A 144,179-nucleotide genomic window follows, 5' to 3' on the forward strand; every position below is an offset into this window, starting at 1 on the left:
GAAAGTCTATTACTGCTGATGGCAGCGCAGATTTAGTGGTAGCAGCATGATTGTTTTTAGGAAACGAGAAGAGGATTCCTTGAATGGTGCACCTACTAAATTTAGTAGTCGATGATGCACTGAAGGAGAATAATACGTTTTAAGTGTTTATAGATAAGATCAAAACCACTATTTCAAACAATCAGTTAATGATATGGACTTGCTAAGAGCTGAGCACGAAACAACTCGAAAAAAAAAAGACGATGTGTTGACTTTAATACATGCTGTCAACACAAGATGGAACACCTGCTTTGACTTGGTAGAGAGATTTATGCGATTATCAGCAATTGTTGCTAAAATCTTGGCTACGCATAGTCAGTCATTAAGAATACATCTGATATGGTTGCAAAACCTCAGCTTCAAGTGATAAGAGATAGGCGGATGGGTCAATTGTCACCTGAACAAAGAGTTTTAGATGTAACACAAGAAGATTCTTACAAGACTTCAATTTGATCACGGCATGGAAAATTATTGTCCGGAAGCTCAGTCACACAAGAACTTCCCAGCTCTGATTCTCTGCCAACCTAGCTGAAAAAATACCGCAATCAACTATACTTAGGACAGAATTTTGATCCTGTGAAGCTCTGCATTAGCCGCCCGTGGTGGCCGTGCGGTTCTAGGCACTTCAGTCCGGAACCGCGTGGCTGCTACGGTCGCAGGTTCGAATCCTGCCTCGGGCATGGATGTGTGTGATGTCCTTAGGTTAGTTAGGTTTAAGTAGTTCTAAGTTCTAGGGGACTGATGACCTCAGATGTTGAGTCCCATAGTGCTCGGAGTTATTTTTTTGAAGCTCTGCATTGATAGTCGTCGTTTCACACCTGTTTCATCAGAAACTGCACAAAAATACTTAATATGCTAAGCCTTTTCTGTTTCGTCCGGGAGAGTGCCTTCCTTAGCTAGATTGGTTGTGCCAGGTAGGGCGACCGGTGTGGCCGTGCGGTTCTAGGCGCTTCAGTCTGGAACCGCGTCACCGCTACGGTCGCAAGTGCGAATCCTGCTACGGGCATGGATGTGTGTGATGCCCTTAGGTTAGTTATGTTTAACTAGTTCTAAGTTTTAGGGTACAGATGACCTCAGATGTTATGTACCATAGTGCTCGGAGCCATTTTTTTGTGCCAGGTAACAGGACCAGACTGACAGGGGAACGTATTAAACATAGTGTTCTGGTAAGGTCTCACGGTTTTATTAATTAGTTTTTTGTAAATAACTGAATTTACACTACATTGTGTGTCTTATATCGGTTAATGCTGAATATAATAAAGTATTTGTCAATTTTTAAATGTATGTTACTTATTTCTGTGACACCAATCAGTTACTTGAAAATTCCAGTAAATATTGTAAACATCGACTGATATATTAAAATGTCGTCGTTTTTGACTAGATAATATCGGTATTACTATAAATACCGATACAAAATATATCTGTATTTTTAAAAATTTGCGCATCTCTATATCGCCTCGTGTTTTGACCTCCAGCGCAGCGACCACGAGTGTAACAGTGCGTCGTAGTACGATGATGTTGTTACAGTGACTACTATTGTAAGTAAGCTGTTTATGTTTTCTCTATGTAAGTAGGCTGTTTATGTTTTCTTATTGGCAACGTTACGTAGCGCTCAATATGAAAATCACTGGCTGTGCTGTGTGCAGTCTGTGGCTGCTTTGCATTGTTGTAATACTCGCCATTGTAGTGTTAGGCAGCTGGCTGTGAACAGCGCGTAGCGTTGCGCAGTTGGAGGTGAGCCGCCAGCAGTGGTGGATGTGGGGAGAGAGATGGCGGAGGTTTGCAGTTTGTCATGAACTGATATATATATATATATATATATATATTATGATTTGTGATGATATTAAGGTAAATACATTGTTTGCTCTCTATTAATATCTTTCATTTGCTAACTACCCCTATCAGTAGTTAGTGCCTTCAGTAGTTTGAATCTTTTATTTAGCTGGCAGTAGTGGCGCTCGCTGTATTGCAGTAGCTTGAGCAGCGAAGATTTTGTGAGGTAAGTGATTTGTGAAAGGTATAGTTTAATGCTAGTCAGGGCCATTCTTTTGTAGGGAATTTTGAAAGTCAGATTGCGTTGCGCTAAAAAAATATTGTGTGTCAGGTTAAGCACAGTCATGAAAAATTGTTCAAAGGGGACGTTTCATATGTACCACTGTCCAATTACGATACGCTGGCACTCGTCCTCGAACACTATGAGATAAACAGCAGTTTCAAAAACACCGAAAACGAAAACTTCCTAAAGTAGCAAACTGAATGAAAGAGGCGAAAAAATGTTTTAAAAACTTTACTGGAGACACAACTACTGTGTACAATGAATAAAATTCAGAACTCTGAGGAGAATATCAATGAATTGCTGTATCAAGAAATAGTATTATTAAAATTTGTTTACAAACGCTAAACCTGAAATATAGTGAGTATATCTGCTCAGTTAACAATGCGTCCTGTCCGCAGCTCGTGGTCGTGCGGTAGCGTTCTCGTTTCCCACGCCCGGGTTCCCGGGTTCGATTCCCGGCGGGGTCAGGGGTTTTCTCTGCCTCGTGGTAACTGGGTGTTGTGTGATGTAGTTAGGTTTAAGTAGTTCTAAGTTTTCGGAGACTGATGACCATAGATGTTAAGTCCCATAGTGCTCAGAGCCATTTGAACCATTTTGAACAACGCGTCCTCTGAACTATTGCCATTATAGTGTAATTAATTTACTTGTTTTAGGTTTATGTTCATGTTTCACTAATTCTGAAATATCTTTATTTTTATTTTACTCTTACAGATCTGATAGCTATAAAGCCGAAATAGATTAGATCCAGATTACAATTTGACCAAATTCTGCAGCTTTATTATACGGAATATTTTAAAATAGACGAACGTTTTTTTTCCGTTAAAGGTTGACATAAGGTATCAACTGGACACAACTGCTGCGGAAGACCGGCGGACGTCGCAGGCGGGGAGCAGTCAACCGAAACGGGACTTTTGTACTGGCGCTGGAAGAACGCCGACGCCGTCGCGCCTGTCGTGGATATTGCGCAAGGAATTTGAATGATCGACTATGGACTTGTGAGGAGACGAGCCTCGTCTCTCGGTACCTAAGAATGGAGAAGCGAGGAGCAGAGAATCGAAGTTATTAGTCTAAGTAGGAGGGTCGCGCAAACGAAGTTCCCACTCCAGCGCCCGCAGAAGTGCACACTTCAGCCGGCATTTTTCATGAGACGTTCGCGACTCCCATTTCCATAATTTAAACGATTTATTGTCACGGCGAATGATGAACTGCCGAGTTAGAAATTCATATCGCACAGGTGACCGTGGGAGAGCTGCTGTCTCATTACGTAGGGGCTGAGTACGAGAGACGCGGAGATTTGCCTACCTTCCTCACTGTGGTGTGTCTGCGCGGTAGCGGGCCGTTCTATGCAAAAAAGTCATTGGCAGGTAGAACTCAAGGTTGCTCGCTGTGAGACGCTTATCGAGCAGGGGGTCTCCCTTTTCTGTACGTCGTGACAGACTTCGTGGTTCTCTTATCCTATACAGCAGGGCTTCTATAGGACGTCGCCTTTCTTCCAAAGACGTCCATTTAAATTTCCTGAGTGTTTCTCGTACACCCTCGTATGCGCTTTACCGACTTGCGCCTAAAATTTCGTGTTTACTTTGTGAGGACGAAAGGCTGGTACAATACTCCGGAAAATTCTTCCAAGATCTTTTTCAGTAATCTCCACTATTACTGATTATACTAGTGCGTCCGATTACGTACGACTTCTCAATACTGCTCGTAAATATTTAAATTGTGTGATTTGCTCGATGGTCGCAGGTTCGAATCCTGCCTCGGGCATGGATGTGTGAGATGTCCTTAGGTTAGTTAGGTTTAAGTAGTTCTAAGTTCTAGGGGACTGATGGCCACAGATGTTAAGTCCCATAGTGCTCAGAGCCATTTGAACCATTTGGTTTGCTCGAGAAATATGCCAGTTGTTTTTTAGCCGGTCCTTTGTCAGGACTATTACCTGCATTTAAACATATTTAAGAGAACTAGTGTTTATTAAACAAGCTACAAATGGTATTCAAGTGATTGTGCATTTTCTTACTGTCCTCCAGCAACGATACTTTCTTGTACTGAACAGGACTGTGAGTGAGGAGTCTAAATCTGTCACTGTCTCTATCTCATTAAATGTTCACGTATATTCAGCACTTTACCGCTAATATTCTTCTTCTTTGGGAACAACCGATGTTCTTGAACGTGCACCGCTTGGTACAACATAGTTCTATTACCCAACAGTTACTAGAACAAAATCTTCGAATTCCTTCCTTAAGCCGGCCGCTGTGACCGAGCGGTTCTAGGCGCTTCAGTCCGGAACCGCGCTGCTGCTACGGTCGCCGGTTCGAATCCTGCCTCGGGCATGAATGTGTGTGATGTCCTTAGGTTAGTTAGGTTTAAGTAGTTCTAAGTTCTAGGGGACTGATGGCCACAGATGTTAAGTCCCATAGTGCTCAGAGCCATTTGAACCATTTGATTTGCTCGAGAAATATGCCAGTTGTTTTTTAGCCGGTCCTTTGTCAGGACTATTACCTGCATTTAAACATATTTAAGAGAACTAGTGTTTATTAAACAAGCTACAAATGGTATTCAAGTGATTGTGCATTTTCTTACTGTCCTCCAGCAACGATACTTTCTTGTACTGAACAGGACTGTGAGTGAGGAGTCTAAATCTGTCACTGTCTCTATCTCATTAAATGTTCACGTATATTCAGCACTTTACCGCTAATATTCTTCTTCTTTGGGAACAACCGATGTTCTTGAACGTGCACCGCTTGGTACAACATAGTTCTATTACCCAACAGTTACTAGAACAAAATCTTCGAATTCCTTCCTTAAGCCGGCCGCTGTGACCGAGCGGTTCTAGGCGCTTCAGTCCGGAACCGCGCTGCTGCTACGGTCGCCGGTTCGAATCCTGCCTCGGGCATGAATGTGTGTGATGTCCTTAGGTTAGTTAGGTTTAAGTAGTTCTAAGTCTAAGAGACTGATGACTTCAGCTGTTGAGTCCCATAGTGTTCAGAGCCACTTGAACCATTTGACCCTTCTTTAAGATCGTATCCTGATTATCAGTAGAAAATGTGGTACTGTGTAAGTCTTTAGGAAACCTAGAAAAACGGAATCTACTGGTTCTCATGTACCAACTTCCCTTCTCGGAAAAAAATATAATATCGTTTGTAAGCAAAGCGAGACGTATTTTAACACAACCTGTTTTCCCTGAACCAGTTCCTATTGCCTGAAAGTACTTGTAGTCTTTCTTCCAGGAGCGTTACAATGGTAGAGCCTAAAATATGGTCTAGGATCCTACAAAACAATGTTGTCCTGAGCTTCTGGACGTCCGTTTCTTTGCCCTTTATGTAAATAGTTGCGCCGCACTATACAGTGCGTAATAGTTTCTGAATAAATGCGAGATAGGAAATGGGTTAATACGACAGAACAGCACCTAAGACGCCAGTACTGTATTTACGATGGTGCCTTTGATATAAGCTGTTCAATTAAATCAGTATTGTATAATAAATCCAGTTAATGATGTACTTGGTTTAGAGCCATTCTGTGTTTTCTCCTTACTGCACCTAAGAAGCGGACACAAATTCCAATGGCACGTGATTGATACATGGACCGATGCAGCTCTTGACCAGCTTCTGTTTACGAAGTAGCACAGTGTCCTTGCATAGTCAATCAGGGAGAATTTGTATTTAAGCTTAGTTTTTTCTCATTTAATGCCGATTGAATTTAGTCCCAGTAAACATATGCTGACCAAATGATTGGGACAATAAATATAAACGAAGTTTTTATTACTTTTCTGATCTTTTTTGTAAGTCGTCAGGAGTTAATTGTAGTCAAGTGCAGGGAAAGTCTCGGTGTGAACTAAGATACTCGCCAAAGGTGAGGTAACAGATAATTTTTAATTTTAGTACGATGTTTGCAAGTATTCAGAATTACATTGGCTTACAAATTTAAATAATTTCTTAAGAAATTACAATTTTACAATATGTACAACAATTATAAATCTGTATCATACCAGATTTCAATGTGACAGAACAACTCTAATAAATGGTAGTTGCACAAACACTGTATCAAAAACTAAATAAGCGATCTGCACCGCTCATTACGAAAATAACAAAACAAGTTACGCGACGGGGGCAACGCGGCAGTAAATCAAGAGACCGATACCAAGCTAAACGAAATCCTGTTCCTCAAACAATAAGATGTTCCGTTTCCCCGACGACATGAAAAATTGTAGCAGAGATGTTGGATTGGAAGTGATTAAGATGCAACTAAGTTTGGAATGGGTAATTGAAGACGTTTACATACGACGAAGGCTTGAGACAACTGTAACAAAACTACGGCAACCGTCGTTCTGTGGCAACCCTCATTATAAACACAGATGGAGAAACTGGGAATGTATTTTCTAGCTGAAGGACCACCGTCAGTACAAAGTGACGATAGGAAAACAGAACGTAGTAGGAAGGGGGAGGTGAGAGGAGAGGGGGTGTGAGAAATGTGGTGTGAAAGTAAAGGCAAAGGGATGTAAGGCGGTGTTTGGATACGGTGGGCGGCGCTGGGAAGCGACTGCAATATTGTGGCGCGAGGATCACAGCCTGATGGAAAGGGCGCCGAGGGAGATTGGACACGCGGCGGATCGGAAGCGGAGACTGAGGGGTGGCGCTAGCATTTCATATTCGCCAGTCCGCTGGCGCTGCAGCTGGCGACATCGATACCGCACCCGCTGCTCACGCGGCGGTCGCTCCGTCCCCAGAGAGTTTATTTATTGAATACTCCTTCCTCCTGGATACGTGCTCAGTATATCGCGAGGACACCTCCACATTCTTTGCATACCTCCCCCGCCCCACCAGCTTCCTTTCCCTTCTTTTTATCGTCATTCTTTACGAATTTTCTTTCTTTCCGGTTTCTTTTATTTTTGTGCAGCCTGTGAGAACAGTGAGGAAGGAACACCACATCATCACCTTCGAACTTTTCCAGTGCTGTATCCCTATCAGCGGCAATCTTTCATTCAAAGCATTTCATCTCAAGAAACTGTTGGAGCCCGGCAATTGTTACTAAAGACACCAAAGAAATGGAGACAATAAATTACCTCTGATAATATACGGCAGGCTTTGATGGCCGGTATATACGCCCTTGGCGGTCTCTGTTTTATGGGGATTGGGCTGTGGTCTAAAGCGTGTGCCTAACGTTTCGTATCCTAATGGTGCAATTATCGTAAGATTCTGTCAAGTAGTAGTTAATTTTCAAAGTGAGGAAAGCTCGGCAAAAAAACTTTAATAGCCAATATCACATTAACTATTCTTTAGTTTTGACAGCCTGTTTCAATAGTCGCAGCTACATACTGGCGTTCAGAATTTTTTAGCTACACTACATGTTCATTGAGAGTTACAACCTCATGTCATGTAGTCGTAATTGTGGATGAAATTAGCCCGTTACACAAAAGTTTGTCAGAAATAAAACATTTACCAGCACCTTGTGCCCTTCGCTATGTCCATAAATATGCGTTCACGCTGCTTTTTAGGTGTAAATGTTTTATTTCTGGCAAACCTTTGTATAATGTACTATATTTTATCCATCATTACGACAACATAGCATCAAGTTATAATTCTCAATGAACATGTTTTTTAACAAAAACTTTTTTTACGACCAAAAGATGACAGTTACATCTGTCGAAACTGGTTTTCAAAAATAAAGAAAAATGTATGCTATCTTGGTTAAAGAAAGTGTTTTACGAAGTAAAACAGATTGCTCCTAATTGCTCAGGAGGAGAAAATTCTGTGAAACAAGCTCAGCAGACCTAATTATTTATACGTAGACGTTTTATTCCATATGACATTTCCTGCAAAGTCTGTATCAACACCACACAAGCGGTCGGTACCTCTGGTACCACTGTCTGATGCCTCCTTCTCTGTTCCATTCTCTAATGGCACGTGGGAAGAATGATTCTCGGTAACTCTTTGTACTAGCTCCAGTTTCTCGAATTTTCTCTTTGCGGTCATTTCGCGAGAAGTAATATGTTGTCTGACTCTTCCCGGAACGTATTTTCTCGAAATTTCAGTAGTATATTACTCCGTGATACACAATGCTTCCGTTGTAGTGTCTGCACTGGAGTTTGCTGAGGACCTCGGTAACGATCACCATCCACTAAACTATCCTGTGACGAAACGCACTGTTCGCGTTAGATATATTTTATCCCGGTCTGTTTGTCCTATCTGGTGAGGGTCACAGAGTGTTTAGCAATTCTCAAGAATCGGTCGAACACAAGTGTTTTGTAAGCCTCTTCTATCGTGGATGAGCTACATTTCCCTAAGGTTCTCCCAATGAATCTCAGTCTTGCATCTGCTTTTCCTTTTTTTATATGACCATTCCACTTACGGTCGCTGTGGCTAGTTACTCCTAGATATTTTACGGAAAATACTTTTTCTGGCAATATGTCATCAATATTGTAGTTGTGCAGCAGTGTATGTCTTTTCTTATGCATGCGCACTATATTTGATTTATTTACGTTCAGGATAACTGCCAGGCCCTGTACCATTCATGAATCCTCTGCACGTGCTTCTGCATACCGATACTGACTTCCGGTGTTGCTACCATCTCCTAGTGGCCTTATGGAGCTGCTGCCGCTTTCTACCAGATCATTTTTATAAATTGTAAACAAAGTGGTCCCATCACACCTCCTTAGGCTACTTCTGAAATTACCTTCACATCTGTCGATTTTGTTCCGTTAAGAGCGGCGTCTTGAATCCAGTCGCATCTGGTCCACTATCGTTAAATTCGGATTTTTTTCATTAAAAGACAGTGTGGAATGGTGGAAAATGCCTTCCTGACGTCTAAAAAGACAGCATCAACCTGAGTACTGATGTCAACATCTCACTATCTGTCATTTAGATGGTCGTAAACTTCAATATTGATTGGAAAGGCTAATGAAAAGACGCTCCTTAGAAAGTTGTGTCACATATGTTAAACATTCCTAAACAAAATATCGATTGTTCAAAAAAATGGCTCTGAGCACTATGGGACTTAACTTCTGTGGTCATCAGTCCCCTAGAACTTAGAACTACTTAAATCTAACTAACCTAAGGACATCACACACATCCATGCCCGAAGCAGGATTCGAACCTGCGACCGTAGCGGTCACGCGGTTCCAGACTGAAGCGCCTTTAACCGCACGGCCACACCGGCCGGCGTATCTATTGTTATTAGAGGAGACAGATAACTTATAAAAGCCTCCCCATTAACCAACGACACGGAACACCTAATAGCCGTCGGTACAGTACATATAAGACTGCTGCTTTGTGAGTAAAGAAATAAAATTATACACATAAAAAGTTACTTATACCCTACACGAATATCTTAATTTTCTGAATAAGTAAAGAAACTTTCGTTTTGTTAGTGAGGAATTCACTGTCTCATAATTTTTTCTCGTCCTCCTCCATTCTGCTGGAGTTAGATAACCTCACAGAGTCTAAATAGTAAAATAATTTCTTCGAACGCATGATACGTTCTTTCACATGTGGTACCAAAGCCACATATGCATTAGATGTGACTTTTTGCTGTATTATGATCACAGTCATTTGATCTACGGTGATTTGGCACTGTGTCATTTTTACGCGCTTACGCTATTTTCGTAATTTTGCAGTCACTTTGCGTGGATGCGCATTGAGACGGCAGTTATAAACATGGTGATTCATCTGCCTCTACCGATATCGCTTTATGCACCGCGCAATGTTGTATCTGGCCTTCAAAAACCATGCGCGAAATTTTCATATCCTCTCACTCGTTGTGCACAAAATATTTGAGCTAAAAAGAGTAAACAGGACCTTTTTGTAGCAAATTTAATATGGTTTGAACTGTGATACGCTTTCGCTTGGGGCCATGGGTTTCGAGGTATTCAAGGAAAACGTATGGAAGTGACCTTCAAACGCACTTCCACCCCCCAAACAGATCCCTCACCATTCTGAATTTCTAGTCTGTTGTTCGTGGCACTCTGTGAACGCTGCAGTTTTTCACCAGGACGATGTCATCTCTTGCTAAAATACTTCTTTAGTAATTATAAGAGTTTCTTGTCTCTCTCTCTGTTGATGCAATGCATCCTTAACAACTGTTACAGTGGCTCAGCAGGGAGGACGGAGCCAGTTTGTGGCTCCTTCACAGAAGGGAGAGAACATTGGTGATTTTCTTTGGATCGATTAACAACGTCAGAGAAAGGGGATCATCGTATTAGTCGTATGAGTCAATGTTGAAGTTGATATATAGACTTCTCATCACAGTCGGCAGGTGACCATACTGTTGCCACATAATGAGTTAAATGCTTCCGCAAAATCGATGCTAAATATGGATGTAACAGACAAAGGGGAAAACCAAAGCTATACACTCACATAAAGCCATTTAACCCTTTGCCGTTTTGAATGCGACTCTTTTATTTCTACTTAGTTTACAAGAGGTCAGAACAACACAGGTCAGCTACTACCTGTTTCTTCTAAGCCACAGGTTATTCAGGAATCAATATGCGTGTCTATCAATTATCGATACAGTAGACAGAAAGACTGAATACGCATGCGTATGCGGAGCAACTGAATCAAGTATCGGAATTAGCATCCACGAGCCATGAGAGTAAAGGAATTAACTTTTCCTAAAGCTTCTGTATACCGGATCACGAAGGAAAGGGAGCTGGTGACCAACTATTAGCAATATGTCGTCTGACGATTCGGACGTGGTGGTCAAAGCTTGGAGCTCACTAGGGAGCTACGCCCGCTGGAGCACGGGTATGACGAAGTGGAAACCATTCCGATTTGATGCCTACGATCATTTGTAGATACTCCTAGCATCTTGGAAGACAAGGGGCTGGTATTCAACACTATGCTTCATGGAATCTTATCAGCAGAACGTAAGTAATTCACAGTTGCGAGGAAGCTGAAATAAATTAGCGAAAGGAGCTAATCAATCAGATTCGTCCTTTTATTACCTCGGTCATCTAGATGTGACATAAACGGTCTTTGCAACCATCATGACATATCGGTTCTTACTATAGGGTCGGCAGCTGGACCAGGGTGGAGGGGGGGGGGGGGGGGTGAGGAGCTGCTTTCTGAAGGTGGTAGACGAAAAAAAAAGGTCAAACAACGAAGAGGCGGCACCCCTTTGCGCAAAACAAAGATTTTTCAAGTGGACTGGCTGCCACCTCAGTTAACCCTTTAAGATACTCTGGCTACTATTGTTTGTGTACATTAACTTTTGATCTGTGTTAGCTACAACAGACGTATTTCTTTTCCAGTGGAAACTTAAGGTACATATTTGTGGAAGTTCAGCTTTTCATCATGAGCAGATGCTGCCAACTGTTGGGCATTACTATGGAAATATGAAGAAGACACTATAGTAGCGTGCACCAGTTCGTGACATCAGAATACAGAGATGTGGTTGGTTATCATTATTCCATTGTATAATTGAATACTGTTATTATTATTTTGCATCATAATCATCGAATGATCATTTTACTGTTTATTAGAATAGAGAATATTTCGTAATTAGTTATTTTAGCCCATAAAATCATGTCGAGTGTACAAAGTACGTTTTGAAAATAGGCCCATATTTTTCTATAAATCATGCATCTAAAAGTATTGAAAACATCACCTTAGAGCATTACCAAGTAAAGAAAAATTTTCCTTCTTCTAGAAAAAATTCAGGTCTGAAAGAATTAATTTCCTAAATACTAGAAAGCGAGATGATAACTGCACAGAAACCTCTAAGATAATTGTCCAGTTTTTCAGGGGTAGGATGGTTAGTAGATGCTTTAATTCTTTCAACTGAAATGAAATTATACTACCAACTTAAAGAAATTATTGTTTAAACATATAATCAAAATATTAAAACAAGGATTTCCACATCGATTCCTCAATCACTTTTTACAACTGTTCATTTCAGGCTTTATTCCTTACATCTCTCAGTAACATGAGGCTTCACATGTTTTTCACCGCCAGCGTTTCGGCGGCAAGACGGAGAAGGGCTGGGCTATGGTTTCCGAACACCAGATTTCAACAGCGCCCTCAATAAAATTCCAAACCTCTACTCCGTGTCTCGAGAAGTGACGGCATGCGACTCCCTTGGTGGCGATCCGTTAAGCCCCACGGTCATCGGTAGTGCTGCTCGAGATAAGTGAGCTATGCGCAGGCACGCGGTTTCAGCTTTCCCCCTCCACTCATCCACAACAAAACACAAACATAGAACTAAACCGTACAAGCATTCATCACAGTCACCCAAACGACACAAATACAAAACTTATACTTCAAAACAGGCCGGAGGAAGGCAATGGCATAACATTTCCACTGGAACCTTGACAAGGACGGCAATGCTAGATTCGCGCATCTGTCCGCAACATTTATGTCCTGTATACGGGACTAACATTGCCCAGCATGAACAGGGAAACTTGACTCAGCAAATTACATTGCAGGCGCTATTTTGGAAACTATATCGGCAAAAGAGATCTGTACGAAGTATTGATTAAAGAAGTATCTCATTTCCTTAAAAAAAAAATCTACAAATTTTAGGAAAGGATGTACTTTCAATATGTGTTTTGTAAAATTTTAGACGGACAAACCACTTTTAAAAACGCGCCTACTGACGATTCACAGCAAGGGGACTCTCTTGGCTGTTCAGTGGTGTCCCCGAAGTGTATCTTCAGGATTCACCTTCCCAGTATTTACCACAGAGCTCCATTCGATCTTGAAAGCACTGAAACAGATGAGCCATTTTCAGAGCAAAAAGTTTCTCATTTTCTCCGATTCCCTTAATGCCCCATAAGCAATGATAAAATGACCGCTGCAGAGAAAATGATACACTTCAGGAGAATATGCTTCTTCAGGTACTGTATTATTCCACTGTGTTCCAAGACACGTGGGAATTTGAGAAAATTGAGCAAACCAAGTATCCAAGCAAGCCTACAGGAATGATGATGTGACACGCCATTTCCTTGCAGGTGAGTCAAAGTCATACAACCGTGGCACCAGGAGTGGCTGACAGTGAGGGACAATAGGCCACTATGTAGCGGTGACCCACCTCAAACCAGTCATTGGGACAGAATGAAGTGATCTGATCTATCACCGAATAGGGAAACTATTCCCCAACACATATCTACATAGTCTCTCCTCTCCTCTTCTCCTCCGTCTGTGATGACTGTGGTGTAGAAATCACTATACGCATCATTTTAACTTAATGTAAATTATATTATGATAGTAGGAAAGAAGTAAATCTAAGAGGTGATTTTTTTTTTTATTTTGACTAATGACAAGACGACTTTCAATATTTTGTGTAGTGTCTGGACTGGAGTCTAAGCCTTAGGGTTGGACATTTCAGTGTCACATAGTGGCAAGCTCTTTCTTTTCATTCCACCGATCATACAGCCACAGCCGTGTCCTATAATATTTTAATTGTTTCCATTGCCTTCTCCATTTTTACTGTAACTTCCAGTTGTAACAAATTCCGTGATCGAAACGGAATCGTTATAAGATCACTTCGTTACTAGGTTTGTCTGTCTGCAATTGATCAAAGTCATTTTTCTCACGAACTGGGTGACGTATGAAGTTGAGATTTGTGTCACTTATTAATGTCTACAACCCCATGACGATATAAAAAAGTGAAGCTTCTAACTCAACGCATTCAAAAGATACGGACATTTACGTCACATATACTCGCAACATTAAAGGCTACAGGGTACGTCCCGTGGACGTAAAATAATGAAATTTGCCAAGAATCAGGGTTTCACCGAACAAACAAAGCAAAAATCTGAAAACTGTAAATTTTTAATTACATCACACGAGAAATAATTATTTTGTCATTTGTTATCATACTGACTGACTGTCCATGTCTTAAGACCCCTTTCTCTCAGGAAAGGATAGACTTATCAAGCTGTAACATATATCAGATACTGAGGTCTATAGTTTGTTGGCGATGTAATGAAAGGGAACCTCTAAGCCCATGCAACCAACAGAGAAGGCCATTTATGTCACATATTTTGATGCAAACTCACTCAACAAAAGCTACAGGGTACTACCCGTTGATCTGTAGTCATGAAATTTTCCAAGAAGCAAGATTTTAAAACATAACCAAAGGAAAAAATTCCAGGAATTGTTTATTTGCAATTATATCACAAGAAAAAAATTCTTGACATTTGTTGTCAGACAGTCTGTACGTCTCTTAAGACCGATTTTTCTCAGGGACGGGTAGACATACCAAGTTGAAATATACATCACACACTGATGTCTATAGTCACTTGGCGGTGTAATAAATGTAAGCTTCTAAGCCAGTGTAGCCAACACATAAGGCCATTTGTGTCACATATTTTGATAGTCGCAAACTTACCCAGTAAAAACTATATCTTACTTTCCTTGGGCGAAGAATCATTAAAGTTCACAAGAAGAAAGGATTCACAGTATAATTAAACGAAAAACAATCAGAAAATTGTTAATTCGCAATTATATCACACGAAAGTAATATTTCTCATTTGTTAAATGACTTCAGACTTGAAACTGAAACATTCTCGAAAGTCCTGGAACCCCTGAGACCAATTTCTTGCCAGTGTGGATGTCAACAACAGGAATAGCTGAACTTACTTTGTACATAATTAAGTTCGTACAGAACCCCCAACGCGTGAGTTTTACTCGCACCTGGCCAATTTTAAATAAATTTATTAATTGCGCTTTTTTCTAGTTTGCGATTTTTATCCAACCTCTTCTAATAAAATTTTAGCACCGGTTCCGAAGAGTTTGCTGTGGTGTGGTCAAAGGTCATCGCCGCCGGCATGAGTGGCCGAGTGGTTCTAGGCGCTACAGTCTGGAACCGCGCGGCCGCTACGGTCGCAGGTTCGAATCCTGCCTCGGGCATGGATGTGTGTGATGTCCTTAGGTTAGTTAGGTTTAAGTAGTTCTAAGTTCTACGGGACTGATGACCAGAGCAGTTAAGTCCCATAGTGCTCAGAGCCAAAGGTCATCACCATCATCCTCATCGATAACAACAGAATCTACAGTACTTGTATTGATTTACAATCACATGATTCGAATAAGAAGGAATTGTTTGATGCTCAAATATATCCACTACCAATTATTTTTATGTGATATTGGGAAACGCATTAGTCAAAAAGTACGCCGCTTTAACGCAGCGCACTTTGGCGTCTCAGCTCCGCGTGGTGCCGGCTTTAAAGTAAATGACGGCAGTTCTCGAGTGAACAGAGGGCGGGGAGAAGGAGAAGCAGTGTTATTAGGAGGTGGGCGGCGAGTGGCCGGGTGACCGCGCAGTTGAGCTCACGCTAGGCGCGTAACAAGCACAGCCGCCACTCCGCGCCATGCCACACCGGCCGTTGCGTGCTGCGGGAGCATTCGGCAGCTGATGGACGCCGTGGCACGCCACGCTCGAACATACCGGCACACCGCGAGCGACTGCCCGCTTCCAGGCGGCGCCCGTCGCCGCTCTGTTGTCTGCAACTACAACTCGTATATTTGTAGCCCGCAAGCCACCGCACAGAGCGCGGCGGACGGTACAAGGCGCGCCAGTGCCATTAGTCTAAAAAATGGCTCTGAGCACTATGGGACTCAACTGCTGAGGTCATTAGTCCCCTAGAACTTAGAACTAGTTAAACCTAACTAACCTAAGGACATCACACACATCCATGCCCGAGGCAGGATTCGAACCTGCGACCGTAGCGGTCTCGCGGTTCCAGACTGCAGCGCCAGAACCGCGCGGCCACTTCGGCCGGCCTGCCATTAGTCTCTACAGCTATAGATTCACCAGAGCGCTCGCGATTTCACGATGACCGGCCGTTGCAAAGTATTCGTTACTCGTTAGTTTTTTTCATGACCGATGAAGCCATCACAAACAAATATTTTCCTGTTAACGTAGCGAGTTTTTGGGTGTAGCCGTGCTCGTGGACGCACCATTTCAGTGGGTTCTTTCTTTTTCCCTTACAGATTTGTCTACATAGAGGCGAAGAGTCAAATGGCTCTGAGCACTATGGGACTTTAACTTCTAAGGTCATCAGTCCCCTAGAACTTACAACTACTTAAACCTAACTAACCCAAGGACATCACACACATCCATGCCCGAGGCAGGAGGCGAAGAGTCACCACGGTTGTAATGCTGATAATGGTAATAGGTTACTTTGCAAAAGCTGCACTCGTTGTATTACAATAATGCCAGACGGAATCGTCACACCGCTGCCTTAAGTAGACAACTACAGACAGACACGGCAATTCCGCCGTAAGGCGGCCGGCCTCTGCAGCGGCTAGTAAAGGCACGGCGACGAACGGTCGCCAGACTGCCGTAGCTCTGTTCTGTCATCTTGTTGCAGCTCTACTAAAACCCCCTTTTAGCACTACGGGCTATTGGAAAGCTGGTGACTTACTGTTCCACACAGTCTAAAAAGAAGGAACTGGCGGGTATGAATCCTCCCAAATCCGCTCGAGTAGGACACACGAATTGCACTCCGGAAAGAAAACAAGGCGATTGCCTAAGTGCATTTGGAGCTCTGTGCCGCTAACCAGTCCCCCGTTGAGTATAATAAATTGGAGGAATACGCAAACCACAGGTACGGCACAAGCGTGAGTGAAAGAAGACGGCAACTAACGACAAGTATCTGTTACAACGAGTTCGCCGAGGGTAATAGTGGAAAACAGCTCCCGACTAGAACCGAGTCGTGTTCGAACCGCGTGCGTGGAAGGAAACATAGTAGTAGCGAGACGTTTCAGGCAGTAACGAAACGGTACTTCAGTTCTCGCGGAGTACATGTTAGCCAGTAACGAATATATGCGACAGGCAACAGCCCTGTTATTGAGTTGTGCTCCTATCGGCTATCCTTCACTTAGGCGCCATTTCCTCTAGTTCCCACAGCGTACAGTATTATCTTTTACTTCCTGTACTGTCTCCATCACCAGATCCTGGAGTAGTTGCGGCGGTAGCTGCAAGCTGCGCCATTTATTAACCAATTACTTTTCATCCACCTATATTGCAACTGTTTATAATGTAACACAACCAAAATGTTACAAATCCATATTCAGGCACCCAGCGGTATGATCATCCACTCCTACAATTCACCACTGGACCTGCGGAGTGAGAAACAGGCACCTTATTACCCAGAAACCAGTGCCGTGAAATACCAGCGAAAATCTGAAATGGAGGGCGGAATACTTTACAACGATTTCTAATTCGGACAACGAGGCAGGGAATCTCTTTGGTCGAACCCCGCTGAACCGACTGTCTGTCTCTAGAAATGTTCCATAGAAATGGAAACATATACTCTTACAAAAGAAGATGGTACTCGTACGAGATCAATCCCAAAAGTATGGTGTCCTATTTTTTATAAGTACATAGGCCTGTTTATTTCTACAATGGTTTACATCAGTTTACAGATTGAACATATAGCTATTTTTCGACATAATCACCATTTCTGTCGATGCATTTTTGTCGATGCTGTGGCAGTTTTTGTATGCCCATGTCATACCGGTTCGCCGCCATGCTGTTCAGAAAGTTATGAACCTCTTGCTTCACCTCGTCGTCGGAGCTGAATCGCTGGGACCACAATTAACGCTGATAGGTACTGTGAGACTCTGAAAAAACTGAAACGTGTAATTCAGAACCGGAGAAGAGGAATGGTGAGCAAGGGCGCACACATTCTCCATGACAACGCTCACCCACACATCGCTCGGAAAAGCGTTGCTCTCCTGCAACAGTTTCAGTGGAACATAATCACCCATCCACCTCATAGTCCTCACTTGGCGCCCAGTGACTATCACCTTTTCCCTAGGTTAAAATAACATTTGACCGGAAAGCGATTCAGCTCCGATGACGAGGTGAAAGAAGGCGTTCATAACATTCTGAAGAGCACGGCGGCGAGCTGGTATGACATGGGCATACAAAAACTACCACAGCGTCTAAAATAATGCATCGACAGAAATGGTGATTAGGTCGAAAAACAGCTTAATGTTCAAGCTGTAAACTGATGTAAACCACTGTAGAAATAACAGGTCTACGTTCCTATATAAAAACAGGAGACATTTTTGGGATTACCCTCGTATGTCCTCCTCCCCTTTACGTACACAACATTGGCCGGTATGTAAATAGAGTTACAGTTCTGTGTGCCAGGTAGTCCGGCTACCATAGTCCGTAAGTGGTGTTTGTGTTTGGCGTAAGAGGCGTGAACAGCGTCACATATTGAGCGATCACTGTAAAGGATGTACACGTAGAAAAAAATGGATCAAATAGCTCTGAGCACTATGGGACTTAACTTCTGAGGTCATCAGTCCCCTAGAACTTATAACTACTTAAACCTAACTAACCTAAGGACATGACACACATCCACGCCCGAGGCAGGATTCGAACCTGCGACCGTAGCGGTCGCGCGGTTCCAGACTGTAGCACCTAGAACCGCTCGGCTGTACAGGTAGAGATGCCACATATTCGCAACGCGTCGCATTGCACTGCGCCAGTCAGCTTTATCAACGCCTCACTGATTTTGAAAGACACCTCATTGTGCATCTCCGTTTGGCCCGATGGTCGAATTGTGAAAATGTCCACATTTATGGAGAATTCGGATGTCTCGGTGGCCTGAAGTTGGAAAGCAAGTGAACGATAGGGTAGACACAATCTTCATCATGGTTCTTCTCAACCACGCGTGACCACCACAAGGGAGGATCACCGACTGGTACTGTGACAGGCAGTTCAAGTCGAACTCAAGAATGGAATGTAAACTGCAAACCACGAATATTTCTAGTTTACTATTGCAGTTGTATATTATTACATATTTTCAACAAAAATAGGAAACTTAATACCTAAGTTATAGTTACGACAAGGTTATGTACCCCACAACGTACCACATCAACATCAGATATTTAACACCCACCGCTTGATGTAAGCCTCCTCCGAAATTTAACATCCACTTTTATTTTTAGTCATTAGAATTTTGAAGGTTTGGTTCGGCCGCCACAGATTCCCCTATGACAACCTCTTCGTTTCAGAGTAACACTTGTACAGTACTCCCGCAGTTATTTGTTGGGTGTACTCCAATCTCTGTCTTCTCGCACAGGTTTTACCTCTACACCTACCTCTATTACCATGGAAGCTGTTCCATAATATCTTAATACATTTCAGACCACTTTGTGCCTTCTTCTTGTCAGTATTTTTTGTATGTTTCTTTCTTCGTCGATTCGCGGAGAACCTCTTTATCAGTCCACCTAATTTTCAACATTCTTCTATAGTATCACGACTCAAAGGCTTCTGTTTGCCTCTCTTCCGGTTTTCCCACCGTTCACGGTTCACTACCATACAATGCATGCTCCAAACGTACAGTCTCAGAAATTTCGTCTTCATTATGGTTTTCAGCTACGTGTATCTATCTTGCTCCGGAATGTTTTGTAATCTAATCTATCCATCTTCGATTACGTCATAAACTCGTCCTTTCTTATCTCTTCTGCTACGATTCTCGTAACTGAGTACTGTAACCATCGTCATTCCATTCAAACTACAGTCATAATAATGGCTTCCAACCCACACGCTTTTCCTGATTCATATACTTGTTTTCTTGCTCCTCCCACTAATTCATGAAGTGCAACTATTCATTGCTTATTATGCTAGTCTTGATTTTTAAATTATTTCGCATCGAAAGCATTTGGCTGCCACTTGTTAAAGCAGTGTGTGCTGAGCGAAAACTTTCCGTTGCAGGCACATATTAAGTATAACTAGCGTTATTATGCAACGTGTGTGGTATGTGAGCCTGGAAAAAACTATGCGAGTACAATTTCTAAGCAAAATCCTGAACGAGGCACGTGTAATAATTTCCAATCCAAGCAGATTACCACTGATCCCATTGGCACAGCTGTCGGTTGGTACCTTGTCGGACTCTGCATCAATTAATGGAGCTATTATGCCAACATTCCATGTGTGTCATTGCTGCATAATGTGGTGGTATTAATACTTAAGTATTGTAATCCATTTCGAAAGACAACGGTGGAAATTCAACGATGTGTTTGTACCAGTTTCGTAAACTATGAAGTGGTATACACGAATACGTCCGAATATCTGAAGCATAATACACGTTCTGACTCATCTCGAAAGAAGACACGACGCTAACACTGTAATCTTGTATGAAAAAATGTGTTTATCTTGCTCTAGGTATTTATTTGATATCTGCAACCGTAACTGATGACATAAGTCTGTAGCATTTCTACCGTATGTCAAAACAAACCAAAGAAAAACCAAGTACCTTTTCAACTACTTTCACTGTTATTGATCTTCTTCAGTAAAGAGACAACAAACATATATAAAGACTGCTGTACTGGGAACCTTCCCATCTCTCTTAACAAGACTCCTAGGTAAAGACCTCGAGAAAAGAATTAATTAGGTTTGATGATTTTCTTTTACACTGTCACCATCGTACATAAACTAATACGTGAATCGTTCAAGAGCATCGTGACCCTACATTTGGTACTGCGACAACTGTATCCAGATGCTTATTACGCATGAAGTCCTTCAGCGGTAACTCCTAAGTATTTGAGTGTTGTGATTGATACTAATGGCTCGAGACAGAAACACAACGCATCTACAGCTTGAATTAGATATCCAGCTACGATTTCGGAAGTTGTTGAGGAGTGTTTTGTAAGTATTTTGGTTGATTCTTGACATAACATTTGTATTTTGTTTGGTCACGGTGGTATTCCTCTCTTAAGTCAATCTCCTCATCTCAAAGAATCACTTGCACGTGCGTCCTCAATTATTTGACGGACGTACAATAAACCAGTGTCTTCCCTACAGTTTTCATTCTCTACAGCTACCTCTAGTACCATGGAAGCTGTTCCCTGTTAATACATATCCTACAATCTTGTCCCTTCTTCTGACTTATTTCAACACAAGTCTTCCAAAGTTCTGTTAAAGTCCTACACTAATACTCAAACTCCCATACCGACTCCCATTTTATCTTCTGTTACATCTGTATCCTACCCCTCGTAGCGGCCTCTATCCACCTATCCGCTCTCTCTCGCTTTTAATCACACTGAAGGTTGTTTTGGCTTTCCTGTATGCTGAATCAGTCCTTGCGACGAGCAATTCTTTTTCGATTCCTCCCTTTTCTATAGCCATTTCGCTTTGGTTTCCCTGCATTTCCCATTTATTTATTTCCTAAGTGACTTACATTGCCGGCCACAGTGGCCGAGCGGTTCTAGGCGCTACAGTCTGGAACCGCGCGACCGCTACGGTCGCAGGTTCGAATCCTGCCTTGGGCATGGATGTGTGTGATCTCCTTAGGTTAGTTAGGTTTAAGTAGTTCTAAGTTCTAGGGGACTGATGACCTCAGCAGTTAAGTCCCATAGTGCTCAGAGCCATTTGAACCATTTTTTGACTTACATTACTGCATTCCTGGTTTTCTCTGAGAATCTCTTTATGTAAGTCTTCCGCCAGTCAGTTGAACTATTTTTTCTGTTACCCAAGATTACTTTGCAGTTACCCTCCTTGTACACATATTTGACTGTATAACTTTTGTGATTGCCATTCTTAGAGACGACCATTCCTTCTCAACTAAACTGCATGTTATGGTACCCTTCATTGCAATGTCTACTGCCTTAGAGAGCATCAAACGCATCTCATCATTCCACAGTACGTCAATTTCAAACCACTTTCCAGATCGATTCTTCCAGACGACTCTATTAAACTTGACTCTGCTCTCCATAATTTCTAAATTGTGGTTGTAGTCTATATGTGCTCCTGGGTACGCCCTACAATCCAGTATCTGATATGAAAATATCTGTCGGAGTATGATATAATCCAGCTTTTGTCTTCCCAAGCCTTCGGGCCTTTCCCAAGTGTATCCCCCCCCCCCCCCCCCCCCTGTTTCTAAACAGCTGAAATTATTCTCTTTCATTCTTACTACTAAGTCCACATCCCCCGTAACTCTTCTGTTCCTTCTGCTACTAGAACATTCAAATCTCCATTATTATTGCTATCTCCCTTTACATATTGATTTACCGGTTCAATGTCATGGATTTTCTCTATCACTTCACTTCTACTTGCGACGTCGTCAGCATGTAACCTGAACTATGGTTGTTTCCGATTGTTAGCTTTAGATACTGATGAGACCAACGTTACCATAGACTAACGTGACAAATAAAAACACCTACGACCGTCCTTATGATTTTATTTTATTTTGTCGCTACCAGTTGATGGGTGGAGTGCTGACACGTAAGTTTCAGATTATCTGCGTATCCAGTAATGCTGGCAACTGATGTATTATGCATGGGGATCATATCAACCTGTACCGCATCAAAAACAGCCTGAAGATGACACACTAAAGCGTTGAAACTGGTAGCGACAAAATAAAATAAAATCATAAGGACAGCTGTAGGTGGTATAATTTTTCACGATAGTATACGGCCGTCGGCCCAGAGACCGCCTGCTAAAAGGATGGACATACAAAAGCTTACCATAGACTGTTCGCAGTAACTCATTCTCTGCATTAGCCTCCTACTCATAACAAATTCGCCGGCCGTTGTGGCCGTGCGGTTCTAGGCGATTCAGTCTGGAACCGCGTGACCGCTACGGTCGCAGGTTCGAATCCTGCCTCGGGCATGGATGTGTGTGATGTCCTTAGGTTAGTTAGGTTTAAGTAGTTCTAAGTTCTAGGCGACTGATGACCTCAGAAGTAAAGTCGCATAGTGCTCAGAGCCATTTGAACCATAACAAATCCTATTCCCGTTATAGCATATTCTACTGCTGTTCATATCTCCTTATAGTCGCCTGACCAGAAATCCACATCGTCATTCCACTTCACTTCAACAACCCGCACTATATCTAGATTTAGCCTTTTCATCTCTTTTCAGATTTTCCAGTTTTACGACAGAGTGCATACTTTTGATATTCAACGCTCCAACTCCTAGAATACTACCCTTTGGTCGGTCATTCAGTCTTTTTCTCATGATTACCTCCCCATTTGCACTCCCTTCCCCGATCCAGGAGATATGAATGAAGGACTAAGCCGAAATCTTTTGACAATAATCAGATCATCATGACAGTTTTTGAATTACAGATCACATATCCTACAGATACATATTATCCGCCTTCAATGAAGTGGTTTCCATTGCCGTCTACATCCTCACGCCGTTGATCATTGCTGATTCTTCCGCCTTTTCGGAGCAGTTTCCCACCCCGAGGGCCAGAAGTTGCCGTGAAGCTGTCCGTTCCACGCGAATTCCCTACCGAGTTTTATTATGCTCCTCCATAGTAAATTGAAACGTCTCTTCGACCGTAATATTAAAGCACTGACTTTTTTTGACAGAAAACATAAAATGGTATTTCACCTTAATAAACGGCCCCTAGCAGGCCACTCATGTGTGCGCTTATTTTGCAGTTTGCAGAAAATGTAGCGTTTTGCATGCCATCACTGGAGCGGACGTGTTACCGCATGAACAAAACAAAAGAGTCGTATCCGCAAAATATATGTATTTTTTTCAAATAATCGGAGTGCAATCACGTAAAAGTGACAAGATGGAAGGGGCCGCTTTTCGTTAATGATATATACTGTTCACTGTTCTGGAAGAGTTATATCGATACGTAATAAAATCAGTTTCGGCGCCCGTTATTTTAAACAGTAACTCTCACAGGGGAACTCTAATGACACGGAATTTATGAACCGGAAATCTGAAGGGCCAAACAGTAAACTCACACTCACTCTCTCTCTCTCTCTCTCTCTCTCTCTCTCTCTCTCTAGGCGCTTCAGTCTAGAACCGCGTGACCGCTACGGTCGCAGGTTCGAATCCTGCCTCGGGCATGGATGTGTGCGATGTCCTTAGGTTAGTTAGGTTTAAGTAGTTCTAAGTTCTAGGGGACTGATGACCACAGATGTTAAGTCCCATAGTGCTCAGAGCCGTTTGAACCAACCATCTCTCTCTCTCTCTCTCTCTCTCTCTCTCTCTCTCTCTCTCTCTCCCTCTCTCCTCTCTCCTCTCTTTCTCTCTCTCTCTCTCTCTCTCTCTCTCTCTCTCTCTCTCTCTCTCTCTCTCTCTCTCTCCCTGTCTATTGTGTTTCTCATGATATAAGCAATCACTTGTATATCTGTATGAAATACCAATTTCAGAAGTAACCGATTTTGTAAGTTTTTTCCTTCTTTTTAAGACGCTATAATAAATGAGGGTGGGCCGCATCGATGATGTCCATAAGCTTCATAATTGTGACGGCTTTGTGGGTGTTGTGTTGGTATCAGACTATTAGCGGAGGTCAATTTCTCGTAAGGCACTGGCGGACAGACGGCGGTTGAAATCCCCATACTGCGTATCCTATTATTTTAGTTATTGTGATATATACAAGACAGAAGCCCGTGAAGCTTTTCATTTCATACTTATCCTCTTGTCAAACATTATGAAAAGATAACGTCTTCTGCCATTTAAAGTAATTTTTCTACAAATAAACGATAATATGGACTTCTATTTCTTGTATATTACAAAAATGTGTATTAAAGAGTGCGGCAGGACACCGTCCTTCGCAGTAATGAAGCACATTTTCTTTCATCCGGATGCGATAATCATCACAATTTCCGAACTGAGCAGACAGAATGCCTTACCTGAAAATACACTATATAATGACTATGTGACTGTATCGTGCCCGGTTGGAAGAGTCGGTATAAGTGGTCCTCACTTTTTTGAAGAGGTTAGTGCCATTGTGACAGTAAACTCTTAACGATACTCTCACATGATCAACACTTTTTGTACACCTATACTCATGAGCTGCTGTTTGCCCAGGTATCGTTTCAGCAGCACAGGATCACCCCTCACACATGTAAGATTTCTTTCCAAATGTCGAGACAGGTGGTTTGCGGACCCTTAATTTCTTCATGTGGCAGAGTCCCCTGGCCAGCACCATCACCGGGTCTTACACACAGTGATTTTTCCTACGGGGACATCTTAAGACCGACGACTTCAAACAACGGCCGAGGTCTCTGCCTGCCCTAGGAATGCAATACAGAAATAAATTGGCCTGATTCCTCAGGAACCGCTCGTTAGGGCGATGTAGAAATTCCAAAGTCGCTTTCGGCAATACGGATTACTGAAGGTCGTCGTTTGAGTGACACAAAAATGAAAATTTCTCACTGTTCAGGTATCACTCATGTTAATGCAGTTTCTTCATTCTGATCCATCTGTTTTTAATTTGAACTTTAAATTAAGGAGGGTGTTTTGCCACATCCTATACATGAAATTTATAAATTCAGTACTTACGAAAAGATATCGAAAGTCTTTTCATTGTCTATATAGTGTATTAAGAAAGCGTATCGTGGTTTACGGGTGCTAGCGCACGTAGAAATAGTAAGTCGTGTAAAAATATACACAGAAGCTAAAATTAGAATTATACGGACTGTTTTACTTGTGACGAGAACTGCGAGTATTCAGTGGAGTAGGCTGACGTTCACTGCTCACTGTTTACTGGTTGTGCTTGTATCTGCACTTAATCCTCCAGTTATGATGTTGTCAGACACTGAATTCACCAACATTAATTTTCACTGCAGCGAATTGTGCGCCGATATGAAACAACTGCAGGTATTACAGATGTGTGGACAGCTCGTGAAGTTTGCTTGGATAGCAAAGCGGTTGAGCATTTGCTCGTGACAGGCGGAAGTCCCAGGTTTGAGCCCCATTCACGAACATAGTTTTAATATGCCACGATGTTTCTTCGAACTTACAGCTCTCTCCCACAGCAGCCATTTTCTACGTATCGTTTTCAGTTTGTGCTGGTTTCAGAAAATTGCTAGTGTTTCCGTGGAGTGTGAACGACGTAAATGTAGAAATGGAGTCCTGTTATCGGATATGACAGCAGGTGCTTTTTATGCACAGCGTGGCACAACATTACCTTCTACGCCTCATCCGACAGTACCTGACGTATTTATTGAGGTTTGACTAATCGAGGAGATCCGGTAGCCTTCTCGCCCGCCCGATCTTAAGCCTGAATATTTCTGGTTATGGGGACACTAAAGGGATTGATGTTCTCCACGCCCATCGATAACGTGAACTCGCTGCCTGGGCACGTATACCATGCAAGTGACCAAATCCATCGGCAGACACGCGTGTACGCCCACCATCGTGATTCTTCGCGGAGAACGACTAAAGTATGAGTAAGAATGTTCAAATGTGTGTGAAATCTTATGGGACTTAACTGCTAAGGTCATCAGTCCCTAAGCTTACACACTACTTAACATTAATTATCCTAAGAACAAACATACACAACCATGCCCGAGGGAGGACTCGAAACTCCGCCGGACTAGCCTCACGGTCTATGACTGCAGCGCCCTAGACCGCTCGGCTAATCCCGCGCGACTAAAGTATGAATAAGAAAAATAAGTATTTTGCAGTGTCGACAGCCAAATGGATGGCTTAAGTCAGAATTGTCTATTTTCAACAAGTATTTCTTTGTGGATCTATTTCGTAGGAACTGTTTTCTAGGTTTTAGTAGTATTTTATGAAATATAGATAAGTTACATTACTCTCACGTATTTCTCGTTGTTTTTTATTAACAAATGTCTTGATCGGATATGACGATTAACAGGTTTGGCTCTAACGAATCATCATCAGAGGTAAAAATTCAATAAATACAGAATTCAAAGTTACTATTACGAGGGTGTTCAATAAGTAACGCAATAAATGTTTTTCTGAAAGCGGGTTGGTTTTATTCAAAATTCCACTACATCCTATTATTTCACACTCTTCTGGTTATGAAACCGTATTGTTAACAGACTCTCTGTTTAATATGGTGGCGTAACGCTTCCTTACTGGGAGGACCCAAATGCCGGCTTAATACCGCTCTACTGGTCCCCATAACCCACGCACTGCTTCCCGCAGAGTGCATCCCTCATTGGGCCAAACAGATGGAAGTTGTCAGGTGCGAGATCCGGTCTGCAGGGTAGATGAGGAAGAACAGTCCAATGAAGTTTCGTAATCTCCTTTCGAATGCGCAGACTTGTGTGAGGTCTTGCATTATCATGGAGTAGGTAAAGTTGACCAGCGAGGTGAATGATTACGATCCATCGATCATTTCGAAAGAGAGTGTCCGCACGTTGCAACGTTGCAGGAGTCACGGCAGTGTGCGGCCAGCCAGCACGCAGTAGATCGGACAGATCCGGGCGCCTCGTTGCAATAGTGACAGGCACCTCGCCCAATGACTCACCGTGCTTTTGTTCACTGCCAGGTCTTCACAGACATTCTGAAAGTGCCTACATTATCTGCGACCTCTGGTTTTCTGCCAAAAGAAACCAAGTGACAGCTCTCTGCATGGAACGAACCTCTGTTACAGAAACCAATTTGAAGTTTACATATATCGTCGCCATGTATTAGAACTTCATGCAAGTATAGAGGCTGAAGCCGGAAAATTTAACGTTGTTCCATACCAAATTTCGTTTCTTCTCTTTTTTATATATTTTTTGAACCGAAATAGACCGAGAAAAAAAAGTGTGTTGCATCACTTATTGACCAATCTTCCCTAAAAATTAAAATTTAGAAAAGTATTAAAAATATAAGATAAGTAAAAAAATTAATATCTGTCGACCCCGATTTTTAATCTCTTTCTAATTGCTTAGATTTAAGAGGCATTTTGAATTTTTGTCTTTATTTTTAGTTCTGATGATCATTCATTACAGTCGAAACTCACAAATCAAGCAAACACAATCTTGACACTTGTTCATCAAAATGTATTTTTCAAAATTACGAGTTTTATTCTAATGATCAGCTAGCTGTTCTCAATATTTTATGGCTGGAGCATTTTCATGTAACCACGAGGTTAGCAACAGAACCGAGTTTAAAATGTTTTGCATGCCTTGGGAGGGATGCAGCCGTGTTCGGGACTGGGCTGTCTGCTCGTGAGCCGCAGCACATGCCGCTGCGTGGCGAGGGAGGAAGCCAAGCCGCAGTCCGCAGCAGTCTGCGAACTTGGGCCTGCGGTCTCGCCCTCCACTGCCGCAGCACATCCACGGGACTAGGCGCCCCGGCCGTGCCGGCAACCCGCACAGTAGCGCCATGCCAGCCTTCTCCTCTTAGGCGGCAGTGTCTACTACGGCAGCGCGTACCACAACACTGGCACCAGCTGCTGGCGCACCTTATACTCATCGCTTCTTAATTGGTTACTCATCATACTTTGCTGGAATCAAAGTATACCGAAAACGGTTCATTCGACAGAGAGTAAAGGTTATCAACACTGGAGGTAAGAATTGAGTCGCGTTTCATGTTGAAATGGTCGAGTAAGCGTTGGCAACTGTCAGTACATTTGACCTTGATTTCTTCAGTAAAAGGCCCTCGTACCAACTGCGCAGATACTTCACTGAATCTGCGTTTGTCAAGACTGATGTCCAAAGAAGACGCTACCATATCAATGGTAATTCAACTATCCGCTAAAAGGAGCTCTTGAGTGTTTACGTGACTCAGCACGGTTCCCTTATTGTGCTGAAAGTCTACGGTAAGTTTCAATCTTTTTTACCCATTACAGTCTAATAAATCGAAACACTGTTCGTTGTTCTTTCTTGATGCAAGCCGCTAGCGTAGAGAACAGACTTACGTTGTTACCGACAGAATGCAACTCAAGTGGTCGGGGTCGAATGGTAGGGACCTGACTACAGTGGTATCAGCTGTAAGAGTACATGCACAGAAGGCAATGTGAGAACGTTTAAGGTGTCTATCAAAGCCAGTATTTATGTTTTGGAAGATTTTCCTTTTATGGGTATTAGAACACAGTTTAAAGCATACGGAAGTTCCTAATCTTTCGTCTACTTCTATGGAAGACATCTTCAGGGGCTATAAAGACTAGGTTAGCTAATATACAAACGTAAGCTTGTTTAGATAGCCGGAACACCCGTTTACTGATTGGTGATTCGGTCACATAAACAAGTTTACGTTTAACGTGTTAAACCTTAGCTTATTTCTCAGGTTTAACTCCTACATTTGAACATTGTGTCCTTGGTTTTATGGTTGTCAGCTCGATCATCTACGATGTTACATGTATATTTTTGACCTGTGTTTATAGTTTATGTGATGTTAATACTTGCGACTTGGCACTGAAATAATTACCGTATGTGCGTAAGGGGGCCACCTTCCGTGTAGCGTCAGCCCAATGCGATTGCCATATCTCTACTTATTCCTAGACAAAAATATATACATGTACACCCACATAATCAGGAGATCTTACAAATTTTCTTTTTCACTTTGCTATGAATTTCTTCTTGTCGAATCTTTTACAATTGTCTTGAAATAATGTAATAGATTTCGTTATGCAATTATACATTTCAAAGACTGTTGTGTGTGAGGTACATGAAGTAGCAGAAATGAGAATATCTGTGCTTCAATTACCTCTTGTATCAAGCATCTTTGATATCTACTACGTAACATGGCGTACACCGTACGACAATCAGCTGTTACTTGCTGTTACAACCCTCGTAAGTGTTAAAACACGGAGTGTCTTTTATATGTGCATAGCTGTAAAGATTTCATGTGTAGTATGTTGTTCTCCAGGTCGGTAACTGTTACGATATTCAGTACAATTAATTTTTTCGTAAGTAATTCTTCATATACGACCTATAAGCAAACGATGTATTTTCGTGTCTACCTGTGATTGCTTTTGATTTCTTTTGGTTGATAGAGATACCGAGAAAGTAGTACAATACCGAAGCCGATAGCAGTACAAGATTATTAACACTGCGCGGTATCCTGCACTTCAGAAAATTCACTGCTGCGTTTAGAAGTTACCTGCAGAAAATGTTCGATCTATTGTTAGTTACTTCAGTCTCCAACTGCATTACAGGTGAAATCGTGGCAAGTCGTGTAGGTCTGCTTGGTAGGAAAGTGTGGCTCTCTTGTGTGTTACCACATGAGCAGTCTTCCTGTAGAGCAGTGGAGGAGCGAAACTAGAATGGACAGGAAGGAGTGTTGCACAGTGAAGATGCACACTGGTGCAGTTCACATAGGCGCTACTTCGGCAGTATCCCGGAGGGGGAGAGGAATTTGATGCCCAGAGGAGCAGAATGCTACAATGGCGGGTGGGCTGAACCCCTGGCTACAGCCAATAACATATCTACTTCACTTGTTAACCATTTCAGCTGTCTTTAAAAGAATTCTTGACCCTGAGAAATAACGTATATTAGAGCTGCACTGAATTTAACGGTTCTGTTTGTGAAATGTGAGTACATTTATCTGAAAAGGGAGGAAAACAATGTCTTCAAGACATCAACTACTACTACAAAACACAAACACGATTGCATTAACCAAACAGGATGTATATAGCCTTGCTTACAAAGGAATCATTCATCATGGCATTTAAAATAGTCATCCTTACAATATGTTCACAAGTTGATGATTAAAAGAGAAATGCCACAGGCACAACCAGCGTGGAATGATTCGTCAAAACGATAACAACCCGAATACACGTCCCTGCATGATTGCTGTTAATGATGATGTTTTTCAATGTACATTCAACTTTTTTTACGATTTGAACTGGCTTCATATGGTTGTTGTACACCACCAAAAATAAACATGGTTTAGTTACATAATGTAAATTGTGATCTCCGCAGTGGAAGTTTTTTGTATTAAAATTTTGTATTCGATAAATTACGTTAAAACAGCAGCCTCCTTCCTGCCAACGTCAGATGGATTCGCAGATAAACGTGGATTTGGTTTTTGGTGTCGGTGAAGTATCCTACTTCTGTATATCAAAAATAGAACCACGGACAAATACGTCATCATATAGTCATCATAATACTATGTTTTGAACGAGAGAGCTAGAAAAGTGATGAAGGGAAAGACTGAGAATTTCCAGACAACATACAGGAAGGCAGCCGTGGGATGTCTACGAAAATCACCGATAATTCGACAAGTGAACACCATGTCCTACTGAAGGCACAAATGTAACGAGACTGCGTTATAAAAGCATAAATAAACCCTCGATTCGCAAGGCTACCAACGTTAGAAGTCAATGATAGTAAATATTACTTTAAGAATTACCAGATAACGTAATGCCGTCAAATCTAAACAAAGACAAAAATTTCGTTCAAAGCGTAAAATTTAGGTTTTTCACTTACCTATATCTGCGTTTCTGTGACAAGACAGCGCTTCACCTGCAAGAAAAAGCAAATTCGTTACACATGAAAAATATTAGACTGGTACGTACAAGTGGGAGCGTTAAGTTATAAGTATTTCTCTTGCAACTTTACAAACATCTTCCATCGGCATTGTACGATTGATACATTTACAATGGTTACAGTACACGAATAGAAGTAAATTTAGAAAAGTACAACAGCTAATTATTGTTCATAAATCTACTCACTACAACAGTGCCGGAGGACCTTAAACGTTTCTCCTTAAAAGCAAAAAGACTTACCTAAATTTGATTGAGCTCCACTGGCTATCCTTGCTGCTGCTTTCATATCCAGCCAAATCGAACAGCAGCGCCAAAATATTTCCTCCGGTATGACTCACAAATTAAATTAGGAACACATGATTTTATTTAGACAGAATACGTAATCATTATTGACTTTCGCCGCTGTGATTGGGAATAGGATAAATTATAAACAAAAAAGATACAGGATCCGTTACAAAAAAAAAACAAATTTTATCGTTAATCAATAATCACCATCCAACTGTTCACTGGCGCAATCTACATAAATTTGTGTGCCGAGTTACAAGTTTCATCCTCAAAGGTCAAACAGGAGGAGGTATTCATCTACTTCAGTAAGTACCATAATTTTGTGCTACCACCTCTTGTCTTCAAATATATTCGGCTAGAAGAAAACTAGCGTTGAACACAACCGCCCTGATGAAAATATGCTTCCCTGTATTTATAGGAATTATCATCGTTTAAGTGTCTGAAGCGTCTCCTCGCTGATCAGCACATCGGAATTCTTAAAATTTCTATTATTATTAATGAACTGTAAGGCTTAACTCGTTCCGACGAAGAGCTACTGTTTCCAAAACCAGAAAATAATTTTGAGAAAAAGAAGAAAAATGTATGCGAACTATAGAGACTTTTCGAAGGCTGTATATATATTGCATTATTCTTTCTTTGTGCATGTAGTACGTATTTGCTTGTTACGCGCTACTGGTTGAAACCATTGCTCTTCCCACATTTTCCTTGGTTTACCTAAGGATGCTCTGCCCATTGGCTAATAACTAATCGTGGCCTAATTAATATGACCACTTCATAAAATTGATGAAATGGCGTAATATTTTAAAATTTCAATGTTACTAATATTTTTACGAAGAGTGTAGGTATTTTTCATGACTATCTGTGTTCTTGTTGAGGGAAATTCCATTAAAACAATAGTTTGGCTTTGTCGTCGTTGAAATAATAGTATCATTTGTATCTATAGAAGAGAAAATACATAGCCAGAGAGTACTGTTGTCGTCTTCAGCTATTGAAAATTAAATCTTAAATTGGCTCTAAATAAATATTTTTATTCACAGTATGAATAAAAATAGTTTGTTTATTTTAACCTTTTTCTGAGTAGGACTGTTGTTTTATATTGATTGACTAATATTTTAGTTAAACTAATTCACAGTTTTGAGAGTAACTATGATGTGGGGTCTGAGTGAGGCACTGTCAAATGGGGGCTGCCCCAGGGATCAGTGTTAGGGCTGCTCCTGCTCATTATGTACACTCCTGGAAATTGAAATAAGAACACCGTGAATTCATTGTCCCAGGAAGGGGAAACTTTATTGACACATTCCTGGGGTCAGATACATCACATGATCACACTGACGGAACCACAGGCACATAGACACAGGCAACAGAGCATGCACAATGTCGGCACTAGTACAGTGTATATCCACCTTTCGCAGCAATGCAGGCTGCTATTCTCCCATGGAGACGATCGTAGAGATGCTGGATGTAGTCCTGTGGAACGGCTTGCCATGCCATTTCCACCTGGCGCCTCAGTTGGACCAGCGTTCGTGCTGGACGTGCAGACCGCGTGAGACGACGCTTCATCCAGTCCCAAACATGCTCAATGGGGGACAGATCCGGAGATCTTGCTGGCCAGGGTAGTTGACTTACACCTTCTAGAGCACGGTGGGTGGCACGGGATACATGCGGACGTGCGTTGTCCTGTTGGAACAGCAAGTTCCCTTGCCGGTCTAGGAATGGTAGAACGATGGGTGCGATGACGGTTTGGATGTACCGTGCACTATTCAGTGTCCCCTCGACGATCACCAGTGGTGTACGGCCAGTGTAGGAGATCGCTCCCCACACCATGATGCCGGGTGTTGGCCCTGTGTGCCTCGGTCGTATGCAGTCCTGATTGTGGCGCTCACCTGCACGGCGCCAAACACGCATACGACCATCATTGGCACCAAGGCAGAAGCGACTCTCATCGTTGAAGACGACACGTCTCCATTCGTCCCTCCATTCACTCCTGTCGCGACACCACTGGAGGCGGGCTGCACGATGTTGGGGCGTGAGCGGAAGACGGCCTAACGGTGTGCGGGACCGTAGCCCAGCTTCATGGAGACGGTTGCGAATGGTCCTCGCCGATACCCCAGGAGCAACAGTGTCCCTAATTTGCTGGGAAGTGGCGGTGCGGTCCCCTACGGCACTGCGTAGGATCCTACGGTCTTGGCGTGCATCCGTGCGTCGCTGCGGTCCGGTCCCAGGTCGACGGGCACGTGCACCTTCCGCCGACCACTGGCGACAACATCGATGTACTGTGGAGACCTCACGCCCCACGTGTTGAGCAATTCGGCGGTACGTCCACCCGGCCTCCCGCATGCCCACTATACGCCCTCGCTCAAAGTCCGTCAACTGCACATACGGTTCACGTCCACGCTGTCGCGGCATGCTACCGGTGTTAAAGACTGCGATGGAGCTCCGTATGCCACGGCAAACTGGCTGACACTGACGGCGGCGGTGCACAAATGCTGCGCAGCTAGCGCCATTCGACGGCCAACACCGCGGTTCCTGGTGTGTCCGCTGTGCCGTGCGTGTGATCATTGCTTGTACAGCCCTCTCGCAGTGTCCGGAGCAAGTATGGTGGGTCTGACACACCGGTGTCAATGTGTTCTTTTTTCCATTTCCAGGAGTGTATATAAATGATGTGCCCTCTAGTATTACAGGTGATTCAGGAATATTTCTATTTCCTTGTGACACTAGCTAGGTAGCAAAGGTCGTTATGTGCAACAATGACACTGTTTCAGATAGTGCAGTTCACGACATAGGTTCATGTCTTGCAAAAAATAAACTAACGCTTAATGATAGAAAGAGTAAGTTTTTAAAGTCTAACACACATTTCAACAAAATCCGACGTTTTAATTTCACGGTTAGTGAAACTGAACAGTTCAAACTTCCAGGTGTTCACATAGACAGTAAACGTTCGTGGAAAGCCCATGTTCAGGTTCTTCTTCGAAGACTTAATGCTGCCATTTTTACTATTCTAACAGAAGCTGAAGTAAGTGATGGTTCGACACCAAAAGTAGTTACTTTGCTCATTTTTATTCGCTTATGACGTACGATATTATATTTTGGGGTAGTTCTTCCCATTCTCAAAAGCTATTTGTGGCTCAGAAGCGGGCGGTTCGGGCAGTGGGTGGCGTAAGTTTGCGAACCTTTTGTCGACCCCTGTTAATTAGTCTGGGTATTCTGACACACACGCACACACACACACACACACACACACACACACACACACAAATGGTTCAAATGGCTCTGAGCACTATGGGACTTAACATCTGGGGTCATCAGTCCCTTAGAACTTAGAACTACTTAAACGTAAGTAACCGAAGGACATCACACACATCCATGCCCCAGGCAGGATTCGAACCTGCGACCGTAGCGGTCGCGTGGTTCCAGACTGAAGCGCCTAGAACCGCTCGTTCACAACGGCCGGCCACACACATCGTTTCTCGCTAACAATATCAGTTTCTTCCCAAGAATTAGCAGCTTTCACTCGCTTAATACTAGGCAGAAATCCAATCTGCATTTATGTCGCATCTCCTTGACTCTTGTGCAGAATGGTGTGCAGTATACCGCTGTATCTATTTTCGATAAGCTGCCATAGAAACTCAGAGGTCTTAGCAGTAGTAAACGCGTTTTCAAATCTAAACTGAAGAGTTTGTTCTTGGGTCAGGTCTTCTATTCCGTCGAGCAGTTCCCTGAAAAATCAAGCTGATTTCTATGTTATATTGTTGATTGCGTTTACATAAACTTATGGCTTGTCTTTTTTTGGCATCATAAACATTTTATTTTATCTCTTATTTGTTTTATCTCGTAATTTTATGTACAGACACGTTCCATGACCTTGGAGATTTGGTCTTCAATTTGGTCCTTCTTAACTAGACGTGTAAAATGAAATAAAAATAATTTTAGGTGTCGGATTAGCTGAAGACCTCTCATCAACAAAAAGGGACTTGTTAATGATCATGTAACTATTACCAATCTCTCACAACGAAAAATAGCAAAAAATGTGGACATTACTAAATTCAGTGGCTAATATCAGTAACATTTTTCGTAGCAATGAATACCTGATACCAAAAGAAAAAAAGAAGCTATCGCCTCATGGTATGCCCAAGATGAAAGAGAAACTGCTGTAAGACATTTCGTCAACAGGTATCACTACCAGAAAGAAACCAAAAAATGCGGGGGTTTCCATGTCTACCACAACAGTTCATAGAAGACACTGAATTGAGCTCTAGAAGTTGCAGACCTCTTCATAACCTCAGACTGAACGGCAGAATGATGAATCGACAACTGGACTTGGCTAAGAAGTACAGGCACTTCACTGTGAACGAGTGTAAATCAGTATCTCCCTAATATTTTCTCTTTGGATTATAGAAAATTTTTCATTTTCAATTTAGATGATATCAATTGGTTTTCTAGGTATGAGTCAGTGCCGAAATGACCATTCAGATTTTGAAAATATGACAAAGTCTATTATGAGAAAGCCTTCAGGAAAATACAATGAAGATTCCGTTGTAAAGACTATCAAGTATCCAATCTCAATCATGTTATGGTCTTTAGTTTCTGGTAAGGGACCGGGAAGACTCTACGTCGTTCAAGGTACAATGAGACTACGGTTGGACAAAGAAGTTGTACGGAAGCGCCTGTTTCAGCAGCCACGAGATTGGTTGAACAAACAAGGAAATCCAATATTTATGCAAGATGGTGCACCCTGCCATACGGCAAAGCATGCAGAAATTTCCTGAAGAGTAAAAACATACCTCTAATATATTTGCCAGGCACTTCTCCTGACCTACATCCCACTGAGAATGTCTGAGAGTTGCTAAAAAGGAACGTGACCAAAGACCAAGTAACAAAGAAAATACATTTCCAGGAACGAGACATATTTTACTAGATTCAAAAGGAAGATTTGAGGGATATGTCCGTGCGATGTATAGACAGCATACCTCACATGGTTCAGCCTGTGATTGCTGTGAAGCTTTGTTTAACTGTTGTTGTTGTCATGTTCTGTTCGAACACTGGTTTGATGCAGCTGTCCATTCTTCTCTATCCTGTGTGAGGCTCTTCATCTCCGACTAACTATTGCAACCTACATCCTTCTGAATCTGCTTACTGTATCCATTTCTTGGTTTCCCTCTACGATTCTTACCCCCCCCCCCCCCCCACCCCACCCCACCCCACCCCCAACATTCCCTACAATATTAAATTGGTGATCCCTTGGTGTTTGAGAATCTGTCCTATCAGCCGATCCCTTCTTTGGTCAAGTTGTGGCACACATTTCTTGTCTCCCCAATTCTGTTCAGTAATTTCTCATTAGTTATGTGGTCGACCCATCTAATCATCAACATTTTTCTGTAGCACCACGTTTAAGAAAAGGCTTCCTAACTCTTAAATCTATATTCGATGTTAATAAATTTCCCTTTTTTAAGAAATATTCTTCTTGCCCTTACCAGTCTACATTTTATATTCTGTCTACATCGGCCATCATCAGTTATTTTGGTGCCCAAATAGCAAAACTCATCTACTACTTCAAGTGTCTCGTTCCTAATCTAATTCCCCCAGCATCACCTGATTTAATTCGACTACATTATATTACCCTTGTTTTGCTTTTCTTGAGGTTTATCTCATATCCACCTTTCAAGACAATGTCCATTCCATTCAACTGCTATTCGAAGTCCTTGGCTATCTGTAATAGAATTACAATGTAATCGGCAAACCTCGAAGTTTAATTTTTTTCCCTGAACTTTAATTTCTACTCCTAATTTTTCTTTGGTTTCCTTTAATGCTTGTTTAGTGTGCGGTGTTTGAATATATATAAAGTATTAATAAAAACGGTAAAGGAGGCTTAAATCTATTTGTTGTGGGATTATTTTTATTCTGAAACATGTATCTGTATATTCTCAGGCATACAGTATACGCACGAGCTAAGCCACTGCAAATGTGAAATGCTGGTACATTAATAATCGGTGTAACCGCCAGCATGTTGAATGTGCGAATTCAAATGTGAATGTATTGTGCTGTGCCGGAACTTAATTTGTGGAATGGAGTTCCATGCCTTTGCACTTGGTCGGTCAATACAAGGACAGTTAATGCTGGTTATGGATATCTCTGGAATTGGCGTCTCATCATGTGCCATATGTTCTCTATTAGAAGAAAGATTTGGTGATCGAGTAGGCAAGGAAACATGTCAACACTCTGCAGAACATGCCCTTTTCACACATTACTGTCACTTAATGTTGCCTCACGTAATGGAAACTGCATTTCCAGGAACTCGATCGTCCTACCGCTTCAGAACCCATCCACGTGCTTATATTGAGGGCTCTGGCGTGTACTAGATGTACTGGTACTTTAGCACAGGTTTCACTTTTGACGGCCCTTCAGGGCTGAAGCAGCTTAGCGTAACAGTGATCTACCAGAACATACTTCCATCAGAATGTGTGTGTGTGCGTGTGTGTGTGTGTGAGAGAGAGAGAGAGAGAGAGAGAGAAGAGGGGGGGGGGGGCAAATCGACACGTTGTTCGTTCATCGTCCCATGACTCCTCAGTCGTAGTGCGCTCATACTTTACATTACTATGTCGTCGATAAGGTGGCAGCGTAGACTCCTGCCACAGATATTTATCGCCGCGTAGTCAGATTTTATGCGCCTGCGTGCCGTGAGGGCCTGGTGGCGAGTGTGGGAGGACTCCTTCCACAGTGGGGGCGTAAATGTTTCGACAAGCCGCGTCGCGTCCTCTATCACGGCTGCCCGCGCGCTGCGGGACCCGGATGCCGAAGCGCCGGCTCGCCGCTTTACTCACGCCAGTATATCGGCGCTGACGCACGCGGCTCTTACTGCTCACTGGTCCGCATTCGCATCCACACTCTGTCCACCGATTCTCACTCTCTCTCTCTCTCTCTCTCTCTCTCTCTCTCTCTCTCTCTCTCTCTGATCGACATCGGTTCCCTTCTATGCCATCCATTATCCGTGTGCCCATTTCCAGGGGTTTCTAGTCTGTTACTCTTAGTGTGGCTCGGTGTTAACACGCTGGACTACAGACGAAAAGGTATAGAGTTCGATCTCCTTCAGCCTCGGGATTTTCATCAGTCATGTATGACTTCTTTCATCTGTGTAATTCAATGTTAACGTGAAAAATGCCAAGCTGTACAATGGTTCGGACTATTTCTGTACTGAACATTTTGTCTTCCCATAAATGGGAGGTTAAGTTCAAAGGTCGGAGGAAAACAAGGAGATAATACTTAAACAGTGAATCACTGTGTTCTTCAAATCAGTTTTCCGGTTGATGACAGCTTCACTATTTACATTTCCCTGGAGAACACATTACGTAACGTTCTACAGCTGTCTAGCTTTAAAAAAGGTTCCATGCTAGCGAAAGCGATGCAAAATTGAAGCTGACACGTCACTGAGATACCAGACGTGAAGACTTGTCGTAAACAGTGAACGTTTCCTCTCTGATCCTGTTTCTTTGATAGAGAAAGAATGCTACGTCACTTACTACTCGTACATGCCGGACAAAAATTTTTGTTGTAAACTGTACCAGGACATTAGTTCCTTTCTTTTTGCCTGTCGTCTTTCAGGACACTGTTGCTGGAGATTTGTAAGATGCAACTTTTCTACTTGAAACTCTGAAGCCTAACGAGGTGAGTCGTAGTTAAGGACAGAATGAGATGGCGCAGTGGTTAGCACACTGGACCAGAGAGGAAAAGCCGCTGGACCTGATGGGATACCAGTTTTTTCTTGCAGGTGAAGCGCTGTCTTGACACAGAAACGCAGATATAGGTAAGTGAAAAACCTAAATTTTACGCTTTGAACGAAATTTTTGTCTTTGTTTAGATTTGACGGCATTACGTTATCTGGTAATTTTTAAAGTAATATTTACTATCATTGACTTCTAACGTTGGTAGCCTTGCGAATCGAGGGTTTATTTATGCTTTTATAACGCAGTCTCGTTACATTTGTGCCTTCAGTAGGACATGGTGTTCACTTGTCGAATTATCGGTGATTTTCGTAGACATCCCACGGCTGCCTTCCTGTATGTTGTCTGGAAATTCTCAATCTTTCCCTTCATCACTTTTCTAGCTCTCGTTCAAAACATAGTATTATGATGACTATATGATGACGTATTTGTCCGTGGTTCTATTTTTGATATACAGAAGTAGGATACTTCACCGACACCAAAAACCAAATCCACGTTTATCTGCGAATCCATCTGACGTTGGCAGGAAGGAGGCTGCTGTTTTAACGTAATTTATCGAATACAAAATTTTAATACAAAAAACTTCCACTGCGAAGATCACAATTTACATTATGTAACTAAACCATGTTTATTTTTGGTGGTGTACAACAACCATATGAAGCCAGTTCAAATCGTAAAAAAAGTTGAATGTACATTGAAAAACATCATCATTAACAGCATGTTATTCGGGTTGTTATAGTTTTGACGAATCATTCCACGCTGGTTGTGCCTGTGGCATTTCTCTTTTAATCATCAACTTGTGAACATATTGTAATTAGGTCTTTCAGTGCTCTGTCAAACTCTTCAGCAGTATCATATCTCCCATTTCATCTTCATCTACATCCTCTTCCATTTCCATAATATTGTCCTCAAGTACATCGCCCTTGTATAGACCCTCTATATACTCCTTCCACATTTCTGCTTTCCCTTCTTTGCTTAGAACTGGGTTTCCATCTGAGCTCTTGATATTCATACAAGTGGTTCTCTTTTCTCCAAAAGTCTCTTTAATTTCCCTGTAGGCAGTATCTATCTTACCCCTAGTGAGATAAGCCTCTACATCCTTACATTTATCCTCTAGCCATCCCTGCTTAGCCATTTTGCACTTCCTGTCGATCTCATTTTTGAGACGTTTGTATTCCTTCTTGCATGCTTCATTTACTGCATTTTTATATTTTCTCCTTTCATCAATTAAATTTCTTCTGTTTCAGTATTTCTTCTGTTACCCAAGGATTTCTACTAGCCCTCGTCTTTTTACCTACTTGATCCTCGGCTGCCTTCACTACTTCATCCCTCAAAGCTACCCATTCTTCTTCTACTGTATTTCTTTCCCCCATCCTGCCATTTGTTCCCTTACGCTCTCCCTGAAACTCTGTACAACCTCTGGTTCTTTCAGTGTATCCAGGTCCTATCTCCTTAAATTCCCACCTTTTTGCAGTTTCTTCAGTTTCAATCTACAGTTCATAACCAATAGATTGTGGTCAGAGTCCACATCTGCCCCTGGGAATATCTTACAATTTAAAATCTGGTTCCTAAATCTCTGTCTTACCATTATATAATATATCTGAAAGCTTCCAGTATCTCCAGGCTTCTTCCATGTATACAACCTTCTTTTATGATTCTTGAACCAAGTGTTAGCAATGATCAAGTTGTGCTCTGTGCAAAATTCTACCAGGCGGCTTCCTCTTTCATTTCTTACCCCCAGTCCATATTCACCTACTGCGTTTCCTTCTCCCCCTTTTCCTACTACCGAATTCCAGTCACCCATGACTATTAAATTTTCGTCTCCCTTCACTATCTGAATAATTTCTTTTATTTCATCATACATTTCTTCAATTTCTTCGTTATCTGCAGAGCTAGTTGGCATATAAACTTGTACTACTGTAGTAGGCATGGGCTTTGTGTCTATCTTGGCCGCAATAATGCGTTCACTATGCTGTTTGTAGTAGCTTACCCGCATTGCTATTTTTTTATTCAATATTAAACCTACTCCTGCATTACCCCTATTTGACTTTGTATTTATAACCCTGTATTCGCCTGACCAAAAGTCTTGCTCCTCCTGCCACCGAACTTCACTAATTCCCACTATATCTAACTTTAACCTATCCATTTCCCTTTTTAAATTTTCTAACCTACCTGCCCGATTAAGGGATCTGACATTCCACGCTCCGATCCGTAGAACGCCAGTTTTCTTTCTTCTGATAACGACATGCTCCTGAGTAGTCCCCGCCCGGAGATCCGAATGGGGGACTATTTTACCTCCGGAATATTTTACCGAAGAGGGCGCCATCATCATTAACCATACAGTAAAGCTGCATGCCCTCGGTAAAAATGACGGCTGTAGTTTCCCCTTGCTTACAACCGTTCGCAGTACCAGCACAGCAAGGCCGTTTTGGCTAGTGTTACAAGGCCAGATCAGTCAATCATCCAGACTGTTGCCCCTGCAACTGCTGAAAAGGCTGCTGCCCCTCTTCAGGAACCACGCGTTTGTCTGACCCCTCAACAGATACCCCTCCGTTGTGGTTGCACCTACGGTACGGCTATCTGTATCGCTGAGGCACGCAAGCCTCCCCACCAACGGCAAGGTCCATGGTTCATGGGTGGAGGCAAGTGCATATTGAGTCAGTTTTAATCAGTTATCGAAGGAACAGATTGAGCATATGTCTCATTAAAATCAACCTAGAAATTTGCTTTCCGTTGGTGGTCTTATAGTTTCAGTACCTCTTATACTATAAAATAAAGACACTTGCGACCTCTGCAAGTCCACTTAGAATGGCTATAAAAGAGTTCGTCACCGCAAACACCCTGCGCCTGCCTGCCCCCGACTTACGTCTTCGCACCGTCTGCAGTCTGTGAGGGCGCCTTCTTAAAGCTGTCACCCATCCACCACGTGACCTACCAACTTGTGTTACTTGTAGCAGTAGTGTACCGTAGGTCACTGGAGGTGAGATGCTTTACTGATCGCTGAAAAAATAAAAGCCCACGTTATTCTCATTTCCAAGAGGGTCGTCGAACAGACGCACAAAACTGCAGGCTTATATTACAGATATAGGTCTATTATAGAGTTTTTTAACCTGTTCTATGTTCGCGTTTTACTTGACTTCCGTAAGGCATTCGACACAGCTCCGCCTACCGCCTAAAACCCAAAATACGAGTGTATAGAATATCAGACCAACTATGCGTTTGGACAGCAGAGTTTCTAACAAACGACACACAGCATATCATTCTCAGCGGAGAGAAAGCTTCAGACGTAAAATTAACTTCGTACATACCCCAGGCGAGTTTTGATAGAACGCTTGGTACTCACTACATATATAAATGAGTTACTGAAAAACGTCGGAAGTTCCATGAGGCTTTCGCGTATGTTGCTGTTGTACACGAGGAAGTCACAAAACTAGAAAATTGTAGCGAAATGCGGAAAGACTCACAAGGGAAGTATCTATTATGTCTTGCGAAGAGACAATGAAACTAAAAGTAGAGAGATTCGAGCACGCACCGAACCTTAACAGCAGTCGCTCTTCCAGTGAACAATTCGCGACTGGAACTGGAAAAGGTGAGAGTGGCAGTGATAAAGTACCCTCCACCACAACTGCGGAGTACAGATGTAGATACAGATGTAGCACAGAAGTCTCACAGCAGCGCGGGAAAGTTCGTCACGTCACTGGCATTCTCATCCTATAGATGAAGGACCAACATGTCAGTGCACAAACGAATAGCTTACATTTACATCCATGTAATGACAGGGGCACCGGCTGATCGGGCGAAGTTGAAGCAATCGCTGAACTTTCAGTTACGGGACCACCACAGTATCTTATTGTAGGTTAGACATCATTTCGGCCCTGTAACGCTGGAAGAAGAGAATCAGCGAGGAGGAGCAAGAATGGAACACCAAGAAAGAAGTGGTCGGTATACAGAAGGGCGTATGGTAGGGATTTATCTCATACTATTCAAACCTGCGGACCTAGGAAACAGTGACAAACATAAATCTTAGAAATGAGATTAACATTCAGAAAGAAAGCGTATGAATGATAAGATCCGCCATTGACATAGTTATCTCTAGTGAAAGTAAGGAAAAATGCCAACAGCCGTCCAATGGACTGCACAGTTTACTGAACACAGAATATGAATTCAGAGGAAACCAAAGAAAGACGAAACTAATGACATTAAAGTTTAACATCAAAGATGTGGACCACGTAGAAGACCAAGTTAATTTATTCTGTTGTGTGGGAAGCAACACATAATGGACGAGGCAAGGGAAGTACAAGAAGCAGATTTCCACAGGCCATAATAGCATTCTGCCCTAGCAGAAATCTAATAACATGATTTGAGGAATGAAGTTTTGAGGATAATTGTCTGGAACACATTACTATATGGAAGTCAATAATGGACTGCGGGAAAACCGGGAAACAATAGAATGGAAACATTTGAGATTTGGTTTTGTAGATGTATGCTGAAAGTTAAGCAAACTAACAACATAAGAAATGGATGTTCTTGGCAGAAAAAGGTGAGGAAACGAACGTTTGGGAAACACTGTCCAGAAAAAGGTCAGGATGATAAAACGTGCGTTAAGATAGCGGGGGACAACTTCTTGTTGCTGGAAATGTAGAGGGAAAAAGCTGTGTAGTCACAAAGCTTAAATCATTTCTTCGAAAAAGTGAAGATACGTAAATAATTATTTGTTTGCTTGCAGGTATAAGTCTGCAGTACTGGTAACATTGCAAGCCCCGCGCCACAGTAGTGAAACACGCTTATGGAAGGGGGAAAACAAATTGGCGCAGTGCACTGATGATGTTGAGTACCGCGCGTTAATTCGTTTTCTGTACTTGAAAGGTAACAACTCTGTGACACACCATGCTCATTTGGTGGAAGTGTACGGCTACATTACACTGTCATATAATATGGTGGTTAGATGACGCAGACGCTTGTCGTCAAACAAGACTGACTGAAGAAGTGGCAACCATCTATCTGTGAAGAAACGGAAGACGATCCACTACCCGAAGACAGCCGTGTCACAATCGAAGCGACAGTGAAAGAAATGAAGATCAATGCACGTTATACTACATTTCGAACTTGAAAAAGGTTACACTACCTGGCTTGAGGACCTTTCTTTTTTCTTTGAGTCTTCAGTCTTCTGATTGGTTCGATGCGGCCCTCCACGTATTCCCCTTCTCTGATAAGTCTTTCATCTCAGAGTGGCACTTACAACCTACGTCCTCGATTTTTTGCTGAATGTATTCCTGTCTCTGTCTTCCTCTACAGTTTTTACTCCCTACAGTCCCTGTAGATATCATAACAGGTGTCCCATAATCGCGGCCCTTCTTCCTGTCAGTGTTTTCCATATATTCATTTTCTCGTCGATTCTGCTGAGAATCTTCTCATTTATTATCTCATCTGTCCACCCAATTAGACAACATCGTTCTGTGGCATAACTTCTCAAATGACGTGTGATGATCATGACTCCTTACACCTATTCAAAAATACTGTCTAATAACGGAAATGTTACTCCGATGCCAGACCGATCTGGATAATTTCTTTAGATGCCTTTCCCTCATGGACAAGTGCAGCGAGTGTCACTATGACCTAAAGAGAAAGGGAAAAGCAAGCAGTGGAAACATGTGGCTTCACCAATGCTGAAAAAGGGCGATAATCCAATCATCATCGAACGAAGTTATGAATGCTTTTCTGGACCTGCAATGATGCGGTACTAGGAGATTATGCTCATAAAGATTAAATTGTCACTGGAATGTACTACTGAAATCTGCTGTATAGTTACGGAAGACTGTCAAGATGACGTGTTAAGGTACTGTGTTCAGGGCTGAATTATGGCAGACGTCAAAGCCCCATCCTTTGGTGAACAAGACACAACCACACATGCTGCTTCTTTCCAATACAAACTTTTACCCCTCGTCTTATTCTCGTGACGTAGCACAACTGAACACTTCTTCTTTCCTCAGATAAGGAAACCATTGGGTAGTAAGTATTTCCAGACTGACGAAAATGCGTTTCTTGAATAGGCAAACTGCAGACTTCTACAGTGATGGTCTTCGCCAAGTCATCCATAGCTGGGAAAAATGAGTCTTATCGAAGGCTGAATATGCAGACGACTAACAGCATCATCACCAAGTCTTATGGGTGCAGCTTGATGTTTTCATGCCTATATCTGCTAGATACAACAAATAAAGGATGCTTCGATGGGGTGGGAACAGTTGTACGGAGTAACGCTTCAGTGGAGAGACATTAACAGAGCTAAGGACTATTGCTGGGATGAGCTACTTTTCGCAGGTAACATACACGCACACTAAGAATTTATTTCCTGTCTAGCAGTGCAGCACAGCTTGCTGTAGTCTACGACACGCGTTACTAGGAACTGAATTTAATATATGTTGAATGATCGAAAAACATCCGGTTAGTAACTTCTTTTATGATATATATTGCCGTTACGGTCGCAGGTTCGAATCCTGCCTCGGGCATGGATGTTTGTGATGTCTTTAGGTTAGTTAGGTTTAACTAGTTCTAAGTTCTAGGGGACTAATGACCTCAGCAGTTGAGTCCCATAGTGCTCAGAGCCATTTTTTTGATATTTATTCTGCCTTAATCGGTTTCAGGGTTTTCTCATGCTGGGCTAAGTTCGAATGTACCAGCTTGGTAGTGAGTTGGAGAAGTGAACGATCGTGAAAGTAATAAATTGCCTGATGTATCTTGTGCTCTGCAGAAATTTCAACACATTCGATCTCCGCATAAATATTAGGCCACACAACTGTCACAAATTCACTTTGTCGTGTCGCTCGTCTATGTAGTTCAACTGAACCAGTGGGAAATAAAGCCGTGCTGCCTGGGAAGCGAGATGGAGCCGCGGCACGGTTAACCGTGAACACTGCACAGTGTGTCTTCCCTGTGCGTAGCTCTGATCCGAATGTTAGGCTCGTCATCCACGGTCAAGGACCGTGAAAGATGTCATTCGTTGTCGCAAAGCGCAACATGCTTGGATATTCGACGGGTGGCCAGGCAGCCCCTGGTGTGATGGAACAGCCTCAGGCTCCCAGCAGGCGGCGGAGGCACGCAGGTGCGTGAGGTGCGTGCGCCGCTAATGAGCAGCCTGAGCCCGGGACTTCGCTGGGCCACCTCGTTACACGTTCCTCCACGTCCCGCCGCTGGCCACGCTATTTATACAGCGCGCTCTCCATATTTTGTGTCTATTTTAATGCAGCCACAACGCCCCGCTCTGCTGCTCCTGTACCATTGTCTCGCATCTCGAGCATTTTCTCCCCGCCCCCTCTTCCCCCCCCCCCCCCTCCCGGCCACCATTCCATGTCCTTCTGGCAGTGGGAGACGGTGCGCTCCTCAGTTCCACAGCTGTACTATCCTCTTCGACAGAGTTGTCTTTTGCGAGCGAACGAATACTCGTCCTTGAGTAACAAAGTCCGCTTGTTTTCGCTTATCAAGAAGTCATTAATTTCCTTCATAACTTCAAATTTCACAAGCACTTTATTATTATGCTGAATAATAAATTCAGACGCGGGAAAAATATTTGACCGTACAAGTTCAATTATCTTTTGTTTTCGTTTGTTTTATTACCTCTGCCAAGTAATACAGGCTGACGTTGAGAAATCAGAGAAACGAGGGCCTGATTCACATACACGTCGTTAAAACACGTATCTGCGTCATTCTTATGAATTTGTCAATTATATTACAAACGTGGCAGATATACACTATACAGGTACGAAGACAGTTCGTAAGTCTCAAAAACTCCTTCGAAATAGTAAAGTACACCAAACTGCTGACTATTTTGTGTACTGTGGTTAAAGTAATTACTCTCTGGAGTGAAGCAAATAATTTAAATTAATTTTTCTTTGTAGTGTAGCGGACGTTAATATTGTGGACGTCAGTCCGGGGACTGATTTCATGCAGCCGTAAACGCTGCTGTGTCCTGTGCAAGCCTCTTCATCTCTTCATACCTACCGCAGCTTGCATCCATATTAACTTGATTAGTGTAGTGAAAGCTTTGTCTCCCTCTAAAATATTTACTCTTGACACTTCTCTCCATTACCAAATTAACTAGTCGTTGATAAGAGTGCCCTATCAACCGACACATTCCTTTACTGACGTTGGGCCATAAATTTCCTTTCTTCCTAATACGATTAAATTAATCTTCAGCATTTGCTGAAGCACCAGATTTCACAAACTTTTTGTATCTTCTCCTGTGAACTGTCTATCGTCCACTTTCGTATAAGGTACATTCCAAAGAGAAACAATTCATAGCACTTCAGGTAAGACGTTAAATAATCTCCACTTGCTAGCTATTAATAATCTGCATTTTACATGCTCTGTACTCAGCAGCTGTCATTTATTTTGATGCTAACATGGCAAAACTAATTCAATACATTTAGTGTCTCATTTCCTAATCTAATTTCATCATCATCGCCTGATTTAATTCGACTACACCCTATTATGCTTGCTTTCCTTTTGTTGACGCTCATCTTACAGTCTCTTTTTAAGGATAGTAGGGTTCCTTTCGGAATATCTTCTAAGATGAGAAGTTGGGCACTATATAACCTGGAAAACCACACCAACACATACTTTCAATTGTATTACGAGAAATCTTGAAAAACGAACACTCACTTTACGATACTTTTGCTCTTTGATATTATTTAACTACGACTGAGATGAACTGTGTTTAGTACAAACTTAATACATGATTTTTTTTTTTAAATTAAAGTGACTTGCAATTCTTGTGTAGAGCTCAGATTAGGGTTCCTTATTCTGGCTCGTACTTCAACATAAACTTCCATCTGATGTGACGAAAGAAACTAAACATTTCTATAATTTCAAAACAAAACTACAATTTAACCTCATAGCAATTATTCCTAATATTATCTGCTTAGTCCGTGGAAATTAAGATTTATTTTGACTGTAAAGCAAGCGATAATTTTCAATGCATACGGGTATCTCTTCTTGTTGCACGTATATAACTAATTTTCTCTGATAAATGTGAATCTGGCCATGTAAATATTAAAGCTAGATAGGTGACAGAAAGTAGTTTTCCGTTATAGTTGAGGAAGCAGGCTTTTTTTTCCTTTCTAAGAAAGTAGCGACTTTCATAAATATTGCAGTCCAGTAGCTGCGATATTACTTCACTTTGTTAGTGTATACCTTCTCTTTTCTATGATGAGATGCACGGACCACGAATGAATGAATTACGAATAATTTTGTTATGTACACCCCTGTTGGTAATCGTCATTATTAAATCAGTGAAGTTCACGCTATCGTACCTTCTCTCCTCCCTGATGCGATGCACGGGTCAAGTCTCCTCTCGATGTGATCCGCGGATAAGGAGTAAACGAATTAGGAGTAATTTTCTTACGGACAAGCCTGTTGGTAAGCGCGATCATTAAATCACCTTAGTTCACGCCATCAAACTGACATCTACTTTTTGAACTTATCTTCCTTATTTGTATTCACACGTTTTGTAAAACTGAATGGAGAAGTGCAGTGATGAAAGATACTAACTCTTCCGCACCACTATTTAAAATCGTTGGAAGCCAAATGAATTGAAACGTGGTTGTATATTGCAGATCTGACACATCCCAGGTGCCCATTTTCTGCTCTTTCCGAAAGGTCAGTGGAATTCTTGAAGGTAGAATGATTGGTAGGTTGCCTCGCATACGTCTGTTGTCTATTGCAGCAGATGACGTAGCTGAGTTATTGACAGCAAAGTACTGTTTCAAGCAAAGTACTGTTTCATCACGAGATGCGAAAACGATTCACTAAAGCCAGTAAGTCGTTCTGCACCGTTTCGGTGTTGGTACCAGTTCACCAAGTTACACGCGGAAGCACCTGCTCCTTTCACCTTGTCTTGGACATTTCCTAAGCAAACTGATTCTTCCCGTAAAATATGGTCAGCACAAAAAAGCGGAAAGCTTCTCTTGCTTTATGTCTCTAACTTGTTGCCGGTGTGACTTTCTTCCAAAACGCTATTGACCGAGAAATACGTAACACTTCGACCAGCTGAGCGTTTTAATTTCATCAATATTATACGTTTGTAGTGTGCGCAAAATTCTCTCAGCTACAGAACGCTGACGTTCTAGGACGTTACAGATATAACTGTTAAGAAGAAGTACATTAACTCTGCCATATGGCATCATTTGGAAGCATGGGGTCAGCGCACCGCTCTCCCGGCTTCTTCTGAGCTTTCCAATCTGTGGACGCACTACTTCTCTTGCAAGTAGCTCTATCATTGATGTTACATGGCCGAGTGCACCCTGGTTCAGTTCTGAAGGGAAAAATCGCTGGCAGTATCGGGAATCGAACTTGGGTCCTCTAGATGGTGGTCTGACGCAATGAGTTGACATCTACTGGCGGACTGTTGAAAAAACAGCCCTTGCATAAACTGGCACCTACATTTCTGACAATAGTACCGCTCCAAATCTCAACAGTGTACACAGCATCAAAATCGGTAAACTGTGAAGTAAGGTTGTGACCATGTTACGTTGAATAGTTACATTATACTATCGATACTATCGAAACACACTGCTTTGGGAAAGCAGGTTCGTTAATCCCATGTAAAAAGTTAGTCTGTATTGTACTATGTGGAGGACAATAGGGGGAACAATGATAAGTGAAGCATAGATGCGAAAGCTGAAAGGAGAGCTACTTTAGATGCAATGAAACTGTCTGCGTGTAAAATGTAGCCAGGGTAACAGTATTAGTATACAGCAAACACCTTTCATGGTAGGACATTCTCGATCTTGGGGCCCCGGGTTCGATTTCCCACCGAGTCGGTAATTTTTTCCGCTAGTGAGTGGGTGTGTTTCGTTTTATTTCATATAATGGCAGTACTTTAATAACGAAAAACAGCATTATCTGGGTCGACGAATGGTGAAAAGTTTCGCCTAGAGATAATGCGACACAGGTGGATGTCATATCTCACTAAGAATCTCGAGGCAACTGATTCTTCGCTTATGAGACAGAAAAGACAGATCTACGGGGCAGAGGATAATCTCCAAGCATTAGGTAATCCCTCAAACGCATCAGCAGGATGTCAAAATCATGCGAAGGGAATTAAAATCGATAAGACCTGAGTCATTTGTCCCGATGAGCAAACTTTCATCTTTTTCCGGAAAACAAAGCATATCTACGACGAAAGCAACTTGAACGACGAATTGTCAACTTTCTAGGTTATAAGATGAGGATTAATCTGTGATTATGCCGGAGGTTTTTGTATGCCACTGGTTCTAGTGGTTACAGTCAAGTCACTTTACCAGATTAAACTCAGACACTCCCAGGTCAACCAACAGAGCAGAAAATATCTTGAATAAAGGCAATACAATGTAAAATAATGTCAGTATATTAATCCGACATTTTCTTGTAGAAAACGTTCTCGTACCAATGGATTCTGGTCGTAAATTTCTGTTTGCCACACCTGTAGCGCAATACCTGGCCACCCTAGAGCTGTAGCAGAATTCCTGGCTGCTTAGAGCAGAAATAATTACGTTAGCAGTTCATGCTCCTGAAGAATGCCTATCGAAATGGTTGTTCGTCGGATCGCTAACAATATGATCCTTCAGAAATCAGCAAGACTAACGCTCACCTTCTCAAACGAATCATAAATCCACGGGTACTGCCTAACAAACCTATCTCTTAGCGGGCAGTTGAGTATAAACAACAATTTAGTGAAATGATACAAAGAAATTGTGGTTACAGAACCATTACACAGCAAGAAAATAAATGACAATATTTATCTAACGTTTAGCTCATTAAGATTCAAGAAAATGAGACAATATTCCATCCACCAATCACTATGGCAGCGCAGTACCATGAAATGTTGATCAGCTGTAAAGTGAATAACACAATAATATGCGTAATTTGCAGTGCTCATCAAATGCCCATTTGAACCAAAGTGGCAAAGATAGAGACACATCAGTGTGATAATGGAACGCTTATTCTTTGTTAATGGCGAAAAAAGGTTTGTGGATTCGACATTCTCTCGGCAACAGAAACTTACCTGTTTCTCTTGGGATGATACAGAATTAAGATGTGTATGCAATTTGTGGACCTTAAAAAACACGAAATTATAATAGAAAAAGTCGAAGAATGTCAGGGATAACGGCGAGTTGTATAAGATCATCAAAATGAAGAAAGATTCAGTATATGGAGCGAAAGAATTTGCTATTGATACGAGAATTGCACTTAGTGGATAGACTATTAAAGAAATTTACAGCTGAATGAGGTAAATATAAGAAAACTTCCTTCATCCTATTGGTATAATATGCTCCAGTACGCCAGCCTGAGTGGCCGAGTGGTTCTAGGCGCAACGTTCTGCAACCGCGCGACCGCTATGGTCGCAGGTTCGAATCCTGTATCGGGCATGGGTGTGTGTGAAGTCCTTAGTAAGGTTTAAGTAGTTCTAAGTTCTAGGGGACTGATGACCTCAGAAGTTAAGTTCCATAGTGCTCAGAGCCATTTGAACCATTTTGCTCCAGTATGGAAGAATTACACAGAATAGGGTTGTGAGGTGCTGGTTATTCTTTTGTGTAACCTATTTTCCTTAGTTTCTATTAGTACAAAGAATTTATACAGAAATGAGAAGCTTCTGAAAATGTATGTTTCGGGTAAATTACGCTATGAAAATGCTAATTGAGCCGTGGTTGTTTCTAATTGGGGTTACCTAAGAATATAATGAAAATGTCCGGACGGGAGTTCGGACCCAGCTTCTAATTACCTAATTACGACCATGTGTGTCTCAGTCGGTACATCTTACGGCTCGTTCTTAGCAATCAAACCCGTCTCCTAACGTCAACCCTCCCTCAAGAGAGAGTTGTGGATCAAATGAAAAAGTCCATGAATTATTACTCTGATAGGTGGTCGATGAGCAGAAATGCGATGTTTATAAGGAAAACGTACATCGGAATATGTAGCGCAGTATGACCGAATGTTCGGTGTGGTACGTTAGCGAAACTGAACATGACAAATCACGTAACCTACGAAAAGCAGCCGAATGTTCTACGGACGTATCATTAATGCCTTCCAGCACCCCTTCCCCATCTTTTTCATCCCTGACGCACTCAGCACATGCACGTGATGTAACAATTACGAAGCAAGTATCTTTTTGTACTAAAGGATACCTCTGTTCTTTCGTGTAACCGATGCTTCGTAACTGACTTTCAGTTTTGGGGCCTGACTACGGCGACAGGTAGGTACGTTTCGCGTATTTAGTGTAAGTGTTTCCGCTAGAGTCTGTTTGTGTGCGTCAGACTGGGAGTTCTGCGAGCGTTACCGCCACCGCCGGCGCCGCCGCCGCCACGCGTCCGTCCCGGAGGCTCAGGCCGGAGGCCGGCCAGCCAGATCGATTGCTTTTTTGCCGGCTGCCGGTCCCAGCCGCCCCCGCGTCTCGCCCTTCCCCCAACCCTTCTTACTCCTCCTCCTCTTCCCCCTCGTCATCATCCTCCTCCTCCTCCTCCTCCTCCTCCTCCTCAGCAGCCGCCGTGCGCCTGTAGCCTCGCCTCCAACACACTCCGCTTCAACTTCAATTTAACTTTTCGTAATTATTTAACTTTTCACATCAGAGCGTCACGTTTTTCTGTCGCCTGCCCTTTTTGCAGAGATGACCCAGTGGCACGACGTTTTGCCTATTGAAAATGCTTCTTCGATCTAATTATCTGACTTTAATTACGGGGCTTTGGTGAAAAATTCTAGGGACGTAGTAGCCTCGACCACTGTTGCAACAGATACCAGCGCATCAGTAAACACTTCCGGGCTAAGTTGCCGTGGTCTATCTGTAGAACTTCTTCTCCCTGACGTTTCGTTCTCAACTACGGAGAACATCTTCCGAGGTGAGTCGACGCCCCCTACGATCTCTATATAAGCGGCGGCCCCAGCTCCTAGCAGCCAGTCGTCGACTCACCTCGGAAGATGTTCTCCGTAGTTGAGAACGAAACGTCAGGGAGAAGAAGTTCTACAGATCGACCACGGCAACTTAGCCCGGAAGTGTTTACTGATAAAGACGCCGGCCGTGAAAGCCTACATGGGAAGATACCAGCGCACTTATGGTGTCGTCTAGCTATGCCAGCTATATCCAGTGCGCTACTGCCTAATACTGTTTCGCGATCCCCAGTCCCGCACATCTCATCTACTCGCACGAGGAGCTATCTCACTCAGCTATGGTCAATCAAAATTAATTGTGCACATATTCAAATGGCGGTGGTACCGCGTTCACAAGGTATAAAAGGACGGTCCATTGGTGGGGCTGTCGTTTGTACCCAATTGACTCACGCGAAAAGGTTTCCGATGTAATTGTGACCGCACGACGGGAATTAACAAACTTTGAAAGCGAAACGGTATTTGGAGCTACACCCATGGGACATTCCATTTCGGAAATAGTTAGGGAATTCAATATTCATAGATCCAGAGCGTCAAGGGCTTACCGAAAATAGCACAATTCAGGCATTACCTCTCACCACGGAAAATGCAGTGGTCGACGGACTTCACTTAACGACCGAGAGCTGCCGTGGTTTCGTAAGGCTGCCAGTGCTAAGAGCCAAGTACGAGGCGTGTTTTTTAAGTAAGTACTGTTTTGAAATTTAAAAAAAAGACGTGCTAAGATATCGTAATAATTTTATTTTTACATGAAAATCTGTACCTTAATCTACGCACTGACGCCCTTACAATTTGATTCTTCCTTGTTTACGTTGTGTACTGAGTGTTTAAGATTCCTCCGATAATCTTGACTCCCGCCGACTGTGAAGTACGGGCTGTTATAAGTTTTCTTAGTGCTAAAGGCCTAAAAGCGATCGATATTCATCGTGAGATCTGTGCAGTTTACGGAGAAAACATTATGATTGATGGAATGGTAAGAAAGTGGGTGAGAGCGTTTAAAGATGACCGCACAAATGTGTATGATGAACAACGGAGTGGGCGTCCTTCGGTCGTTAATGGAAGTTTGGTGGAGGAAGTGGACAATAAGGTGAGAGAAAACAGACGCTTTACGATTTCCTCCTTGCGGGATGACTTTCATGTTTCTCGTAGTGTTTTGTATGGCAATGTGACCGAGTACTTGAATTGCCGAAAATTGTGCGCACGTCGGGTATCGAAAATGTTGGCGGATGTGCACAAAACCACACGTTTAGACAGTGCATTGACTTTCCTTGAACGGTACCACAACGACGGTGATGATGTCTCAAGCCAAATTGTTACGGGCGATGAAACACGGGAGGCCTACGGCACACCAGAATCAAAGCAACAGTCCATGGAAGTTGAGCAAGGGCATCGTTTTGCTGCAAGACAATGCCGGTCCGCATGTGGCGAATCAGACCAAAGATCTCATCACATCTTTTCGATGGGAAACTCTAGATCATATTCCGTACAGCCCCGATCTTGCGCCCAGTGACTACAATCTGCTCCTGCACTTGAAGAAACACCTGGGTTGGTTGGCTCTGAGCACTATGCGACTTAACTTCTGAGGTCATCAGTCGCCTAGAACTTAGAACTAATTAAACCTAACTAACCTAAGGACACCACACACATCCATGCCCGAGGTAGGATTCGAACCTGCGACCGTAGCGGTCGCTCGGTTCCAGACTGTATCGCCTAGAACCGCACGGCCACTCCGGCCGGCCCAAACACCTGGGCGGTCAGTGTCTTCAAGACGATTACGAAATCGAAACAGTGGTCATGCACTGGTTAACAAGTCAGGCGGCAGACTTCTATGAGGAGGGTATTCAAAAACTGGTACAACGTTACGACAAGTGCCTCAATATTAACGGAAATTATGTAGAAATGTAGATAAATGTACAGGCTCATGTAAAAATAAAATTATTGAGATATCTTAGCATGTCTTTTTAATTTCACAACCGAACTTACTTAAAAAAACACGCCTCGTAAATAACCTTAGAAATCAATGCTGGACGTACTATGAATGTATACGTTATGACAGCGCACCGAATTTTGTCTACGACAGCAGACGACCAACGCGAGTGCATCTATATAAATGTATGGTGCCTTTGCTAACATGACGACTTCGTCTGTAGCTCCTCTCTTGGGCTCGTGGCCACGTCAGTTGAACCCTAGACAACTGTAAAATCGTGGCCTGGCCAGATGTGTCCCGATCTCAGTTGGTAAGAGTTGATGGTAGGATTCGAGAGTGGCGCAAACACCACGAAGACATGGACTCAAATTGTCCACAAGGACTGAGCACGTTGGTCGTGGCTCCACAATGGTGTAGTCTGTGTTTACATCGAATGGGCTGGGTCCTCTGCAGGCTACTTGCAGATGATTTGCACCCACTGATGTACGTCATGTTCCCAAACGACGACGTAATTTTTATGGATGACGATGTGCCATGTCACCGGGCCATAATTGATCGCAACTGGTTCGAAGAACATTCTGGACAATTCGAGTGAATAGTTTTGCCACCCAGATGGCCAGATGTGAATCCTATCGAACATATACGGGACCCAATCCAATCGAGAGGTCAGTTCGTGCACGTAATTCTGCATCGGTAACACTGCAGCAATTATGGACAGCTATAAAGGCACAATTTTTCTGTAGCGGACTTCCAACGACGTATCGCGTCCATGCCGCATACAGTTGCCGCACTACACCAGGCAAAAGGAAATCCGACACGATGTAAGGAGGTATCGCTTGACTTCCGTCAGTTCACTGTAGGTTGGTCTACATTACTGCATTTAGCACTCTCAGTATTCTCTAGTGTCTAGAGCATTGAAGTCCATTCCCCTAAAAGAGGCAATGATAGGGATAGTGAAGCAGGTGAGATGGAGAATGCACGTGCACGATTTGGAAACACTTTCCCAGTAACAACATGCGGGAAGTTGTTGTACTCATAAGTCAATAACAGGAAATAAAATCGTATCCAATCATCCTCACTCGACGAATGAAAAGTAAGTAGTATATTATACACTACTGGCCATTAATATTGGTACACGACGAAGATGACGTGCTACAGACGCGAAATTTAACCGACAGGAAGAAGATGCTGTGAAATGCAAATGATTAGCTTTTCAGAGCATTCACACAAGGTTGGCACTGGTGGCGACACCTACAACGTGCTGACAAGAGGAAAGTTTCCAACTGATTTCTCATACTCAAGCAGCAGTTGACCGGTGTTGCCTGTTGAAACGTTGTTGTGATGCCTCGTGTAAGGAGAAGAAGGGCGTACCATCACGTTTCCGACTTTGATAAACGTAGAATTGTAGCCTATCGCGATTACGGTTTATCATATCGCGACATTGCTGCTCGCGTTGGTCGAGGTCCAATGAATGTTAGCAGAATATGGAATCGGTGGGTTCAGGAGAGTAATACAGAACGCCGTGCTGGATCCCAACGGCCTCGTATCAATAGCAGTCGAGATGACAGGCATCTTATCCGCATGGCTCTAACGATTCGTGCAGCCACGTCCCGATCCCTGACTCAACAGATGCGGACGTTTGCAAGACAACCACCATCTGCACGAACAGTTCGACGACGTTTGCAGCAGCATTGACTATCAGCTCGAAGACCATGGCTGCGGTTACCCTTGACGCTGCATCACGCTGCGATGGTGTAATCAACGACGAACCTGGGTGCACGAATGGGAAAACGTAATTTTTTCGGATGAATCGGGGTTCTGTTTACAGCATCATGATGGTCGCATCCGTGTTTGGCGACATCGCGGAGAACACACATTGGAAGCGTGTATTCGTCATCGCCATACTGGCGTATCACCCTGCGTGATGGTATGGGGTGCCATAGGTTACACGTCTCGGTCACCTCTTGTTTGCATTGACGGCACTTTGAACAGTGGAAGTTACATTTCAGATGTGTTACGACCAGTGGCTCTAACCTTCATTCGATCCCGGCGAAACCCTACATTTCAGCAGGATAATGCACGACTGCATGTTGCAGGTCCTGTACGGGACTTTCTGAATACAGAAAATGTTCGACTGCTGCCCCGGCCAGAACATTCTCCAGACCTCTCACCAACTGAAAACGTCTGGTCAATGGTGGCCGAGCAACTGGCTCGTCACAATACGCCACTCATTACTCTTGATAAACTGTGGTATCGTGTTGAAGCTGCGTGGGGAGCTGTACCTGTATACGCCATCCAAGCTCTATTTGACTCAATGCCCAGGCGTATCAAGGCCGTTATTACGGCCAGAGGTGGTTGTTCAGGGTAATGAGTTCTCAGGATCAATGTACCAAAATTGCGTGAAAATGTAATCACATATTAGTTCTAGTATAATGTGTTTGTCCAATGAATACCCGTTTATCATTTGCATTTCTTCTTGGTGTAGCAATTTTAATGGTCAGTAGTGTACAACGATAAATGTCCTACATTGCTTCCCTACAGAATCAAAGCAAATGATTCACCGTAAAAGTAATTTTAAAAGCAAAATCATTTATGACGTTCTTACCAGTGATAAACCTCTGGACCCTATTACATCATTTAATTCCCAAGGAGGAACAATAGAAAGTGATATTGAATGGTGATTTCCTAGAAGAATGCTAAAAGGTGCAAATACCTAGCGCGTCTAATCGTAAAGTACTGCTTCTATTTTCTTTTAATCAAGTCTGATGACAAACGTCGAACGAATTGGGAGAAACGTTTTAAATTGTAACAGAACGATACAGACTACGTGAAAGTGCAAGGTTGTTACACAGGGAATTGAGACTCTAGCCTTGGAAGAACTTCTCCTTTACTTACGCGAAACCTTTTCGTTTAAAGTTGTTTTACTGATATTCTGTGTAGACTCTACGAAAATTTCACTCCTTTTATGGCATATACGAAGCGTGAAAATCAAAATCTTTGAAGAGCAACTCCGATATTTGTCAACAGAATAGACAGTAGCGTATCTGTGTTAGTACACAACTGTTCTGTGTGCAAAAAGCGAGAAGGTATTCTAGTGCCACAGAATTATGTCACGCTTCGCCGGAAAGAATAATGAGACAAGTTAGAAAATGTATACTGTATTTAGATCGTTCTAATTACAAATAAGTAACTTTTTAGAATATGATTACTGAAAACGGTACATTAAAGTACGTGGGTTCCTCCTGTGTGTATGTGTGTGTGTGTGTGTGTGTGTGTGTGTGTGTGTGTGTGTGTATAACAAATGCTTGCGCAGAATTACCGATAACTCTTAATGTAAATATACTGGCCGTATCCTAATTGACAGCGAAAACTGATACCCGCAGAACTTTACGACAATACAAGTAAAATACTTCCAGTAGAAATGGGTCTGAAATCGAGTCATTTATGAGATAGTCGCAACTGCGTATATGTAGTTATGAACAGGCACATACTTCACTATGAAATATTGTCTTAGCTAGGACAAATGTATTTGAAATGCAAATCTTTGATTTTTGGACATGGCCGTCTCTCAGCAACCGTATATAAATTTCAACGGAGGAATATCACAGCCAACCAGTTGCAAACACTTTTTAATACATTGATCTAGGTTTCGACACCTCGAAGGATGTCTTCATCAGAATAAAATTTTAACAACCATAAAGTTACATTGTGAGCAGACAACAGTGAAAATTACGAGCAGACATGCTCAAGTTAAAAATTAAAGTTGAAAACATTCCAGCGTTTGGTACGTTTTAATTTTTATTTCTGACTTGAGCATGCCTGCTCGTAATTTTCACTGTTGTCTGCTCACAATTTAACTTGACGGTTGTTAAAATGTCATACTGATGCAGAAATTCTCAGAGGTGTTTTCGTCTAGACCAACGTATTAACAATTGGTTGCATGCGGTTGTCTGTAGTATTTTTCCGTTGTAAATCTTTCGGTTAAGACATGTAATTGGCCCTAAATTTCGTCCCTCGTCTACCTGGTTCAAATGGCTCTGAGCACTATGGTACTTAACATTGAGATCATCGGTCCCCTAGAACTAAGAACTACTTAAACCTAACTAACCTAAGGACATCACACACATCCATGCGAGAGGCAGGACCGTAGCAGTCGCGCGGTTCCGGACTGAAGCGCCCTAGAACCGCTCGGTCACCGCGGCCGGCTCCTTGTTTGCCTGAACAAGACATTCAGTACGACCTCAGCTCGTTACATGTTACAATCTACGGCACACTCGCACCTGTTAAGGATACTGCACGAGTCGCCATATCATTTGGATGCAATACTGCATTTGTCTGGTGGACCTTGACATGACAGTTCAATTCGCTGCTCCAACGCGAATGCAGTACACTACGGTTGTAAGATGACATCAGACAAAAATCCAGAGGAATGAGGGCAAGTGATCTTTGAGCCCAATTCACAGGCTCTGCCCTGACCAGCCATCTTGGACCATACTGACACGTTAGATATCGCCTCACATCATCATCAAACTAGTCAGGTGCCCTATCGCGCATGTATCTCATTCCCTAGTCGTGGGTCACGGGTGAACATTGAATTCAATCAAGTGGGACCTAACCGAAAACTTTAGATCTCAAGGAAACTTTATTAGGACAGTTTCGCCAACAGGCTGTCACATTTTTGCTCCTCTTATTGTACACTTCCGCCCGTGTCAGTTTTCGTTATATATTACGATACACGCTCAATAATCAAATGGAAAAGATAACGATATTAAGAACCAGAAACAAGTAGCGCATCACAAGGAGTTATAACAAACATAAACGAGAAACATGCAGCCAACTAAGCCAACTACTTACCTATCTACCTGATACCTAACCCATACGTAACATCCCACTGCAAAAAGTGTCTACTATTGTAATTTGATGTAGTTGACATAAATTTTGTTTTCAAAATATTTGAATCTCAGCTAACATTTCGGCTGTTTAAAAGAGTTTAGACGATTCATACTTTAAATGTATTATACAAACAAATAAAGTCGGTATTTGTGAAGACGTACAGGTTGAACCGGAACTCCATCGACAAACTTTCCGAGATGGCAGTACGGACCGAAAAGAAGAAAATAAAGTCCAGTAAACATGGGCTCTAAAATGCGTACCTTAAGAGCTATGGGAGAGACAACTCTACTTAAAGCTCTTCGCTCTTCGTATTTTGATACGTGGTATTATGGGGAAAAAAGTCAAGTAAATATGGGTTCCAAAGTGCATCCCTTAAGAGCTATGACCACTTGTTCATTTTCGCTACTGTCAAACACATCTTTATACTGAACAAATGTCACAGCTCTTACGGTATGCATTTTAGGGCCCATATCTGCGGTACATTTATTGCTTTCTTTGTGCCACACATAACCTTTCAAACTACCAAGCAAAGAATTTGCAGTAGAAGAGATCTGTTTCACAGTATTGAAGATAAACAAGTGCTCATAGCTCTTACGGTATACACTTCAGGGCCCACATGTACTGGATATTTGTTTTTTGTTTTGGTCCATACTACGACCTCTGAAGGTTTGCCGGCGGAGTCCTGGTGCACGCTGTACAAGCACGGGGAGAAATCGTAGCAGCAGGCTCTTGCCTTCCATTGAATTTCACTTCTCTCCGGTGCAGTGGCAGGGAGAGACAGAATGGCGGCTGTTTGTTTCTGCAGAAGGCGAGGGGCCGTCCTCCGGACAAAGCCAGGGAAATGTGACGGCAGAGGAAGCGCCGACACGGGTCACTGCGCGCCGTGACTCATCTGCGGAAGGCCGGCGCTTCCGACATTTCGGTTCTCGCTTAGGGGAAGGCCCTGTCGACGCCAAAGGCGATAGGAAAGAGCGGCTCCGTCGCTGCGATTTATGGCTGCACGTTTAGCACCCGGGAGTGGTAAGGAAATGCTACTTGCCAAACTTGACAGAGTAGATGTCATACTTAAAATAGTGAGCTGCTAATATTTATGATATTGCCAAAATCATCACTCACACGAGTGTTGGAGGCAATCGGTAATAATGTTACAAAGAACTACCACAGCTGTATTAAGATAAATTTATTATGTGACGACCGATGTCGTTTAACGACCATAATCAGGTGACACTGACAACAGTCTTCGAAACAAATTTTCAGAGAATTGTGCCCATATCAAGATTCAAGAAGTCTTCGTTTTATGTAAGATTGAAGGCACGGTCAGCGGAGTGTTCGGGTGTTCGTGTGCTCGACATGTTTCTGAATGTGGCCTCAACGTTACGGAGAACGAGTCATGAAATTCTGTGAAGCCTTTTGGAATTTCTACAAGATGATATTCATTGAGCGAAACCGATCGTGACATAATAGATATACCTTAATGGACCTGTGATGAATTTTACGTACTAACATTAACGTGAATCATGTGGAGTACAAAATGATCAAGATTAATCTATACTGCCGGAGAAATTCAGTTCCCTCAAGGACTGTGTTGAGTGGCACCACGGCATAACGTTTACAAACTGAGGGGTTATATTGATAGTTATTTGCTTGTCACGGTCATCGGCGATCAGACATTAGAAGCCGGTCACGACACCTGTCTGTGCACCTTTCTTTTGACTCTGCAGCCAATAAATGTGCTGGCTTTAGCTGCGAACAGAGTTTGCAATTCATTCTAGCGTACAACAATGCCCCACCGACGAGTTTTTACTCCTGTTGAACAACTTCAGCTATTTCAGTCGGGTCCCACCGCGGGCCTGCGAGAAGCTAGATGGACGTATCGATGGACTACTGCACGTGTTGGACACAGTTTATCGGCAGTGTGTCACTGCTTTGAGCAGTCATCTTTGGAACATCCCAGGGTACTGAACGTCCGCGTAGTGCAGAGGAACATGAAGATGACGCAATGTGCGAGCAGTGGTGGCCGACCGAACATCATCCATGGACAAAATCAGGACACATGTTGCACACTCTGTGTCATCATGGATCATTCGAAAACGTCCACCGGCAGCAAGATTGAGAACAGGCTACCTCTGTCACCACGCCCCGCAAAGCATGGCTATTCTGGTGTCGTGAAACAGCGGCATTCCAAGATCCTGTCACACCGAGGTCCGCTGCATAGGTGAATGTAAACAGCGGCTTCAGTTATTGTGATCGCTTCTCAGTTTTTGGTAACTGATAACTTGATACCACTGTCTATGAGTTTAATTTGTACACCACAGGTACGTTCTTTCCAACAGTTGGTTTATACTCAGGTGTATTTGTGGCTTTTTGTTTTTATTCACTGATCGCTATGTGAAATTTTTAACTTCCAGCACTGAAGATGATCACTATGTGATTGAAAATCGGTTTTGCTATCAATAAACTATCAATATTAAAGCCAACGCTGACCTTCCTTTTAATTTTCCATTGTAAATGTTGTCACACGTACACGGAACTCTATATATCCCGCATTCCGATGTGCCTCACAGTATCTCCTCAGATCGGAAATACTTTACAGAAATGTAATATCAAAATAGGGTTTAGACCAAGAAAGAAAAAATTTTCGGCACTCCGATCTGTAAGGGACAAACACTCTCCTCTGTCGGCTTGTAGGATTTACAAAATACCGTATACGTATGGTAAGGTCTACACTGAAACCACCAAGAGAAACGCGAATATATGGCTGAATGAACATAAATGTCTTTGTCGACAGGGAAAAATCGGAAAATCGCCTTTGGCAGAGGACGCTCCTCAGTTATGAAATAATGTAGTAAAGTTTTCTGTGATGAGGACTACTATCCTTGGCTCTATGCAGAGGCCAACGAGTTTTATCTTTGACTAACGACGAATGATAGTTAAGTTTTACCTCTCACACGGATATTCTCTGCTGATCACGTGTAAACTTCTACCTCGCCCCTTTTTCACAGTACTTATGCCGCTCTCCGACGTCCAGCGGAATCAAGAGGCCTACGAAGATGTCCAGCGCAGTTCTGGACGAAACGTTCGGAATGTTAGAAAGTCTTAATACCAGCATCTAAGACATCCGTAAGTGAAAGCCTTCTTGCTCTTACAACGTTCCTCCTTCACTGGGGTGCGTGTTTTACTGTCACCGATCATCCAATAAGTCGGTCTACATTGCAGTGAGATGACAAAAGTAGCGGGACAGCGATATACATGGTGGTAGTATAGCGTACACAAGATACAAAAGACAGTGCATCGGTGGAGCTGTCATGTGTACTCAGGTAAATGGAAATGCCGTGTGGCTAGGTCCTCCCATCGGGTAGGCCGTTCGCCTGGTGCAAGTCTTTCGAGTTGACGCCACTTCGGCGACTTGCGTGTCGATGGGGATGAAAAGAGGATGTTAAGGACAACACAACACCCAGTCCCTGAGCACAGAAAATCTCCGACCCAACCGGGAATCGTACCCGGGCCGTTGGGCATGCCATTCCATCGCGCTGACCACTCAGCTACCAGGGGCGGACTGTACTCAGGTGATTCAAGTGAATAGGTGACCGATGTGATTATGGCTGCACGACGGGGTTTAACAGATGTGAACGCAGAATAGTATTTGGAGCTAGACGCATGGTTTTCAATATTCTGATACCCACAATGTCAAGAATGCGCTGAGAATACCAAATTTCAGGCATTCTCTTTCACGCCGGCAATGTAGTGGCCAATGGCCTTCACATAACGATGGAGAGCAGCGACGTTTTCATAGAGTTTTCAGTGCTAATAGAAAAGCAACACTGCGTGAAATAATCGCACAAATCAATGTGGGACGTACGAGGAAGGTACCTATTAGGGTGTTGTTGTTGTTGTTGTTGTGGTCTTCAGTCCTGAGACTGGTTTGATGCAGCTCTCCATGCTACTCTATCCTGTGCAAGCTTTTTCATCTCCCAGTACCTACTGCAACCTACATCCTTCTGAATCTGCTTAGTGTATTCATCTCTTGGTCTCCCTCTACGATTTTTACCCTCCACGCTGCCCTCCAATACTAAATTGGTGATCCCTTGATGCCTCAGAACACTGTTAGGGTAGTACGGCGAAATTTGGCATTAGTGGGCTATGGCAACAGACGACCAACGCCAGTATATTTGCTAATGGCACGACATCGCCTGCAGCGCCTTTCCTGGGCTCGTGACGATTTTGATTGTACCTTAGACGACTAGAAAACCGTGGCCTGATCAGATGAGTCCAGCTTTCAGTTGCTGAGAGCTGATAGTAGTGAGCGAGTGTGGTGCACATCCTGTGAAGCCACGGACCCAAGTTGTTGACAAGGCGCTGTGCAAGCTAATGGTGCTTCCATAACAGTGTGTGCTGAGTTTACATGGAATGTACTGGTTCCCCTGGTCCAACTGAACAGATCATTCACTGGTAATGGTTGTGTTCCGTTACGTGCAGACCATTTGGAGGCCGGCCGAAGTGGCCGAGCGGTTCTAGGCGCTACAGTCTGGAACCGCGCGACCGCTACGGTCGCAGGTTCGAATCCTGCCTCGGGCATGGATGTGTGTGATGTCCTTACGTTAGTTAGGTTTAAGTAGTTCTAATTTGTAGGGGATTGATGACCTCAGAAGTTAAGTCCCATAGTGCTCAGAGCCATTTGAACCATTTGGCAGCTATTCATGGGCTTGATGTTCCCAAACAACAGTCGAATGTCCCATGTCAACAGGCCACAATAATTTGCGACTGGTTTTAAGAACATTCTGGGCAGTTCGAGCGAATCATTTGGCCACACAGATCGCCCGACATGCATCCCATCGAGCATTTCTGGGACGTAAGGGAGAGAGGTCAGTTCGTGGACAAATTGGTGTACCGGAAACGCTTCCGCAATTGTGGGTGGCTATAGAGGTTCCATGGTTCAGTATTTCTGCAGGGGACTTCCAGCGACTTGTTGAGTCCTTGCCATGTCGAGGTGCTGCGCTACGCCGGGCAAAAGGAGGTCCGACACGATGTTAGGAGGCATCCCGTGACTTATGTCACCTCAGTGTAGACGTCACGCAGCGTGCCTCTCCATTCTGTACTTGGTCCACCCAGAATAAATTTGAGGAATTCAACTGTCCTTCAGTGGAAGTGCATTCGAACCACATGACCCATACAACACGTTTGATCCCCACCAGGCCAAGGTAGCAATATATTGGCCTTTTACATACTTTGTCCAAATCTTGGGGAAACCTGATTCCATTTCACTGTATACTTAAAACTGACAGCAGAGTTTCCGTAAGGCGTTTCGTCCTAAAACAAACTGTTCATCAAAGTTTACTGTTTTAAGATTCATTACGTAGCTCTACAATATTAATGGGTAGATTCATGCCTATGTCTACCGTTTGGACATTCTTGCCGGACTGTGTAACTTACGTAGATGGTAGACGATTCCCTTGATAGTACCGTCACTTTGGTCCTCTCATGGCATTATAAAATCTCTATGAATATTTGTCACGATTACATTCTCTAACCTTATAGGAAATCAGGTCCGCCTGATATGCGAAAACTATTCTTCTATCATGCTTCGGCAACTCTGTGACATCGACAGCGGCTACTTCTATCCAAGTCGGTGAAATGCAGACTTGTTTTCAGCAGTGATCATTATAGCTAGAATTAGCTTAAAACATTTATGTCTTCTGATATTACATTATTATTTAGAAGTCTTAGGCAAAGTAACACTATCTTCCCATTATTTTATAGTCCTCCTTGTTATTTGGCGAGTTCGAACATGTTTTGCGACTATACTCTGCGATTACTTAGAGCCTAATTCTCTCTAGGGATAAGTGACCAGGCACGTGAAAGTCGTCAAAGAATATTTGACGTGCCTTCCTTACGCAAGTAATTTCGATGATACTCTAATGAAATATCACAACTGAGCTAATCCAAAAATACAGATAACTTGTCAGGGACATTGTGGTCATCGAAGAAAATTTGACGCGAGTTATTTTTGCGTTGGCTGTCGTCATCTGCATGCTCGTCTGTTGCAGAGATTCACGTATAAACAGGGTATATACTTTTACTGACAAATTTCATACCCAACTTGCTGCTGTCTCTTTGACACCTGTTCCGGTGTTAATAAAAATCTCTAAAACCGATGTATCTTTTGTGTTTATTAAGCCGCAGTCGGTTTAGTTCGAAATGAACGTCCTCAGGCGATAAAATTTGCCGTTGCAATGACATAAAATGGCTAATCGCAAGACAAAATGCTAAAACCTGCATGCTAAAACATGGCGAGGACACTGATTGACGTCACCGGTCGCATGTGAAAAGCGTAGTCAGCAGTATGTGTAGAGAACATTATAACAATTACCTCTTTTTTGTAATATTTTAGCAATCCGTCCGGCGATTAGGCATTTTTTGATAATGACATTTGCACATTTCGTCACCTGTATGTGTTCATTTAGAAAGAAACTGGTTGTGACATAATAAAAGTGCCTTTAATAACAGCTGTTGTGGCTTTTACTGACATTCGCATTATTCAGCTATGGAGCCATTGTTCACTTGCTCTTATTGTCTTCCTGGCTACCCATCTGATCTTTATTTTCTCTTTATGTTTCCCTCTGATGCTGTGTGTGTGTGTGTGTGTGTGTGTGTTTTATCTTTTATTTCGTAGGGTCGTTTTTTCAAAATGACAGGGCATCTTAGATAAATAATTTTGTCGTTATTAATGATGATGTTTTTCAATTTCAATTTACGCTTTAAGAAGAAGAAAAAAACGCTCCACGAAGGAATTACCCAGATGGGACGGAACTCGGTACGTGTGATGTAGAGGCATAGACAAACAATTGATTACAACTGCAGATAAATTGAATGACTTATTGAAGAGAAAGAGCTTCACAAATTGAGCAAGTCATTAACGAATTGATACACCTCTGCTGCTTATGCACGCAGTTATTCAGCTCGGCAATGACTGAGACAGCTGCTGGATGTCCTTGTGAGGGATGTCGTGCCAAATTCTGTCCAACTGCGCACATCAGATCGTAAAAATCACGAGCTTGTTTGAGGGCCCTGCCCGCATTGCTCTACAGCGTACTAGAAGGGAAAATTTGAGGTGAGAGAATATAGGAAAAAGAATTAATAATAGGGTTTATCGATGACCGAAGCAAAAGACACAGTTGATGATCTTGACAAAGAGAGTATGGTAAATTATCCATACCTTTGATAGCTAAAGCGCCGTCCAAACATTTCAAAATATTCCTGACAGGGCCCTGTTCATAATGCTGCTAAGGTTCTCAGTTAGGGAGACATTCGGTGACCTCGCTGGCCAATGAAGGCTTTGGCGAGCACTTAGACAGGCAGTAGGAACTCTCGGCTTGTGCGAGCGGGCATTATCCTGCTAAGAAGTAAGCCCAGAATGGTTTGCCATGAAGGGCAACAAATCGGGACACAGACTATCATCGACGTACCTCTGTACTGTAAAGGTGCCACGGACTACAGCCAAAGGGGTCCCGCTATGAAAAGAAACGACACCCCAGACCATCGATCCTGCTGTCGGACTGTACGGCGGACTACAGTCGGGTTGGTCTCCTACCGCTGTCTGGGGCGTCTCTAGACGTGTCTTTGCTGTTTATCGGGGCTCAATTGGAAGCACTGGTCAATACGGAAGACAGTTCTGCTACAGTGAATGAGATTCCAGGGCGTCGTTGTCACAAGAGTGTTTTTAAAAGAAGAACAATCCTTCTTTTTGGAACATCATTGCCTCTCTCTTTTGTATTAGTTCGTCATTTCATATTCACATTAAAGCTGTATCGTCATCAGGCGCAGAGTGTATGACGTCTTTAACTCCGCCCTGAGTTCCGCCGAAGTCGTTGCTGAAGAATTCCGTTCGTTGTCTTTAATAATGGACATAATCTTTTAGGCTGCTTACGTAATACTGGCTGCGACCTTTGCCGAAGGTCTTACGCGATGTCGAACAGCAAGGGAGCCTGGAAGCTCCGCTGTAGTTGGCACAGGTCTCAGTGGGCGTCGACCCCACAGGGAACGGCTATACAAGAGGTGGAGTTCGGGGTGCTTCCCCAGAGCCGCGACAGTAGGAATGCGGGCGCACGAGGGGAACGACGAGTGGCGCCGGCAATGAAATGTGACGGCGTTTGACGGACGCGGCGGCGGCTGCGGCGACGCCGAGGCGCCGGAAGGGGCTGCAGCAGCGGCGGGGCGGCGGCGCTGCCGTGACGGATCGCTGGCGGCTGTGAGTCACCCCGCGGCACGCATCACGCGTCACGGGCCGCCTGACACACGGCCGCCTGTGGAAGGCGATGCTGTCCGCTCTGCCGCCCTCTGCCACTTGTCACCGCGGCCATACACACCAACTGGCGCGCTCCCCCCGTCTCATGCGGCTATCGCGGAATCTCACTCACAGGACTTGTCGATCTTCGCTAACAGGGGCTAAGTGGACGTGTACAGGGATTGCACAAAAATATGGTAACGCCACGAGGCACGATTGCTTGAACATAAATGCTGATGGTAGCCAAGCCCACAAGAGTTATTGTACTTGACAACAAATGGCAACTGTGCAATGCTCTCAATACGTTGCAAGCACCACTCGTGGGCCGTCCGATGTGGCCGAAAGGTTCTAGGAGCTTCAGTCTGGAACCGAGCGACTGCTACGGTCGCAGGTTCGAATCTTGCCTCAGGCATGGATGTGTGCGATATAGTTAGGTTTTAGTAGTTTAAGTCTACGGTACTGATGACCTCAGAAATTAAGTCCAATAGTGCTCAGAGCCATTTGAACCATTTTTGAACCTCTCGTGGTCAAACCAGTATTGTGCATAGTTGCGGGTGTCTTATATCAGAGCTAAGTGAATTAGAAATTAGATGATTCGTTGGCGCTCGTATGCCTGGTGCTTCCGTAATACGGTAGCCGAAGTATTTAACATTTCAAGAGGCGCCGTGTGGAAGATTTACGCTGCCTACAGGGAAAGCGGAAGAACATCAACTGCTAAGTCATAGCGTGGGGGAAAGTGTGTGAAGAGTCATCGTGGCGGATCATTATTGAAGAGGATTGTGACGAGAAATAAGAGGAAGTCAGAAGCAAAGTCACTGCTGAACTGAATGTCGCATTCGCGAACCCTGTCAACACCCAAACAACACGAAGGGAGCTACAGAAGGAGGAAACTGCAGGGCTAGCTGGAAGTTCAAAACCACTCATCAGTGGTGCAAACGCCCGCATCAAGAAAATATGGTGCGAAGACACTTCTAAATGTATAACTTTATTAAAAGTAGCATCTCAATTATTTTGATCTATCATAAACACCCACACAACGACACAGAACAGAAATAATTCTCCTTTGACGTTTTCTGTAATGTTCTTACACGACAAACTCTCGAGTTCTTGATTGGCCGCAGCGAGAAGAACTGGGACGTTAGTGGGCTGGTGCTGCCGGCGTGTGACGGCTGACGTGCTGCTGGTGCAGACCAGAAGGGACTGGGCCGGGTCTGCCAGCATGGAACGCTGAGGCGAAGAAACTGTTGGTAGTGCCGACTTGAAGCGTGGGGCGTAACTGACATTTGAAGAGTGAGACATGGCTGCGGTTCGGTGATGGTTTGGGCGGCCACATCGTGGTATTCCGTGGTCCTCATAGTTACTTTGCAAGGTCGCATTACTACCAAGCATTACGTGAAGATTTTAGCTGATCAGGTCCGTCATATACAGCGTGAAAAGTATTTAAACCGACAAACTCTGGGAGGTTGTAGGGGACATCAAAACAAATATTTTTCCCTAATGCCATTTTTTCCTATGAGGATTATTTAAACCGGTGGAGGCCGTATTACACCTTTCAGTTGTTAGAGGCCGTATTACGATCTTCAGTTGTAGGCAACTGCTGTCCACCAGTGTAGTAGTGCATTGCCTCTGTTTACTAATGGAGCGATACACCTGGAGTGAGTACACTGATATGGTTGGTGCGTACTACGTAGCGCACCACAACAGACGAGCTGCACAGCGGGTTTATCAACAACAATATCCTAATCACCGTATTCCGCATCGTACGACCTTTGCTGCTGTGTACGAACGTCTGCGAGAGACCGGGTCATTTAGCAGATTACCTGGATAGGGACGCCGTCGCACGGTAAGAACGCTACAAGTTGAGGAAGCTGTCTAGCAGCATGTGGAGCGGGATCCTTCAGTCAGCAGTCACGCAGTTACACGTAACATGGGCACGAATCAGAAAGAATTTAAGAACAGTCCTTCGAGAGCAATTGTTACGTTCATTTCACTCACAGCGTGTCCACAACCTGGAACCAGTTGATTATCCACCCAGAACACAGTTTTCGGAATGGTACCTGGAACAGTGTGAAGTGCATCATACATTTCCATCATCTATGTTGTTTACCGATGAAGCAACGTTCAGGGGTGATGGAGTCTTCAACATGCACAATTCGCATGTTTGGAGTTAGGATAACCCACATGCCACAGTTACTAGCGCTCATCAGGTGCGGTTCTTCTTTAATGTGTGGGTCGGTGTTGTTGGGTACTGTTTAATTGGGCCGTATCTGCTACCTAGTTGTTGTCTCTTGGTCATAAAAAATGGAAAAATGTTTGTTGGTTTAATTAATTTGCCGCCAGAGAAATCTTCCTCTACCGGTTACATACTCCTCATAGGAAATAATGACTTTAGGGAAAAATATTTGATTTAATGTCCCCTACAACCTCCCAGAGTTTGTCGGTTTAAACACTTTTCACCCTGTATTACATTGTTTTTTCCCCAATGGTGATGCTGTATTCCAAAAAGAAAATATCCTTATTCACACAGCTCACATCGTCGACGAATGGTTTTGTGAGCACGAGGATTAATTATCACATCTCCCCTGACCATCGCAGACAGCCGATCTTAATATTATGAACTACTTTCTAAAGAAGGGTGCGTGATTGTTAATGACCTCCATAATTGTTACCTGAACTTGCCACTATTTTGGAGGAAGAATGGTATAAGATTCCCATGAAAACCAACCAGAAGCTGCATTTATCCATTCCAAGACAAAGCTTGTTTGAATGCCAACGTTCCTCTACATCGTATTAGACATGGTAATGTGCTGCGTTTGTGATGTTTCCATATTTTTGTTCAAAAATGCGTCTAATGGCTCCAAGCACTATGTGACTTAACATCTGAGGTCATCACTCCCCTAGACTTAGAACTTCTTAAATCTAACTAACCTAAGGACATCACACACATCCATGCCCGAGGCAGGATTCGAACCTGTGACGGTAGCAGCAGCGCGATTCCGGACTGAAGCGCCTAGAACCGAACGGCCACAGTGCCCGGCCATTTTTTGTGTGGAAAAACTGACAGGGAACAGCAGATACTGTTCATGTAAGAGATGAAAGTAGTTTAGTGACGACCGAGAGCTGGTACTACAATTACTCGCTGTCTGCCAGTAAAAGTACCAGCCTAATTACATTCGTTACCGTACTACCATGTCTGATATGGGTTTTCGACTGAATTTCCTAACGTCATGATTTACGCAGTTATACATTGGAAAAAACTTGTCACTTCTTTATGCAATCATGTTCGACTGCACAATGAACAATATTTTGTTCTTGATACCTTCTGACCGTTCTCTAACAATGTGATATCAATTTTTCCAAAATGGCATTATTATTTAGATATGAAACGTGTGAAATGCTGTATTTGAGAAAAAGAAACATTTTAGAACGGTAGTGGGTCAGAGTTGTGGAGAAATTTAAAACAAAATTAAAGAATTATATTTTGCTCAGTTTCAACGTTCTCTCGATCTCCATAAGGAAAGTACACTCCTGGAAATTGAAATAAGAACACCGTGAATTCATTGTCCCAGGAAGGGGAAACTTTATTGACACATTCCTGGGGTCAGATACATCACATGATCACACTGACAGAACCACAGGCACATAGACACAGGCAACAGAGCATGCACAATGTCGGCACTAGTACAGTGTATATCCACCTTTCGCAGCAATGCAGGCTGCTATTTTCCCATGGAGACGATCTTAGAGATGCTGGATGTAGTCCTGTGGAACGGCTTGCCATGCCATTTCCACCTGGCGCGTCAGTTGGACCAGCGTTCGTGCTGGACGTGCAGACCGCGTGAGACGACGCTTCATCCAGTCCCAAACATGCTCAATGGGGGACAGATCCGGAGATCTTGCTGGCCAGGGTAGTTGACTTACATCTTCTAGAGCACGTTGGGTGGCACGGGATACATGCGGACATGCATTGTCCTGTTGGAACAGCAAGTTCCCTTGCCGGTCTAGGAATGGTAGAACGATGGGTTCGATGACGGTTTGGATGTACCGTGCACTATTCAGTGTCCCCTCGACGATCACCAGTGGTGTACGGCCAGTGTAGGAGATCGCTCCCCACACCATGATGCCGGGTGTTGGCCCTGTGTGCCTCGGTCGTATGCAGTCCTGATTGTGGCGCTCACCTGCACGGCGCCAAACACGCATACGACCATCATTGGCACCAAGGCAGAAGCGACTCTCATCGCTGAAGACGACACGTCTCCATTCGTCCCTCCATTCACGCCTGTCGCGACACCACTGGAGGCGGGCTGCACGATGTTGGGGCGTGAGCGGAAGACGGCCTAACGGTGTGCGGGACCGTAGCCCAGCTTCATGGAGACGGTTGCGAATGGTCCTCGCCGATACCCCAGGAGCAACAGTGTCCCTAATTTTCTGGGAAGTGGCGGTGCGGTCCCCTACGGCACTGCGTAGGATCCTACGGTCTTGGCGTGCATCCGTGCGTCGCTGCGGTCCGGTCCGGTCCCAGGTCGACATCGATGTACTGTGGAGACCTCACGCCCCACGTGTTGAGCAATTCGGCGGTACGTCCACCCGGCCTCCCGCATGCCCACTGTACGCCCTTGCTCAAAGTCCGTCAACTGCACATACGGTTCACGTCCACGCTGTCGCGGCATGCTACCAGTGTTAAAGACTGCGATGGAGCTCCGTATACCACGGCAAACTGGCTGACACTGACGGCGGCGGTGCACAAATGCTGCGCAGCTATCGCCATTCGACGGCCAACACCGCGGTTCCTGGTGTGTCCGCTGTGCCGTGAGTGTGATCATTGCTTGTACAGCCCTCTGGCAGTGTCCGGAGCAAGTATGGTGGGTCTGACACACCGGTGTCAATGTGTTCTTTTTTCCATTTCCAGGAGTGTAGTTGCTATTTTCACTGTGAATAAAATGATTCTTATCATATTCACCTTCACTGCTTCCTTTATACGTAATGTCACCCATAAAAACGTAGCAATCCACAGGGACACCCACTGGAATCATCAGGTAGACTGAGCTGCGTACAAACCACTTCGGCAACTTCTATAGCCACATAACACTAGAACAGGTTTTCTTTTTTTTTAGTCATCAGTCTACTGACTGGTTTGATGCGGCCCGCCACGAATTCCTTTCCTGTGCTAACCTATTCATCTCAGAGTAGCACTTGCAACCTACGTCCTCAATTATTTGCTTGACGTATTCCAATCTCTGTCTTCCTTTACAGTTTTTGCCCTCTACAGCTCCCTCTAGTACCATGGAAGTCACTCCCTCATGTCTTAGCAGATGTCCTATCATCCTGTCCCTTCTCCTTATGAGTGTTTTCCACATATTCCTTTCCTCTCCGATTCTGCGTAGAACCTCCTCATTCCTTACCTTATCAGTCCACCTAATTTTCAACATTCGTCTATAGCACCGCATCTCAAATGCTTCGATTCTCTTCTGTTCCGGTTTTCCCACAGTCCATGTTTCACTACCATACAATGCTGTACTCCAGACGTACATCCTCAGAAATTTCTTCCTCAAATTAAGGCCGGTATTAGATATTAATAGACTTCTCTTGGCCAGAAATGCCTTTTTTGCCATAGCGAGTCTGCTTTTGATGTCCTCTTTGCTCCGTCCGTCATTGGTTATTTTACTGCCTAGGTAGTAGAATTCCTTAACTTCATTGACTTCGTGACCATCAATCCTGATGTTAAGTTTCTCGCTGTTCTCATTTCTACTACTTCTCATTACCTTCGTCCTTTTCCGATTTACTCTCAAACCATACTGTGTGCTCATTAGACTGTTCATTCCGTTCAGCAGATCATTTAATTCTTCTTCACTTTCACTCAGGATAGCAATGTCATCAGCGAATCGTATCATTGATATACTTTCACCTTGTATTTTAATTCCACTCCTGAACCTCTCTTTTATTTCCATCATTGCTTCCTCGATGTACAGATTGAAGAGTAGGGGCGAAAGGCTACAGCCCTGTCTTACGCCCTTCTTAATACGAGCACTTAGTTCTTGATCGTCCACTCTTATTATTCCCTCTTGGTTGTTGTACATATTGTATATGACCCGTCTCTCCCTATACCTTACCCCTACTTTTTTCAGAATCTCGAACAGCTTGCACCATTTTATATTGTCGAACGCTTTTTCCAGGTCGACAAATCCTATGAAAGTGTCTTGATTTATCTTTAGCCTTGCTTCCATTATTAGCCGTAACGTCAGAATTGCCTCTCTCATCCCTTTACTTTTCCTAAAGCCAAACTGATCGTCACGTAGCACATTCTCAATTTTCTTTTCCATTCTTCTGTATATTATTCTTGTAAGCAGCTTCAATGCATGAGCTGTTAAGCTGATTGTGCGATAATTCTCGCACTTGTCAGCTCTTGCCGTCTTCGGAATTGTGTGGATGATGCTTTTCCGAAAGTCAGATGGTATATCACCAGACTCATATATTCTACACACCAACGTGAATAGTCGTTTTGTTGCCACTTCCCCCAATGATTTTAGAAATTCTGATGGAATGTTATCTATCCCATCTGCCTTATTTGACCGTAAGTCCTCCAAAGCTGTTTTAAATTCCGATTCTAATACTGGATCCCCTATCTCTTCTAAATCGACTCCTGTTTCTTCTTCTATCACATCAGACAAATCTTCACCCTCATAGAGGCTTTCAGTGTATTCTTTCCACCTATCTGCTCTCTCCTCTGCATTTAACAGTGGAATTCCCGTTGCACTCTTAATGTTACCACCGTTGCTTTTAATGTCACCAAAAGTTGTTTTGACTTTCCTGTATGCTGAGTCTGTCCTTCCGACAATCATATCTTTTTCGATGTCTTCACATTTTTCCTGCAGCCATTTCGTCTTAGCTTCCCTGCACTTCCTATTTATTTCATTCCTCAGCGACTTGTATTTCTGTATTCCTGATTTTCCCGGAACATGTTTGTACTTCCTCCTTTCATCAATCAACTGAAGTATTTCTTCTGTTACCCATGGTTTCTTCGCAGCTACCTTCTTTGTACCTATGTTTTCCTTCCCAACTTCTGTGATGGCTCTTTTTAGAGATGTCCATTCCTCTTCAACAGTACTGCCTACTGCGCTATTCCTTATTGCCTTATCTATAGCGTTAGAGAACTTCAAACGTATCTCGTCATTCCTTAGTACTTCCGTATCCCACTTCTTTGCGTATTGATTCTTCCTGACTAATGTCTTGAACTTCAGCCTACTCTTCATCACTACTATATTGTGATCTGAGTCTATATCTGCTCCTGGGTACGCCTTACAATCCAGTATCTGATTTCGGAATCTCTGTCTGACCATGATGTAATCTAATTGAAATCTTCCCGTATCTCCCGGCCTTTTCCAAGTATACCTTCTCCTCTTGTGATTCTTGAACAGGATATTCGCTATTACTAGCTGAAACTTGTTACAGAACTCAATTAGTCTTTCTCCTCTTTCATTCCTTGTCCCAAGCCCATATTCTCCTGTAACCTTTTCTTCTACTCCTTCCCCTACAACTGCATTCCAGTCGCCCATGACTATTAGATTTTCGTCCCCCTTTACATACTGCATTACCCTTTCAATATCCTCATACACTTTCTCTGTCTGTCCATCTTCAGCTTGCGGCGTCGGCATGTATACCTGAACTATCGTTGTCGGTGTTGGTCTGCTGTCGATTCTGATTAGAACAACCCGGTCACTGAATTGTTCACAGTAACACACCCTTTGCCCTACCCTCCTATTCATAACGAATGCTTCACCTCTTATACCATTTTCTGCTGCTCTTGATATTACCCGATACTCATCTGACCAGAAATCCCTACTGTATCTAGATTGAGCCTTTGCATTTCCCTTTTCAGATTTTCTAGTTTCCCTACCACGTTCAAGCTTCTGACATTCCACGCCCCGACTCGTAGAACGTTATCCTTTCGTTGATTATTCAATGTTTTTCTCATGGTAACCTCCCCCTTGGCAGTCCCCTGCCGGAGATCCGAATGGGGGACTATTCCGGAATCTTTTGCCAATGGAGAGATCATCATGACACTTCTTCAATTACAGGCCACATGTCCTGTGGATACACGTTACGTGTCTATAATGCAGTGGTTTCCATTGCCTTCTGCATCCTCATGTTGATCATTGCTGATTCTTCCGCCTTTAGGGGCAATTTCCCACCCCTAGGACAAGAGAGTGCCCTGAACCTCTATCCGCTCCTCCGCCCTCTTTGACAAGGCCGTTGGCAGAATGAGGCTGACTTCTTATGCCGGAAGTCTTCGGCCGACAATGCTGATTATTTATCAAAATTTAGGCAGTGGCGGGGATCGAACCCGGGACTGAAGACGTTTTGATTATGAATCAAAGACGCTACCCCCTTTTTTTTCATTTTGTTCGTTATTGATCGTTGTGTTTGGTCGTTGCGGGCGTCGCAAGACATCCTGTTCAAGTTCGATGGTTGATCCTTCCACTCAGTTTTTTGTTACAGAGGCTAACCGGCTCTCTGACAGTAGACCACGGGTAGTGTTCTAAAAATAGGAGACTATTCCCGAAACGCTTGAGAGACCTAGGACGCAGCTCGCGTATTTGCTACTGGAAAACTGCACAATCCGACATTTATGGAATGCCGGGACGTTATACAAGGTGCTCTAATATTCCCTTACAAACTTCTAGGACTTATAGACGGATCTGAGTAGGTAATATTCTGAACTTGAACCCATGTCCGGGAATGTATCGTTCTCGCGCTACAACCATTTGAAAACATTTTGGAAAACACGACCACTTTTACAAATAATTTATTCGGCGTAACCCAGTGCATCAGTTGTTTTACATTTCCACTCATTAATAACCAAAGAAACAGAGAGGAAACTTAATCAGTTTTCACTAACGTTTGTGTTTGCAGTTAAACCTTATTTGTCCTTTTCAAAGGAGGACTAGCATTCTGATCCACTAAAACTAAGTTTAGATGTGGCGACAATCAGGGTCGGTGCACACAGTGTCCCTACGAATGATGTCTGCACTTCGTCCTGCAGCAGCCCCAACAGGTGCCACCGGATCTTCTGCCCCTACAGGTGTCATAAACCAAACTCTTCCTTCGACCCCAGAGGAAAATGTCCAATGGCGTAAAATCCGGAGATCGTGGAAGCCATGCGATTGCACCACTTCAATCTATCCATGTGTCAAAATTGTTGGTCCAGATGTTGCCCAACATGATGTGAAAAGTGAGCAGATGAGCCATCATACTGAACCCATATATATTCATGGACATTCAGTGGCTCAGCATTCAACAACACGTACAGTACTTGTAGGCAGGTCAAGTGCGTGTAGATGGGCCCCGTGAGCTTAGATGGAAGCATGTACAGTCCGGTCACATAACAATAAAGATAAGCAGCACAGACACTGATATCTCATCTGTGTTTGATATCTCGTCTGTGTATGAATCCCTGGATATGTGTGGCCTGTGGGTTTCCGTTTGCCCAGATGTACATTCACCTGAGAAAAAAGAATGCTCTGTGGAAATACTCTGCGACTCGCTGATGCAGAGGCGCAGAAACTGTGTAGAAAACTCGAGGCGTGGTGCAAAATCGGCGGGCATTTGTGGCTGTCTCCTTAGGAGGTGGTACGGATGCAGCTGTTGGTCATATAGAACATACCAGACGGAGCTGGCAGCATCATCCATTTCACCCGCCATTGCTCGTGTTCTCGTTGACGTGTTCTCTTTAACGTGATGAAGTACGGCCTCTACCAATTAAGGCGTACGGCGCCTAATTGGAGCACTACAGTCATGTTTGCTTACGGTGAAGGTACCCTTTCTCGAAGCTGTTGCGTATTTCTGGCGGAAAGGTTATGTGATCGAGTCGGACGTTATGGCTAACGATCTTGGTAAAGATGACGAGCAGCTCTTCCATTATCGAGAGCTTCACCATACAAAAGGATTATGTTGATGTAGTCCACAAAAGTGTATTCAACTACACACATCAAAAAAAGTTTTGCGTCACCTCAGTTCCGAGAGTTCCGGAACCTGTACAGAAAATTGGAATAGAGATTAACATAAATATCATTTCCACCTTTGTTATTGCTCATAAAACACACATTGCATGTTGTACCACCATACAGCGAGACCTTCAGAGGTGGTGGTCCAGATAGCTGTACACACCGGTAACTCTAATACCCAGTAGCATGTCCTCTTGCATTGATGCATGCCTGTATTCGTCGTGGCATACTATCCATAAGTTCATCAAGGCACTGTTGGTCCAGATTGTCCCACACGTCAATGGCGATTCGGCGTAGATCCCTCAGAGTGGTTGGTAGGCCACGCCTCCATAAACAGCCCTTTTCGATCTATCCCAGGAATGTTCGATAGGGTTCATGTTTGGAGAACATGCTTTCCACTCTAATTCAGCGATGTCATTATCCTGAAGGAAGTCATTCACAAGATGTGTACGATGGGGAGCGAATTGTCGTCCATGAAGACGAATGCCACGCCAGTATGCTGCCGCTATGGTTGCACTCTCGGTCGGAGTATGGCATTCACGTATCATACAGCCGTTACGCCGCCTTACATGGCCACCAGTGACGTACGTAGGCCCCACATAATGCCACCGCAAAGCAGCAGGTAACCTTCATCTTGCTGCACTCGCAGAATAGTATGCCTAAGGCTTCGGCCTGACCAGGTTGTCTCCAAACAGGCCTCCGACGATTGTCTGGTTGAAGGCATACGTGACACTCATCGGTGAAGAGAACGTGATGCCAATACAGAGCAGGGAAATTGGGCATGTTGTTGGGCCCATCTGTAACGCCCCGCATGGTGTCTTGGTTGCAAAATGGACCTCGCCATGGACGTTAGGGGTGAAGTTGCGCATCATGCAGAATATTGCGCGCAGTTTGAGTAGTAACACGACGTCCTGTGGCTGCACGGAAAACGTTATTCAATATGGTGGCGTTGCTGTCAGGGTTCCTCCGAACCATAATCCGTAGGTGGCAGTCATCCACTGCACTAGTAGCCCTTGGGCGGCTTGAGCGAGGCATGTCATCGACAGTCCCTGTCTCTCTGTATCTCCTCTCTGTCTGGACAACATCGCTTCGGTTCACTCCGAGAGGCCTGGACACTTCCCTCGTTGAGAGTCCTTCCTGGCACAAAATAACAATGCAGACGCGATCGAACCACGGTATTGACCGTCTAGGCGTGGTTGAACTATAGACAACACCAGCTATGTACCTCCTTCCTGGTGGAATGACTGGAACTGATAGACTGTCTGACCCCCTCCGTCTAATAGGCGCTGTCGGGCTGGGTCAGCACTTGGATATGGTGGACACCGGTCTGCCAAGCGCTCTTGGCAAGCGTGGTGCACTCAGCAATTGTGAGGCAAACTGAGGAGCTAGTTGACTGAGAAGTAGCGGCTCCTGTTTCGGCAAGTGACATACGGCCGGGAAATAGGTGTGCTGACCACATGCCCCTCCATATCCACCTCCAGTGACGCCTGTGGGCTCAGGATTACAAGGCGGCCGATCGGTACTGTTGGACCTTCATGGCCTGTTCGGGAGGAGTTTAGTTTCAGTTTTTTGATAATTGTTAAAAACGGTTTTTCTGTTCTTTATTATGTATTGGTAATTAAGAAACTAGTGAAACATATCTGCTTCAACATCATTCAATTTTCAGACACGCAGATTTTGATATTTTTCATGTTTCGATTTAAGTCTCGGTAAATAAGTAAATTTCGAGTTTCAAACTGTTATTTCATTATGATATTATACCCTGCCTGTGTTCATTACTAATTTTATAAAGTAACTAGTCGTTTTATACATTTCCTCAGTAAAGTATTAGATTAAAACTAAACACTTTGCCAGGAAGTTCTGAATATGAATTGCAGGAATTGGATACAGCGCCTTGACGCTACACTTTGCCGGTAACATACATAATCTGCTTAATAATACAATGACGGGATCCATTTTGTGTGGTACAAGGAAGCTCCATCTGAATGGTGACACTGCTGTGTCACTATTGGAAAGTGGAAGAAAAAAAAAGTTGAAAAATCTAAGTTGATTGTCTCTCTGAGAGCGACGTCAAATCTGTCTTCAGAACAAACTTTGTGGGTCCCAATTTCAGGACAGAAAACAGAATTTGTTTCAGTCCCGTGCGGACAGGCAGCAACAGGGTTCGCGAAGATGCGATTGTACTAACAGCAGCATGCGCAAAAGTAGTCTACACAGGCAACCATGCTCACACTAAGAAGGTGATTGTTAACCAACTTAAGAACCACCTCAGCCAAAATAAATCAGGATTGCCAGGAGAATGTCTGGCCCGCTGTCTTCCTGTATAGCCAGTTGGTTGGAGGCTGAGTACCCATAGTGAGTATAGTTTGTTAACCACTGTGCTCTCTAGCTTGATTCGATATGAGTAGGTATGGGGAAAACTATGACATGTGTGGTACAGTGAAAAGCACACTCTACGATTTCCAGAGAATAGATAATTGTGCCTGTTTCCCATGTTGCCTAATCCATACACACTATAAATATGGATGTACGTATGTATGTCCCTCACTATTCATGCAGTAAAACTGACGGGTGATGCATAACGTTTTAATTTATTACTTCCGTACTACAAGCTGTATTCACGGCACATTTTGCAGACAGTATTCATGTATACCGCTGAATGTGTCAACATAATTATATCACCGTAGGACAGAGTTCGGGACATATGGCGTCATTAACACTGAGACGCGTGAAAAACTGCCACATCAAGCGCGATGTTTTAATTTATTACTTTTGTACTGGTGACTCTACGCACAACACATATAGCAGACAGTAGCCATATATACCACGGGATGTAACAACAAAATGATATCATTGTACGATACATAGGCCAGGCGAAGCGACATCATAAACATTGAGACGCGTGAAAATAAAACTGCAAGGCGTAATTCGCTAAAGATACGGATGAGACGTGTGAACAAACACGTTTGAAAAATGTAAAATGTATTTACTCGTGGGTAGGTAGGCAAAGGCATAGATGAAAAGCGCATCCGAAACTACTGCAACATTTTCAATCAAACTTGGAACGCGTAGTAGTTACAATGTGGGTTAAGAACAACCAGCCTGCCATTGGGGTGGCTATGATAACACGGAGAGAGAAAGCGGAGAAAGAGATGGACAGACAGAAAGGTGAAAAAAGGAGATGGGCACAGATAAGTCGGAGGAGGAGATTGACTGACATAGAGAGGAAAGGAGGAGATGGACACAGATATGGGGAAGAAAGAGACGGGGAGACAGAGGGGGGAGGATGAGATGGGCAGACAATGGAGAAGTTCCACAAAGAGAGGAGGAGGGGATGGAATTAAAGAGGAGGAGGAGATGGAATTAGAGAGGAGGAGATGGAATTAGAGGGGGAGGAGGAAATGCAATTAAAGGGGGAAGGAGGAGACCGATAGAGGGGCCAGGAGCAAATGGAAGAGAGAGAGGAGGGAGGAGGGGATGGACAGAGATAGCGGTAGAAGGCGATGGAGAGAGAGTGTGGATGGATGAGGTAAACAGAGAGAGGTGGTGGAGGAGAGGGACAGAAGGTGGAAGGAGGAGATGGACAGAGAAAGAGGGAATGCGGAGATGGACTAAGAGAAGAGTGGAATAAATGCATATCCGGGCAATGCTGGGTATTCAGTTCGTACAAGTATAAATCGCTATATAGCTGACCTCCAGTCTGGGTTTCCTCTTCAGCCGCTTGCGTTCTGCGTGTTTTAATATTTCTTGCACAGCTAAAAACTCCACAAATTCGACATTTATAAACAAAAATTCGCTAAGGTGTTACATGTAACACGCTAGATGTGAAGCAGCACCCTACAGGAGAGTCTACACTAGGCGACACAGAGTGGTATTTCTGTTCTCCACGGTGTTGCGTTCACGCTAGCAGTGTTCCGGGCAGGGCGACAAGGCGCGTCCCGAGTAACCGTGACAAACGACGCCGCTCAATAGCCCGGCTGAAGGCAATGATACGTTCCGGAGACGGGTCCCGAATGCCGTTACGGAATTCTCATCCCACCAGAGTCTTACTAAGAGATAGATTTGGCCTCTCTTACTACAGAGAGAAATGTAACTCGTCCAGGCTGACGATTCTTTAACAGTATTGTGTGACACATGCTGTGTAACAAATGCTTCAGATAGTCTTTGTACTTTCTGTGTACCAGTAGAAAATGTATATTAATGATATCACGAAACAGAATCGTTAAGGCTTTTGTGGCCATTTGTTGACCAACAGTCTGTTGGTTTCTGTCTCTGGTTCGTCGGCCAACGTCTGTTTTCTGACTAGTGGCTGGCATTGTCAAAGCTTCACCTTCCATTGCGGGTGGTAGAATGGAGTCGAGATCGCTGCCTCACATTCTATGTACGTAACTGGTACGCCAACGTCCAAGGGCTTCTTTGTTGACCTTTCCCGTGCCGTTCCCCCATTGCTACATACAAAGATTATCCGCTGCAGCACGTGTGAGGTGCCGGGGCTAGCAGTGTATTTAACACTAAATTGTAGAATCTACATATGTAAATGATGCTCTAAGCCCCCCTCCCCCCTATTCTAACTCCGACTTTTGCTGTTGCACAAGGATTAAAAAATATACGCGAACTGACTGTAATCAACCATGCAAGTGGAGTAGAAAAGAGTTTGGCACCTGCAATAATTTAACTTGATAAATAAGTTAAATAAAGGAAGGTTTCATTAACGTAGTGAGAAATGATGGGTTGCTCTACCGATTAACAGAATGAAAGTTCTGTCCAAAATAACAATATGATTTATTAAGACTAAACACAAAATAATAAACAAAAACACATGAAACATTTATAATACATCAAACTGGCTCAAATTGGATACTCAAACAAACGCTGTGAAGGTGAAGTTGTCCCTAAACTAGATTGTGAGGTTTATGACGAAGTGGTACGTGGAGCCAATTCCTTGCCACTCAAATCTTAAGAGAGACACACAGCTAACCCAACATTAATTGCTGCTACTCAAGACGGAACAAAGCTAGAAAAAGACGAACAGGCGCGCTCTGCTGAGCTCTGATTATCACCTATGAAAATCCCTATCTGCCGGTGCTGTGGACATACATTACCAAACTGTCTTCTTAACTGCCAGAACACGATCTGGCGTACCGGAGGCGATGGCTGGTTGCTTCGACGTCCTCGACCGAAAGGCGAGAGCCGACTACTTAGAGCACCCGTACAGGCCGAACACACAACATTCCCGCCCCCACGACAGTGGCCGTGGTTAAACGTTCCAATCAGCAACTCGAAAACCGGCGGAAAATTCCACTCCATTGCCGGAGCACTACCATTCCACCAATGGAGATTCTTGCCGCCAATTTCTGCGCTGATTTTGCTACGTCACGGAGCTATGCCCTGAGCAAGCCAATCACAGTTACTATTTCGCAGAAAGCGTGGGAATTTTCCCGCCACAACTACCTGGGTACACAAGTCATTCCCACGCCTCGCTGGTAGCCTGCCAGAAAGTGTTTTCGCTAAGATTCTGCGAAGTAACGGAACCTCTAGCCCAGCCGCTACTTCAGACCCCTCCGGGCGTGTCTTTTGACAATGTCGGCGTCTGCAAAGCATTCACTCGACTTTCTCACACCCATCGGCTTAACCCTTTCCCGATCAGCAGAGCCCGCCTATCACCGTACCACCCGCGTGACGAGAGACGCTGCGTGGGAAGTCCGCGTGTGAAGGAATAGCGACTTTTCACTGCATGCAATTAGAGAGGAAAATCGTAAGATAGAAATATGAGAGGGGGCTCATGCCACCTCTCACACGTAAGGCGTTCTTCATTCTCGTTGTTGCTATTCTCAAGCTTGTGGATTTCTATGACTTCTCTGAGCAAGCGGGTGTGACAGCTCTTCTCTACAGCGGGAACTTCCGTGTCAGTGAAATTCACTATGTAGTCGATCTCACTCAGCGCGTTCTCTGCCACGGCCTATTTCTCCACCTGCTCCAACCTGCAACGCCGCTTATGTTCTGTGTTCTTGGTGTTGATTGACTGTCCACCCATTCCAACAATCTTCTGGAGAAAGAAGGAGCCTGACACAAGTAAATGGAAGCAACGTCAGACTCAGCTTGGGGCCCCGCGGACGCCACCGGCGTACTTCTAGATGAAGTCCCCTGGGAATCGCTGGACGATCAATCAAACCCAGGATCACAGAACGTAAGCGGCACTGCACGGCGGGACAAATGGAGCAATCGGCTGTGACAGAGCATGCGACGTGTGAGGCCGACCACATAGTAAAATACGCCGTCATGGAAGTTCTTGCCATAGAGAAGAGATATCACATCAGCTCGTTCAGAGAAGCTATAGAAATACACAAATATAAGAGTAGCTTGTGAGCGCATCTTGGATTCGCGTGCTGCAGTGAATGACCGTTGCCGGTAGCAACGGAAATGACCAGGCAAAAGCCCTAGGACGTTGGCGCCTCAGGTACATCTAACCAGCGACCATGAGATGAATACCATTCCACCAGCGGCGGTGGAGGGTGAAGCTTGGACAAGGCCAGCTGCTCGTGCTGGCGAACCGTCAGAAAAATCACCAAACAAACGGCGGCCGGAGAAAGCGGAACAGAAGCCAACAGGCAGTTTGCCGATATCGCGAAACACGACCGAATATAGAGAAACACCTTGATAATGTGCCAAACAAAAAGGATACGAAAGTTAATGGAAAAATGAAAAACTGGCACAAGCCGATCTCGGGGGGAGACTAGTTTGGCTTCCAGAAAAATGGAGGAATACGCAACATAATGCTGAACCAACGATTTTAGAACAAAAATTGAAGAATGGGATGTTTATGTTTTTATTATTTGAGATTTAGGTAAAGGAAGAAAGGTGACACTTAGGAAGTTTTTCTGAACACTTAAATTTATAGTATGACTGAAAACATATTTTGTATCTTCTCTACTTCAAAAAGGATCAGTTAGATAGTTAGTTTGTTACCCGAGTAGCACTTTTAGAGTCTCGTGTCCGAATGTAATTCCCTTAGCAATGACTTATTCAATTCGAGCACGTTCCATTAAACTTGTTTTACTTTTGTTAATGTTCATCTGAGAATCTTTGTCCAAGACACCATCAATTCCCGTCAACTGATTTTGTAAGTTCTTAGCCATGTCTGACAGAACTGCACTGTTAACAACAAACCTCGGAGATTTCATTTCTTTTCACTGAATTTTTATTCCATTTTCAAATTTGTCCTTGATTTCTTTCTCTGTTTGCTTAATGTACATTGTCTCGTTACCTTCTCGACTAATTCTTTTCTTTCATGTCCTTTGACTCGTGTACGGCATTCTGGTTTCTGTATAAGTTTTAGGTAACTTGTAGCTTCCTGTGTTTTGCCCCTGATGTCCTTAGTACATGATGTATGTACTAAAATAGTGTTTCCTTCCCCTCCACTAACAAATACCGCCAAAGTCGTAATGCAACACACACGTACCATACAAATCCACCTAATTCAACTGACCCTTAACATAGACAAATGTAATGTATTGCGAATACATAGAAAGAAGGATCCTTTATTGTATGATTATATGATAGCGGAACAAACACTGGTAGCAGTTACTTCTGTAAAATATCTGGGAGTATGCGTACGGAACGATTTGAAGTGGAATGATCATATAAAATTAATTGTTGGTAAGGCGGGTACCAGGTTGAGATTAATTGGGAGAGTGCTTAGAAAATGTAGTCCATCAACAAAGGAGGTGGCTTACAAAACACTCGTTCGACCTATACTTGAGTATTGCTCATCAGTGTGGGATCCGTACCAGGTCGGTTTGACGGAGGAGATAGAAAAGATCCAAAGAAGAGCGGCGCGTTTCGTCACAGGGTTATTTGGTAACCGTGATAGCGTTACGGAGATGTTTAATAAACTCAAGTGGCAGACTCTGCAAGAGAGGCGCTCTGCATCGCGGTGTAGCTTGCTCGCCAGGTTTCGAGAGGGTGCGTTTCTGGATGAGGTATCGAATATATTGCTTCCCCCTACTTATACCTCCCGAGGAGATCACGAATGTAAAATTAGAGAGATTAGAGCGCGCACGGAGGCTTTCAGACAGTCGTTCTTCCCGCGAACCATACGCGACTGGAACAGGAAAGGGAGGTAATGACAGTGGCACGTAAAGTGCCCTCCGCCACACACCGTTGGGTGGCTTGCGGAGTATCAATGTAGATGTAGATGTAGATCATCAGATGGTGAAGGTTTAAACCTCCAAAACGCGTTGTGATATAGATGAATAGTTACTAGTAACAGTAAATTTTTTTCAGACGATAAACAAAGCCGTCACGGCAAAGTCTAATCAACGATATTCACATTTAAAGCATAGGTGCTGTCTATGTCTTGACATTAATCACTGTACACGTAAATAACTTTTCGCAATGAACTCATCTTCCATTCTTTACGTTGCTTTTACGTATGTGCTGCCGCACTAGGTGGACGTCTAGCCAAAATGAAGACACGGGTTGTTATGAAATTCGTCCGATGCACGTTGTAAAGCGCGCAAGTAATTTCAGTTGCATGGTATTAAATTTATTTCATCTTACTTACTATAATTTTCATGGCTATGACGGTGCAATGTACATATTATTCTATTCCTGAATACATTCGATATTCACAGGGTGAATAAGAAGGAGAGGTACGTGCTTTGGTGTTACTGATTCTGACCAAAAAAACTTCAATGGACCTATGCCCTGTTCCGAATGGTTCCCAAGATAGAACACATGTAGTACCAGTTTTGTTAGTTTTTGCTGGATAATTCGAAAAGCGCTCTGTCCAGCGAAAACTTTTCGCAATATAAAATTAAACAACATTTAATTACCTACAAAAAAAACTCCTGTTTTCTCTCTCTCTAGAGCTAACAGTTTACGCGAAGAAAGTGCGCGAGTACTGCAAATCTTTCCCGACGAGCATGCGCTGTAAGTTACGTGGTTTATGTAGCCTAATTTGGGTCTATTTCTCTACTTGATAGGCCAGAAGTGCGGTTTAGCTTCCTCTACACTGCTGTTGTACGTCGTAAGCAGCTATAATGTTTGAATAATACAGATAATGAATAGCAATCTACGTCAAGTATGTTCTGTCTCGGCAAACATTCGGTATAGCGCATATGTCCACATGAAGTTTTTTGTTCAAAGTCAGTAATACTATTACCCCTCAAAGTCTGTACCATTCTTCCTGACTCACAGTGTATTTATGTTTCAGATGTCACTCGACAACTCAGCACTAATCTAGTAGGCCTAAAAGTAGAAACATATTAACTTAATGCTGATCAGTAGGAAAAACAAACCCATGATCTTCGAGTGCTCATTAGTAGTGTTCTGGTTGACACAGTCACGTCAATTAAATATCTAGGCGTAACATCGCAAAGCAATATGAAATGGAATGAGCATGTGAGGATTGTAGGATGGAACGCAAGTGGCCAACTTTGGTTTATTGGGAAAATGTTAGGAAAGCGTGGTTCATCTGTAAAGGAGACCGTATGTAGGACACTAAAGGGATCCATTGTTGAGAAGTGTTCGGGCGTTTGGGATCCGTACCAAGTCGGATTAAAGGAAGACATCGCAGCAATTCGTAGGCGGGCTGCTAGATGTGTTACCAACAGGTTCGAACAAGATGTTTCTGGAACTCAAATGTGGTTCACTGGAGGAAAGGGGGCATTGTTTTCGAGGAGCGCTATTGAGAAAATTTAGAGAACCGGCATTTGAGGCTCACTGCAAATGATTCTACTGCCGCCAACATACTTTTCGCGTAAGGACCATCAAAGTAAGATTTGAGAGAGCTCGCACGGAGGCATATAGACAGTCGTTTTCCTCACGCTCTATTTGTGATTGTAACAGCAGGTAGTGGTACAGTGTACCCTCCACCGGGCACCGTTCAGTGGCCTGAGGGGAATGTAGTGAAGGACAATAAACTTTCAAATTCCTGACGACAGCCCTGATGGAAACGACAGTTTTAACATTCGGCATATACTTAGAATTTTCTCAGTGGCGGCATGGCCGACGTCCTGATTCCTTCTGACGACTTATTCGCGTTCCATAGAACGTACTCACGTGTCAGTGATGCCCTTGGGACGGTGTAAGGAAACAAGGAAGTGACGGACACTTAGGTTAAACGCTTAGTTTATCGCCACTTATTAGCGTGGAGTAGGCACTCGCGGAGCCAGTGGCGATTATTTATGAGTCCGTAAATTCGTCGCCCGGTGTTCACTCTGGCACCCAACCGCGGCGCCAGCAAAGCGCGAGCAGCGAATAACGAGAGGCGCGCGCTCCGAATTCCCGGCGGCGCAGCGCCGAGGCGAGGCTTTAAAAGCGCGCCGCCGCCAGAGGCGTCAGCGCCGGCAGTGCCGGTAGACGTCTCGGGGCCCGCAATAAAAGGCGTCCGCCCTGCGACCTCCGCCTCCATAAACAAGAGCTGAGCTGAGCCGAGCCGCCCCGCGCCGCGCCTCTCTATCGGCGACGACAGGGCGTGCTGTCCGGCCATGAATTATGCAGCGCTCGACCGCCGCTTGTAAGATTCTTAATTTGGGTTGCGCGGCCGCCTCCGCCCCACCAGCAAGAGCGCCGCCAAGCTGCCGGACTCATTCCGGTCTGCGGTCGCGCCGGTGGTCTGCCGCTTTGTTCTGACGAGGCTGCTCCGCATCAGAGTTAGCAGTTAAGGTCACCAGCGCTTTATAAATTTTCGTATTCCGACTGACGCGTTTCAAGAAAACAGCTGAAAAGCATTGCAGCAGGGAAGAGAGTTTATGTATCCCTCAATCCTGCACAAAATATTAACAAAACCATGGTACAGGCAGAAGACACTACTTTGGAGAAATGTAACAATAATTATAGTGTGGTTCATGCACGTTTTGTGTATGCGGTGTTCGACAGCTTTCATAAAATGTAATTTTATTCACATTGAGGTGACGAAAATCTTGGGATAGCAGTACGCACGTATGCAGATGCCGCAAGTATCGCGTACACAAGGTATAAAAGGGCAGTGCACTGGGGGAGCTGTCATTCCTACTCATGTGATTCAAGTGAAAAGGTTTCTGACGTGATTATAGCCGCACGACGGAAATTAACAGATTCTGAACGCGGAATGGAAGTTGGGGCTAGATTCGTGGGACGTCTCATTTCGAAAATCGTTAGGGAATTCAGTATTCCGGGGTCCACAGCGTCAAGAGTGTGCTGAGATGATCAAATTCCAGGCAGTACCTGTCACCACTGACAATGGCCGACGGCGTTCGCTTAGCGACCGAGAGTCCAGGCAGTACCTCTATTTGCACCACGGACATCGCAATGGCCTAATGTGTGCACTTAACGACCGAGAGCAGCGGCGATTACGTAGAGCTGTCAGTGCTAACAGAAAAGCATCATAGCGTGAAATAACCGCAAAAGTCGATGTGGAACTACGATGAACGTATCCTTTACGATAGTGCGACGAATATGGCGTTGATGGGCTATTGCAGCAGACGACCGATGCTAGTGCCTAAGATGTGATGGTAGAGTTCGAGTATCGCGCAGATCCCATAAAGCATTGGACCCAGCTTGTCAATAACGCACTGTACAAGCCGGCGATGGCACCATAATGGTGTGGGCTATGTTTACAAGGAATGGGCGGTATCCTCCGGTCTAGCTGAACCGATCACTGCCTGGAGAAGTTATGTTCGAGTACTTGGAGACCATTTGCAGCCATTGATGGACTTGATATTCACAAAAGACAGATTTTTTTATGGATGACAACGCGCCATGTCATCCGGCCACAATTGTACGCTGCTGTTTTGAAGAACATTCTGGACAATTCGAGCAGATTATAAGAAAATCAAACACTTACAGCCGTCCTTATGTGATGTTGTCCCCCAAACTTCAACTGTCAAATGATAGTTGATGATTGGAAATAAGACACCACAACTACATGTAGTCTGCGTAAACCAGTTGCTGTCCTCTGATGCATCTTATACATGGATCGTGATAACCCTTTCATCGTCAACTAAGGCCTGAAGATGGTGCACTGAAGCGCCGAAACTGGTAGCTACACAATAAATGACAACATAAGGACGGCTGTAGATGTTTCATTTTCTTACAATAGTGAACGGCTGTAGCTCCCACAGAACTCCTGGCGCAATGATGGACACACACAATATTCGAGCGAATAATATGGCCACCAAGATCGTCCGACATTAATCTCATCAAACATTTATAGGATATAATCAAGATATCACTTGGTGCAGAAAATCAGCACTGCCAACACTTTCGCAATTATCAACTGTCCAAACAATAAAACCCATTTACTATTTTTAGTAGCTTATTTCCTATTCTGATTTCTTCAACTTCGCCTAACTCTATGCATGCCACTATCTTTGTTTGTCTTTTGCTGATTCTCATTTTATACCCTCCTTTCAATGCACTCTTCCATTCATTTGCTCGTCCATGTCCTTGCAATAACCAATCACACTTGAAATGTTTTATTATGTCTTTCATGGCCCGAGGAATGTCCGAATTTGACCAATACCAGTAGCCTACAATGAGGTGACAAAAATTATGAAGACATTCTAAGACATCATGGAATCACAAATTTAGTACTGGAGAAACAGGTTGGCGGTTAAAAAATGTGGGGCCGACCAGCAAATAGATTCAGTAGGTAGGTTCAAAAGCGATGTAGGCTGCATGAGTTACTCGCAGTCGAAGAGGCTTGCAGTGGACAGAGTACTATGCAGAACTGAACCAGACCACTCTTCGAACAGAAGACAACTACTACGTGATTCAGATGAATACCTTTTTTATCGCCTGAGGGTGAACTTAGTTTGACAGAAATCGATAATCCGAATAAAAAGAGTACATACACCCATTTATTACATGTTATAATTCCTGACATTCACACATACACTCCTGGAAATGGAAAAAAGAACACATTGACACCGGTGCGTCAGACCCACCATACTTGCTCCGGACACTGCGAGAGGGCTGTACAAGCAATGATCACACGCACGGCACGGCGGACACACCTGGAACCGCGGTGTTGGCCGTCGAATGGCGCTAGCTGCGCAGCATTTGTGCACCGCCGCCGTAAGTGTCAGCCAGTTTGCCGTGGCATACGGAGCTCCATCGCAGTCTTTAACACTGGTAGCATGCCGCGACAGCTTGGACGTGAACCGTATGTGCAGTTGACGGACTTTGAGCGAGGGCGTATAGTGGGCATGCGGGAGGCCGGGTGGACGTACCGCCGAATTGCTCAACACGTGGGGCGTGAGGTCTCCACAGTACATCGATGTTGTCGCCAGTGGTCGGCGGAAGGTGCACGTGCCCGTCGACCTGGGACCGGACCGGACCGCAGCGACGCACGGATGCACGCCAAGACCGTAGGATCCTACGCAGTGCCGTAGGGGACCGCACCGCCACTTCCCAGCAAATTAGGGACACTGTTGCTCCTGGGGTATCGGCGAGGACCATTCGCAACCGTCTCCATGAAGCTGGGCTACGGTCCCGCACACCGTTAGGCCGTCTTCCGCTCACGCCCCAACATCGTGCAGCCCGCCTCCAGTGGTGTCGCGACAGGCGTGAATGGAGGGACGAATGGAGACGTGTCGTCTTCAGCGATGAGAGTCGCTTCTGCCTTGGTGCCAATGATGGTCGTATGCGTGTTTGGCGCCGTGCAGGTGAGCGCCACAATCAGGACTGCATACGACCGAGGCACACAGGGCCAACACCCGGCATCATGGTGTGGGGAGCGATCTCCTACACTGGCCGTACACCACTGGTGATCGTCGAGGGGATACTGAATAGTGCACGGTACATCCAAACCGTCATCGAACCCATCGTTCTACCATTCCTAGACCGGCAAGGGAACTTGCTGTTCCAACAGGACAATGCACGTCCGCATGTATCCCGTGCCACCCAACGTGCTCTAGAAGGTGTAAGTCAACTAACCTGGCCAGCAAGATCTCCGGATCTGTCCCCCATTGAGCATGTTTGGGACTAGATGAAGCGTCGTCTCACGCGGTCTGCACGTCCAGCACGAACGCTGGTCCAACTGACGCGCCAGGTGGAAATGGCATGGCAAGCCGTTCCACAGGACTACATCCAGCATCTCTACGATCGTCTCCATGGGAGAATAGCAGCCTGCATTGCTGCGAAAGGTGGATGTACACAGTACTAGTGCCGACATTGTGCATGCTCTGTTGCCTGTGTCTATGTGCCTGTGGTTCTGTCAGTGTGATCATGTGATGTATCTGACCCCAGGAATGTGTCAATAAAGTTTCCCCTTCCTGGGACAATGAATTCACGGTGTTCTTATTTCAATTTCCAGGAGTGTATTTCTCTGCGCAGTTGTATAACATGCAGTGAACTTCTGAAGACGGAGATCTGAAGCATATCTTTTTGAATGCGCTAAATATACTCCACACCAAAATACACTGTACGAAGAGGTTGCAAAAATGTGGAATGCCCTGCAAACAAATACAAAACTTTTAATTTGTCATGTTGTCTCAAAATCAACATTTGAACGACAATATACCAGCAAAAAGCGAACGTAACTTTATGGTGTATCAAATTCAGGAGTTTTAGAATTTGTGTGTCTATAAAATGATTGTATGTTTAAGATTTAACTGAATGTAAAATGATGTATCGTTTCTAGCAAGAAGCTAATAAAATAAAATTTTTGAAAAAGTAAGCCCTTTTCCCCAAAATAAACTCAAATCATAATCAAGGTACTGAAAAGATGGGAGGAGTGTAAGTTAATTTTTGTGGCTTGATTTGGGGGTATGTGAAGAAATATTTTCAGTTTCGCATTTAATTCCCTACCCAAGAAAAAACGGCGAGCTATTGTGAAACTCACACGGACTCACAGATCTCGTTGCCAGTAAAAATTGGTGTTGCTGTTCAATTAGTTGTTGGTAGGTATGTGGCAGGAAACGGCTACGTCCAAGTTTCACGATTATCGTAAATTACGGGTCGGTGGTTTAAGGATTCGCGGTTTGCGCCGATATCGTTCTGAATGTGTTCATCGGGCTTAGATCAGGCGTATTTTGTGCCCAAAACAACAACATGAATTCACTATCATGTTCCTATAGTTATTCTGATGGAAGACGCGATAGCCGTTGACAGCGTTTTGATCAAGACATCAAGTGTGAAACGATGCTTTACAGCCGGCCAGAGTGGCCGTGCGGTTCTAGGCGCTACAGTCTGGAACCGAGCGACCACTACGGTCGCAGGTTCGAATCCTGCCTCGGGCATGGATGTGTGTGATGTCCTTAGGTTAGTTAGGTTTAATTAGTTCTAAGTTCTAGGTGACTGATGAGCTCCGAAGTTAAGTCGCATAGTGCTCAGAGCCAACGATGCTTTACAGAGCGGGGAGCTTGCGACTGCCACGTTCTGTGATGAGGCGTGGGTGTGTAAGATCTTTTCGTTTAGTTGTGGTTTCATTGTCCTTAACCACTGCCACTAAACATGAAAATTAAAACACCTGCAACCATCTCTTTAACATTTAATTTATTTACGCAAGCAGTTTCGGTGTTCCACTACACCATCTTCAGGCCTCTTGACCAACGTAAATTTGGAGGAATCGAATCTCGAGTGCAGCCGTAACAGAAGCCAATGTTAAACAACCGGTGTTCTTAGATCCCTGTTTTGCACGACCCTATCCCTTCGTCCATCAACCGAAGAACTGCTACTGGGCTACTACTTGTATCTCTTCTCCACGCAATTGCCTCTGCACATCCTAGGAGTTTACAAGGTGTATTTTTGAACAGCCTATGTAGGCAAAAAGACAGCCGTCGTCGATTGATGAACGAAGAGATAGTGTCTACGGACACTAGTTATGACTACAGAAGAGGTTGAATTTTTCTTAATTTACGTTGTTCAAGAGGGCTGAAGATGGTTTAATGGAGCACCGAAACTGGTTGCGCAAATAAATAACTGTAAAAGAGACCATTGCAGGTGTTTTAATTTTCATTTCTTGTTGAAGGGCCGAAGTCACTGTAACCATCTATTTCAAGGATAGCCATTAGGAAGACTTTCCGTAGATATGACTGTAGTGGGAGAAAAACTGACTAGCTTCGCAGTTTCGAAGTTGCATTTTACATCAACAGTGGGAACGGTCGTTTAGCGCTTCTACCAGAAATGAGACCTGCATTTCCTTCCGACGGCCAGCAATTAACGCCTGCCGGCAGCGGCCGCCCGCTGTCCGCTGACAGGTCAGCCGGACGGAGCAGCGGAAGCCGCCGCGCCGGCAGCGCCGCTATGATGGATGCCCGCGGTGATTCCCGCCGCGGCTCCCTTAAAATAACGCCTCCGGGCCCGCCGCCGTCTCAGGTTACCTTTTAATGCGCATCCCAGGTTCCAAACTGTGGTAATGGCCTCGCAGCATAAACTGAGGACGGCTTCTGAAGACGCCTGCGCGGCAGATGTCAACACTTCAGATACCGGGACTTCACTGCCCCCGAGCCAAAGCTGCCTTTGAGAAATGGGCTTACAACTGGTTCTGTGGTGACGACGGCCGCCTTCTGTCTACATAGGCTGTTGAAAAAAACGCCTTGTAAACTCTTAGGATGTGCAGAGACTGTTACGTGGAAAATAGTTTAAGGTAGTAACCCATGTTTCCACGCTAGTGGAGGCAACGTATTACACTATTGTCAATACGTTTTCACGAGAGATTACTGTTTTTTAAAATTGTCTCGGCTATTTTGCTGCCTGATATGCACAATTATTTCTATGATAATTTTGACGCAGTGGGGCTTCAGCGACTAGACACTCGCTGCAGGTGAAGAATTTCTACTTGCCTTTCCACACGCGGAAGGCCGGACCAGTGCAGAGCTACGGGAGACTGGCCATGGCCGCCAAGCCGCTATGACGCACCTATAACTGTCTCACAATGTAATAGTACATAATATTACATCCACCGTCCACTTTTACCTACCGTGTAACTTTATTTCCAGTTGCCTTCCCTTTGCTACGAGTCTATATATCTGTCAGGGCGATGGAATGAGCCAGGCAGCTCAGAATTACAATACGTTTAGCGGCTGCCTACATTCTGCTCTGCAAGGCTCTTTCCACAGCCCAGAAAGATGCATACACTCGTTGCAAAGGAAAGGCGCAGAATTATCGCGCGTTTTGCTTCTGCTCACTACAAGCTTCTGACGAAGTTGATTATCTTTAGATCTGTATAGTTGCGCAAGTAACCCATTGTATCCTTATGGAACTACAAAGTACTGATGTGTTTGCAGGAAGAGAAATCAGGCGGTCTTTCATTCCAGGAAATTTTATTGTTAAATTAAAGATATAAATCTTTAGATTAGTCAGAACTCTGAAGAGGAATAAGACGCGGCCTAATAACCCAGAAAATTTGGTACTGTCTTCGATTCTAATCCGTGTAGTTGAAAACATCCATACAGTCTTCTTCCTTTGTTTGATCCATTTTGCCAAATGCAGAACTTGGATATTTACCTCTATTTATATGTAATAGTAGCTGATGAACACGCCATGCCTGGGTATTCATATTGCTGATTTCTATTACAAACGGAAACAAACAAAAAAAGAGCTATCTTTGTACCGTAATGTCGAAGAAATTTCATTTACATGTCTCTATGAAAACAACTTTGACAGTAAGAAACAGTCATACAAAAAATATGCACAACATACATATGTGTAAGTACAACTGTTTCGCCTGTCTACAGCGCGATTGCGATTTTGTAGACGTCTCGATGCCAACTCCTATTCATAGCTCTTAAGACGGCTTTTGTTTACGCCTACAGCTTCGCAGTTGAAACCTATAAAAAAACGCTGCTTGGTGTCAGGGATTTACGTAAGTTCATTCCGCTGTATGGAGTGTCTCCGTAGAAAGGATAAGTGTATTAAAACTTCATGCATGATGCGGTATTTTTTTATGCGTATCATTGTTTATGATGTCATATCTCTTGAACTATGTGTCATACAGTGATGTATTTGTTTAGGTACATTCAGCGCCATATGTGCATGCGGACTGCGAAATTAATGGCAGGAAGTAATACACTTTAACGTCATGCACAATGCAGCAGTTTTCCACACTTATCATTGTTCACGACGTTTTATCTCCTGAACTATGTGAGGTAATGATATAATTTTTCAGGTGCATTTAGCGGAATATGTGAATATTGTCTGTGAAATTTGTTGCTAGTACAGGTAGTTGCACCGAAGCAATTAATTTAGACTCATGCATGATGCGACAATTTATCCCTCGCTCCATTGCTTTTTACGCCACGTCTCCTGTACTGTGACAGGCAGGTGGTTCCTAATCCGACGCGATTGATGTCTGACAGGAAGGAATATGTGTACCAATTTTGATTGAAATTGGTCCAGTGGTTTAGAAGGAGATGTGGAAAACACACACACACACACACACACACACACACACACACACACACACACATAGGGAGCGAGAGAGAGAGAGAGAGAGAGAGAGAGAGAGAGAGAGAGAGAGAGAGAGAGAGAGAGAGAGAGAGAGAGCTTCATATGTATGGATATATATTTGACACGTCCCATCTGTCAGTACTATTGTTTATATCCACCATATCCATAGTAGATTTAAGTAACTGCATCTTTAGATTCCGTGTACCTACTCAGTCAATCGAATAGGATACACAGAGAACAAATCCAACAGCGAGCACATAGAAAACACATTAATGCACAGAGCTCACTGCCCGCCGTTAGACTGAATGCCACCTTGTAACAGTGTGTGCACGTGAATTGGTTAGGAAAGTACAGTAACTTTCGCATGATATGTCAGCACCAAGTAACGTAGCTAGATGAAACTTGGCCCATACACAGAAAGAATTCCTATACTATTATACAGAAGATAATTGAAAGAAATAGGCAATGAGATGAACAGAAGTGACACTTCTATTCGAAGACAACAATTACACTGAAGAGACAACGATTCATTATGGTCCCCTGAACAACACAAAAAGCGGGACACGGTTCCCAGATGTGTGGTATCGTTCAAAGATCGCATTGCCCTGACGTCAGCGATGTACATCGATACAACAGACCTTAACGATATTTCGCTGCAGTCCGCAAAGGCGAATAGGGGGCGCTTCTGAAGAGACGGCTTGTCCCTCAATTCCACAGCGTCGTCGCACGGAGCCGAGCATGGACTCGCTCTGCCTCAGTTCTTCATCTGCGATGAGGCAGTCATTTTCATCTAGTAACGAGTCCAGTGCTACTCATGTCTCAGATGGAAATCTACTTAATGTAAACGTTTTACTTCAAGAGAAGAGTTTGTAATTGTGTGGATCACGTGATGTCCACTGTGGCGATGGACTATGTAAGGTTACGTACACCTTTTTATCATTCTAGTAAAGTGAAATAATGTTTCATAGATTGTAGTTCCGATCGGACACCTCCCAGAGCAATCAAAGAACCCACTGTCATGACTGAACGACTGTAGTTTCGTCATGTCATAAGAAATAGGTTGTGTGATTACCACGGACGGCAATGTATGTTTTGCAACCTGCTACCATGCTGGTCACAAGGTTGGTAATGAGTTCTTACGATAGGGCGTCCCATTGTCCCACCAGTGCGGTTGACAAGTGCCGAATCGTCCTTGATGTATGTGGACGTGCAGCAATACAACTCTTCACCGTACCCCACACGTGCGCGATGGGATTTAAGTGGGGGGAACGGGTAGGTCATTCCATTCCACGTGCCCTGTTCAATGTGGTCAGTCACTGCCATTCATAAAATTTCTTGGCAGCATCTTCCTCCGAAAAGACGCATTTGGGGAGTACCGTGTTCAAGGATTGGAAGGTAAATACGCCGATGCAACACTATGCCTCCCACATGACAACGCCTGGATCACCAGAACAATTATCTCCGACAATGTTCCTTGGTGCATTATGTCATCTTCCGCCATAAGAAAATACGTCCAGCAAGAAGACTTCTAGTATCAAAGATGTGTGAGGAAGAAATTTCTGAGAATGTACGTATGGAGCACAGTCACGTATGTTGGTGTATCATTGAATGCGGGAAAAGTGGAGAGAATCGTATGGAATGCGATGTGGTACTGAAGGAGGATGTTATTCCTGTTGCTGCACCTTTTCCCCCATAATGTTCTATCTACAGATCGGAGAGGCAATGACAGGAATAAAAAAGGTTCAAGAGCGCGATTAAAATTCAGGGTCATTCGTTGATGACATTGCTATCCTAAGTGAATGTGAGGAAGAACTGCAGGACCTACTGAATGGAATGAAGTCTAATAAGTGCACACTATTGATTCTGAATAAACCTAAGACGACAGTAATGAGGTGCAATGGACATGAAATTAACAGTAAACGAAACATGAAAACTGGATACCAAAAAATATAAGTAGGACCTTCAAGGCAAAATAACACTTACTGGACGTAGCAAGGATGTAGTAAGCAAACAGTCACAGGTAAAGAAGGAATTCGTGGCCAAAAGAAATACCTACCGCGCGCAGCGTACAATAGCTATGCTGTGGATGTTTCCCGTACTGATTCTAAGTCTGCTGGAGCGACATGTATTGTAGGATGCTCTTACTTACTTTGTTTTTTATTAAGGCGTTTCTGCAAAAACGTCTTGGGAATCGCGTGATTCACTGTATGAAACTCGATATTAATGTTTGCCATATGAGCTTCTAGTACAATAGCACCAATAAGGAGTCTGAAGCATTGGCATAACACACAGTCGCCCTTTTCACATTTGCTTAATGGTCGTATCTCCCAATGGGTTCAGTTTGACATTTACGTACGGTACCTAATGCCAGTTTTACTACTGACAGCAGCCTACAACGGATCAGTATTTTCGGTTTGCAATTTAACTATGGGCCATCGTAGCTTCCCCATTAATTGAGGGCTAAGCATTGTATCACCTGAGAATGCACCTGTAATGGTGCGAAACCGGTAGTGTTCCCAATAAAGGACTGCGTAGCAGCTAAAGAGGCATGAAGAGTCTTCATTCACAGTGGAGCACATCACATCACTATATAACAACTTTTTTAGTAAAAAAAAAAAAAAACACGGTTTGAAGGTCTCTAACTCTTACCAGAAGACGTTTATTGGTATCACACATAGGCCTTAATATCAAGACAAATTCCTGAGAATGTACTTCTGGAGCACAGCACTGTATGGTAGTCAGTCACAGACTGTGAGAAACACGGAAAAGAAGAGAATCTATGCGAGTAAGATGTGGTGTTGCAGAAGAAATTGGGTGGACTGGTAACAAATGAAGAGGTGAAAGAGGTGCACTTCATTCACCATTCAGTGCTCGTATTTCATATCTCTAATCTCAGCATTCTGGTATTCGGTAAAATAATAATCAGGCAATATTAATAATTTCTATGGGTTGCCTGATTTATTTAACGATTTTTACAGCTTGTCTCACACTGGTCTGTGAGAGGAGCTTGGCGCTAGAAATTTTCTTTATTTATGGGCGAGGGCAGCAGTCTTCCTAGCAGCCATGATGGCTTCCCGTTTCTCGTCCCTTTTCCGATCGCCAGGGTAGCACATGGCGTCGTTTGAACATTCTGTAGTGGCCAAAGTTTCTCCGGTTCTCAGTTCCCCAACCTGCTTACCAACCTTGTAAACGCTATTTCTGCTCCATTTTTAACGTCGCGAGGTTGCCTCCCTATGAAATTCCGCCCCTGTGATTGGCCAGTTCAGGTGCGCGCCTGTTTTTCGCGGGCGGGCGCCAACCGCCCTCCGCGGATGGGTGGTGGACAAAGGTGGACAAAGTTCTAGTGTGACCGTGCCGGAGACCGGAGGTGCCGCTTCCAGGAGATGAAGTGCGGTAAGCATGAGCGCCGACGTGCACTGTAGATTCGCGCCCTGCGGCCCAGAGGGAACCTGATAGGTCATTGTGAATAGTTTCGCGTCTTGCGGGTTTTATTGCTTTAGTACGCGAGGCTACCGAGCGATTCTTCTCGGTCTTTGGCTAATTCCTGGTGGTGGTCGTTGCACGCCTGCAACCACTTCCTTTACCAAATTGGATTCTATTTGATAATACGGCGATCGTTACTAAAATTCCTTTCCTCCTGCTATCGTGGCGTGTTATGAACGTACGTTGGGGCAGGCTGCTGAACTCGAATCTTTCTTCCCCCACCCCCATTTGGTTGTATTATTGTTCGATTCTCAACTGTTTAATAAATGAGTCCGTTAATCTTACATTCTCTCTCTTTCCTTACGTGAACTCACCCCTAGTGTAACAGAATAATGCGGAACTATAACGGTTGCTATAAGGTCGTGCAGGCCTCGCGCCACTAACGATAGTACGAAGATTCAATACCGCGTGCCTGGCACGACCATTGCACGCATGGCAGCGATAACAGTAGTAATCATGTTCAACTATTCCCCACTGATAAAATGGGAAGTGTTCACGGCTCAGTGTGAGTGCATGAGCACTAAATCCACTTCATGTGGTGGAAGTGTGGCCCCCGTTCTGGCTTGCTGGTTTAGACAAAAAATATCAAAAATCACAGCCCATATAGCAAGGAATAGTAACTTGAAACAAACGAGCCACCGCTTTTAGAGGTTTTGGGCAGAATATGGAGAACACTGGCGATAGGAAGGGATAGAATGGTTGAACACGTGTTGAGGCATCAGGGAGTAACATCTATAGTACTGGAGGGATTTGTGGAGGATAAAAACTGAGAAAGGCAGAGATTGGAATAGACGGTGGATTCTCCGAAACGAAGAGGTTTGCACAAGAGAGGAATTAGTGGCGAGGTCACATCAAACCATCAGAAAAAAAATGATGATATTTCTGGATGGGTGGTGACATAGTTGATTACAATGTGCTGCAACTGATAACAATGACTATTCTGAATATAAGATTGTGTGTAGTGTTAAGGCAAATATTTCTTAAAGTAATACATCAATGAAAGAATATATTGGTGCTACCGGCTTGCAAGTAACGATATATTCGGTGGTGTTTCAGCGAGCGTCAGTAGCTAATTTAAACACACGAGCAGTGTCAAAATTCGTAAGGTTCATCGGAAGAGTTACACGCTCAGCGTGGATGAAACTATAGTCCTACAGAATGTGTGATTAACTTCTGGTTTGGACGGTAATGCCTGCACATTGCGACCAGACTTTGATTAGCTGGCGGGAGAAACGTGAGAGGCGCACATTTTGAGCAACATGAGCCCGCCTCATTAACTGCGCAGATAGCGGATCTCGACTCTAATGGTTTTGTTTGCACGGTCGGTTGCGTGCCCGTGCGCAGTATCATTGTTTCCGATGTGCGAGCAGCTGGGATTGCGATCACGAAAGAGCTAGCGAAGCGGGCGGAGATGTCGGAGTTCCCCGCGCGTTCCAGGGTCGGGGAGGGGAAGAAGGGGGGCGATCCGGGGTGGGGGTCGGGCGGCGATGAATTGCGAAGCCCGACTCGACGGCACGGCGATGTAAATGGATGAGACGCGGCGTGGCGGCGCGTCCTGGGAGAGCGCGGCCCACCGGGCATAAATGGATGCTAATTGACGGATGCCGACCGGAGACAGTCCCCGGGGCCGGCCGCGAGATGGGAATATCGCGCTGACGTAATAGTCGCTGCTCGCAGGGGCGGAAATCTGTGAACGGTGCGGCTAGGCACCCGCTCGCTTTGATGTAGCCGCCGCGTCCGGAATAACGGAAATAATGCCAACCGGCGACTGCTGTGTCGCGCCGGCTCACTCGTATTCGTCCCGCTGCAGCGGCGTGACTATTGTGCTGCCCGCAGAGTGAACTGCCGGCGACCTTTAATATACGGCAACGCCATTACGAGAACGCGAGCCAGTGCGGTCTTTTTTTTTTTTGTAAAATGGGATCCTGTGCTGAGTACAAACAGGAAGCGGTGGCGCAAAGGGTAGAAATTACAGAATACTGCTTCCTGGAGATTAATGAAATGGTTTAAAGATGCGGAGGTGGGATTCGGGGCTGGTAAGAGAGTGAGCCCATTCTTCCCAAAAAGTTTTCACAATTTTATTTAAAACAAATAATTTACATAGGGCAAAACCTGGTAACCTGAGCACATTTAATTATTCAGCTAAGCATTTGTAAAATATTTATTAAATTGTGTGAAAAAAGCACTCCGTCTTCAGGCCACGAGTGGCCTACCGGGACCATCCGACCGCCTTGTCATCCTCAGAGGAGCATGCAGATAGGAGGGGCGTGGGGACAGCACACCGCTCTCCCGGTCGTTACGATGCTATTCTTGACCGAAGCCGCTACTATTCGGTCGAGTAGCTCCTCAATTGGCATCACGAGGCTGAGTGCACCGCGAAAAATGGCAACAGCGCATGGTGGCTGGATGGTCACCCATCCAAGTGCCGGCCACACCCAACAGCGCTTAACTTCGGTGATCTCACGGGAACCGGTGTATCCACCGCAACAAGGCCGTTGCCTAAATCGTGTGAAAGCCCCAGTAAATAATTTATAAATAGCAAACATCAAGGCAGCTTTTTTTCCTATTTCTTATGGCATCAAGGACACATTAGTCACAGTGAGCAGCAATGGTGTTAATGATAAACCAGTAAAGAACAGATAAAATAAATTACATTCGCTCCTGATAAGGAAAGTATTAGAATAAGTCGATAAGACAATATTATCCATGTGAACAGAAAAAATTTAAGAAAAACTTGAAGAAGTTACACATAAGAAAAGAAAAGGTAATTTTTGTAAACAGAATTAACATTTTAAGTGTAAGATTGTAGTAGACAGGAAAGATCATTAACGATTTGCAAGCCATTTGTTATACGTGGATATCTAAAGTTTCTATCCAGGAGACTACATCCTCAGAGACCTCACATATGCTGGACAGAGCTCCAGCATATTTCCTTAGAGGACATTCTGCGACTATGTACTGTTATTATAAAATTTTGTACACGACTGGAGCAGCAACCATAGGTTTGAGTGGTCTACTGTTTGGCTGTATTCTAATTTACCTCTGCCACAACATGTAATCAAGTTGTCAATATTTCCTTCTGAAGAGGACAGGTTTATAAACGTTGAAACCATGGTAAGGACGTTTTAATGAACCTCCCATTTTTCAACTGATTGGCTCTTCACTATTTCTACAAGACTACTAGATGGCGGATTGTTTGTCTCTGGCGTCTGTAGTCACACTTGACACTTTCAGCGATTCCTTACTTATGCTTCAAGTCATGGCATCATCCGTGCATGGTGTTATTGGTGGGTTGGAAATTACTGTTTGATTCATTGACCTAGGTTTCGACACTTATTAAATGTGTCTTCATCAGAATGAAGTTTTGATAAACCTTATAAAATAATATATAGAAAATTTAGTATGACAAAAAAACACGTTAAACAAGATGACAATCGTCATGAGGTGAAAGGGTTACTTACGCAAAATTCCATTACGAAAAAGCAATGCTCCAAATTTACAGCAGCTATCTCAAGTCAAAAATAAGATAAAACATTCCAGCCTTTGCCACATGTAAATAATTAGGAACAACATCAGACTGATGAGGTCTGTGGCTTGCACTGCTGCGACAAAAACAGTGCAAGTTGTGCCACATATCGGGCGCGGTCAGTGACACGTGCCCATTTCGAACATTATAACAGAAATAATTCAAAAACTGCAGTGCTGCCTAAAGTGGTCACTTTAGCGTCGGCGTCATAGCCACTGATACAGATCAAATTGCGCCCGCTAGTTCAGTGCATCCTCATTCCCAATAGAAAGCATTTTTTCATTCAGCCATTCATCGTGCAGTTTCTGTAACTCTGTCACATGAAAGCTTAATAAAGAGATGAATATAATAAAAGCTATTACATTTAATGATCCCACGTTAGTTGACAATATCTTAAAAGTTAAAACTTACCCTAAAGTGACCACTTTAGGCAGCAGCGCTGCTACTGACATCAACGAGAACAAAAATCCTTCCTTGATTCCATTTTTAGGCATTATTTTATATAAAATTCGTCCTCTTCTAATTAAAAAATATGGATTCTAAGTCACGTTTTCCATGAAAAATAACTTGCAAGAAATTCTATTCATAATCTCGAGTCCACAGTTGGTCCTATACACAATTCAAGAGTTTTTAAAATCACTTGTGATACTTCTCCCGTTTATTATATAGGACAAACTGAAAGGTCTTTTATTGGGAAAAAGAGGCACTAATGTACACAATTCCACTTTTGCTTATCGTCAGCTAATTTCTGGACCCAAACCGAAAAGCATTGTAGAAATTTCCATTTTACATGGAGAAAGAAAGGTCATGATGTACTCTAACAGCTGGAGATTTTCGAGCATATTTCCAAGAACGATGTCCTCATCCTCAATGAACAGTTACAAATATGTAACAAAGATTGGTTCAATTCACTACTCGTGGAATTTTGATTCCTCTGTTTTTACTGCATTGTCCTGCCTCTCGCTCCGAAACATCATATTGGTCGAATCTCATAGATATGCGCAAATAAAGTTACATTCATGCAGATATTTTCTGGATTGTACAGTTGTTTCTAAAAAGAAATCTATATTATTCGGTTCTTTAGCTATTAGTAATTTCTGTAAAGCCTAACAGATGGCTCTTATTTCTACTTTATCTGCTTGACTAATATGTATTTTCAAAAATACATTAAGCTCTCATCGTTTATATTTCATTTTTAAAATCAACTGTAGTTTTCTTCATTTATTTCTGTTACAGTGTTTGAAATGGGCACATTTTCGTGTCCTGTGGCCGATAGGGGTTGCAACTTATATTGTTTTCGCGGCAGCAACGTAAGCCGTCGGGCCGATCAGTCTGGTATTATTCCCAGCTGGGCACACGTGACAAAGGCTAGAACGTTTTACTTCACTTCTGACTTGAGCACAGCTGCTCTAAATTCTGACCATTGCTTTTTAGCAATGTACTTTTACGTAAGTAAATTTTGTACGTCTTGGCGATTGATTAATCCGCTTCTTTTATTCTAAATTTTCTATGTATTATTTTATAGGTTTTACCGAAATTTCATTCTGATGAAGAACCCTTAGCAGATGTAGAAACTTAGGTCAGTGTACCAAACAGTAATTTGCAGCCGGTTGGCTGTATAATCCTTAGTTGAAACTAGCATACGGTTGCTTGAGTGACAGCCATGTTTAAAATTGTAAGATTACTCCAGTGTGAAGGATAATATATTATCCATGACTTAAGTCTTTGTCATGTGTATCTGTAGTATCTATGGATATACATGCTACTGCATGGACGAGGGACTTCAGCGGATGATATACAGGGTGTTACAAAAAGGTACGGCCGAACTTTCAGGAAATATTCCTCACACACAAAGAAAGAAAATATGTTATGTGGACATGTGTCTGGAAACGCTTACTTTCCATGTTAAAGCTCATTTTATTACTTCTCTTCAAATCACATTAATCATGGAATGGAAACACACAGCAACAAAACGTACCAGCGTGACTTCAAACACTTTGTTACAGGAAATGTTCAAAATGTCCTCCGTTAGCGAGGATACATGCATCCACCCTCCGTCGGATGGAATCCCTGATGCGATGATGCTGCCCTGGAGAATGGCGTATTGTATCACAGCCGTCCACAATACGAGCACGAAGAGTTTCTAAATTTGGTACCGGGGTTGCGTAGACAAGAGCTTTCAAATGACCCCATAAATAAAAGTCAAGAGGGTTGAGGTCAGGAGAGCGTGGAGGCCATGGGATTGGTCCGCCTCTACCAACCCATCGGTCACCGAATCCGTTGTTGAGAAGCGTACGAACACTTCGACTGAAATGTGCAGGAGCTCCATCGTGCATGAACAACATGTTATGTCGTACTTGTAAAGGCACATGTTCTAGCAGCACAGGTAGAGTATCCCGTATGAAATCATGATAACGTGTACCACTGAGCGTAGATGGAAGAACATGGGGCCCAATCAAGACATCACCAACAATGCCTGCCCAAACGTTCACAGAAAATCTGTGTTGATGACGTGATTGCACAATTGCGTGCGGATTCTCGTCAGCCCACACATGTTGATTGTGAAAATTTACAATTTGATCACGTTGGAATGAAGCCTCATCCGTAAAGAGAACATTTGCACTGAAATGAGGATTGACACATTGTTGGATGAACCATTCTCAGAAGTGTACCCGTGGAGGCCAATCAGCTGCTGATAGTGCCTGCACACGCTGTACATGGTACGGAAACAACTGGTTCTCCCTTAGCACTCTCCATACAGTGACGTGGTCAACGTTACCTTGTACAGCAGCAACTTCTCTGACGCTGACATTAGGGTTATCGTCAACTGCACGAAGAATTGCCTCGACCATTGCAGGTGTTCTCGTCGTTCTAGGTCTTCCCCAGTCGCGAGACATAGGCTGGAATGTTTCGTGCTCCCTAAGACGCCGATCAATTGCTTCGAACGTCTTCCTGTCGGGATACCTTCGTTCTGGAAATCTGTCTCGATACAAACGTACCGCGCCACGGCTACTGCCCCGTGCTAATCCATACACCAAATGGGCATCTGCCAACTCCGCATTTGTAAACATTGCACTGACTGCAAAACCACGTTCGGGATGAACACTAACCTGTTGATGCTACGTACTGATGTGCTTGATGTTAGTACTGTAGAGCAATGAGTCGCATGTCAACACAAGCACCGAAGTCAACATTACCTTCCTTCAATTGGGCCAACTGGCGGCTCTAACACGGAAATTAAGCGTTTCCGGACACACGTCCACATAACATCTTTTCTTTACTTGTGTGTGAGGAATGTTTCCTGAAAGTTTGGCCGTACCTTTTTGTAACACCCTGTATATGGGAAAAAGTGCCACCACGATGATACGCATGAGAAAAAGTATCACGACAGGTGTATCTTGAGAATGACTTTATTGTCTCACACGACTACTTTCGGCGGCACATTACCGTCATCCTCAGGCCCCGCCACTGCCAAAGGAGAATTAGATTTCCTTGGCGCATTTATTGTGGCGTCTTTGTTACTATAGTTCAATTCTTTTATATTGGCGGCTCGCGCATGTCCGCCCAGACGCGGGAGATTGCTACGTTGCCAGTTGTATGCACCAAGAGAAGCAGCGCCATAGTATAGTTCGCAAACTTACGTTTAGGGGGGCGGGGGGGAGGGCGCAGTTTATGAAGTAAAGCCACCACGGCCGCATTAACCCTTTCGCTGCTACAGAGACGTGCTCCACGCATTCTGCGATGTGCGCGATTTTGTCATCATTGTACTGCTCGCCTGTGTAGACACATGGTGTTTCGACTGCTTTGACACACTTTATCATTCGGTTTCACAAAAACTATTTGGCCTAAAAATTTGATTTTTACACATCTTCTTGACTGATACCTTCCCCCCATAAATGACTTAATTTTGTTTCGATGTTCAACGCAGTTATTGTGCAGCATTAGATGTAGTAAACCATTGCACGAAATTTGGAAGAGTTTGCAGAGGTAGAAGTCCGTAGCATATACTTTCTATATGGTCGATTTTAGTTACCACTAGAAATTTCAAAAAATTACATTCAAACGAATAAAATTCATGAAGTAAGACACTTCGATATTGTTTTTCAATAAAGAAAATATTAAGCACTGATCACTCAGAACCTTTCGCTTAGTAATCAAACACTTTAACCATGACGCTAACTCAGCTCGTCGTTCAGTGTGCCTGCCGGAGGACTTTAAATATCACGCAAAATACCGACAAACTCTGTTGGTATGATTATGAATTACTCACGTTTCGTCGAAGTAAAATAGGAAATAAACAATTACCGCGTTCTTTATTGCGAAAAGTCGGTTACTGAGAATGATACAAACACCTTTCCTTGCTATCGCCTGAATTAGGAGGCTTATTGCTTGTTTGGTTTAATTAATTAATAGAATATGAAGCAATTGGTATAAATAATGTGATTCTTGAGTTTCTCCCGGCGTATTTGATAATCAAAATATCCACGGGTATGCTGCCGGTCTATAGTGTCCAACGGGCACAATATTTCGGCGATCATACATGTCGCCATCATCAGGTGAACTGAAGGACTGAGCTCCTGTGAACGTGCCGGCACGGAGATCCGAACGCTATGGCTGCTCAGAGGGAACTGGGTTCGGACGCGGCGGCGGCCGATTTAAATACCCTCCGCCCGCGGCGCGCTCCCTCCGCCGTCCGCGCCCCGCGCCACGGTAGCGCGGTGGAACAGATCGCGACGGCGTCTGAGATGACGTCGGTGTGATGGCTCTGTCCGCCGTGGTCAACACAACTATACGTTTGCTCGATTTACTCTTGATTAACCCGATCGCTGGTTCCCAAGCCTTGCTAAGATTATAGTCACAGTCACGGTTTATGAGGTCGTCATTGGTGCGAATTTCGATGGCCTCTCTAACAACGCTGTCCCAGTATCTCGACGTCTGTACCAGAATCCTTGTGCGGTCATACTCCATGGCGTGGTTTTCCGACAAACAATGTTCAGCGACCGCCTACTTGCTCGGATACATCAGTCGAGTGTGCCTGGTGTTCACGGCATCGATCCTCGACGGTACGCATCGTCTGACCAATATACGACTTGCCACATTGACATGGAATCTGGTACACGCCGGCCTTCCTCAAACCCAGGTCATCTTTGGCGCTCCCCACCAGTGCACGAGTTTTATTTGGAGGACAAAACACAGTTCCGACCCGGTGTTTCTTCAGAATGCGGGCGATTTTCTCCGAGAGTGCGCCTGTGTATGGAATAAATGCAGTGCCTACCTCCTCCCTCGTGACGTCATCCATCTCAACAGGTTGTGCTGCAGTGGTTGGGCGGAGAGCACGTTGAATCTGCCACTCTGAGTACCCATTTTTTCGAAATACAGTTCTCAGATGTCCCAATTCCTGGGGTAGACTCTCTGCGTCAGAGATAGTGCGCGCCCTATGTACTAGAGTTTTAAGGACCCCATTCCTCTGTGAAGGGTGGTGGCAGCTGTCTGCGTGCAAATACAGATCAGTGTGCGTAGTCTTCCGATACACCCCATGACCTAGGGTGCCGTCAGCCCTTCTCTTGACCATGACGCAGATTTACCGGAGGGTGACGCTAAGAACTTGTTACCCCAAGGTCCGGTACCGCCTAGACTATATGGACTCCCGAAGGTTCACAAAGAGGGGGTTCCATTACGCCCCATAGTCAGCAACATCAGGGCACCTACATATTTGTTGGCCAAATATCTGACGGGAATATTAAGTCCTTATGTGGGTAAATGCCCTCATCACATCCGTAATTCCTTGGATTTTGTTAAACGCCTTGATAGCTTCAGGTTGGATGAGTCAGATATCATGGTGAGTTTTGACGTCGTTTCCTTGTTAACGAGGGTACCCCTGCGAGAGTCACTAGAATTGATTAGTCGGAAGTTTGACAAGAAGGCCACTGAACTTTTTAGGCATGTCTTGACTTCCACGTATTTTCTTTTTAATGGAGAATACTACGAACAAACGGAGGGAGACGCCATGGGTAGCCCACTCTCACCGGTGGTAGCGAATTTGTACATGGAGAACTTCGAGGAGGAAGCCCTGTCGTCATCCGTATGGAAACCTACTTGCTTTTTCCGTTACGTGGACGACACGTTCGTCATCTGGCCACATGGTATGGATAAACTCCTTGACTTCCTTACACATCTAAACTCCATACACCCCAACATCAAATTCACTATGGAGACTGAAACGGAGGGTAAATACCTTTCCTTGACGTCTTGGTCAAGAGAAGGGCTGACGGCACCCTAGGTCATGGGGTGTATCGGAAGACTACGCACACTGATCTGTATTTGCACGCAGACAGCTCCCACCACCCTTCACAGAGGAATGGGGTCCTTAAAACTCTAGTACACAGGGCGCGCACTATCTCTGACGCAGAGAGTCTACCCCAGGAATTGGGACATCTGAGAACTGTATTTCGAAAAAATGGGTACTCAGAGTGGCAGATTCAACGTGCTCTCCGCCCAACAACTGCAGCACAACCTGTTGAGATGGATGACGTCACGAGGGAGGAGGTAGGCATTGCATTTATTCCATACACAGGCGCACTCTCGGAGAAAATCGCCCGCATTCTGAAGAAACACCGGGTCGGAACTGTGTTTTGTCCTCCAAATAAAACTCGTGCACTGGTGGGGAGCGCCAAAGATGACCTGGGTTTGAGGAAGGCCGGCGTGTACCAGATTCCATGTCAATGTGGCAAGTCGTATATTGGTCAGACGATGCGTACCGTCGAGGATAGATGGCGTGAACACCAGAGGCACACTCGACTGATGTATCCGAGCAAGTAGGCGGTCGCTGAACATTGTTTGTCGGAAAACCACGCCATGGAGTATGACCGCACAAGGATTCTGGTACAGACGTCGAGATACTGGGACAGCGTTGTTAGAGAGGCCATCGAAATTCGCACCAATGACGACCTCATAAACCGTGACTGTGGCTATAATCTTAGCAAGGCTTGGGAACCAGCGATCGGGTTAATCAAGAGTAAATCGAGCAAACGTATAGTTGTGACGACCACGGCGGACAGAGCCATCACACCGACGTCATCTCAGACGCCGTCGCGATCTGTTCCACCGCGCTACCGTGGCGCGGGGCGCGGACGGCGGAGGGAGCGCGCCGCGGGCGGAGGGTATTTAAATCGGCCACCGCCGCGACCGAACCCAGTTCCCTTTGAGCAGCCATAGCGTACGGATCTCCGTGCCGGCACGTTCACAGGAGCTCAGTCCTTCAGTTCACCTGATGATGGCGACATGTATGATCGCCGAAATATTGTGCCCGTTGGACACTATAGACCGGCAGCATACCCGTGGATATTTTGGGTATAAAGAATGCTTTTTCCAAACTTTCTATAAAAGAAAGTCTGCTATCAAGACATGGCTTTTGTCCAATTACTTTATTTATGACTGAACGTTTCTAAAACTGAAGACATTCATCCGTGCTCTGCACTGCAGTCGAGCTCTGGCAACGTCGTTCTCTGTTCATTGGCTGACTCTGTTTTGTGACGTCAGATGCGCAGAACGAACCTAAATTCGGTTGGAGACAACACGGTGTCGAGTAGAGACTCCAGAGAAAAGCTGGCACAATAAATGCGTCAAGGAAATTTAACACCCTTTTGCCAGTAATTGGGCCTGAGGATGGCGGTAATGAGACAGTAACGTCATTCTCAAGATACTGTTGTGGTGATACTTTGTCTCATATATATCTGTTGTGTTTATTAAACTTATGTAAATACTCTGCGAAGGTGTGGATCTACCTAATAACTTTGATACATAAGTTGTTAAGATGACTGTATGGAAATTCTCGCATTTGTCTGCGTTAGCCATCTTCGAGATCCGAGAATGATTTGTGGTATACTACGATGGTATGTTCCAGAATCACAGATTCTACAAATCAAGTTGAATAGTCTGTTTCTTGTCACTTCTTCCAATTATTTTAGATATTCTGCAGGACTGTAATCCAGCTGTTCTGTCTTGTTTGATTTTCTTTAACGTTTGCTGAATTTGTTGTTCAGTTTAGGCTGAAGCAAATGATTTTCATATTGGTTTATTGCTTGTCTCCACCAGCTGACACAACGCTGTTTGCTCTCACACATGCTACTTGGAGCTCGCAATTTAACCAGTATCAGCCGGTGGAGAAAAGGCTTTTTCGCTGTGTGCTACAGTCAGAAGTGGTCGAAGACTTCATGTACATTGCCAAAGCTATGTTTACTGCGAATGGAATAAATTTGACTGTACTTAGACCCAGTGACTGTTGTCAATCGTTATTAAGTCTATAATTAAAATGTGAGAGCCATTTAAATAACTGTACTCAAATTGGTATACGTACATGGGATATGTGTACCTAAGGCCTGGACTTTTCCTTCATCAGTTTAGGACGAGAAGCACAGGAGGCTGCCAGCAGCGGCTATACCTGTGTCTGCGCTTCGGCCCCCATCAGCCCGCTGCACCGCCTGAGCCGCCCCTGCAATCCATCATGAGCGGCCGGCCGCCCCCGCTCGCTGCTGGTGGAATACAAAGGCGCAAGGGGACCTCTTCCTGGGGAATTACCGCATCAAGTAGACTACTTAACACCGGCCGCACCGGCTTTCTCCCAATGCCCCACCTCACAGTTGCGGCTACATAATTGCGGGGTCTAGGAAGGGGAGAACACAGCTTTTCTGCTGTCACCGGTTTCCTCATATTGTCACCCCACTGTAATGTGGGCTCAACAACTTTGTGGGAATGTGAACGTCGCTAACATCGCATTTCCACAAAACTCACGTACTCTTTTCGCTGACACTAATAACTGCCTAAGAAAGTGACTTTTGTGTATCTTTGCAAATTAATTTGTAATTTGTGTTCATCTGCTGTGAACTTGTAATGTCCCCCTTGTGGTGCTATCTCACCTCATGTGAGATGACAGTATTGAACCTGAAATGGTTTCAGTTAAGGGAAATGTTCCCAAAGATTGAAATTTAAGTGTTCGACAAAGTAGCAGCATTCTGTCGTAAAGTTTGGCCTATGAGATGATTTTCCATAGTGTGCACGCTTTGGAACTGAGTGTGAAATTCCAGCATGGGAAGAGATGCCATCTCAGCGTCACTTAGCTGTGAGTGCCTAGTCCATCTAGAAGGAGCTTAGCCGGATAAACGAATTAGTTTCCATCTATGAAGACTCGGAAAACTTACCTATGCCTATATTAATGGGAAAATTACGTGTTAAACTACAACTTACAAGATGGTATCAAATACAGGATGTGGCAGAAACTAAGAATATTAAAAATACAAGTTGTATGAATGTAACATTACAAGTTATACTGAAAGATCAAAGTAAGGGGTAATGGGTGATGACAGTTCTATTGTATGCAAGTTTGTACAGGTGAATGTGGACATTGGAAGTGAGGTATGGGATTGTATGGACGGTTGACTGAATCACGTGTAGCCACTCACTCCCAGGCCTCAGTCCAAATGGATACACTCGTCTCAAAAGGTAGTAACTGTCATATAGCATACAACTTCCTTATTTTAATATTGTCTGTTTCTGTTATGTACTGGGTTTGATACCATCCGTCTTTTAAATTGTAACTTAACACTAACTTAATGTATTTGGCGCACAACACAAGAGCTTCTTTTGACATTTCAGACCTAATGTCATGAGCAATATTATGTCTGTATTATAACATCTTTGTCACAGATGCTTGCTTTCCTACACGCTAGTGTCTCTTGTGGACGGTAGTCAACTGTGTCCAATAAGAAGAAAACCGACTTAAAATAAATAAACTAGAAGAACAAAAATCCGGTTTATTTCTCTGGATAAGCCCATGCAGATGCCAGACATAATCGAGAATTTAGTATTGTTCGTTGTGTGTGGTTCGTACAGTAGGTCTTGTAAAATTATAGTATATAACAAGTAAGTTTATCAAATGTCAAGTTGTTGTGATTCTTGCATGTGCTACATACAGAGAAAGAGAGAGAGAGAGAGAGAGAGAGAGAGAGAGAGAGAGAGAGAGAGAGAGAAGGCCTTTCGCACTGTTCCTAAACATTTTCATTTCAATGGTTGAACTGCTGGGCAGATCGAAACTGACAAAGCTTTTGGTATCTCACCTATAGCACCGAAGATTGTTTACTTTTGGATGGATGAGTTTAAACTTGCGGTGTCAGAACTGAAGAAGGAAGTGTTTCGGTCCCAATGGAGCAGTCGACCCAACTGAAATATCGTTCGAACGGAAAAAAAGATACAATTAAAGCAATAACAGCCCTCGGTCGCAAAAAAAGGAGTCTTTTGACAAAGGCTTCGGTGCTACTATGAGTGCCTTCATCAGAAGTAAAACTCTCAAATTGGCATGTCACATATAAAAGTAAATGCTACCGTAGCTCGGCGCGTGTGAGCAGCCTATAGTGGGTTGCCTTCTATGTATTCCGTCTTAAAAAAATGTGACTAAAGCTATATCGATTGATATTTAGTTTTATACGTGACATACCCGTTCGAGAGCCTTACTTCTGATGAAGGCACTCATAGCAGTGCCGAAACTTAGGTCAAAAAGACTCCTTTTTTGCGCCTGAGGGCTGCTAATGCTTTAATTTTATTTTCTAGCAGTCGCTGACCACGCAGCCATGTTCAAAACTTAAAAAAGAAAAAAAAGTATCTTAAGAGTAAGACCGCGCGGGAAAGCTGAGACTGCAGGTATCTGACATGGAGCACACAAAGCTGACCACAAGATACTGGAATTCGGAAATACTGTGCGCACAACGGTTGCAGGCTGTTGATCGGAGACGTACTAGGAGGAATGTTTCAACGTAGTATTTGCCAAAGAGCTCTTGAGTTGTAATCCGAAGATTTGACGCACCGGTTCGTAAATACGGATGAAATGTGGATGCATTATCGAGTAACACAGCTGATACCAGTTAAGATAATTCACAAAGGGCGGTTAGACTGTAACGAAGGAGTCAATCATCTTTTCTTCCTCCACGTAAACCACGGTCAAAGTTTTTTTATTTTTACTAGCGAGAAATAATCTATGTAGATCATATGAAAGAGGGCAGAACCATAGCGAAAATAATCGAAGTAGACTACACAAAGAAGGGCACAACCATAGCGTGGTGCGTCTGCTCTGTGTCACTGTTGCGTGTTTTGAAATTTTGATGAGAAGTGACGAATATTGACACTATATCAGTGCTCTTTTACAAGGACAATGAACCTCCTTACACGAGAGTGGTAAAAATGGAAAACGTGAACGAATTCTGATTGTATCTTGTTTCTCATCCGTTCTGTTCTACACGCAAGTTACTAATCAGCATTGCTTTTTCCCTTTTCGAACTTGGTATTGATGCTGTGACATGTGCATCAAATAAAGAGAGTCCTGTCGACCGCGGTTTTGAATAATTCAAATGTAATGAGGAGGCGATCGCTTTCAGTTATTATTTGAAATATTTTGACAAAATCTGTTTTTATGATGCGCTGCAAGAATAGACAATCGCTGAACCAAACGTATAGCCAAAGCTGTTTCATCATCACTCCACTCTCCTCAGACTGATGTTATTGCACACACATCTCTTTAAGCCCAGTTTTACTTTTCTTGTGTCCCGGATCTGCGCAGGGTCAGCAGAGTCATGAACGGACTTACCACGGTTACTTTAATGGGCGGCCGGATGCCCTTCCTGTCGATAAACCATTATCCCTCGGGGCGGAATATGTACCCTCCAACTTTCTGCGTGTAATGTGATTCGTGCCAAAGCCTGCGAAAGTTTTCATAATGTTTTAGGACCGTGTAACTGACGCGGGACTTGGGTACCCGTTGGCCCTACTTCATAATCGGATGTAGGAAATCGGCTAGAAGCCACAGGTAGGCTGATCGGCATACCGAGGCACCTAGCTAACCTGACGATAGGACTCGGTCCAAAGCCAGCACACGTCCCCGTGCCGGGAACAGCGAATTAACACGCATGGCTATGACCCCTGGTACATCACTTTATTTCCAGTCATTGATTACAAAGAAAATTCCTGAGCTATCGATTTCGGTCTGTAAACACCATCTTCAGATGTCATTAAAATAGAAGCTGCTTTATATCATATGATCAAGCCAAAGTGCCGTCGCAACGTTTGCTTCTTGGCATATCTTATGATGTCACTTTGGATCAACCATATTGCCATAATGCTTCTTCTGTTTCAATCAAAATTAAAAATGTTCGTTATGAACCGAAATCGATCGTCTGTCGACCACTTGTTTCTTATCTTTGACTCCAACTAAAAAAGGAAATTCTCTACTTTCTGTCTCACTGTCTTTGTTCGCAAATATGTCAAAGCTTAAACTGCAGTTATAGATGGAAGCGCCAAACAAACTGGTATTCAAATACAGAGATATGTAAACAACCACAATGCGGCACTGCGGTCGAAAACGCCTATATAAGACAACAAGTGTCTGGTGCAGTTGTTAGATCGGTTCCTGCTGCTACAATACCAAGTTACCAAGATTTAAGTGAGTTTGAACGTGGTGTAAAAGTCGGCGCACGAGCGATGGAACACAGCATCTCCGTAATAGCGATGAAGTGGGGGCTTTCCCGTACGACCATGTCACGAGTGTACCATGAATATCAGAAGTCCAGTAAAACATTAGATGTCCGACATCGCTGTCGCCGGAAAAAGATCCTGCAAGAACGGGACCAACGACGACTGAAGAGAACCGTTCAACGTCACAGAAGTGCAACACTTACGTAAAGTGCTGCAGATTTCAATGCTGAGCATCAACAAGTGTGAGCGTGCGAACCATTCAACGAAACATCGTAAATATGGGCTTTCGGAGCCGAAGGCCCACTCGTGTACCCTTGATGACTGCACGACACAAAACTTTACGTCTCACCTGGGTCCGTCAGCATTAGACTGTTGATAACTGGAATCGTGTTGCCTGGTCGAACGAATCTAATTTCAAATTGTATCGAGCAGATGGGCGTGTACGGGTATGGAGACAACCTCATGAATCCATGTACCCTGCATGTCAGCAGGGAACTGTTCAATCTGATGGAGGCTCTCTAATGGTGTGGGGTGTGTGCGGTTGTAGCTATACGGGATCCCTGTCACGTCTAGATACGACTCTGGCATCCTTCATGATCACCTACATCCATTCATGTCCATTTTGCATTCCAGCAGGACAATGGGACATCCCACACGTCCAGAATTACTACTTGATAGAGTGGCTCCAGGAAGACTCTTCTGAATTTAAACGCTTCCCCTGGCCAGCAAAAACCCCAAACATGAACATTACTGAGTGTATCTGGTATGCCTTGCAACGTGCTGTTCAGAAGAGATCTCCACGCCCTCATACTCTTACGGATTTATGGACAGCCCTGCGTAATTCCTGTTGTCAGTTCCTTCCAGCACTACTTCAGACGTTAGTCGAGTCCATGCCACGTCGTGTTGCGGCACTTCAGCGTGTTCGCGAGGGCCCTATACGATATTAGGCAGGTGCACCAGTTTCTTTGCCTCTTCAGTATTTATAGTTTTCGTTGCAAGTCCAGAGTTTTCTTTACGATCATCTTCAATTTCGTGCAGTGTTGTTCCGACAACAATAACCACTTTGCAAATCATACCACTTCATCTTTCGGCTAATGGTACACCACCCTCTTGAGATTTTCGGGAAAGAATAGGCAGTCTCGGTAGAAAAATGGTTCTATTTATTCAGTTTGTGACACGTTTCACTCTCACAGGAGCAACGTCAAAACATCGGGTAAAAACACTTGGGAACCACTGGCAAGTGTGCAGGAAGTGGTGATTGCGGGACTTTTTAAACACTTGCCAGTGGTCCTCGAGTGCTTCTACCCGATGTCTAACGATGCTCCTGTGCGAGTGAAACACGTCACAAATTAAATAAATAAAAAACGGTTTTGCAACGGAGACTGCATGTTCTTTCTTAGACAACGACTTTGCATCTGCATAAGCCTTCGATATGCTTCAGGATAAGTCGTCTACTGCGCAACATTTTAGGATTTCAGCTCTTTCCACCAATACGTCACTGGTTTAAAGGGACGTTAAGAGGGATCAGAAGTGAAAATTTTACACGCCAGAGCTACTGTTGTGGACCACGGATGCACCCGGATGACCGTCTGCCGGTTTTCTGCTGGAGAAGAGCAGCGCCTGCTCGCTTGGCACAGCCTCAAGCCCAGCTATTTCCAACGCACCAGTCCCAATCCCATTTCGACTCGCAGAGCAGATCAAAGAGTCCGCCAGTGTGTGCTTTTTATATTTATTTGTATGGAATCGACTAAGAAAGAGTGCCTCACAACCATATTAACTACATTCCTCTGAGAGACCAGATCCGAGATTTTTAAGTTCCACCAGATAATGGACATTCACTAAATGCCAAAGCCATTATGTAGACGGTTGATTGCCTTTATTTTACGGCTTCCTTCTCAAGATGTGTCCTGTTAAAATGTTTCGAGCACGTAGCGTATCGTTTATCAAGTATATCAGATCGTTTCTGTAGGATTTATTATACTGTAAGATCGCTGCGAAACAAACTGGCAGTACAAAGTATCAAACTAAATTAACATGTTAGAGAGAAGGATATATTTGTTTGATAAAGGAGTACTTGAATTAAGTTAGTAGTAGACAGTAATATAAAGCAATTCCAGCAGGAAAAAAAGCAATGTGCAATATTTTAGTCATGTGAAAAACGATGTTCTTTCCACGTTTAGTACTTCGCACCTGAACTTACGTGGCATTGGCTAGGCGAAATGATTTGTGAAATATGAATCTCATCAGTGGCATTCACGTGACTTTCGTAGACACCACGAAGATTTTGGCATATGATAGCAGCACAAGGGCGTGTTAAATCTACTTTTACTGTTGTCACGATCGAAATGCTAGTGGTAGGATTACTTATTTTTTATTTTCCTCTTTTATAAAGGAGCGATACAATAGCATTGTAAAACTCTAGAAAATAAAAGTACATCGAGTTAACGGTTATCAATGTTGACATTGAAACTTTTAACAAAAGTACCCGAAAACCTAACTAAAATTGAATGACAGGGAGCCCGACATTGACTACTACGGTGTCAACGCAAACAGGCGGGGCTTTCGTGACAGTGTCTGCCCTTGTATCAAGCCTTTCCACTGTTCTCACTGGGGCGATACGATACGCAAAGCGACCCGCGATACGGCGCAGAAGCGACCTGGACTGGTGGAGCGTACAGAAAAGTAGTTGATGCGACCTAACTGGTTCACGTTTCTCCCACCACAATATGGAGTGCTGATTCCTCCAAGAAACCACAAATTTCAAGTCATCAGGAGTTGCTCGAGAAAACTGTTTTATGTAAATGAAGCAAAGCTACATCTGTTTCTCTTCTTACTTTCTCATTAAATCCTTTACTTTCTGCGTAAAACTTGAAAACAATGAGATTTAGACTGACGTGCGTTCTGAGCTAATGAAGATTGCTCATTCGATTCTAAGAAAAGGGATAAAAGGTGTTGTATCCACGGACCCAACCAACCAACCAACTCGCGCACGCGCGCCCTGACCCCTCTTCATTCTAGCTGGCGCAATTCTTGTCACTAATTATTTTTCGGCAAACAGACATAGCTACATCCTGACACTACGCACGCTTTATACAATTTGTGGAGGCTGCCCCAAAAGTACCGCCGATGACCTTGGGTTTGGGAGCCGTCACAAAAAAAGGAACTAACTTTTTTAAACATCTTACAGTTCCACATCGCAGTTAATAATGCTAACACATCGAAACTGTGCTTAACGCTGGAAACAGTCATATCTCTTTCCATTCTCGAGAAAATACGTGAGGTTGCCGCGAAGGAGTTGGCAGCTACGATCCACGTGCAAGTCTATTCCCACCCGACATGGCCTGATACGCAGTTTTCGGAGCTGCCTCCTCTTTCTCTTTTTCATACGCTTCCGGTACAAGCTGAAGCAGGTTACAAAAAAGAACTTAATAAATTGAAAAGACACAGGGAGTTATCAGCTGAAGAACCTGAGTGGATGTTTCTTCAGTCTGTACGCCCCGATGCCAGGAAACTTTGTGACAGGCGTAAAAGATATTTGAAAGCTAAATTCCGGTTACTTCTGAATGAGCAGCTGGACGAAGCCGAGAAAGACACTCGAGGATTTTCCTTAACATCATGAGCTTCTTCCATTTCTTTCAACACATTGTCTACTCCTACGCAGAGTTCAGTACCCAGTGCTACGCCATCGAGTAACTGATCTCATTTCAAATCTAGCTTTTCTTCTGAATACTCCTCAAGTTGAACCACGTACTACTCTTTGAAAGTGAACACTAGTAAAAATAGTATCCCAACTTTATTAATTAGCAGTCACTACACAGAACGGGTGCCCGGGAAGAACTTACCGCTACTTTGTCATATAATGGTTTTTTTCATGTTTGTCATATGCGATCCTTCCCATTAATAGCCTGATAGCTTTTGTGTGATGAGCATTGTTGTGTGATGTTTATTTTTGTCATGGAGCCGATGACAACTGAGCAACGTATCGAAGTGATAAGAAGTTATAACAAAACCGGTGAAAGTCACACGGCAACCGTTGGTGAATTGCGTGTGACACTCGGACGAAATGCTGTTCCAACAGAATCATCAGTTCGGAAGTTGATACGGAATTGAGATCATGGATTCGATTTCAAACGTTAAGAGAACAGGACGATCACGTTGTGTTTTTACACAAGAAAACATTGCTGTCGTGCGTGACCGTGCGACCGTAAGACCAAGAAAATCGTTCCACCGACGAGCTTGAATTTATCACCAAGTTCACTGCATAAAATTCTTTCAAAAGATCGGAAAATGCTTGTCTACATCTACATGTACACGGATACTCTGCAAATCACATTCAAGTGCCTGGCAGAGGGTGCATCGAACCGCCTTCACAATTCTCTATTATTCCAATCTCGTATAGCGCTCGGAAAGAATGAACACCTATATCTTTCCGTAGAAGATTCACTTTGCACAAGAGTTGAAGCTTGCAGATCATGGAAAGAGACATCGATTTTCTCAATGGATCTTGGCACGACAAGAGGAGAACGAGAATACAAAGGAATAAATTTCTCATATGGGGCGCACTTGCACCTCAGTGGGTACGTCAGTCAGCTGATCTGCAGAATTTGGGGCAACGAAAAACCGCTAGTAACTGTGGAAGATGAGATGGATCCACAACGCACGACTGTGTGGTGTGACTTATGGGCAAGAGGAGTGATCGGGCCGTACTGTTTTGAAAATGATGAGGGAACTGCCGTCACTGCCAGGCGATCGAGACCTAAACATGTTTTCTGATTGATTTTTCGCTCTTATTGATGAAAATGAGGATTTTTGGTTGAATAATATGGTGCGACAGGTCACATCCCGTGAAAAAATTGCTCCGCTGAACGAAAAGTTTCCTAAATAAAAATAAAAGAAATTATCTCTTAGCGTACCAACCACGAATGGCCTGCCAGATCGTGCGATTTTACGCCTTGTGACTTTATTTTGTGAGTATTTGTGAAAACAAAAGTGTACGTGAACAAACCACAAACAATCTGAAGGTTATTAACGGCGTCTCAGTAGATGTTTGAGAACGCGTCATCGAGAACTTCAATGAATGCATTGCCCGATACCGCGCGGTCTTGGGTTCTCATTTGGAGGACATAATTTTTCGTATATAAATGGGAGCAGTTATTTAAGGTGTTTGTATAAAAACGTTGTGTGTCCTATATGACTTTAATATTCGTCCCTACTTCCCGGATACCCTCCAGATGTACCACGCTGAATGAAGTACCAATCTACGTGGTCCTACAAAAAAAACAAAATTTTACTGGAAATATTTGTAACTTCAATCACGCACTTTCACCATCTTGCCTTACTGCAATGAGTAGCTTCTCAGCGGAAGAAATAGCAAGTCGAAAACTTGTGTCCTGCTTTGGCAGAGTAGTTGATAGCATTGCTTCCAAAACGCGGAAACTGTCGGTGCCCATTCTATAGAATTATTGGGATTTGTGTTCATGCTGAAAGACCTCACGAGAAACCACAGCCGAACTATGCTTAATATTTACATCATTGTACGGGTGCACTCAGTACAATCTCTTGCTTTACAGCTTTTTGCGCGTCAAGTAATAAGCCACGACAGGGGCCTCTCAGAAGATCTCTGAGCTGCATCTGAAACAAACAGAAACGTGGTTCGTTCTGCCTTGTTACCTGTCATACAGCGAGTCGTATCGTGTGTCGCATCACACATTGTATCGTCCCAATGGCAACACGGAAGTAGCACCGTTTAAATAATCTGTTCGGCTTGTGCCTAGTCGCCGTGCGGCTGTGCTTGCCCCACACGCAAGTAGAGGCACGCGCGTAGGTGCGTGCGTTTTTCCACCTCTGCGCACGGGTTATTCCATTCAAACCTGTGTTCGCACTGGCCGCAACTACTTGCGTGTGGGGCAAGCACGGCTACACGGTGACAAGCCGCAATGCGCAAAGGTGTAAACGCACCTTTAAGGGTCGCTTCGCAACGTGTCACATCGCACATGGTAACACCTCAGTGAGAACCACGCCTTAAAAGTTAGTGCATGTTTCCATTTAAAACAATCGTTGCTGGCGCTGTATCTCTCTCGTATAAAGTAGGCCCAAGGGGAATTACGTTTCGTCTAAGTAGCGTACGCCTATCTCCGAGCTGGATGTACTGACAAGCGTGGAATGAAAGCCCCACTTGGCGGTATTTAAACTGGAGCCGAAGAACTTTCGAATGATGTTAAAAATTATATTGTTATATTTAAATGCATGTTTGCGTCCGTACCTTGGTCCATATAAGAGTTAATTGGATAAAATATGCCGGGTTCGATTCCCGGCGGAGTCAGGGATTTTCTCTGCCTCGTGATGACTGGGTGTTGTACGCTGTCTTTAGGTTAGTTAGGTTTAAGTAGTTTTAAGTTCTAGGGGACTGATGACCATAGCTATTAAGTCCCATGGTGCTCAGAGCCATTTGAACCATTTTTTTTTATAAAATATGTGAAATAATATACTGGAAACGCCCTTCGACATACAGAACGATCCGAGAAAGAGATGCTAAAAAAGGCAAGAAATAGAAAGGCAAGTGGACTGGGAGGAGTTGTGATGGAATTGTGGAAATACGGGCCCCTTCAAATGGTGAGACTTACATGTAAATTGTTCAGTCAGATTGCGGAGGGAGAGGAAATGTGAAGAGAATGGTGTGTACCATACGTATCTGCTATCTACAAAAAAAAGGAAACGAGAAGCATCCAAATAATTATAGGTGAATTAGTGTTATGCCTTCCATCAGTAGACATTTTAGTGCTCTACTGAATAACAGGTTGGAAAATGAGATTGAAAGAAAGATACGAGAGGAACAGGTAGGTTTTACAGTTGGACGATCTTGAATGGATCACATTTCTAGCCTTAGACAAATAAATGAGAAGATCTATTCTCTCGGTCGAGAAGTACACCTAATTTTTGTTCAGTTAGAAAAAGTATTTGACTATGTACCCATCAACGGACTCTGAGGAGCGATGGAGCATATACGTGTAGAAGAACAACAGATACCCCTAATTCAAAGAATATACCACCAATCGTACGCAGCAGTTAAAGTAGGGAGGAAGTTAAGCGAGGCATTCCAAACATCGAAAAGACTTAGAAACGGCTGCAGTATGTCACCGACCATGTTTAAAGCATACATAGAGTATATATTGGAACGGTGGAATCAGTTACGCGGAGGCATACGTATTATTCCCAGCACTGTATTATCTAATTATCATTTGCCGATGGTCACGTACTGATAGCAAAAAGTAGAGAGGTTGTCAAATATATGATAAAGAAATTAAGGGAAGCATTTGAACGAGTCGGGCTAAAAATTAAATATGAGCAAAACAGAACGTCTTGTCGTGGGAGGAGATGGAAGGGATGTAGTACTGCCGCAAGGAATTATTAAAACTGTAAAGTACTTTAAATGCTTAGAATCAATTATGCATTCCCCTGGAAATTGTGGAACAGATGTGGAACGCAGGATCCAACAGGCAACAGGAGCAATTAAAATGCTAAATGGAGCCCTTTGGAACCGGCAATATCAAAAGAAACAAAGACGAGGATTCTGCAAGCGTTAGTGAAAAGTATACTAACCTATTGTGCGGAAGGATGGACCCTGCGGGAGCGGCAGAAAAGCAGAGTGCAGGAAGCAGAGATGGATGGAATAAGGAGGGCAGGAGGATATCCAGGACAGTAGGGAGAAGAAATGAGAAAATTAGGGAGATAACTGATATGGAACAAACAGTCCAGCTAAGAACCAAGGACAGAGGTCTTCAATGATATGGCCGTGTACGGCGAATGGAGCAAGGACAATGGCTAAAAGCAGTCCTGGAATGGTCGCCGCGAGCAGGAAGAAAGCGTGGACGGCCGAGATTAACAGTGAGTTCGGGAATAACTGAAACGACGATGAAGAGAGATCTGAAAGAGGAAGACTGTCATAATCGTGAGAGCTGGCGAATGGGAATACAGGGCACCTGCTGAAGAGTGGAGAAGCCCTTAAGATTAGTAAAAGTAAGTAAGCGTTGCTTTACTTCTTTTCAAGTCACGATGAATTCCAGTTATTTGATGTGTCTGACAGAATTACAATATCATCGTCATATCTTAGAGTATTTTATTTTTCTACCTGAACATAAATTCCGTTCACAAATATCGCCTACACTTCTTTACTGCTAGCGCAGTGTACAAACTTAAAAATATCGAGGACTGACTACAATGCTGGCTCACTTCCTTCTCAGCTACTTCTTCCTTTACATGTCCCTGGAGTTTCATAACTACTATCTGGTTTTTGTACAACTTGCACTTAACTTACTGCTCCCAGTATTTTAACACTCATTGCTTCACTATACCAAACTATGTATTCTGCTCGACATTGTCAAAATCTTCTTTGATTCAACAAGCCGCCGCCACCACCACCACCACCACCATCACATCATCATCAGTTGGTTTATTCATTCGTGAATGTATTGATCCCATTTCATTCATTTCTTAAGTTGCTGAATCTTCGGTTGGATGACTTCACCCACAGCGATTGTCAGATCTGAGTAATACATTGTCGGAAGAAATAGTATATCTGGAAAGACGACGTCGGTTTAGATACGAGAGCAGGAAACACTGTCCCCTAAACCAAACATACCGTTAGGGCGAAACAAATGCATAAATCTACACGGAAAAGCAAAGAGGAAGAAATACCACACGGACGTCAGAGATATAAGCTACCAGATCCCTCTCTGAAGGATGAGGGCGGCACCGTGGTCAACGAGAGTGCCAGTGCCGTCATCCTCATTTCTAAAGCCAGGATGCCTTTATTGAACTATTTTTGAGATAGGCCGTAGAATCAGTATAGCTTTTATTTTCCTTCAATTCTCTGAAAAATAAACTTATCCTCAGAACAAATGATTCGCTTTGCTCCAATGTTGGGACATAGCTGAAATGAGGTCACAAGAGCCGGCCGAAGTGGCCGTGCGGTTAAAGGCGCTGCAGTCTGGAACCGCAAGACCGCTACGGTCGCAGGTTCGAATCCTGCCTCGGGCATGGATGTTTGTGATGTCCTTAGGTTAGTTAGGTTTAACAGGTTCTAAGTTCTAGGGGACTAATGGCCTCAGCAGTTGAGTCCCATAGTGCTCAGAGCCATTTTTTTGAGGTCACAAGAAGAAAAGGTCTGGTCCAAGATGTGGAGCATATGTAATATGGAATTCATCAGAAAAGCACTGTTATTGTTGTGGTCTTCAGTCCTGAGACTGGTTTGATGCAGCTGTCCATGCTACTCTATCCTGTGTAAGCTTCTTGCTCTCCCAGTACTTACTGCAACCTACATCCTTCTGAAGCTGCTTAGTGTATTCATCTCTTGGTCTCCCTCTACGATTTTTACCCTCCATGCTGCCCTCTAATGCTAAATGTGTGATCCCTTGATGCCTCAGAACATGTTCTACCAACTGGTCCCTTCTCCTTGTCAAGTTGTGCCACAAATTCCTCTTCTCCCCAATTCTATTCAATACCCCCTCATTAGTTATGTGATCTAACCATCTAATCTTCAGCATTCTTCTGTAGCTGTGTGTTGACCAAAGTGTGTGAGCTGTTCTATGACTACTCACCCCAATAGCACGTCCATGCGTTGGGGGTTCTCCAACGCCAATTCTCGGATCCCTACACAGAGCGTATTATCGATAACGACCCGAGATATCAGCTTTTGTTTCAAACTATAACAGCGATGAGGACATTACTACCAGTCATAGTTTTGTCCAAGGTATGATTTATCTAGCCATGCATCGAAATAATAAGCAAACACTTAGAAAAAGAAAAGAAAAAAAAGAGTTCTTTAACCAATTTCAGGCGCCTAGTGTAACTTTCAGAAAGCTATATGGCAAAATATACCACAAATAAGTAACAGTCAGATAAGAATATTAAAATTAAGAATAAGGAGGGCAGGAGGATATCCAGGACAGTAGGGAGAAGAAATGAGAAAATTAGGGAGATAACTGATATGGAACAACCAGTCCAGCTAAGAACCAAGAACAGAGCAATGATATGGCCGTGTACGGCGAATGGAGCAAGGACAATGGCTAACAGCCATTTTAAAAATTTTAAAATTTTTAAATAAAAATTGGTACACACTGATAAGTATCGCATTATTTAAGAATGTCAACAGTAAGGTGCATGCATCATATTGTTTTGGTCCTAGAAAAATAGAAAAGTACTATGTAATACAATAATGAATCCGTTAATACAAAAAGAGCTCGTAAATGCTTACATGTGGTTCGTAGTATTTATACAAAAATAGTGTAAAGAAGCCGAACAAGAGCAGACACCATGCTAGAACCGCAGATAACAAACTTATGACATTTATATCTTGAGATTGATCTGAGAATAGGGGTAAAAGTGCGATAAAAAAATAAAACCTTACACGACTATAGTTGTCATAGGGCATGAACGAAAACGTAAGTGCGCATAAGCAGCACAATAACAGCATAATAGTACAGTTAGTTTTGACTCTTGGTCTACGTATTTATGTACAGCCTTCTGAACATGTCTGCATCTACATCTACATTTATACTCCGCAAGCCACCCAACGGTGTGTGGCGGAGGGCACTTTACGTGCCACTGTCATTACCTTCCTTTCCTGTTCCAGTCGCGTATGGTTCGCGGGAAGAACGACTGTCTGAAAGCCTCCGTGCGCGCTCTAATCTCTCTAATTTTACATTCGTGATCTCCTCGGGAGGTATAAGTAGGGGGAAGCAATATGTTCGATACCTCATCCAGAATCGCACCCTCTCGAAACCTGGCGAGCAAGCTACACCGCGATGCAGAGCGCCTCTCTTGCAGAGTCTGCCACTTGAGTTTATTAAACATCTCCGTAACGCTATCACGGTTACCAAATAACCCTGTGACGAAACGCGCCGCTCTTCTTTGGATCTTCTCTATCTCCTCCGTCAAACCGATCTGGTACGGATCCCACATTGATGAGCAATACTCAAGTATAGGTCGAACGAGTGTTTTGTAAGCCACCTCCTTCGTTGATGGACTACATTTTCTAAGCACTCTCCCAATGAATCTCAACCTGGTACCCGCCTTACCAACAATTAATTTTATATGATCATTCCACTTCAAATCGTTCCGCACGCATACTCCCAGATATTTTACAGAAGTAACTGCTACCAGTGTTTGTTCCGCTATCATATAATCATACAATAAGGTGTCTGATACCAGTTAAAGAAATATAATTTCTTTTATTCAACTGGTTGCTTACTATCTCGATGTATGGCTAAATAAATCATACCTCGGATAAAACTGTGTCTGGTAGTAGTGTCCTCATCACTGTTATAACTTGAAACGATAGCTGATATCTCGGGCCGTTGTCGATAATACGCACTGCGTAGGGATCCGGGGACGTGGCTCCTCTCCCGACGGAAATGTCGTTAGCGTAGGGGGAGCGTGACGTACGGCGGCCACGCGTAAGTCGACGTGTGATTACGGCGCTGTCACAGGGAGACAGTTGTAGCGTCGCTTTTTGCCCTGTGCCGGCTCTAATTAAAGCCGGGCGGATACTTTAGTGTCAGTTCTGAGCCAGAGCTGCCCGCCCCGTGGGCCGGAGCCTGATGAATGCCCTGCCACAGGCGCTGAATCACCGCCACTCGCATTCCCATATGCTTCACCGCCTCGCTTCTTTACCTCGGGAATTTACATATCTGTTCTGCCGCGCCGGGGGAAGCGCCCGCGCGCGGAGAGGTAGACAAGAAGGCCGCGTAAGAACGAAGGAGCCGACAATGAATGGGACCGAGAGAGCGAAGAGAGGAAGATAGGTGGCAGGAGGGAGGGGATGAAGCAGTAAAAAAAGCGGCTGCCACTACATTAGGATAGAAACTAATTCAATTCTCACGCGTACAAGCGGTCTCGAGCTCGCCCGGCTGTCGCGGAGGCTGACACGGCAGCGTCTTGGGAGATGCATTATCTCATCTTTATCTTGATAATGCCTTTATTATCCGGGGCTTCCCCGCGAGCGAGCGCCGCCCCGCGGCAGGATGATTTACATTCAAAAAGCGCGGGGGAGACGCTAGAAGAAGCACGTCATTACATCCTCTTTACGGCGTCTTCCCTCTCCTTCGCTCGCTGCCGCCGAGGGAGTTCGATGGAGAGAAAGCGCACTAGTGTTGGGGAGGGGGAGGGGAGCCGTCTTCGTTACTCCCCTCCCGGTATCCTGGCAACTGGTGCCAGCGGCGCGGCATTCCGGGTTGGCGGGAGGTGGCAGCGTGGTCGCTGTTAATATGACAGAACATCTCTCCACGCCGCGCGAGGAGGCATTAGATACGGCAGAGCGAGACATCTGACAAGCGGAATGTGCGCGCCTCCTCAGCGTCGGGGGAGGGGGCCCGGGCTCCAGACCGCCGCCGCAACAATTCCGGTGCCATTACGGGCTCCTGGGGCGCGCCCGCGTGTCGAGCACTAATGGAAGACCGCCCCCCGACAACTATAACTACAAGAGCTATTTATAACATCTATCTTTCAGCGGCGGACAGAGTTAAAGGAAGCTGCTCCGAGGACGAGTGGAGGAGATTCCGAGTCGCAATAAGGACGCGCCGGGAGGGGAGTTCTCTTAGTGCAGTCGTCGGCGGCGCTGACCACAGAGCTCTCGGCACGGTTGAGGACCTCACTGTGACGTTAACGACCGAACGCTGCTTTAGCAGCTAACGTAGACAGAAGCAAAACACTCTTCTCTGTGAAACGACGCAGTGGTTGATCTACGGTCATTCTAGTAATGCTGCTTTAAGTGTTTTGCTTTTATGTCGAGCTGAACAAACCGTGGTAATCTTAAGGACCCGTGCAACGAACGTTGGTTCTTCCTGGAGGGGCAGTGCTGTTTGTACGGCGCAGGCCAGTTGGATCTTCTGTATCAACACCAATCATATACTCGTACATTTTTTCTCGTTTCAAGAACCCTGTCTCTCAACACATACTAATCGTACAGGGATGAATGAGGTATCGTCAGAAAGATTTCTTAACCGGCTTCCGACATTGCATACGATTTTGCGTTAATCCTAATTATTTGTGAAAAATTTTACGCAATAAAGACTGTTAACTATCATAAGCAAAATGGCATCATGGAGATCAATTTCATCCTATACTTTCGGAAGCTACCTTACTAATCACGAGTAAGAGACTCCATTTTGATTATAACATTACATATACTATTTTATTTGTTTTAAAGTGCTTATTAACTGGATGATTTGTTTACAGAATTATCATAGATCATAAAAGTGACCATTGCTGTAGGCCAATTTCTCTGCCCGTCTTAAAAATTGACTTTTGTAAACGAATATACCTTCCGAAACGAGAAACATATTTGTCATTGCCGTCTTGTATTGTGATTTACCTATTGCCACTAAGGCGTAAAGTGCGTACAGTAGCTGAAAATATTTGTTGAGTTGAAGTTGTACGCTATTTGACCCTACGGACAGTCCGTGATTTCTGTCAGTTCTACAAGCCAGAACAAACATTCCGACAGAAAAACACTTTTTGACACATGTAAATGTTTTTACAAGGACGCATCATAAATTCACGATTATTATTTCACGTCGTTCTATTCATTATCAAGGATGTTTTCACCCCATTCGCACAACTAGCTCCCCCCCCCCCCCCCCAAAAAAAAATTAAAGACTGCACTTACTCCAAATATTGTCGTCATTTAAAACTACAGAAGTGCGAAAGTTTCGCTCGGTTCCTAGATTTGATCCAGGCACCAGTAGTTGGTGCGTGGTCATTGTGTCAACCGGCGCTTCCTTCTCGACTTCCAAAATTTCGAAATTTTTTGTTGACCTCACTTCATCTAAAAAATCTAACGTCGTATTTTTGTACTTGTGTTATCACAAACAGAATTAAAGTATTAATGGAACATGAAACAAAAGTTTCTTTCCGCTATTCTGCCAAAAACTGACGTTTCTGAGACGGTGTCTGTGTACAAAGTACGAGTCCTGCAAAGAAGAAAACAGGGACCAGGCAATGTTAATAGTGTTAGTTATTCACACAAATAGCGCCGTTAGCGGATTCGAATCGTCAGGTTCCTCTTCAGGAGGAGGTTCACGTTTATGTAACGTTTGTCGTTTAAATTAGTTGATGGGAAGAAAACAGCCAACAAGAAATGTAATATAAAAGTGAACAATCGTCTGGAGAAGAACCTGTCGTTTCAAATCCACTGCCGGCCGGTGTGGCCGTGCGGTTCTATGCGCTTCAATCTGGAACCGCGAGACCGCTACGGTCGCAGGTTCGAATCCAGCCTCGGGCATGGATGTGTGTGATGTCCTTAGGTTAGTTAGGTTTAAGTAGTTCTAAGTTCTTGGGGACTGATGACCACAGATGTTAAGTCCCATAGTGCTCAGAGCCATTTGAATAATTTTTTTTTCAAATCCGCTGTCGCCGCTATTTGTGCAAAGAAATAGCATTACTAACAGTGGTTGGTTGCTGTTTTCTTCTTTGTAAGAATGAAGTAGTAAAACCGTTCTTAATGACAATTTTTAAACACATCAAATTCGCCACTGACAACAGAAAGTACTTATTTCCACTTCCGCAAGTTCGACATTAGGGCCATAATAGAATGGTATACCGCAAAAGACTGTGCTTCAGCTTCAGCTCATGTCACAAGTTATATATTATTATACATATTACCGATTTCGGGCCGAGAGAGGTGGCGCAAGGTTAGCATACTGGACAGCATTCGGGAGGATGACAGTTCTATCACGCGTCCGGCCATCCTGATTTACGTTTTCCGTGATTATCCTAAATCGCTCCAGGCAAAAGCCGCGATTATTCCTTTGAAAGGGCAAGGCCGACTTCCTTCCCATCCTTCCCTAATCCGATGAGACCCATGACCTCGCTGCTGGTCTCCTCCCCCCAAACAACCCAACCCAATCCGGTTTCTGTTGCTATCAACAGATGTTGAATATACATTCCAGACATCCAGACGTTATTTCACGAATTTGCGGTTTGTTCTAGAAATGACTTAGCGAAGTAACTGTTCTTTGGTTGCGCACCATACACTTAAACATTCCACCCCAAAAGCAACAAGCTTCTGTATATGTGGATGCCTTCAGCCATTATCTAAGCTATGAGCGAATAGACGCAAACGCATATGTGTCAAATTATTTCGTCTTGCCCACTCGGAATACACCGACAATGTACTTCCTGCTAAGAAATCATTCAGAGACATTAAGGAGAATATGTGTTATCTTCTACGATTCATATAATCCCCTGGCCGCTTTAACGTCAGTTTCTTCTTGTCGGGCGTCTTCGTAACGGTACAGAAAAATATTTTTCGAGGTGCTCAAGGCTATCAATTGTGAGCTCACAAGACTTCTACAGTACGTTCTCACAAACATTAGTCTCAACGGAGCTGTTCATCATTTCAGTGTTAATTACAGACGAAATGCGGTAACCGAAAATTTTTTGTACTGCACTCGCATCTTTTGCTTTGAGCTTGTCGTCAATCAGCTGGTGCCCTGTTTCTGTTTTCCACTAGAACTATTTAATGTAGCAAACCACAGATTGGTTCAATACTTGCACATCGTTCTTCTACGCCTCTACAGGCAGCGCTTGTATTCTAAGCCATTAGGTAGTACCACAGTTTAATACACACAGTCGCGATACACTCTGCTGCGTAAATTGTTGCTGTTTGACAGTTTTTATGCGTTGCATTCATTAGTAAATTACAAAGAGACATGATTTATCGTGAAATAAGTGTGAAAACAGCTGAATCTCACTGATCCAATGATATAAGCTACAACTTGCACATGAAATTATGTCGTATATATGCATAAGTACAGCTTACTCCACTGAAAGTAAGAGAATATAAACACATATTTTATTCACGAGAAGAATTAATTTCTTCTATTGTCAGTTCTTATTGTGATACATACTTTCCTTCACAGGCAAAAATTTTGTACAGAGTCTAATGATTCGTTCATTCTTGCACTTCACTCGACTTTCAAATACCCGAATATTTTTGTAAAGGTAATTACTTCTGCTTCCAAAGCGAATGTGTTGAAGATTCTTGCCGTTTGTGCCTATGATGTAGCAACAATTACGGAACTGGTTTCTTCTGTGTCGAGTAAAGAGTTTTATTGCTTTTGATATTATACTACAACGCCTGCGTCGTTTTCCGTTCAACTGCAGGTGTGTTGGCTTATCTGGTACGCTAAGTATTGTAGGTATTACAGAAGGACAAGTTTCCTACCTTCCACATTTACTGATTTGGCTGGAATTGTAGAGAACAAAACATTGGGTAGACATATGACGTCTTTCTGCAAAACGTCTGGTCTTCTGGTGTGTACTAACAACATTTTGTTCTTTAAAGAAAACGATATTCTTCGACAAATAGCTACATGTCAAAGGAGAAACGTAAATAAAATGTCCTCTAATGTATCTTTTCGTACCTCCCAGGGTAGTACTGCAACTTACCGATGTATACCACATTTGATTCCTCCTCCATATTTATCTATGGTTGGCTCGCATAGAACCTAAAGATTTATTTCCTGGTCGGTGAACTCTATCAACACTTTTCGTAACATCTGTACTTGTCAACATCCGTGATTTATTGGATCAACTTAATTATCCATCGTATCACTCAGTTACGCGGTGTGTCACAGGGACTACGCCTTTAGCTGTGGCAGTGGCATTAAGGCTACCGCTTTAATTTACTCCGCTTGCGTCATGATTTATGTCACTAGCAATGTGCTTTTGATTGGCCGCTCTCAAAATCGTCCTTCGCTGTAGTTGCACACTGACCGTGGACTGTCTTCGAACGTTCCGGACGATGGCGTTCAAATCACTGTCCGTAGGCGCTAGTTAGGTTAATTCCTCCTAACAACACACGGCCTATTTCATTAGCCATTCTTTTCCATTCCGAGCTTATGTTCCACCTATGATGCCCTCGTTGTTGGCGTAAGGTTAAACCATACTGTTTCCTTCCTTCCGTTTGAAGGGCTGCACAGCTGGCCGTTGGCTGTGCCTACGGACTATTTTCTGGTCATAAATCTGGCAATGTCAGTACCTTGCCGAAATGCTGTTGCAACTTCTCCTCCCCGATTTCTGATTGTGTATCACCCTATTCACAGTTTTTGTGATGAAAGCTTATAAGGTATCTTTGTAATTATTTGCATGTGAGCTTTGAGCAATTATTTTTGATACGAGAAGCGTGACAACAGTAGTAAACATTCAAAGGTACTTGCCGTAATCGAGAAAATAATAACGTCTGTCTAGAAAAGTGCGACTGTTAGTCGCGGGAATTCACAAAACTAAGAAGGAAGAAAGAAAGATTAGGACTTAACAACCCTTCTACGACAAGGTCTTCCGTTCGCAATCTCGGATCTGAGAGCAAGAAACCAACCAAGCATCTGCCTTAAACAGTTAATGAAGAGTACAGCATCGAATTTTGACGAAAAGAAATTTATGGCACAGTTCGACCAAAAGAAGGGAATGATTGATACGACATATGCACGTCGCTGTAGTTATGCAGGGATGAATAGGCTTACACTAACACTGTAACTGCTTCAACCACCATCACCATCACCACCACCACCACCACAACGACCGCCAACAACATCGATACCACTGTCACCATCACCAACCAACAACAACAACAAATTAAGAAGTCAGAGGCGTCGTTAAGATAATTCTCCAAAGCGGCAGGACTAATCACGCTACTTCGTTCACGATTCGCAGTTAACCCTTAACTGGTCCAGTGGGGTCTGACAGACCTCAGTACTTTTTTTCCTAACCGTACCTCTATATCTAGACAACAGATGGCGCTGGCGGTTTTGGTATTCTCTAATGGTCTTTAGATGACGCTGTGCGCGCCATTACATTGAATTCCGTCCAAACGGTTTGTCAGTTGGGAGCAGTCCGGGGTGTGAGAGACCCCACCAGCGCGTTAATGTTAGTGTTTTTTCCATTAGGGTGAACATTTTCTGCCGGCCGGGGTGGCCGAGCGGTTCTAGGCGCTACAGTCTGGAACCGCGGAACTGCTACGGTCGCAGGTTCGAATCCTGCCTCGGACATGGATGTGTGTGATGTCCTTAGGTTAGTTACGTTTAAGTAGTTCTAAGTTCTAGGGGACTGATGACCTCAGATGTTAAGTCCCATAGTGCTCAGAGCCATTTTTTGAAAATTTTCTAGGAAACTTTCTCCCATATTTTGATCTAAACTTTTGTAATATTGGCAGGAGTTACGGTGCGATGGCTTGGAGGAAGCGTTTGACAGACGAAGAAATATAGCGTTTACTGGATGACCCAACTCTCAGTGATATCAGTGAGAATGAGTTATCATCTTCCTCGGAAATCTCAGATGGTGTAGTGGAGCCTGGTGACATATCATCTTCAGATGAGACTGATGTCAGCGAGGAAGAAGATTGTGTGCCCAATTGTGATTCCAACTATTTCTATGGGAAGAATAAATGTTTCAAGTGGAACAAGAATCCCCCTGCACTGGGACGTACACGTGCATTTAACATTGTTATCTGATTGTCAGGTGTTCGTGGAGTTGCAAAGGACGTCCGTGACAATGACGTCTTAGGTACTTGGCAATTATACTTCACTGACACCATGCTAAAAATAACAGTGAATCATTCAAATGACAAAACAACCTCTGCCATCATTTGTGGGTGATGTTGATATGATTGAAATAAAAGCAGTGGTAGGACTGTTATACCTGGCAGGTGTATTGAAATCAAGAAACGAAGATGTTTCTAGCCTTTTTGCTTCAGATGGTACAGGTAGAGAGATCTTCCGGGCCACTATGAGTGTCAAGAGATTCTTGTTCATTCTTGCAGGATTGCCGTTTGACTGTGCCCAGACACGAGCAGAGCGAAGGGAAACAGATAAACTTGCTCCTATTCGTGAAATTTCGGATGCATTCATCCATAATTGTATTCAGTATTTTGTTGTTGGAAGCTTTGTGACTGTTGACGAAATACTGGTACAATTTCGGGGACGATGCCGTTTTAAAATGCACATGCCTAAAAAATCTATTAAATATGGAATGAATATGGAATAAAAGTTCTGTGCCTTGCAGATTCCAGGGACTTCTATATGAATAATGCTTTCATTTATATTGGTTCAGAAAGTCTAGTTCGTAGAAACATGTCAGTGCCAGCGCAAACAGTGCCGCGATTAATTGAACCCATCAAAGGGACAAATCGAAATGTGACTGTTGACAATTGGTTCACCTCCATTGAACTTGCTGAGAAATTGAAAACACAGAAGCTCATCATCCTGGGAACAGTGAGAGCCAACAAACGTGAAATTCCACAAGAATTCAAAGCTAGGCGGCCTAGACACCTTGGATCTACTCTCTTTGGACATAATGCAGACCTCACACTTTGTTGATATGTTCCGAAGAAGAACAAAGCAGTTATTTTATTGTCTAGCTTGCATCACGACCAGAAGATAACAGACACTGGAAAACCTGAAATAACCAACTACAAGAGACAAAGGGTGGGGTGGATACCCTTGACCAGCTGTGTGGTAGATACACTACTTCGAGACGCACAAGGAGATGGCCTATGGCTATTTTCTTCGCAATGTTGGACATTGCTGGTGTAAACAGTGCTATTCTGTCATACAGCAAGCCTAATTCAACAGCACATAAGATGCCAAGAAGGAAATTTTTGACTTCATTAGGCATGGCACTTATCAAAGAGCATATAGATAGATGTGAAACCAGATATCTTCCAAGGGAGCTGCAGAAGGCTGTTGCAAAAAATAGAGGAAGAGACGAAGGAGTGGTGAGTCCAGAGCCACGTGTCAGGAAGGGTCGTTGTCAGTTGTGCCCTCGAGAAAAAGACTCTTTTTTTTGTGAAGTCTCATAAGTCGCTTTGTTTGGTACACAGTGTACGTATTTGCCCAGACTGTGCAAAATAACATGGCTTATTGTACATGCACTATTTAATTATGTAATCACTCATAATTTATGTATATACACATAGTTCATGTATTAAACATTCACATTTAATAATATGTATCTTATTTGACAAGTAAGTGCAGTTATTTGTGATAACATCTTATTTTCAATAATTGGTGTTTCTCCGACCCCACTAGAGTTTTAATACAATTTTTTTTTTCACTGGGCCAGTTAAGGGTCAAATACAAATAACATACGTAGGCAGCAACACTCATGAAGTTTATGTACACAGTCGTATCCGCATTGTTGTGTTGCCAGATTGAGCAACAGGAGGTACTTTCTGTCCGATGGCCAAGTTGGTTTTGGCATCGGGTTAGTGGACGTACACAGCAGAGCAGATGGGCAAAGCATTTCTCACCCGGCGAGGCGTCGCGTTGATTCAGCCGCCTTCCGGAGTTGGGCTGTCTGTGTTTGTTGCTGCAGTCGTATGGAAAGGAGCGCATCTCGCAGCCTTCTTCGCCGCGACTATTTCAGTTTTTATGTTTGCCGACGCGTCGAGGTGCTGGACCAGCACCAAAGGCAACACTGCGCCTCGCGGGCTGTGATTTAGCGTCGCTGTCCGCCGCTGCAGGCTTCCCTCGCTGACGGTCCAGCACTTGCGTCACTTGTTCCGGCGCGTCCCGTCCTGCCGAGTATTTATAAAAGCGCCGCACGCACCCTCAGAGGCGATGGCGTGGATGGCGCTCTGAAACACGATACTTTGCTGCGAGCTCGGCTGTATTTACAACTGGCTTTCCTGGCTTTTACTACTGTTCGCGTGACAGAACGCGATTCAAAAGTAAATGTTCTTTCTGCGTCTATTGCAATATGGCCCCATCAAAATATAGAAGCCGAACATCGTAAATGTGAAGTCTTTGGTGTAGAATGTAGCGAAGGAAGTGGGGGATTAGGGGCGCCATTTAGTTAGTCTGTGATGTTATTCAAAAACATATTTTTCACTAATTTTGTACTGGATATGAATTATTAGAACGCATTTCGAAATTTTTCCACGCGGGTTTGATAAAGCAACTATCGTAGTGCTGCTGATAGCTAGTGGTGTTTCTCAGATTAGTAGGAGGCGGTCTTAAAGCTGTCTCTTGAAATGTCGCTTAGCTCGCAGTAGTAGATAATTTGAGACGTGGCTTCTACGACGAGTCATTGGTGGATGTTTAATATCACTGTTTTGGTAGTGTTAAAGACTTTTGTTTCTGTCATTAGTAACTCTGTCTGTTGTAGCAAAGGCCTTGTAAATTTAAAAACATCCCACTAGAGTGCACTAGAATACTTTAACGTGTCACCAACTAGCGAGTCATGACAAAAAATAAGGGCTTTTACGACAGTTTTCCACTGCGATCTGACGCTTTTCGAGATTTGTACATCAGAGAAAAATGAAAGTAACATTTATTTTGAGAGAAAACGGAAGGAGACAGAGAATTGGTAGAACTCTCCAGCACACGCGAATTCGGCCACGAGTAGCGTTTGTGGACTAACCCTTCCCTTCCTCACTTGTTAACTTCTAAGTGCGTTCATGTCTTACTGTGCATCGTGCATAAAATAGGTAACAGTATCACTAGTGTTGCAATAAGGTATGATACAATACCTTGTTTAGTAAACTGTGATTCTGAAATATTTTAACACCACTTTCCTTCATATGGAGTGAGAGAGCCTCAAATTTCTTAAAACGTGTTTCCATTTTCCATCTTGACTGTATTATGGTATAGTAGTTAACTTCACAAAGTCAGCTGATATTGGTAATGCGCCTAAAGCGATTAAAATTACAGTGGTCAGCAAAACTTTAAAACGAAAGTAACTTTTGCATGATATGTGACTGCCTAGCAACATACGTAGTTCGATGAAACTTGGATCGTACATACAAAGGACGTCTACCATATAGTATAGAAGGTGAATTGAAGGAGTAGGCAATGAGACGAACAGAAATCACAATTTTATCCAAAGACAATACTTACACTGAAGTCATCGCGATTTATGAAGGTCGTCTGAACACTACAAAATGCGGGACATCATTCTTAATAGGGTATATGATCACCACGAAAAGCAATGCACGTTCTGCAACGTTCTCGCACGCTGGCTACACATCTGTTAAGGAGTCCTTATTGTATGGCTTTCCATTCCTCTACCAGCGCGGTTGAAAACTTCTGGGTCGTAATTGATGGATGTAGACGTGTTGCAATATGTCTCCCCAAGCCATCCCACATGTGGTCGATGTGATTTCAATTGGGGTAACGGTCAAGCTGTTCCATCCGTCTAATATTCTCCCGTTACAAAAGCTCCTCCACCAGCGCTGTTCAGTGCGATCGCGCATTGTCGTACATGAAACTGAAATCAGGAACAAATGCACGCCTGAAAAGACGTACGTGAGGAAGGAGCAGTGTCACAAAAACAGTGAGCGGTGTGAATCGCGCGGCTCGCCTGGATCTGCCGATTGTCGGTTTTGCCGCTGTGTGGCTATCTTTGCCCGAGCGGACTTCTACGGTGTGACAGAGAGCCGTGAGCCCGTTGGGGCAGGCGTGTGTGTTGGGCGGTCGGCGGCGCTGTAGGCAAGGAACGCCACAGTGGCTGAGCCGCGTTCGTTTTTTGTGCCTGCCGGGGTATTTCTCGGGAAGCAAGCTAATGAGCGACAAACTGAAAGGTAGATTTGCGACCATCCCCTGCCAGATGCGAGCGGCCGGTTCCTGTTGTCAAACAAAACCCTGCTGAGCAATTTGAAACTCTGGTTTACATTGTGAACTGTGGAGGTGCTGTCCTAACCCGGCCTCAGTGAATTTAAGACTTACTTTTTCATAAACATTGCGGACGTTAAACTGTGTGTGGTTACTGTATGTTCGGCCGCAAGTCATTCTACCAGTATAGGCCAAAGGCTGTGCTTGTTCTAAATTCTACCATGCGCAAGTGAATGTGTGAGTCTAAATTACTTTTCTGCTTATTTAATTGACACTGCTGTCCGGGCCGTAACGGTTGTCTTATTGTAGGTTATTTTTAAGTGACTGGAAATTTAGAAAACTTTCCTTGTTAACTGTATAAGCAACTTGAAGTAAGCATATTGATTAAGCTTTCTGGACTTTTGTTATATCATGAATTCATGGTTGTCAGTGAACTACTACCTGAGTATGAGCATGGTGTGACACTGGATTTCTGGAGGGGGTCTACTGCTTACCCTTACCTGATGGCCATTAGCTGTAGGCCGAATTATTATAAATGCTTTCTGAAGATTCGCCCAAGTTGTAACTATAATTTTTGCGATAACTGGCAAAATATTAAGCGCTCTTGTACAGGTGTAAGCCCATCTCTTTGGCAGGTTGTGAAATGATCCCTTGAACTTTTTCATTAATACTTAAGCCAGTTTCATTGCGGCTACTGACAAGTTTTAAAAAGCCTCCTGTAGGATCAGACCTTGTCAGTTGAGCCTGGTCATTTTACTATCATGCCCCTCTCTCGGCCCTATTATAACATTGTATTGCTTCGTGTGTTAAGTGGCTTGTAATTGTGCAGTCTAACATCAGTTTCTTTTTTTTTTAGGATTCGGTACTGCTCACTCTGGTCTGACCGGTTCTTAACTTGCCTTGTCGCGCGAACCTGGTCGTAGTTTCCCGGGAATTTGGTTCAAATGGCTCTGAGCACTATGGGACTTAACTTCTGAGCACATCAGTCCCCTAGAACTTAGAACTACTTAAACCTAACTAACCTAAGGACACCACACACATCCATGCCCAAGGCAGGATTAGAACAAGGACACCACACACATCCATGCCCAAGGCAGGATTAGAACCTGCGACCGTAGCGGTCGCGCGCTTCCGCACTGTAGCACCTAGAACCGCCCTGCCACTTCGGCCGGCTCCTGGGAATTTGCTCGATTTCTACCTTACTGCTTCACTGTGGGTTCATACGGAGCTTTATTCTTTGTATAAATACCAGAGCATTCTGATCATCACCATTACTTACTATGTACCTACATGTTTATTTTGACATTGATATTACATTAGAATATTTCATGGTATGTACGGCTTGTATACATGGCTGTTAATCATATAAACACTTTATATCCATCTTATGTAGCACCAGGCCTTTTATAGATTTAGCGTCAGAAAACTGAACTTAGTTGATTACACACTGTATTTGTTTGTAACAAATCTGAAGATGGCAGTAGCCGAAACCGGTAATAGTGAAGTGTAGAAGTTTGTGTGTTCAAGACGGACCTGTAAAATAAAGTGCCAAAAATATGATCACGGACTCAGACTTCATATCTTCAATTGATAAGTTCATACAGAGCGTTGGCCAGTTAAGCCACTTCCTTAAATATTCTATTATCATTGTAACTCATTTACTGTTGTGAACTTTAATTATGGACATGTTTACCAGGCAACTTCATTCAGTGGTTTTCTTAAGAGTTGAACTTTTCATTTGTTGATTCTGCTAGCAACCGATTTAAACCAAGTTTCTAAGTTCTTCACGCAGAAGAAGGTAACTTGCAACAGTCACCGAAACGTCGGTGGTTTTACATATTGACAATGCGGTCACAAACCCAGAAAAATTTTATTGACTGCGACAATGATCGCGCGCTCAGCTACGATCTACTCTCTTCTGCAAGAAGGAAGTCAGTATCAAGACTAAGTTATCTGCGCGCCGTTCAATCTTTCTACCAACTTTGTCGTATGGGAGTGAAAGGTGGGAGGATTCAGGTTACCTTATCAATAAGGTTGAGGTTACGGATATGAAAGTAGCTAGGATGATTGCAGGTACTAGGAGATGGGAACAATGGCAGGACGGTGTCCACAATGAGGAAATCACAGAAAAACTGGGAATGAACTCTATAGATGTAGCAGTCAGGCAAAACAGGTTCAGATGGTGGGGTCATGTTACACGCATGGGAGATGCGATGATGATGATGATGATGATGAGAAGGGCCGCGGAAGCCTACGTTTGCTCGCCGCCAGAGACGGCTGCTGGCACACCTAATACCAGCAATGTCACGTGTTGTGACGTACTTGCCGCGACCTCACTCGTGGGCTTCCCGTCAAAAAGAAGTAAAGGTCGTTACGTTATCGTAAAGGCAAGGCGTACCTTCTGTATTCTAACCAATTGATTACCGGAGACGCTTACAGTGGTGCGACGCCAGTGTGTCTGCATTCCCAAAATACCTCCGTTCCTCGCGGCAACAACGAATAGGCCGCCATCACTTTCACCGCGGACGTGGCGGCGGGCGCTGTCGTCGGCTAAAATTTACTGTGGGCGTCAGGGCGGCAAAAGTGAAGTATAATATTAGGGCTCTCTCTCTCTCTCTCTGGCACTCGCGGCTCGGCGATATTACTCAGCAGGGCGGGGCAGGTGGGCGGCCGCGGAATTCCTGCCGACTGGGCCGGATGCCGCCCCTAACAAATGCCGGGTATTTGTTTCGCGGCCGGCGCCGCCGCCGAGCGCTACGTGGCGCAGCGGCACGGCAGGTTGCGGAGGCAGCCCGCATGAGCCACGGCGAGCCTCATTGCCCCACACCCAGGGGTGCGCTCTACCACAACTACGGTTCGGTAGTTTTGGTACAGCACGCAAATGACGTGGTATATCGCCGAATTGCTGGTAGTATTAGTAGAATTGCTAGGGAATGAAACATAAATGAATGTGTAAGAGACGAACTGGGAGCCGACGCCTTCTCTCTGTGTTTATGTTTGTTTTGTTGTTTCTTCTGCACGTAAGTAGATTCGCATGTCAGTCACCGATAGTCCATAGTGTACCTTATATCCTTAGAGAACATAAATTGCAAAAATGGTTCAAACGGCTCTGAGCACTATGCGACTTAACTTCTGAGGTCATCAGTCCCCTAGAACTTAGAACTACTTAAACTTTACTAACCTAAGGACATCACACACGTCCATGCCCGAGGCAGGATTCGAACCTACGACCGTAATGGCATAAATTGCGTTTTAAGAAATAAAAATTATTTGATGGCGCAGTTTCAGCGCTGACAGCTAACAAAAGCAATTAATTTTTATCAGGAATAGTTTACATGCACAAAAATTAGAAAGCCTATGTAATTACAGTTGGTAATGTGTACTCAATACAACGTTCTTCATGATGGTCAAAGCGAAGAGTTTCCTGTTGTTACTCAGAAAAGCGGAAGTTTTTTACCAGTGGCAGAAACCCGTTTAATATAAGTTGCACGAAGTATTGAAGCGACATTTGCTAGATTTTTGTTTTGGGTTTTTTTAATTTTTTTTTTGTGGAGGGCGTGAAAACTGGGTTTTATAGCGTTGTATATTAAATCTGTATTTTTTCTTTTTTTTAATAAATCCTGTCTTTCACGTTATAAAATCAACAATTTTCTAATAAAACGTGAATTAAACATTTCAGACCATTTCAATTTTGTTATAAATAGTGTTTATTTTAAAGTATCACACAGGAGGATAAATACATAGAACAAAAATCTTCCTTAGATTATGTGGCCTTTAATGTGTCCTAATTCGGTTTATAGACGTTTCACCGCTTCCGGTTTTTAAAGGAAGCTAATGAGATACTGATCACATACGTAATCAAAGTGACCGAGATGAGCTAGAGCCCGATAAGTATGCAACCCACCTGACGCACAGGTAATGCGGGTACCGTCTTAACTGACCAAGGCTACCTGGAAATTACCGTAGTCTCCGCTTACTTATGATAGTCCACGATCGCCTTAGTAGTTTTACAACTTTACCCACACCGCACGCCTTCAGTTTGCAGAACGAATTGTGTATTGTTCTTCCAGACTAGATAAACACGGTGCAACACACACAAACACACACACACACACACACACACACACACACACACACACAGAGAGAGAGAGAGAGAGATGAGCGCGCACGAGTGCACACTCACAGGGACACACATTATTATTAAAATTTCCCGCAGCGCTTTCTTGTCTTTATGTTCAGACTAATTTTAGGAACTACTGTAGGGACTTAGATACAGTTTTCACTATTACATAGGCTTGGGAAGGTTTCTCTTTATAATTTATGACTGCTAAGTAATACTGAATGTGTGACATCTGTTTTTTTCTCATAATTAATGCTCACTCTGCAGCATAGTGTGCACCTATATGAGAGTTACTGGAAGATTAAAACTGTGTGCCGCACCTTTGCCTATAACAACCCGTCGGTACAGCTTTACTTCAGCCAGTACTTCATCTCCTATCTTCCAAACTTCCCATACGATCTCCAGCGTAGCTTGTGGGTCTAACACTCCTGAGAGGAAGGGTGTAGCGTAGTCACGGCTTAACCACAGCCGGTATATACAGAGCGACAATTATTGAACTATTTGAAATAAAATCGTCGTAAATTCTGAACGGTTTGCATTAGGACATTCAAACTGCACGGTTGGCCGCGGGGTATGGTAGAAATTAGTATATGCTTGCATTGGTTGGTTTAGCGACGTAGACCTCTTGTGCCGACCGGGGTGGCCGAGCGGTTCTAGACGCTACAGTCGGGAACCGCGCGACCGTTACGGTCGCAGGTTCGAATCCTACCTCGGGCATGGATATGTGTGATGTCCTTAGGTTAGTTAGGTTTAAGTAGTTCTAAGTTCTAGGGGACTGATGACCTCAGAAGTTAAGTTCCATAGTGCTCAGAGCCATTTGAAGCTCACTTTCATTCGGATGGGTTCGTCAATGTGCATAACTGGCGCATTTGGGGGTCTGAGAACCCGAATTTCATGGTGGAGAAATCTCTTCACGCTCAACGAGTGACTATGTGGTGACCTATGTCCAGTCACGGAATAATCGGTGCGATATTCCTCGATGGCACGGTGACTACCGAACGGCACATGAAGGTTTTGGAAGGTAATTTCATCCGGATTATCCAACGTGACCCTAATTTCAACGATATGTGGTTCATGTAAGACGGAGCTCGACCCCATCGAAGCAGAAAGTCCTGGAGGAGCACATTGGGGACCGCATTCGGGCTCTGGGATACCCAGAGGCCACTACCATGGGCGTCGATTGGCCGCCATATTCTCCGGTTCTGAACAAGTGCGTCTACTTTTTGTGGTTCTACATTAAAGACAAGGTGTACAGCAATAACCCCAAAACCATTGCTGAGCTGAAAACAGCCATTAATGAGGTCGTCAACAGTATCGATGTTCCAACATTTCAGAGGGTCATGAGAATTTCGCTATTCGTCTGCG

This window comes from Schistocerca americana, chromosome 1 (genome assembly GCF_021461395.2).
Source record: "Schistocerca americana isolate TAMUIC-IGC-003095 chromosome 1, iqSchAmer2.1, whole genome shotgun sequence".
Lineage (NCBI taxonomy): Eukaryota > Metazoa > Arthropoda > Insecta > Orthoptera > Acrididae > Schistocerca > Schistocerca americana.